This window comes from Crotalus tigris, unplaced genomic scaffold (genome assembly GCF_016545835.1).
Source record: "Crotalus tigris isolate CLP2741 ecotype Arizona unplaced genomic scaffold, ASM1654583v1 scf7180000020776.491700, whole genome shotgun sequence".
Taxonomy (NCBI): Eukaryota; Metazoa; Chordata; class Lepidosauria; order Squamata; family Viperidae; genus Crotalus; species Crotalus tigris.
In genome coordinates, this window is record NW_024098174.1 from 1 (window position 1) to 137,500 (window position 137,500).

The 137,500-nt window shown below is 39.2% G+C and overlaps 2 protein-coding genes across 7 annotated transcripts; both read right to left on the reverse strand.

Moving 5' to 3' along the window:
* Positions 1-11,742: 11,742 nt before the first annotated feature.
* Positions 11,743-67,698, reverse strand: TMEM101 (transmembrane protein 101). Of its 5 annotated transcripts, XM_039368411.1 has the most exons (7): positions 67,531-67,698; positions 63,884-64,064; positions 59,721-59,867; positions 57,999-58,157; positions 16,239-16,426; positions 13,296-13,370; positions 11,743-12,242 (listed from the first exon to the last, which is right to left on the reverse strand). In XM_039368411.1, exons 1-7 carry the CDS (start codon positions 67,665-67,667, stop codon positions 12,218-12,220), a joined length of 912 nt encoding a protein of 303 aa, XP_039224345.1. In that variant the 5' UTR covers positions 67,668-67,698; the 3' UTR covers positions 11,743-12,217. The 5 variants fall into 5 exon arrangements, 4 of the variants coding, with proteins under 4 accessions (XP_039224345.1, XP_039224347.1, XP_039224348.1 ...); XM_039368413.1 differs by lacking the exon at positions 57,999-58,157; XR_005559776.1 differs by lacking the exons at positions 11,743-12,242; positions 13,296-13,370; positions 16,239-16,426 and adding exons at positions 45,307-46,969; positions 47,699-47,769.
* Positions 67,699-76,110: 8,412 nt separating this feature from the next.
* Positions 76,111-112,499, reverse strand: ETV4 (ETS variant transcription factor 4). Of its 2 annotated transcripts, none has more exons than XM_039368417.1 (13): positions 112,327-112,499; positions 111,208-111,319; positions 110,992-111,088; positions 109,615-109,662; positions 97,878-97,931; positions 95,013-95,139; positions 89,696-89,770; positions 88,467-88,717; positions 85,565-85,639; positions 84,304-84,372; positions 83,064-83,233; positions 82,031-82,132; positions 76,111-80,712 (listed from the first exon to the last, which is right to left on the reverse strand). In XM_039368417.1, exons 2-13 carry the CDS (start codon positions 111,265-111,267, stop codon positions 80,497-80,499), a joined length of 1,344 nt encoding a protein of 447 aa, XP_039224351.1. In that variant the 5' UTR covers positions 111,268-111,319; positions 112,327-112,499; the 3' UTR covers positions 76,111-80,496. The 2 variants fall into 2 exon arrangements, with proteins under 2 accessions (XP_039224351.1, XP_039224352.1); XM_039368418.1 differs by having other exon boundaries at positions 80,497-80,712; positions 95,013-95,136.
* Positions 112,500-137,500: the final 25,001 nt, after the last annotated feature.

Genomic DNA, 137,500 nt, shown 5'->3' on the forward strand with positions numbered 1-137,500 from the left:
CATCTGCCAGACTATCCCACCTCCTTTACATGGATGATCTGAAGCTGTATGGAAAAAAATCATCTGAAATAGAATCGCTGCTCAACACTGTTCGTATATATAGCCAAGATATTGTAATGGAGGTTGGCTTGGACAAATGTGCCACACTTACTATCAAACAAGGAAAAATAGTGAAAACTGAAGGAATCAAGATGCCCCACGAAAATAGCATTAAGAGTCTGGATGAGGAAGAGTACTACAAATACTTGGGTATCCTTAAAGCTGACAACATCAAGCACACTGAAGTCAAGAAAAAGATTAGAGGTGAATACATCAAGAGAGTGAAGAAGATCTTAAAGTCCAAACTCAATGGAGGAAATACCATAAAGGCAATCAACACCTGGGCAATCCCAGTCATTAGGTACACAGCTGGAATAGTGGACTGGACTCAAGCAGAACTAAAAGCAATGGATAGGCAGACCAGAAAAATAATGACAATGAATCATGCCCTTCATCCACGCAGTGACATTGATAGACTTTATCTACCAAGGCAAATAGGTGGGCGTGGAATGCTACAAGTACATCAGATGGTTGAAGAAGAAAAAATGGCTTTGGAAGAATATCTGAAGAACAATGATGAAGATGCACTGAAATTAGTATATCAGGAAGGCTTACTAACTACTGGAGAGACCAAACTGGCCTACAAGAAAGACCAAATGAAGAACAGAATAGAGGCATGGGAAGACAAAGCACTACATGGCCAATACATTAAAAAAATAGCTGGGAAAGCAGATAATATTAAAACCTGGCAATGGCTAAGAGCAGGAAAATTGAAGAAAGAGACCGAGGGACTAATTCTGGCTGCACAAGACCAAGCCTTAAGGACAAATGCATACAAAGTCAAAATTGAGAAGACAGCAACAGACAGGAAGTGCCGCCTATGCAAAGAAGCTGAAGAAACAGTGGACCACTGGGTAAGCTGTTGCAAGAAGATTGCACAGACTGATTACAAGCAGCGGCATGACAAAGTAGCAACAATGGTGCATTGGAAGATCTGCAAAAAATATCATTTGCCTGTAAGCAAAAACTGGTGGGATCATAAAATAGAGAAGGTCATAAAAAAATGATAAAATTAAACTGCTCTGGGACTTCAGAATTCAAACAGACAAGCACCTGCAACATAATACCCCAGACTTAACAATTGTCGATAAGAAAGACAAAAAAGTCTGGATAGTGGACGTGGCAGTGCCTGGAGATAGCAGAATAGAAGAGAAAGAACTGGAGAAGATAACAAAATACAAAGACCTACAAATAGAAATAGAAAGACTGTGGCAAAAGCAAGCAAGGGTAGTACCAATAGTCATAGGCTCCTTGGGTGCAATCCCAAAACAACTGGAGCACCACTTGAACACCATTGGCATTGACAAATTCGCTATTAGTCAATTGCAAAAGGCGGCCTTATTAGGAACTGCTTCCATCCTGCGACGATACCTGTAATACCATCAAACATCCACATCTGCCTATCCCAGGTCCTGGGTAAGGACTCGATAGGTAGACAAAATGCCAAATCCAGTCTGAACATCTGGCTGACTGTGCGATGATCGGTAATAAAAAAGTTGGAAGGGACCTTGGAGGTCATCTAGTCCTAAGAAAGAATTTATTTATTTTTCTTTCTGAATGTAGAAGGGAATGATAGAATATTTATATAATTGCTATATTATTATAGTAATCAGGTATAGAAATGTAAAATTTTAAAAATAGGGAAAGCATCATTTATATTTCCCCTAACCTATGGAAAATTAAACTCCATGCAATTAATTTTCATTTCCCTCCAGCCTGACAACATAATAATAACAATGCACATTATAACAATAAACAAAACCATTGGTTTTTATTCCAAGATAGTATTCATTCTATAGAATGAAATTGACCATAAGTTGCTGCATATAAAATTATAATGTCAGGCATGTAATTTTGTACAAAAGACATCTTATATTAAAAGAAAATCCATGTGGAAATCTATTTATCAGGATAATTAGGCATTTTTGCAATATACATATATAACTTCAACTTGAAATTCATCGAATTATAGAAGTCTGCAAGATTTTTTTTTTCCATGAAATTTGTTTTAGCAATAGCAGGAAAAAAAACAGAGAAAGGAAAGAGATGAGTCAGGGAAAAAGATTTTAGATTTTATCAATGTTACAAGGGACACATTAGAAGCATTTGTGTGATCATGTCCTGTAATTAGTGCATGCAATGGAAATAATGAGGAAAGGCTGATGAAGAAAAGAATTGATTGGTTGAGGTTGATTGATGGAGTTGAGATATTGGTGGAAATCAGTGTAAAACTTTGTCATTTCATCCACTGAAGCATCTTTGCCATAGAATACAGGGGCAATATGTGCCTCAGTTTCAAGATGATTGAGAAACACAGCCAAACATAAAGTCAGTGTAATCACAGTAAACCATCTTCTTTGATGAATAAATATCTGAACCCAAAAGAAGGAAGACAGAAAAAGACATAGACACTATTCCTCAGAAATCAAGCTCAGAGAGGTTTTTGTGGAATTTACTACTAAGTAAGTATGAATAGAAATTCAAGCCATATCTTTATAGATCTGTTAACAGGGAAACAAAAGTTATGCTCAGTTTGTTCACACATACAGTATATAACATTCAGCTAAGTTTTACAGATTTTCAGTGACAGCTCTGGTTCTCATTACAGGTTTACTAGAAATTCCCATAATCAAAGTTTAGTTTTAACTGTTGACAGTATCATCAACAATAATAATAACAACAAAATGTCAATTTAAAGCAGAGCTCAACATTTGATGATTAGATGGAAATAAATGTCCATGTAGCTTTCTTGGCTACAGTAAAGAAATGATTTGGCACTGAGTTGTGAGATGCTTTTCAATTGTCCAGATTGTCTTACGGACCAGACATTTTCTGTCATTACCCATGTTGGGAGGAACTCCCCCGTTCGGTTCTTCCAGCCGGGATTCTCCTTGACAGCGCAGTGCAGAAGAAATAGATTGTGAAGCCAGCTACCAGAAAGAGGTTTTATTTCGAGGATCAGCGTTGAGTGACAATTCAGCTTGAGTCCCCGGCTAGCTAGACAGAATGATCTTTAAACAGGGGTTTTTATACCCTTTTGTGGTTTCCAAACTTGTCATTTCTGATTGGTAACAAACTTACCATTTCTAATTGGTGAGTTAAAATTTGTCTTTCTTGATTTGCTGGTTTGTGACTATTGTTAGTTCCTTTTTCTTGCCTAAAAGGTGTTAATTACTTTTATTGTTGTGTCCTGATTGCTGCTAGCTGGTTCCTCATTGTGTGTGTCAAGTGTTTGCTGTTTTAGCCTCAGGCTGCTGTTGACCCAGTTTAGTTGGGGTGTTCCTAGATTATTTCTTAGTTGGGCTGGGGAGAGGGTGTCCAACTCTCATCACCCATACAAGCACTAACCATACTCTCTTTATTTCACTTCCACCCTTAGATGAAATCAGCTTTAACACTACTGAAGTTACTAAGCAATGGTATACACACCCAACTGGTTTCAAATTTTCTGGAAATATTTGTCCTAATATAGTCCATCTGAATTTTTCTGCAACAAACTCAAATTATATCCATATATCTCTATTCAAATGCAGTTCAAGTCTATCTATTATATAAGAACAATGGCTTGGAGAAATGTACTTTTTAAATCAACCCAAAGCCTCATTAAAATACCAAAGGCAACATAGACTAGTAATGTATCTATCAGCACCCAAATTTAGTAGGAACAAATTCCTGGGGAGATGCATTGTTAATATCATTAATTGATGTCTGATTGTTCTTCCTACAGCAATGTTCTCTAGAACTAGTCAGTGTAATAGTTTTTATTCAATCAGAACAAAGTACACTACATTTCTTTCTATCTACCCATCCATAAAAAGGCTGCATTGTAAAGAGCTGCTGGTGATAATATCTTCAGAAAACTCACTGTTCAAGAGAGCCAAAGGTTTTTTCTTCCAAAGTTTACCTTGAGCCTCTGGCAAATTTGATGCAGCAAATGCTGGTCAGGATGGATTTTTCTGTGTTCTCTCTCTCAGACACACACTCTTGCTCTCTCTGTTTCTGGGCCTGACTCTGGGACATCTTTATATGCCTACCTTCCTCCTTGCTGTCCCTTTTCCAATCTCTGAATAGCTCATGTACATTCCTGTGCAATAGATGTTCTCCACCCATCTTCTTGAAAACACTAAACAAGTAAGAGATGGATTTAAACAGCAAAAAAAGAAGAGTGATTAATTATTGGTTTGTTTTCAGTTAGCCTGAAAATAAAGTGGATAGAGCTGCAGTCACAACTAAAAAAACCCCACATCTCTGGAGAACATGTGGCATATGCTTGTGGACACATGTATGATTGCAGGGACATACATAGGATCCTGTACTTAAAGGGACATTAACTTCCCAACATGTTATTGAGAACTTGCTGTCCATCTGTGTAAAAGCAAAGAATACAGCATCACTCCCTTCAAATATTGTGAGCTACAATTCTCAGCAGCACTAGGTAGGATCACCAGCCATGTAGAATGTGTAGAGTTGTAGCTCAGCTACACCTGAAGGACCCCAGGCTTTTAGGATATAAGTAACAACTTGCTACCTGCAAGTACATATAACATTTCCTTATATTCTTTATAAGCAGCAGGATTTTATTGCAGATCTATCTTTGAATTTGAAAGGCTAAGTATTTAAATCACAATAAGACTACCTGTTGAATGCACCACAATTGCAAATCTATTGTGGAATTATACCAAGCAAGGTTTAAAACTGGAATTTCTAACTACTAATATCAAGAGGATAGGCAAATAGTAATAACATTTATAAGGTACTGTGGTGAAAATGGCATTAAGGCATATAATTGCAAAGTGTAATAAATTAAATTTGATTCTCATCCATTTCAGGTGTTTAAGGTAAGTAAAAGCATAAGCCTCTACTTTGCCTTTCCTAGAAGCACAGAAGAGACCAGGTTCTCTCTCTTTTTGTTTTTCCAGTTATTGACATGAATTAATTTGAACCTATAATTTGAATTGTTTAATTTAATAAAATAATTTAATTTGTACCTATAATTTGACCTAATTGGGAGCATAGCCTTCTGATATACTGATAGGCTGGTATAAAACTGATGAGATATTCTCTGTCAAATTATCAGTCTTTCCAAGAGGGATATAATGGTTCACAAGAGAGCTTCCAATTACTCCAAGTCATGCTGCCCACCTAATTCTGTCAAGAATCAAAGATGCTAAAAATCTTTGTTGCTGTCCTCTCTTTCTGACTATACCACATCCCTTTCACATGTCTCTCATTTATCCACATCCAACAACTCTGGCTCATTCTGCTTAAGACGATGCCCTGTTTTCATACACCACACAACAGACTAACTCAGTTACTTACTTGACATTTGCAATAGTGGCAAATATCTGTAGTTCAGGTGTAGGATGAGGGTGAAGGTTTGTGGGTTGTTTTCCAAACATTTCATTACCAGGCTAGGTAACTCCACTGAAGATGTTACCTAGCCTGGTAACAAAACGTTCGGACACAAACCCTCAAGCTTGGCAAATGAACCTCACTCTCATTACTTGACATTTTATGGCTAAATATCCTATGTGTTGAGGCTGTATTAAAACACCAAGGACTGAATCTGGAATGTTGCATTGGAAAACTTTCTCAAATATATTAACTCTTATCTGGACCACCAAAAATGTGAAAGCAATGAGCAAACTTCAAAATAAATATCTGTCTAGGTAAAAGCAGGTTTGTACTGCAAGTAGTACTGTATATTTCCTGTGTGCTAAAATAGATAAGAATTATTGTTTTTTTATCCAAGTGGACTGAAAATTGAATAAAATCACAACTATTTGGTTTACATAACATATTTATTATTGGGATGCCTAAAGATTATAGTTTGGGATTTGTATGAAGCCATTTAACTTTTGCTTATTTGGTGTTTTTTTTTTTTTTTACCCATTTGCAAGTTATGTCCACTACCAAGTGAAGCTTCAGCAAACAACAAACAGATCTAGGGATCAGATGAACAGATAGCACCACATTCATCTTTGAAACATGGAGAAGGGAACCCAAAGTTGTTAAAGAGTTTTCCGGTTTCTTCTTTCACAAGATATGAAGATCGTCATACCAAGATAAACTTAGGGGCAAAGGACTACCCTGTCACAACTGGTCCTATATGGTGCAGACCTTCTCCTCTCAGTTCCTAGCCAATTGATTTTTCCGGAAGATTCATCTTTTGCAATGAGAGGTCAAGGCTCTCCATTGTGCCTAAATATCATCTCTGCTACTTCTCTTGACAACTCATGTGTATCAGCAGAGATGAAAAGGTGGGAAAATGGATTTTTGAGATACTAGTTCTTCCAGCATTGAAAAGACCCCCTTACAAAGTTATGGATGAAAAGCTAGTTTCTTTATACCCAAATGGGAATGGAAGTGCTCTTCCCCCTCCCAATCTTTCTGACAAAATCACGGGCAGTTTTATGGAAGAGTTGCTCCTTTTCATGATATATCTGCTATCCCTTCCCCTGGCCTAGTGCTTGGATGATGAGCTCATATTCTGGGAGACAGAATGTGTATATAAATGTCGAGCAATCTTCCACAAATGATATTTGTCTGCATCTTGGAACTGTGTTTTTATTTCTATATGGCTGCACTAAGTTGCCTTGCTGCAGCTACCACTAGGTGGAACTCTAGTATACATAAAGTCCCAAAGGTGTTCCAAGTTTTACTTGCCTGGAATAAGTGTTTTTATTTGACTGGGGTTGTTGCCCTTTAGGCCAGCTGTTCGAAGTCTAAGCTTTGAGGCATGAATTGTGTGGATTTAGGAAAAAAACAAAGGAAAACAATCAGGTGTCAATAGTTTCCTTTGTCTTTATAATGGACTATTTTTTCTATCCTATCCCACAGGATTCTTTAGAATTTCTTTTGGTATTTTTAAGCTTTATATTGTTGTGAGTTTGCAGAATACATTACTTTTATTTCTTTAAGCTACAATATGGGCATTTTTACAAGCATAGCCCCCAAATCAGCTCTAGATTTCTACAATTGCTGCCACCAGCTGTGTTTACCAGCTGAGCTGTTTTATGTCAGACTTAATTATATAGTATCCAAAACGGCAAGAAAAATATGTGGAAAATGCTTTGTAAAACCTGCAGGCAGAGTATTATCCTCTTGGTGGTACTTGTGTTACTCTGTCTCTCATCTCCTAGCTTCAGGCTAGCCTCTTTCCTTCCCAGTAGAGGTCAAAAATTTTTGAATGAAATATACAAATAGTGCCTTGGTGACTCTGTATTTCCTCCCATCCATCCCCCTTCCTCAAATAGCAAGAATCCATCATTTAAAGAGATAGGTTATCACATATATTAGAGATGGGGAACTATGGCCCCTTTATGACTTGTGGACTTCAACTCCCAGAATTCCTGAGCCAGCTAAGTAAACATGGATGTGGTGGAGGAACATACAATAAATGCCATTCTTTATATTCCACTCTTTGTCAGCAGGAAGGGAGACTTAAATGTTTTCCACATTTTGAGGTCTGCAGAGATACTGTAAAATGTCTGGAGTTGAGGGATTGAGAGGGGAAACATTGTGGTATGAGATTGCCCTTCAGCAGGCTACTGTCTCACAATTACTCACCTTCCTGACCTAAACAAGCCTCACGGGAGAAGTTCCCTTCCTTATGAAATATTTCCCTTAGCATTTAATTGAAGTGTGGGCATTTTGCTAGCCTGCAGACAGCTGGAAACAAGATTTGCAATGACAAATCACTCACACATATTTTTAGCTACCTCATGTAAAGAGCAAAAACTTTATATCATTTACGAGAGTTTCACAAATACTTTTTTCTGCCTTGGAAGAAAGAAAAAAGAGAAATTATTTCTGATTGTTTCTCTTTAAAAAAGATTTGGACTGGAGACCAATCAAATGCAGGTCCATCTTCTGGCAGCTCTTCAGATACAGGATTTTTGTTCATTAATTCAAATTAACCATTAACCATTCAAATAGCAGTACATCTCTTTTCTGTTGGAGTCATCTGAGTGTATTTTCCCAATCAGGTTTAATTGCTCAGAAAGTATTAATTATACTCCAAAGATTTAAAGAGTCAGAGGCAAGTGTTTAGAAAAACAGCGTTATTGGTAAAATGAATATTTAGTATTAGCTAGAAAATAAAACATCAAAATGCCATCTGTTTAATTTTGAACTCCTCGTCTCTTTAGATATTTTTTAAATATCAGTTCACTTTCCAGTTTCTGCAGTAGATTGCAGAAGGGGATGTAATATGAAATATATTAAAAATTATTATTCTGCAAGACACTGGAGTGCTTCTCCTCTTCCTTCCTACTTTAGAAATACAATTTCATTATGCAAAATGTCTTACTTCATCTGAAATTAACTCACACCTCATACATCAAAATGATTATAAAAAAAAGAATAGACCATTTACCAGCTGTTCAGAAAAGTTAAGAATTCCTTCTATGTATATCACTAACTTACTCATCTCAATAGCCTTCACACTGATGAATAATAGGGTTGTTTCCAGTTTCTTCTCTAGATAATGTTACCTGTTTCTATAAAATTTTATCTACTCTTGATACTTTTGTCATAAATAAATAAATAAATAAATAAATAAATAAATAATTTATTTATTTATTTATTTATTTATTTATTTATTTATTTATTTATATCCTGCCTTTATTTTTACAAACAATTCAAAGCAGTAGACATACCTCATACTTCTTCATCCTCCTATTTTCCTCACAATCAGAACCCAGTGAAGTTCAGTTAGGCTGAGAGAGAGTCACCCAGCCTGCTTTTTTGCCTAAGGTAGGACTTGAATTCATGGTCTCCGGGTTTTTAGCTTAGTACATCTCTCCAGACTTCCATGAGAGTCTCCTCTATCCTCCATAGAGCAACTGTCTAGCACTTTCCTAAGAACTGCACTGAACTAGCTATATTGTAACCATCTTTAATGGGTGAACATACAGAAGGATGAAATGTGTCCTGGTTCCTCCCCTTGAGCATCAGTGCACCACACACTGACTATATACAATGAGATCAGATGAGATCAAAGAGGGAAAGTCAGAGGTGATGATGATGATGATGATGATGGAAGGGATCTTGGAGGTCATCTAGTCTAGTGCTTCTTAACCTTTTTGAACAAATTGCCCCTTTGAGCCAGTGAGGAAGTTGTCATCGCCCCCCTCCCCCAACATAACCTCTCAATCACAACGTAGGAAATAATTCTTCAATTTATGCAAACATTTTTTTTGTTTTCTTTAAAATTGTCATCAGGACATATCGATGCAAATAATTTATTTCCAGTCTTTTTCTCAACTGTGTGAAAAATTTTGGTGCCACCCATCACTTTATTCCCAAACTTCTTGATACATGTATTTCATTATTATCTTATTTACTGAAGGCACTTAAATGTAATGACCACTGAAAACAAAATTCAATTGCAAGGAAGTGAAATACCCGAAAAGAAAAACAGTAATATTTAATGATTGAATTACAAGTGAAATTTAAGACACAAAAAGAAATATGAAAAGGGTAGAGGCTACTGCGCAATGCGCATGAAGATAAGCAATCCCTATTCACATATGGACGGCTTTCTGTACTGAAGCTAGCTGGAGGAACATTTGAAAACACAATTCAATCCACTAATAGCAAGCGAACTGATGTTTTTGTACGACAGATATACAGCGATTCACTGTATGAAAAAATCTCAAAAGTGTCCCCAAAATGTCTTGCTCCGTGGCCCCCACATCGCCCCCTTTTTGTTCCTTCGCCCCCACGTTGCCCCTTTTTGTTCCATCACCCCCCCCAAAAAACGAAATCACCCCCGGGGGGCGATATCGCCCAGGTTAAGAACCACTGATCTAGTCCAACCGCCTGCTCAGGCAGGAAACCTTATACCATTTCGGACAAATGGCTTCTTAAAAACTTCCAGTGTTGGAGCATTCACAGCTTCTGGAGGCAGGTTGTTCCACTGATTAATTGTTCTGTCAAGAAGTTTCTCCTTAGTTTTAGGTTGCTTCTCTCTTTGATTAGTTTCTATCCATTGCTTCTTGTCTTGCCTTCAGGTGCTTAGGGAAATAGCTTGACTCCCTCTTCTTTGTGGCAGCCCCTGAGATATTGGAACACAGCTATCATGTCCCCCCTTGTCCTTCTCTTCATTAGACTAGACATACCCAATTCCAGCAACCATTCCTTATATGCTTTAGCCTCCAGTCCCCTAATCTTTATTGCTCTTCTCTGTACTCTTTCTAGAGTCTCAACATCTTTTTTACATTGTGGTGACCAAACCTGGATGCAGTATTCCAAGTGTGGCCTTCTTAAGGCATCATAAAGTGGAATTAATACTTCACGTGATCTTGATTCTATCCCTCTGTTAATGCAGCCTAGCACTGTGTTGGCCTTTTTGGCAGCTGCAGCACACTGCTGGCTCATATTTAACTGATTGTCCACCAAGACTCCGAGATCCCTCTCATGGTTACTACTATTGAGCAAGGTACCCCCTATACTATACCTGTGCATTTGGTTTTTCTTGCCTAAATGTAGAACTTTACTTTTTTTCATCATTGAATTTCATTTTGTTAGGTAGTGCCCAATGTTCAGGTCTTAAACTATTCTTAATATGCCCCAGTTGTAGACTGATCTTGAGGTGCAGGTAGGCATGTGGATGTATCACCCAGAAATGTTTGCTGGGGCATCCTTGTATCAAAGAAATGAGGTTATATGACTGTGGCCTCAGAGAAATGGCAAGCATCCTTTTGCAGGATATGTAGAAAGACTGGACAGCCATTTGTTTTAATCTGAATTCCTGCACTGAACAGCAGGTGGCACTCAGTGGCCACTATTTTTCGTGTCCCTTCCTCTAATCTTCTGCTTCTCCTGCCTTTATTTCAAGTCACAGCAGCCATCTGGCTTCTTTCTAAAGTAACAAGTAACAAAGCTATATAGAATTTACATACCTTAAAGCTATCCTCAGATGATGGATGGAATAAGAATAAGATGGAAATTCTACTTTAATCACAGAACAACTAAAAATGCAGGCACCAGCAATAGAGAGATGCTTACTTACAGCCTCCTGGATTTATAATTTATAAATTTACATACAGGTAATCCTCAACTTACAACTAATCATTTGATGATAGTTTAAAGTTATGACAGCCTCAGAAAAAGTGATTTAGGACCTGTCCTCACACTTATGGCCATTGCATCTTCATCCTGAAGTCACATTATCACAATTAGAGCACTTGGCAACCAGCTTATATGCACAATGGGTTGCAAAATTCTGCAGCCACATAATCATAATTTGCAGTCTTCCCAGCTAGTTTATTATAAAAATGTCAATTGAGGAAGCTGGATTGGCTTAATAAAGTGATTCACTTAATGGCTGTGGTTAAAAAAAATATCATACAATCGGGTCCAGTCATGACACCCCTAATTTACGAAGGAAATTCTGATCCCAGTTGTGGTCATAAGTCAAAGACTACCTGTATTTTAGGGCTACTATTGGATGGTACCAGAATAAGAGGAAAGATGGTGTAAGTCTTTCTCATTTATGAGCTGAGGTAAGGCAATGCTATGGGGAAACGGTAGAAAAAAAAATGGGCAAACTTTGTGTTGTGTTTGAATTGTTGCAAGGACTCCAAATGTGCCAGCTGAAATGATGAAAAGAAAAAGAAACACCTGACAAAATTCTTCTCCAATACACTTGCTTTTTTATTGTTGATGCAGAAAATTCTTTAAATATGCATACATTGCATATACACACATATATATGTATATATATATACACATACACACACACACATACACACATTCATATACACACAATCTACTGTTGTATAAAATAAAGAGTGGACATAATGTGATCTTTCATGGGTGAGGGTCAATGCAGACATTGTCTCAACAAAACCTAGGCTGAACACAAGTATACACCAGACCTGCCCCAGCACAGATTTCTTGCAGTGTCCCCTTATGCCTGCAAGAAGCATTTTCTTTTTTTTTTTTAAATTTTGGAGGCAGAGGGAATCCTCAAAGAGATGATTTCCCAAGATTCAACATTTGATAGAAAACAGAAATGGGAAAAGAACAGGCTTTTAAAAAATGTTAAATGACACAACAGGAGTGGAATATTTAAAAAGAGGCAGCTTGTCTTCCATTGACTCAAAAGTCTTCACCACATATAGGAATCATCAAACCTATGGAAAAGAAAGACAACAATAAAGTGACGATGCCACCTTTTACAATATCCAAGACAGGTTGAACTAATGGTTTGCTAGTGATGTAATTATAAATTGATTCTTGACTCTGTAGGGTTTGGTAGGCTTCTAAATCTGAATAAACATTGTCCCATGCAGATAAAGCAAACAAATGGGCACAAATTCCATTTTTGCTGGGATTAGTTTGCATGGATCAATAGCAACAGTATTCAATTTATTTATTTATGTGTGTCAGAAACATCACAATTAAAGTAAGGCATGTTATACGACATCAAATTTAAAATATAAAATACAAGATTAAAATATATACAAATTAAGTAGATCTTGCTCAGAAACTAGCAACATTAATTGTATTATCCAATCCAATGCTAACATAGAAATCATAAATTGTGGTCCCCACAACACTAAAAGAGAAATAGATTGAGAAGGACTTCTGTACAGAACAACTTTCTCCTTCCATTAAAGAGTGGCTGATGAAGAAAATGCATAACATTTTGGCATATCTACTGGTGTTTGGTAGCATATATGTGAGCATAAACCTATAATTTCTTGGATTTCATAATTCAAGCAGTGTTTGAGAAAGGAGATTCAATTTCTATTCAGATTTCATATATTTGAAACTGCAGGGGTGTTTCTTTTGAAAGCCTGCCACTCCACAAAACTTGTAAGATAATTTGTAGATAAACCATTTCTCTAGGAATTCTGGGATCACTTGCAGCCTAAAAAGTGATGGATTTGCAGCTGCAGAAACTAGGTTTTTTTCTTTTTTGCATGCAACCAGAGAAATGCGCAGCCTATGAAGTAGGTGGTCGCCGTAGAAATTTAGTATATTTTCCTCTTGTGGAGAAAGAGGAAATTATATTGTTATATATGCAGCAGTTCAGAGAGGACAGTGACTGATTGCTCATCTTTGTTTTTTTTTCTCACTATGCCAAAATCAACAGAAGTAAAGACAAAATATTTTTAATAAGCAGAAATGGGAATGGAATGGATTATAGTAGCCATACAACATGAACTGCTTAGAAGACTCACCTTGATCTGGTATTGCTGTTGTCTCCAAAAACAAGCTCTGACATCAAGGATCCTGGAATAGACCTCTTGCCATACCTGATTATAAAAAGTAAAGACTGAGTAACTGAGCTAAGGCTCCCCTAAATGTTTCCCTGGAGAGGAGAAGCTTCCCAAATTTTAGGTTTTTTCCTTTGTACTCGATCCCTGACATTACAAAATTTTTAAAAAAAAATCCTCACCAGCTAAGACTGATTCTCTGGAATGGGCTTTGAAAGTATAACATATTACTTTTAAAGTATTTTAAGTGTGTTTTGATTGTCTTGCTTTTATCTTATTTCTACATATCATGTTCTGTTAACTCCCTAATCATCCTGGATGGATCAAAAGGCAGGATATAAATACAAAATATCATGAACTAAATGGATAAATATCTAAATAATTTTTAGTTACTGATCATCTGAAAATTGCTAATAGCCAGGGAGTCCACCATCCATTTCTGCACAACCAAGTTTAAGGCAGGACATTTTAAGCATCAGTCAGGCCTTAGCCCTATATTTTCTCATTTAGCAGATGAAATTCTATTTTGGATTTAGAGAAAGAGAGGTAAAGCTTGACTCCTCAAGAGTTCTCACTGATGCATCTCATGTAATTTTCTCTGCATCAATATGCCAACATTTAAGTGCTGTCTTCTTCTGGGATTTTTTAAAACTTTCCAATTTAGTTTATAGCCATGAAATTCCCTCGAAGTACCAGCCAAATGTAATCCTGTTTAACTTCCACTTCCAGAAAAAGTTGGCCCAGTATTACCACCTGTTGAGGTTTGGGGTGTACAGTTGATTGCAAAATCTGAGTGCTCAGATTATATAAGTAGTCTTCCACATGACTCTTGGTTTAGTGATCAAAGTTACAAAAGTACTGAAAAAATTAACTGACAACCAGTCCTCACAAACACAATTGTTGCAGCAGTCTCATGTCATGTGATCAAAATTTGGACACTTGGCAGCTGGCCTATATTTATGACAATTGCACTCTCCCAGGATCATGTGTTCACCATTTGCAACCTTCTGACAAGCATGAAGGAAACCAAATTTGTTTAATAGCCACATGATTCATTTAACAACTACAGTGATTCAACTTAACAAACAAGATCACAACATTGGATGCAATGTGCTTAACAACCACCTTGCTTAGCAGTGGAAATTCTGATCCCAATTGGGATTGTAAGTCGAGGAATATCTGTAGGAGATTCATCAACTAAGTCTGAGCAAATATCAGAGGACATTTCTTTAAGACCTTTTTTTTCCTATTTCTCCAGTCTTTTTAATGATCCTGAATTATAAAGAGTCCAGAGTGTCATAGGAACTTGATGAAATATTTCCATTTAATAGGTACCATATTTTCCGGCATATAAGACGCTTTCTAAAGTATTGAAATCAGCACCGAAGTCGGGGGTCGTCTTATACGCCATCTTATACACTGGAAATTACGGTAGTTTCCGGCGTATAAGATGACTTTCTAGGCATGCAACTCAGCACCAAACTTGGGGATCGTCTTATACGCCAGGTCGCCTTATACGCCAAAAAATACGATAGCTAGCAAAGAGCAGTTGTTCAGCTATACTGAAGATGTGCTTCCTTTGCTGGAAGATGCCAAGAAAAGCGTTTTTCTGGGATGTTATAAGGACTCCTGCCTTGGGCAGTGGGTTGGACTAGAAGACCTAAAGGTCCATTCCAGCCCTATGATTCAATGGTTTCATATCTAAACCGGCTATATTTTTCCCACTTATTCTAAGATCCAAGGATATTTATACAGAGGAAAATGTATAAGTTGCACTAAGGCTTCTGGCTGCTAACAAGAAAAAGTCCTTTGATTGGCTTCTACAAGAAGAAATTCACTGTTCTTCCATGGCTCAGCAAAAAAGGAACAGTTTCTCAAGTTGATGACTAGACCATAGACACTGAAGAGCTCAAAAATAATGCAGTAGTAAACACCAACAACTGAGAGAGCCAAGTGCTTACTGATAGTCTCCTGCATCTGGTTTCCAATTAAGTTTCTAAGAGATGAGAGCTAATAAGGTGGTGAAGACTTTCATGGCTGGTTTCTGTTGGGCAGTGTTGGGCTTCAGGATTTAGTGACCATTCACTAGTCTACAATCACTAAATCCTGAAGCCCAACACTGCCCAGCTAATGAGCTGCTCCAAACAACCAACACTAATGGGGGAAAAACGCTAATAGAGCATTTTAGAGCTGAGTTCCTCATTCCCTCCTAAAAGACTGCAAAGCACAGCAATCCCTGCAGATTAAGAGCATCATTATGTATGCACACTCTTGCACCAGGAATGACGCACTAAGGTAATTGTAAAGTGCATACACTACACTGACATACATGCTTATTAAGAAAACGACAAATGTAAAATTTATCAGGGTGGAATCTGTAAATTCTACCAGGATAGAAATTTGAATTATGATACTTTTTGAAGTACTTGGCTGAAGTTGGATGCAACATGAAAAGAATCCAAATCTTCTAGACATATCTGATAATTAAAATCTGATCCATTAAATAATCATGATTTAAGATGATACATGTTCAAGTAAACTCTATAATCTGTCAAACAACAGCCTTGGGTCTCCCCTTATATGTATTCACCTATTCGCTATTGCAAATTTTTACTTAGAAAAAAATGTTAACAAAATGTACTTGGAGAAGATAGCTTGAGTGAAACTAGTCTCCATTAATTCCTCCTATTCTTTGGATTCACATAACAAATTCTTATCCATACATTAACAATAAACATACAAGTGTGTTTGCATAGGATAAAAAGAGTTTGACTGCACATCTCATACAAATATAGAAAGAAGAAATGAAATAAATCAAGCTGGCATTCTCAGATGGACAAATGGCATAAAATATCACCCATGAAATAGGCCCACTACTATAAAAACTACATTCATGCTTTTGCACACCTTTGCCTTGTCACCAAGTTGATGTAATGCCGAAGGTCAGCAAGGTATTTTGCCATTTCTTCAGGCGAAGCGTTTTCTCCAGGACTCTCAGGCTTAGGTGGATAGGCATCCACAAAAGTTGCCAGACAGAACAAGATGCACAGAGCCATGGCAATCACAAGAGGCCAAGACTTCAAAGAGGCAACCATCTAGGAGGAAACAAATAGTACTGACAAATTCATAAAAAATATAGTGAATAAACCAGGCTAGCCCTAGATGTGACACTGATATTTCCAGTTCTGCATGAAATCGACCTTTATATTAACTGTCTTACCCATAATAAGCTTAGTAAAAGATATTGCTGGTGAAACTTACAATCTGTATATTGTTTTCTATCTATCTATCTATCTATCTGTCTGTCTGTCTGTCTATCATCATTTGATATTGCATATACTTATAATTTGTATGTAACAAATTAACAATTGCCTTAATGCACCATCTCATGTTCACTGATATCTTTAGTTTGCCAAACTCTTCTTAAGAATTTGGTCCTGTGGAGCATTTGCTGATAATACTTTCTAAAACCAGTCTAATCCTGACTGCACTGGAACACTAACATCTGCTTGGAGGAAAGCACAAAAAGAAAAGTAAGGTGGGATGTGAGGTAGCAAGAACCTTGTCCATCTATTCCATAAATGCACAACGGCACAATTTTTACATCACTGAATTTCCTCAACCCTGCCCCAGCTACTCACTGTGAAAAGGAGGTACAAAAGCAAAGCTGAAGAGATGCTGAAGCTCTGCGATCTTCAAGTTGAATCTTGCAATTGCTCCTGTTAACAGCTCTCTCAATCAGGATTTATATGTTTGGTAAGTGAGTAAATGAAGGAGGGGGAAGACTCCTCCCCCTCCCTCATTTTCTCTCTCCCCCACGTTCATTCAATCATTCACCCATAATTTGTTGATCAATGCAATTCTGTATCAGCTACCTTGATTATCTTTCCAAGGAAACTATATATGCATGCCAAGGGAGGGAGGAATTTATCAGAAAACTAGATGAACCCATAGGGAATATAGAACTGTGTCTCTAAGCCAGTATCAAAGAACTACAACTTTCGATAAGAGAAAGTTGTAGTTCTTTGATACTGATGATGGAGAAATATATCTCCTAAGAGAGTATAATGCAGAGTGGAGAAACATATTTTTAAAAGCATAAGATATTTCCCATTGGAGCGGACAAGTACATAATTAAGACAACTATACTGTAAAAGAAACCAAATCTCTTTGCTTATGACTATTCTTTTAGACATAACCAACATCAAGGGCTTAGAAATAACATATGGAATCAAAGGAAGCATTGTATTTTCAAGTAAAACAGAAGTCGACATTTTTCAACAATATACATAGATTGCTTTGACAGTTCATGATTATATATGGTTGCAAAAGTCAAAGGGAACATAAATCCAGAGAATGGTTTTGTTCTCCAAATTTATTGTTTTCTTTTTTCATAGGAATGGTTGAAAGTGGAACCTGCCTGTAATTCTTTTAGGACAGTGATGACAGAACCTTTTAGAGACCGAGTGCCCAAAACCTGGCCCCGTCTCCACTCCATCCCCCTGCCCACCCCTGCTCTGCTCCCCATCCCCCGCCCCGCCTGCCCACAGGACCACTCACCGTCTCTAGGGCCTGCCGATCGCCCAGGCAGCTCAGCAGCGCTATGGCGGCCACACCCTCTGCCCGTGCCCCGCAGCATCAACTATGCGCAATGGGGCATGAGGACAGAGTCTTGTCTACACTGCCTGGCTGCCATGTCCTTGGCTGCGCTGCTTCACATGGGCCATGCTCGGGGGCAACTTTCCTTCAGGGGGGCTGCTGGAGAGGAGGGGGTTGCGGGGGGAGGCAAGGCTGGGGCAATGGCATGTGTGCCCACAAAGAGGGCTCCGAGTGCCACCTCTGGCACCCGTGCCATAGGTTTGCCACCACTGTTTTAGGATCTCTAATAATATTTCAAAGTTATGGAAAAAAATATGGGCAAGGTTTTATTTTCTGAATTCACTGCACAAAATGATCTCAGGATGAACTAGGACTGCTTGAATTTTCATTTAAAGCATCTTTAATGAACTATTAAGTTTTATTTGGTTAAAAAAGGAGTTTCTGCAGGTTTTATTCTGCTAGTCATTGCCGACTATAGGGAGGCGGTGCTCATATCCATTTCAAGGCCATTGAATCTTGAAATGTCCAAAGACATTTTCACAGTCATGTGGCCAGCATGACACTATGGACCACTGTTACCTTCCCATCAAAGTAGTACCTATTTATCTACTTGCATTTGCATGCTTTCAATCTGGTTGCTTGGCAGGAACTAGAGTGGGGGTGGGAATTTACCCCATCACATGGTTCTTGGGTTTCAAACTTCAGCTGACAGCTTTTTAATCAACAAGCGCAGCATCTTAACAACTGAGCTAGCAGGCTGCCCATTTGGGCTTACATATAAATTATAATTTAGCCAATATTTATTATTTATTGAACTGCCACTTCCATTGTCTTAGTGGAAAAAAATTGTGGTCTCCAATTGGTTTTGAACCACAACTCCCAGCAGCTCCAGGCAGCATGGACTATAATGAGGGCATCATGTCTGTCTTGCTACTTTACTTTTATCAAGAGAATGGAATAGCCAATATGTAAGCATTGATGGAAGACTATTTTGGTATCTCAGTATTACTTTTCTAAAGTTTTCAAAAGTACAATTCATCCAACAGAGGTTACTATGATATGTAGTTGAAGAACATGTTGGATTCAGGTAACAGCTGGATTGTATTACATGAAATGGAAAAAATGGCCCCATTGACTTTGCTTGTCAGGTTATAAAAGGGGATCACATGACTTGGGACACTACAATTGTCTGAATTTTGATTACAGTGATCATGGGGATCTGCAATGGTCATATGAAAAACCATCACTTTTTTCAATGTTGTTGTAACTTCAGTCACTAAATAAACAGTTGTAAATTGAGGACTACCTGTACATCTTTTCTTGGTGATTCAACATACTCCATATACATCAACAAGAAGTCCCCCATCCTCCTCCCATTCCTCTTAATTAGAAGGACAAATGATTTGTTAATTAATCATTGCTTTGCTGTCCAATCTCCCATTAAGAGTTGATTGCATCACAAAGATTTCTTCCAACCTAATCAATAGTCATCCAAGTTCCCACTTTATAGACAGATTAGTTGCCCTTGTGGTTTCAATTCATTAAAACAGTACCTCAAGTGGAAAATATTTCAAGTTTTAAGCATTGCCAAGTCATGGGCTGAACTATGTATCACAATCTGGAATGATATGGAAGTTTGTCTTCCATAAATTCCAAACTTAGTAATAGTAGTAAAGTTGGAAGGGACCTTGGAGGTCATCTAGTCCAACCCCCTGCTCAGGCAGGAAACCCTACACCATTTCGGACAAGTGGCTGTCCAGTCTCTTCTTAAAAACTTCCAGTGTTGGAGCATTTACTGCTTCTGGAGGCAGGTTGTTCCACTGTCAGGAAGTTTCTAACTGTTCTAACTTTCGGGAAGTTTCTTCTTAGTTCTAGGTTGCTTCTCTCCTTGATTAGTTTCCCTCCGTTGCTTCTTGTCCTGCCTTCAGGTGCTTTGGAAAATAGCTTGATTCCCTCTTCTTTGTGGCAGCCCCTGAGATATTGGAATACTGCTATCATGTCCCCCCTTGTCCTTCTCTTCGTTAAATTAGACATACCCAATTCTAGCAACCGTTCCTTATATGTTTTAGCCTCCAGTCCCCTAATCATCTTTGTTGCTCTTCTCTGTACTCTTTCTAGAGTCTCACATCTTTTTTACATCGTGGTGACCAAAACTGGATGCAGTATTCCAAGTGTGGCCTTACCAAGGCATTGTAGAGTAGCATTAATACTTCACGTGATCTTGATTCTATCCCTCTGTTAATGCAGCCTAGCACTGTGTTGGCCTTTTTGGCAGCTGCAGCACACTGCTGGCTCATATTTAGGTGATTGTCTACTAGGACTTCGAGGTCCCTCTCACAGTTACTATTATTGAGCATGGTGCCACCTATGCTGTACTTGTGCATTTGTGCACTTAACATATTATTGACTATTTGATCCTCTACTCTGCCTTTTAATCTTACATTTTGTTTTCTGAATAGTCACACAGTGACTGATAACAATAGATAATTGCTTATTTTACACTGAAATTAACAGTGAGTGAGTTCTTCTAACATGCTGGACGTTCATCTCTGTGATTTTAGAGTTCTCAGCTGAAATTCTGAAAACTGAGGTTTTAGTTGAGAATGCTAAAGTCACGAGGACCTCTCCAAAATCTTACCACTTATGAACTGATCTTGCAATTTTTTTTAGTTTAGTTTGGATGTGCTCATGTAATTTAAAAATAATTTAGGAATCCGCGCAATGAAAGTAGCAAAATCTTTTTATAGCAGTGAAAGAAAAATTCATTTGGTCAAACATTTTTATGCATGTAAAGTAAAAACTCCCCTAAGCCAATTTGATCGTTTGTGACTGAATATATGGCCATCCATTTCAGTTTCTGGACAACACAGTAGACGGAATTTGCCACTGCCTTCTTCAGGATCAGTTTTCAATTTCCCAATCTTCCCTATAACACTTAACCTAATTGTTATTTCTTGAACCCATATACAATCAGTGTGCCTTCATGCACATTTTGTAACTGTTGAGATGTAGTTCACAATTAAACAAATGCTCCAGGATATACAGTATATGTACAAATTATCTGCAAAATGCAAATAAGAGAAAAGCATGAATATTTGCTTCAACATTTATCTGCAGAAAATATGCATTCAGAGAGACCAGCATACAAAACATACATATTAAAATAAATGTATACAAAATCGAGAAGCTTTGTCTATGAGGACTCTTTTTATGATACAGGTGAGAAAAAATCTTAGTTAAAAATAACTGGAAATCTCGAACAGAATTTTTTAAAAAAACATTCTATACAAAGTGAAGATTAAAACCCTGTTACTTTTGCAGGTTTTTGAAAATGCCCAACCTGGAGTTGGCCTCATATATATAACAAGGTAAAAAGAATGTCCTAATGATTGTAGAGGCATCATAAAAAGAAAGACACACTTAAAGCTGCCAACATGGTAGTGAAATACAGAACAAACTCATCACAATTTAAGCAGAATAGACTAATTAGCAAATATCAATAATTATAATATAAACATGATTTCACTATTCATAAATAAGTGAATAATGAAAATATATGTTTGATGCTCTCCCTGAAAATCAGAGAAAGTAAGGACAAATTAAAACACAAAGAGAAGAAGATTCATAATTTTGAAGTGGTATAGAACAGGGCTTTTCAACCAGTGGTACAGGTACCACTTGTGATACATTGGCACCTGGCAGGTGGTACGTGACCATCCTAGAAAAGTGTTAGCAGAGGAGGGGAATGAGCTGAACCGGTGGAAGCACCACACAAGCCTGAGTGAGAGATGGCTGGAGCTGCAGGGCTGTTAGGGCTCAGTGGAAGTGCCAGGATCAGCGCCAGGCTCCAGCTGGAGCTCAGCGCTGATCCTGGTGCTTCTGCTAAGCCCAGAAGAAGCACCGATCAGCTGGAATGTTACAACATCTTCAGGGTCTTGTGATTTACATTCAGATGTTTGGCAACTGATTCATATTTATGATGGTCACAGTATCCCAGGGTCATGTGAAGTAACCAAAACCTGTTGCAACCACCCAGCAGACAGGGGGGGGGAATAAAAACCAAACACCCCCCCACCCGACTCCCGCTGCCAATCCTCAACAGAAATGCTCACAACAATGAAAACCTCGGACAGGAGGAAGAGCGCTGCTGGGTCGGCAGGCAGGTGTCTTGCTCAGCTATGCCTTGGGGAGGCACTTTTTCAGTGCCATTGTAACTGCAAACAGTCATTAAGCGAACTGTTGTAAGTCGAGGACTACCTGTACTTTATCACTTTTTTCCTTTTTTTTTTTTTTGGTCATCAAGTTTTTGACACCTTGCTAGGAGACTGGTAGTACTCGGATACTGCCATATCCTAAAAGTGGTACAATGGGTGAAAAGGTTGAAAAGCCCTGGTATAGAAGAATATATTTTCTGACTTTCCCAAAATAAGTGGACCAATATAAAAAAACAACAATCATAAAACCATTTCCTGGAAGATTTGGAAGATTCCTGGATAGGGAAGCTCTACTCTTAGTCACTCTTACCCTAGTCACCTCCCAAATAGACTACTACAATGTGGTTTATATGGGGCTATCCTTGAAGAATATCCTGAAACTTCAGCTGCAGTGGTGTGTGCTCCAAGACCTGCAAATGTTACAGCTCTGCCATTTGAGTTACATTGGTGGCCAGTTTGCTTCTAGATCCAATTCAAGATTTTCATTATAACCTTTAAAGCCCTACGTTGCATAGCACTGAGATATTTGAGGAATGCCTTTCTACCTATTCCATCAGGTTTGGCAGGATAGGCATATTGTGTGGATCCTATTGTCAGGGTGTGTTGATTACTGGAAGGTGCTTAAAACAGTTTTATCAGCTAACTTGTGGATCTCATTATGGTAGATAGCTGTATGATGGTTAATGAAATGGACTCTCTGTGCTTCACTGCTATGTTGGTTTTATCCTGTTTCTATTTTAATCCAAACTGGTCGTCCTAATGTTTGTATATACTTTGATTATTACTAAGTATATTGCCCAGAGTCGCTATGTAAGATGAGTGCCAATACATATGCAAATGAATGAGTAAGTTTAAAAAATCAAATAGATGTACAATTCAACAGTGAACACCTTGCATAGCCTGACTCTGAATTGAATTAAATTTTAAATTGGGCCAGAAAAAATTGGCAAAAATATTCCAATATGTGGACCAGTTAGACGCCTGGCTGTGCATTCCCAACTGAAGACTTCAGATGCTCTTCATGAGAGAATTCTCATGACGGAGTGTTACAAGTGCAAAGCAAGATTCCATGGTACAACCAGCTTATACCCCAGGCCAGAGGAGCAGAACTAGGTTTGGTTTCAGTGCTGCAGCCAATCATTCCTAGGGACTTTTATTCTCCCAAGATTCTCCTGAAGAATTCTGTAATGAAAATTTAGATTTGTTCCACTTCTTAATGTTATAGGATGGCTAAAAAAAAGTCTGAGTAAGGCCAGCTTAATTCAAAAGGCTAAAAATTGAGGCTTAAAATTCATTCTCTCCCCCTCCATGAATGACTACATTATGCTCAATCTACAATTATTAGGAATGTTATGGAAACCCAACCAATCGTGTTGCAGGAATTTAATCCTGACATCATCAAAATATCAGTAATTACTATCAAGTTAGACCAACTCAAGAATGGCTATAGTTGGTGCATAGCCAATAATTGTTGCTACCAGGAACAGTGCAGATGACAGTAAACAATTATTTTAATATTTTTTTTTAGGAAAACCAACAGAATAGTTTGAACCCTAATTTTTTTAATCATTTTATTGGCCAATTTTACTGCAAAAGAGGATATGTGACCACCTTATAAACAAAAGTTACAGCTCACCCAAACTGACATCTTTTTTAATGGCTAAAACATGTCACACAGATTTTTTTTTCCAAACCCAACTGTTGTGATCAACAATTATTTTTAGTTCTGCGGGCTAAACAGTTCCAGTCCCTTCAGTCTATTAAGAATTTTCTGGGTTCACTTAGTTATCTCTGCTACAAAGAGGCCCATGCGTGCCAAATTTCTCAAAAGGAAAGACCAGTGTAATAGTTAACAATAAAGTTGTTCTCCTCATACTGTCTCCACTGTAATTTTAAAGAGATAACCTTTAGTATTGATCTTCCTTTTATGAAGTTCCCAAGAGCCATTTCAGAAGGCTGCAGTGGTTCAAGCTGTACTAATAGCAGTACTAATTGACTGGAAACCAGCTGTGTAAGTATGACTCATGATCAAGAGATATGATAAGGTCCCATCTGATAATTCTATTATGATTATCATTTACTACTTCAACCATCCATAAAGATTCCCATTGGCCTCTCACAAAAATAAATAAAATGTAGTAGCTACAGATACAGCTGAACGTTCTTCCATCTGGTCTATTCTCTCTGGCAAAAGAAGTAAAATGGGAGGTTGCTAATCAACTCAGTCTTCAGTACTATTCCTGGTTTAATGGGTGGAGCTGAGTTAAATTACAAAAAAGGAAAATAAAAAACACTTGACTGAGGCAGTACACTCAGGCTACCTTTCTGAAAACAGCCATCAAAGTCAATGAAAATCTATGCAATAAGAAAACAACATCTGTAGTTACGGGGGGGGGGGGAATTGTGCACCCTCAAGAGTTTCACAAAATAAGAACCTTAATGAATTTCAAATAGATATTTTGACAAGTGCAAAATATATATTTGAAGTTCCCATATTTATTCTGAAATGGAACTGACTATTGGAAAAGCTCTTGTAAAAGTTCAAATATGGTAGTTATTTGGAAGTTCCCTCTCTTTTCAATCTCAGCAACTTTAAGATCTGGACTTCAGTTCCCACAACAAAACTCCACCATATCTCCCTTCAGTATTCAATGTTCTGGTGCCAGTGCCAGAGAATAAAGAATGGCTGTTCTGCTCTGATTAGAAAGGCGAGCCGCTCTTCTTGCCATTTCTTGTGTTAAATCAGGGCATTCTCTAGTTCACAGATGCAAACAACATGCAACCCCTCAAGGTTGGAGTGAAGCCAAGAATGTTATTTCTCATTTCTCCCAACTATTTCCCTCTTTCTTTAATTCTGTGCCATCTTGCTTCCCTATTATTTTAATTTTATATGCCTCTGTTTAGCCATCATTTTCATCCTGACCTGTCCTTTCTACTGTATTTCTCAATATCTTCTATAATCAATCCAGGAAGTTCAGCCCACGAACCAGGCTTCTGCCTTCTTTCCTGTTGTTGTTAGATTATTATTGCCAAAGTATGATTTGCTTGCCCTTGTTTCTAATTTGTTTAATTTATCATTCTCATTTGTAATTATTGTGAGCTACCCAGAAACATACATGGGTGGGTTATCACAGAATGGATGGATTGCAAGAGACCCTGATATAAGACATATTGAGTTTTCAGAGAAAAGATGTACTATAGTGCTAAATAAACAAATCTGTGCATGTATGTTTATTTGAGCATATATATATTTCTAGGTATAAACCTGGGCAAGATCAGCAGGCCATAGAAAGCAAGTGATAAAAGGAGATTTATCCTTTTTTTCCCAGCTCTCTAGACTTGCAACATTCATCCAGCCCCACAAAAGGCCTGTTGAATGGCAGTTATGGCACCACTTTGCCTTTTTCCAGGCATTGTGTAGGGTGGAAAAGAGGAACAATAGCATTTATTTTCTTGCCGAGAGTTTCTGTGTGGCTGGAAGTTTTCCAGACTGGGAAAATTAGCAAGGGAAAAGATCTGGTCCTCTGTACAATTGTCTGTTTTTATTTATTCTGATAGCAAGGTGCCCTGTTCTGTCTGCCTCCTTTCCAATTCATTTGAATTAATCTAAGTGGGTGATGGCAAAAAGTTCTAGCCCCAATTTACTCATCTTTATTTATGGATTTTTTCCCATAAGAAACAGAACATGTATAAGGGAGGTAGATGAATGAGGAGGATCATGTAAGTAACAAGTACATATAAATGGTTAAACTGATTGAAGAAGCAAAGGCTGACATTAACCTATAACTCACAGTGCATTGTTCTCAGATTACTTTGCTGAACATTCTTATCCCCACCAAACATTAGGGAATGAATTATTTGTTTCCCTTTTAAGAATTCAAAATCAGTTGCTGTGGGGTTTCTAATAGTAGCTCCAACTCTTATGTAAACTCCAGCTTCTGATCAATCCAGCCAGCACAAAGAGAGAAACTTTTTTAATGAATTTGGCCATAGACCCAACCATCATGCTGGAATCTCTAGCCCAGAGGTCTCCAACCTTTTCGGGCTTGTGGACTGGGGGGGAAGGAGAGCAGCCTCAAAATTGGTGTGAGTGCACACGCACAAGGCCACACACACTGGCACGGCACTAGTGGCCCCGTTCTCACATGCAGCATGCGCTGGCGCTGTGCACATGCACAAATGGCCGCACACACCCTGCAGTGGGTAGTGGTATTTGCACATGTGCAAATGGGCCACGGACACTCACCTTACTCTAACGTCCCCGTTCGTGCCTGTGTGCATGTGCAAACGGGGCCGCAGGTGCTAGCGCGAGTGGGGGGAATGCGCATCCACACATGTGTGCACCGGCCAGCCATTTCTGCAGCCCACTGTCCAAGAGCAGCGGCCTGGTCCTGGGCCATGGCCCATAGGTTGGGACCCCTGCTCTAGCCAACATATTTCTTCCCCACCCACTCCCCGCAAACATTTTACCAAGAATTCATAGCTTCTTTTTCCTCTTTCCTTTTTCTCTTTATTGGGGACTTATTAGCCCTGATGGAAAGTTTGTATTGAACCAAAAAAGACCCCGATTGGGGAAAAACATGAATGAAAAGGAGACACAGAACTGAAAACAGAAGAAAAAACTAGCCCAAATAGGATTTCTATCTTCAGGGCAATTTGACAGGATGCCCAGAAGCTGAATCTATAGTAAGAATCTGTAGTAAGAACATATCTTCTACTGGCCTGGCTCTAAGCAGTGATGGAGAACTTAGAATGCTCCAGATAATGCTAAACAAGAACTATCATACCGGGGCTGCAGAACTCACATAATCTAGTGTTAATTTTCCTTATTTTTTTGCTGCTAGATGGTGATCATTCAGAATTTTGTAAGGATTTTTTGTAGCTCTAACTACAGGTAGTCCTCACTTAATGACCGGTCACTTAGCAATGGCTGCATACATATCCTTAGTCATACTATTGCATTTTGAGAGCTTAGCAACTTGGTTACCTTTACAGCTGTCTGCAGAATTCTGCAATCACATGACTGTGATTTGCAACATTTTTTGCTAATTTCTAGCCTTTTCAGCCTTTTTGTGATCCAAAAAGAGAGGGACCTTATTGTCCTAGTGGACGATCACTTGACTATGAGTCAGCAGTGTGCAGCAGCAACCAAAAAAGCTAATACAATCCTGGGTTGTATAAGCAGAGGTATAGAATCAAGATCACACGAAGTATTAGTACCGCTTTATAAAGTCCTAGTAAGACCACACCTGGAATACTGCAGCCAATTTTGGTCACCATATCACAAAAAAGATGAGGAGAGTTTGGAAAAAATTCAGAGAAGAGCAACTAAGATGATCAAAGGCCTGGAGACTAAAACATACGAAGAATGGCTGCAGGACTTGGGTTTGGCTAGTCTAAAGAAAAAAAGAAATAGGGGAGACATGATAGCAGTATTCCAGTATTTGAGGGGCTGCCACAAAGAAGAGGGGGTCACTTTATTCTCCAAAGCACCAGAGGGAAGGACGAGAAACAATGGTTGGAAACTGATCAAAGAGAGAAGCAATCTGGAATTAAGGAGAAACTTCCTGACAGTGAGGACAATTAACCAGTGGAACAGCTTGCCTCCAGAAATCGTGGCCGCTCCATCACTGGAGATTTTTAAGAAGAGACTAGACAGTCACTTGTATGAGATGGTGTAGGTTCTCCTGCTTGGGCAGGGGGCTGGACTAGAAGACCTCCAAGGTCCCTTCCAATTTCTATTCTATTCTATTCTATTCTATTCTATTCTATTCTATTCTATTCTATTCTATTCTAAAAACCACTCATAGGAATACATAGATTCGCTTAACAACTGCAAAGTTCACTTAACAATTGTGGCATTTCCTTAACAAAGATTATAAAAAAAGTTATAAAATATTGTGCCTCGATCTACAATGATTATGACTTATGTCAAAAATTCCAGGCTTCATTATGGTCAACGACCAGCTATACATGACAATTCACAACATTTTTTAATAAGTACATTGAATTGCAAGAGATGCTGGAAGTTTAGCAACATATGGAACTCTAGATTTTTCTTATCCATGATGTAAGACTTGAGCCAAAAGATTCAGTACTTGATAAGCTATGTAAAAAACTTTTATATATAAAAAATGCAAGTAACTATATTGTAAGCGCTTCATTCTTCCTATAAAGTTTCTGTTCAAGAACATTTTCTCTCTCTGGTAGCCAAGATGTACATGTCTTCTCAGCTGCAAAATCTGAACTATGGGCAAAAATGCAGGGGGCCTATTTACTAACTCAAGTGTTGATAATAGCAGGCATTTAACTGAAGGCAAACAACTAATAACAATACAGTTTGTTCTCCAAAGGCTGGAATACAAGCCAAATATTGTGGGATAATAGAGATAATCAGAGTATTGCTTGGCTCCCTTTCTAATCAACTTCCTGCTCCCTCTTACCCAATTTTGCATTTCTCCCTCCCCTGAACTTACCAATCAAAGACAAAAATTAAGTTCAGTTGACCAGGTCTTTCATGATTTTATCTCATGCCAGGGAGCTTGGAAGACAGGTCAGGTTAGCATAACCAGCCTCTAAAGAGAAATTGGGAAAGGGCAGGATATTCTCCAGTTTTAATAGCACTATGGAAAAGGTGGTTACACTGCAGTTTGTCTACTGCAAAATCCCCCCTTTTATATAACAGGGAAAGGTATATATTTAAATGCCTGTCTGCTATCCTCCTTTGGCACCTAATCATATTGAATGCTATTTCCTAGTGAGCAATGGATGCTTTGGATGTGTTGAAAGACACATTATTCTCAATGTCTTCCCTATTTTTGAAGACTCACTCCGCGGGCTTACTCCTCATAATGATAAGGCAATCTTGTATATGCAAAAGATGAAGGCTTGTTCTGTACCTCCAAATATACACAAAAGGCGGAAATGGTTATTGAATGAAGGGAGTTGATTTTTCTACAGGTGTGTGTGTGTGTGTGTGTGTGTGTGTGTGTGTGTGTATGCCTTTGAGTCATTGTTGACTTCTGGCAACTGCTTGGACTAGCCCCTGCAGTTTTCTTGGCGAGAAGTGGTCAAATGGTATGCCATTGCCTGCTTCCTAGGAGGCTGAGAGAGCGTGACTGGTACAAGGTCACCCGGCTGGCTTCATGACTAAGGTAAGACAAGAACTCACAATCCAGGTTTCTAGCCTGGAGCCTTAATCACTGCACCAACCTGGATGCCAGTCTTCCTAAATACTCATAATAAAAGTATATATACTGTGATTGTATATAAGCACCCAAAATTTGCTTTGACACCAAAAATTTGACACCCAAATTTGCTTTGATTATTATTTCTTGCTCTGACAGGTTACAGTTGTAGATAGAGAGAACTCATGAAAGTTTTCTACTGGGAGCCATTATTCTTATAATTTACTTTCTATTTTCATTAAAAAAAAATATTCAATATGATGGTTGCAACCATGTGATGAAAACCCCACCCCTTTTAACGTGTGTTGCAAAGTACATTAGGAGGGGAAGGAGCTGCAACTGCATAGATGTGACTGCCATCTTGACTCTTTATCCCTCCCGTGGAACTCCTGGCTACAAGGCTGTTTACCCTCTTTCTAGGAAACACTGATTGATGAATCTGTGTTGATAGTTTCTTCATTTTTTTCTGTGAGTCACTTGTTCTTTTGTTTGTTTGCAACAAAAAGAAAAGAAATATATGGAACATACCAACTGTGATCTTGCTTCTGGCTGTTGTGTGAAGACCTCACAGTGCACACTGGAGTCCTGACCTCCTTTCCCCAAGTTCTTCCAAGCCTTCTTCCCTTTATCTCTACCCTACCCTGGCTTGTTTTGCCTAGTTTGCTTGTTTCAAGCTTCTCCTTTGTATAGGTGAAGATACAGCATCCTCTCACCATCCCAAACAAAGAAAGAAGAAGTCAAAGGCAAAGCCAGGGCCCCTCCTCTGATTCTGGCTTGCTACTCTCTTGTATCTCCATTGGCATGACCTTAGCAATTTTTCAACTCTATTTCTGGGCAAAGATCTTGCTTCTCTCTTTTGCTCCATTCACCTGCTTGCTTGTGCTGTTTGAATCCCCAGTAATTTATGAGTTTTGATAGAAAAGAAGCCAAAGTCCAAGAGAGAATAAACCTGTCTACTAGATTTCAGTAAAAAACTGGAGTGCCCCCTCTTTTCCCCCACCCCATTTGATCAGTGTAACAATGAAAAGCAAGTCTTATTTTTTAACAAGTTCACTGATGGAATGTTGAAATGGTAAACTTCTCTGTATTTTTTTTAACCAGGTGAAAATTGACAAGGTTCATGCTAGTTTCCTTTTCTAGACCAAGGGAGAGAAAGATTTTTTTTTTTTGATTGCTAATTGTTGTATACTAGCCCACTGGTGGACACACCAGATAGGATGCTAGAAAGCAGCAAGCCTGATCAAGTGGGTATGCTTATACAAAAGTTCTCTCAATCAAACCATATATTCTTAAAGTCCCACTGTACTTCCTTTCCCAACAAGAAAAAAAGGAACAATGGAATCCATCATTTAGGGGTAAATACCAGGCAGGTCTGACATAATGTGGGGAAATTTCTATTTCAAGAAGAAGTTCTCAGGAAATTCAGATTAAAACCACACAAATTAGAAGATAGATAAAAATGAGGAAATTGTTAATATAAACATTCATAATTGCTTCTATGGGTTAAAAAAAAATTGGATAACAACCCTCGCTAACAAAAAGGTAAACTAGCTTGGAGATATCTTATTAGTACTACAGGTAGTCCTTGAGTTACGAATGGAGCCTGCCCGTTCCATTTGTAACTAAAGAATTCATGGGAGTGAATCTTGTACCTTCAATGCGATTCATTCCCAGCTTTCGCCCACACATTCGCTAATCAAAGACTTGGGCAAATGCACGGTTCTTTAAGTGCACATGAGGTATCTGGGGGGGGGGAAGGCCATGGAACAGGCCACCAAGGCCTCCCCAATCCACTAAGATACCTCATGTTTCCCCCTCCCTTCCTGCTGCGCCAGACTCATTTACCTTGCAAAAACCTGTCTCTGCCGCTGTTTCTCCTCTCTGCCATTTTGAGGCAGAGGAGAATGGATGGAAACTCCTGGGTGCTTTAATATCATGAGAGTTCAGGCACAGAATGGGTGCCTGAACTCTCGCAAGATCCCAGATCCCAGAAACTTTGGTTTTCAGGGCGAAAAGTGTTTGTGATGCCTGTCTCCTGCTCCTACTTAGTTTTGCTCAGTTTCAAAGTGTTTCATAGGCGCTCAAATACTTTTTATCCAGACAGAGACCTTGGGGAGGGTGGAAACTCCGTCTGACTGCAAATGGGGTCGTTTTGAAATGGATCATTTCAAAGCGCCCCAGTTGCAGCCAAACAGAGCTTCCAGCCTCCCCAAGGTCTCCATCCAGGTAAAAAGTGTTCCAGCGGTGGTGGAAAGGAGTTGGGGGGAGGGGAGCAAGAGACAGGCATCCCAAACACTTTTTGCCCCAAAAACCAAAGTTTCTGGGGTCCGTGATCTTGAGAGAGTTCAGGCACCCATTCTCTGCAAAAGAAGACGGGTGTCTGAACTTGCATAATATTATGGCATCCAGGAGTTCCCATTGACTCTCCTCTCCCTCAAAGCGGCAGAAAGGAGACACAGAGCCAGAGAAGATTTTTGCAAGATAAGTGAATCCGGCATGGCAGACTGAGAGGGGAAACAGTTGTGGGGGGCAGGAGGGACTAGGGTGAATGTTGCAGAGACTCTGCAGTCATTTATAAGGGTGAACAACTGCTGTGGTGCTGCCACATTCATAATTTTGGGAAGTTGCTCATAAACACTAGGGGGCGCTTATTGTGTAACTTTGAACGAACGCTAACTGAACGCTCGTAACTCGGGGACTATCTGTAATCCATTAAACACTTCTGAGGTTCAGTTTTATATGCAGTGTAAAAATAATATATAGGTAAAAAGTAAATATTTGGTAATCAACCCAAAAAATATTCTCCCTTGCACATTGTTTTTGGTATGATGATTTTGCCCTGGATGCTGGAACTCTTTTTATAATATCCTCCTAAGGTGCATTATAAAATGCCTGCTGTAAAGTACAAGTGTAAAAATAAGAGACTTCAAAGAAGACCTGACTTTAATGGGACTTTCCCTCCTCCCAAAGTGAATTGTATGAGATTGTGCAATAAAACATTTTTCTAGACCAAATGCTCTTGATAACCGTAAAGTATTGGTACTTATGGTCAATTTATGACCACAGCTGGGATCAGAATTTCCATAGTCAAAAAGTTGTTAAGTGAGTTGTATCCGATTTTGGTCATATGTTGTTAAGTGAGTTATGCCCAGTTTTACAATCTCTTTTGCCGGGGCTTTAAGCAATCAATGCAATTGTTAAGTGAATTATGGAATCATTAAGCAAATCCAGCTTCTGCCATTGACTTTGCTTGTCAGAAGCTGACTGAACAGATTGCAAATCACATTCCCTGGGATTGCTTCAACTATCATAAATACATGCCCGTTGCCAAGTTCCCAATTTTTATCACATTAACGTGCGGAGGCTACAATGGTTTTAAGTGCAACAACTACTTGTAAATCTCTTTTTCAGTGCTGTTGTGAGTTGAATGATCACTAAACAAATGGCTGTATGTGAAGGATTACCTGTGTTTGCCCTTTTCTAAAAATCCCTGAAAGTCATTTTGATGAGTGGGGACATCATTTTGCAGTGAATTCAAATATGTTTCACAGTACAAAATCCACTCAATCTCCTCTGAGTCAGTCCAGATATGTCTACTACGACAGCAAAACTATTTTGCAAATAACTCTCTTGCTAAGTGTCCATGATCAGAGACAACATTCAAATCTTCCACATATGGTATCCCTTTTCAGGCATTCAGCCATATTTGCCTTTCCCTTTCCCACTGGGCCACCAACCCAGAAAGGTTGCCGACCCCTGGTCTACATCATACAGTGTAGATGCTGCACTACAAAGGACAGATAGAAGACTGGCAGAACGCATCCATGAACACCAACTAGCAGTCAGGAGACTCATTAATTTCACAACATATGGACAGACTTAACCATAATTTCAACTGGAAAACTATGACTTTTCTAGATCAAGCCAAGTCCAAAAATGCTATAGAATTTCTGAAAACCTGTACTCTGATAAATTGGCCATCAATAGAAACATAGACATAAACAACACCTACATGCTGTGCAAAACAGACAATCAACAAGCCAAAAAGGGAACAAAAAGATCAAAACACCTCCCCACCAGCAATCAACACTCAGATGAGCATAGATTAACACCAAGATTAACATCAGACCAATAATCAAGAATAAACATCATCCCAATCAAGAAACTGCCAAACAAACCAACAGTAAACAGCCCAACCAAAGAACCCCCAAGACCACTCCCATCAACACTTGATGGGTCAGGCCACTAAAATATAAACTGAGAGCAAACCCCACTCCCTTCTATGCTACCTGACAATGCTTCCTAGTTTGAGTAATGAAATATCTGCAAGAATATCTGCAACAACCAACTCAGAGAGCACCAAAGACCTCTCATTTAAGCCTTGAACTAATTTTATTCTTTATCAGAAAATTTAAAAATAATACAGTTGGAAACACTATAAAAAAGGGAGGGAAGTTCAAATATCAATTGGGCTTTGAAATTCAATATCATACAGAGTTTATTTTAGAAATGGGTATCTTGTGGATTACATACATATAGCTTATAGGCTATTTTCTAATGAACTAAAGCTGGGTGTTTGAAACTTGGCAATCTTAAGATGTATGGATTTTGAAAAACTTTGAATACTTCTTTGTCATCCAAAATGAAAGAACAAAATCCAACTGTGGCTAGTTATTCTTTAAGAAAAAATGAACTCTATGTAAGATATGAGTAGCTTTTCTTTTCTAAAATGTATGAAATAGTTGAAAAGTAAGTCTTTTTTACATTTTGACTTTTCCAAAACCTAAAAAACTTTAGCACTATTGAATTCTTCAAACAATAGTTTTTTCTCCCTAGGAAGTACTATGAAAAAAAGCCATGCTATTTAAAGAACACTGTAAATGTTAAAGAAAGTTAAGAAAGATGGAAATCATCTTTTTACAACCTTTCATGATTTAGTACATAAAAGCAATCCCCTCTATGTCTCTGGATTCTGGATTCAAATTGTGAAATTTGCCATAAACTGGTCAGATAACTGCGGTGGACATAGCCTGGTCAGCTAAGTTCTAAAGAAAATAATTCCCTGGGTAAGAATTGTATAGAATGTTAAAATGTCATGCTTTATTTACAAAAAAAGTTTTATTTACAAACGTCATATAGTTTTGTAAATAAAGCTTTTGGAACCAGAGTAACAGGGGTAGTGGAACCAACATTATATTTGTATTCATCCACAATCTAAAATTCAGACAAAAGAAAAGAACATAGGCATGCAACACAGAAAAGGGAAATAAAAGTTTACTTCTTGCCACAAAATCAATGCTATTTTCTAATTTCTTCTAGAAATCATTAAGTAGTAACTCACACAGAGGTTTTCAATCAATAAGGACAGGGGGAAATGGTTTTGAAGTAATTAATTGCCACAGACAGCTCTGGGATTGATGGTGCAGTAATGAGTGCAATAACAAGAAAAAGCAAAAAACAGCTCATGATCCTTTGTTGATCTGAGCAGTAATTCAGCCAGGGATGAGGCCCACAATTGGAAACTGTGGTGACTGCAAGGGGAGAGTCACTAAAGCCAAGATGATGACCAAGCCCTGGTCTCTTTTTTTATATGCAATATACCCCCCCCCCAAGAAGTAGGATTGTATCATCATGGATGCTATCTTGATTTTTTTTACCCCTGGCCCCCAAATAAACAGCTGCTAAGCCCAGGAACTCCACTTTATCATCTTTAATTTGTCTATGGTGTGGCTGGACATAGAAGCATTGTCATTTTCATTCCCTCATGAAACAATGCTGTACATTAGGGCTCTACAATTGCTAGGCTACCTGATTCACAAGCCACATGTGGCTTTGGGGTGTGTGATGGAACTTTGCTCAAAAAAGTAACTGTTGAGTCCTTCGCGAAATGGCAAGACACGAGAAGCAGTTGTAGTTCTCAGGAAACTTCTTTATTCATGTGTTCAGCTTACAGTTAGAAGACGCCGACAACACCCAAAACTCCTGGCCTCTTATATAGGCCATCCCCGGGTAAATCTGCAACTTTTGGCGCGCCAGCACTTGCGCTTGCGCACAAGTACTGGTGACAGCCTGTCTGGTCCTGGGCAGCTTGCACCTGCCGGAACCGTTTGCAATGTCCCGAGCCTGCTTGCACAGGCTCAGGACATAACAGTAAGAGATAGAGGAAAAACCAAGGATATCCATGGGGGATTTAAAAAGTCAAGATGGACACCATAATCACAACTTTGAAGCCACACATGTGAAGCATGTTAAAAAGAGTGGGGCACCAATTATGGAGTGGAACCGCCATCTTGACATTTTAATCTTCCTCCTGTGGATGCCCTTAGACAACATGAACACCAGATTTCACCACTTTTTCTGTGATTAAAATAAAATGTAGTTGAATTATTACTATTCAATCATGTAATTAATAATTTATTCTTTCTGTCATATAAGCAATTATAATTTGATCAGTAACAACCATTATCCACGCTTCTTCCATTACATACAACACAGAGAGAGAATTCATTTGTCTCAGATGCTATTTATATAATCAGAGATCAGTCCCTCATCTCAAAGAGATGCATTTAAATTCAGAAAAGGCTGATCCAGGAAACACTCATTAAAGCAAAATAGCAATCAAGAAGAAAATAAAAATTACTACAAATGATAAGGTGTTGGTTTGAGAGAGAGGCAATGGGCTTCCAAATACCTTATCCAACAGGCAAATATGGAATCTTAAAAGCGACTCCAGTGATTAGGTAGCAGAGATATAGATTAGATAGACAGACAGACAGACAGAAAGATAGAGGCCAAATGAACCTTCTCCTGACATGCAGAGTTGCTTATACCCAGTATTATATAAAGGATTTGGCATAAAGGGTTTCTTTCTGAGGAAAGGGGAAAATTGTCTTTTGCCATGGACTTAACCAGTAGTGGGATTCAAATATGTGAACAACCGGTTCTCTGAGCGGATGCTGCTTCGAGAAGTCCATTCGGGGCCCAGGCAAAAAAAAATTAGCTACCGGTTCTGCCAAAGTGGTATGAACTGACTGAATCCCACCACTGGACTTAACCTGTCAGCTTCTAAGTGCCCAGTATTTTAAAAGCTGTGATATCTAAACTGATTTTCTAGGAGCTTTACAAAAAAGAGAGGCTGTTTTTAAATCCAACCATAGCACCATCATGAGAAAGAACATTGGCCACCTTTCATACAGGAAGTGGCAGTCCTTCTTTCCAAACTCCCTCAATCTGCAAAACAAATTTGTACCCTTGCCTGAGTGCTCATAAAAAAAATTCCAACTTTTATTTGGAAATTACTGGGAACGTATTATCCTGTCATTTAAAGTAGATTTTTTGTGATTGGAAAAAAATAAAGAGAGAAAGGAACAATCCAGGATGTTCTACAGCTTCTCCCAAATTTTGTTACCTCTAGAACAAGACTTGTTGCTCTCTTCTTGCTGGAGAAAATGTTTATTAAGGTCTTGGAGGGGCATCAATTCTCAAACAACACAGGGAACCAGGAGATGTTTTAGAAAAAAATTGCTTTCAATTATCAGCAGGTATGGTGAGTCAAACATTCAGGAGAAAGCAAACCAGTGTTAAAAGAAAATACAAAAGTCAGGCCATGCAGAAAAGAGCAATTGCTTTCTTTGACATTCAGAGACCAATTAGGTATTGGTGTAATTGTTGTAAAAAAGACTATGGTCTGTTTGCCCTGGGACCTCCTCCACTGATTGATTGAAGGGCAAATATGTATTTAAACAAGATAAAATTGAGTAGAGAAGTCAATTAAGAAACACTCCCTACCACCACCCAATTTGTGTACACAATTGTACCAGCCTTAGCAGTGGTTTTCCATGAATGCATTAGACAAGAGGCAGAGGAAATAGACACCTGGTATCCATTGAATCATGTCCATCCTTACTCAAATTGCAGGCAATGACCAACAAATTGCAGGCTCAATCCTTTTATTAGCTAGCAGATTAGAAGAGAGAAGCAATGAAGCATTTTCCAGCTTCAATCTGAGATGGTTATATTTTCAGGCAATTGGGAAGTGCAAAAGACCTGTCTAATGGACCCCCTCCCCGAAAAGGCAGGTCAGCTGTTAATGCCTGAGCCCAAAATGAGTACAAGCAGAGGGAAACTATCAGGAGCAAAAAGCGATGGGTTCAAGAAAAAAATCAAGTCGAGCTGCTCATGCTCTTATTTCCCAGTGGAAACCAATCTGTATCCCATGTAGTGTACTCCAGGTATGTAGGGAACTATATCTCCATTCCAGACATAACCTCTAGCAGGTAAAAGCCTTTACAAAAGACTATCTTAATACTCTGCAGCTTTGTCTGAAACTTCTTTAAAAGAAACAAATAGGAAATGACATTTCCATCTATTGCAATGCACAGGGATGCTGGGATACGGCAGAGGACACAAAGCATGGGCACAAGTAAGGGAAAAAAAATACGTGAATTAGGTGTGATATTGCACCTGCAATTAATGATCAAATTCTGAGAAATGGTTGGAGAAACTCTCTGGTAAGAAAAAGTGGAGAGAAAATTTACAGTTTCATTTGTTTAAAGCTTTAATCTTCCCGTTGTCTATGGTCATCCCTGGTAATGTATATCTGGTCCTGCTTTTGATCCAGCATCGTACCAGACAGTGGGGAAGTTTAAGTAGCAGCTCCTAGTGGAGATAGTAAACATACTAGACGTGGCTAGTTTGCTTCCTAATAAATTAGCATTTTCTCACTGTTTCTCACTTTAAGTCCTTGACGTTTTGATGCAATTAAGGCAAATGGCATAAATTGCATCTATCACTTGCTTTCAAAATTCAAACTATGCCTTCAGTTGCCAATCCCAGCCTTGCAAGACTTGAAATTACCTTCATTAGAGAAACAGATATCCATTCTATGAAAAATGAAAGTAGGAGACGTTTGGGAAACATACATTGAGGATCAGGCTGAAACCCCATAAAGGGATTTGTTAAAAAAGGGAATCCATAGGGAATTCCTATTCTGAGCAATTCAGTGTCACACACTTCCCAAAAGGAGAGTGAAGTGCTTCCTTTCTCCTGCATCCAATCATGGTTCTAAAGGAATCTTCTTTAATTGGAAATGATAGCTCCTAAATGGACTCCGAACTGCAATAGGAAACCTGCTGGCTTCATCCTCTTGGATTTTCTTCCCATGACTCAGGTAGATCCTTCCGGATGGGCTATATGGGAGAGCCTTTGTCTGGCCTTGTCACCTCAGGGTTCAGAGAACCAGTTGGAAGATGAAAATAAGACAGTTGGAGCTATGGACATTGCATGGGTCACTTGGGCTGCAGTATTTAATTCCCTCTATCCTGGAATATCTGCAGGAAAGGCATTAATAAGTCAGAAGGGGAAGCCCCGACTATGAGATTGAAGCCCCACCCCAATCAGAACACATGTAGAAGGAAGCCAAAATTTCAATTGCACAGTTATGACTGTTCTCTTGACATTTTTGGCACCTGTCCTCCTGGATACCCATGGAGCTATCTAAGTTCTGTCCTTCTCAGCTTCATGTTTATTTTTTTTCCCCAAACATGAGCTAATTACACCAAATATCCAAAATGCTGAAAACAAATCAAATAAGTAATTCCTTCTAACTTCCCCTCCCCTCATTGATTTTCTGGCACAAAGTAAAAAAAAATGATATTGTCTTTTCTAACTGTTAAATTTCATCTTAGTGCTATTGCAGCAGGGCTGATCGTCAGCATTATGCCTGCTGTTTAGGTGTTGGTTTTCCTATATCGTTTTATTGTGCTTTCTGAAGTGCATTTTTTAAATGCTGCTTTATTGTATTTTTTTTTCCTCTGAGAATCCATTTTTCAGGTAACAGCAGGAAATTGGAGGAGGAGGATCTGTTTGCAGTAACCTTTCTTCAGATGGTTCTGCATTTCCTTATGTAAACAGAAAAATCTGGGGGAGGAACCATTTAGCTGCTGCCTCTGGCGTCAGGCACTCAATGTCGCATCATTTAAAATGGGCAAATGTTAAAATGCTGCTGCTTAACTACCATGCTCTGAATCGTTTATGGAACAGGTTCGCTGTCTTCCTGATCTGCCATGAGTTGAGCAAAAGGCAGTTTTCCATTCCATTTGCCAGGAACATAATCAACAGCCATTTTCCAAAGGTCACAAGATGGGTATCCCTTATGAGAACAGGAACACTCCTTGGCTGAGACCCAAACAGGGGATAAAAGGGCAGAGGGACAAACTTTGAGCCCTCTGATGCACTCAGTTCAAGCTGGCTGCAGGATCTCACTGCCAGAGTTCCAGCTCAGGAAGAAGTGTATTAGTATTATTCCAATGCTACATCTCTGGGAAAGTGATTCTTGGCTTAGTAGGCAAGCACAGGATATACTATAGTTTCAAAAAACCAAATAAATATGGCTTTCTATGCTGCAAGCCAGGCTTACATTTTCATAGGAACCATTTGCATCTCAGGAATCAATATTATCTTCAATCTTCTTGCATATCTGAAATTACAACCAAGGGACAATTGGGGGAGGGGGAGAAGAAGAAGAAGCACTATTCTTTGAAGTCACTTTAAAACCGGGGTAGTCAACTTTGGCTCTTTTATGACTCGTGGACTTCAACTCCCAGAATTCCTGAGCCAGTAGGAATTCTGGGAGTTGAAGTCCACGAGTCATAAAAGAGCCAAGGTTGACTACCCCTGCTATAGAACAAAATGTCCTTAATTTACAAAAAAAAAAAAAAAAAGTCATTAGGAAATGCCTCCTGCTAGATCTGGCCAAGGGCACATCTGCTTCAGCATTTACTGTCACACAGTGGTTGACCGTGTGTCCTGTGAAAGCTCACTAGCAGGAGAGAAAGGCAACAAATTCCAGTGCTTCTTCTCAACAGCTGTTATTTAATGCTTCCTCCTGGTGACTCAGAAGATATTCACAGCTATCAAGGCATTTGGTCATGAATTCCATTCCCTTTTAAAACTACCTAAACTGACGTTCATTTCTCCACCTGATGGGTAAAGCAATTTCTGCAATGATACACGCAAGCCTTCAAGGGTGTTGCCCAGGTTCCACTTCCAAAAGTAAGCAAGGCCAAAATAAAAATCTCTGATTAAATCTAATTAAACTTGAAATGCAATTAAAATAATTCAATATAAGCAGTATTGTTATTTCCCATGCATTTAATCATTTTCCCTTCCCGTCAAGCTGCATTAAGGATTTTGAAAGGCCATATCTGTAGCCTCAGGTTGTAGACTGTAGGATGTTAGATATTTTGGGCCCAGTACGCTTCAACATCTTCATCAACGAGTTGGATGAAGGGAAAGATGGGGAACTCATCAAATTTGCAGATGACACCAAGCTGGCAGGAATAGCCAACACTCCAGAAGACAGGCTTCAGATACAGAAGGATCTGGACAGACTTGAACACTGGGCACTAACTAACAAAATGAAATTCAATGGTGAAAAAAGCAATGTTCTACATTTAGGCAAGAAAAACCAAATGCACAAGTACAGCATAGGTGGCACCATGCTCAATAGTAGTAACTGTGAGAGGGACCTCGGAGTCCTAGTAGACAATCACCTAAATATGAGCCAGCAGTGTGCTGCAACTGCCAAAAAGGCAACACAGTGCTAGGCTGCAGTAACAGAGGGATAGAATCAAGATCACGTGAAGTATTAATGCCACTCTACAATGCCTTGGTAAGGCCACACTTGGAATACTGCATCCAGTTTTGGTCACCACGATGTAAAAAAGATGTTGAGACTCTAGAAAGAGTACAGAGAAGAGCAACAAAGATGATTAGGGGACTGGAGGCTAAAACATATAAGGAACGGTTACGAGAATTGGGTATGTCTAGTTTAACGAAGAGAAGGACAAGGGGGGACATGATAGCAGTATTCCAATATCTCAGGGGCTGCCATAAAGAAGAGGGAATTAAGCTATTTTCCAAAGCACCTGAAGGCAGGACAAGAAGCAACGGGTGGAAACTCATCAAGGAGAGAAGCAACCTAGAACTAAGGAGAAACTTCCTGACAGTGAGAACAATTAATCAGTGGAACAGATTGCCTCCAGAAGCAGTAAATGCTCCAACACTGGAAGTTTTTAAGAAGAGACTGGACAGCCATTTGTCCGAAATGGTGTAGGGTTTCCTGCCCAAGCAGGGGGTTGGACTAGATGACCTCCAAGGTCCCTTCCAACTTTACTACTATTACTATTTCAGAAGCTTGAGATGATACTTTTTGGACCAGATAATTTATAGTTGTAGATGTAGTTAAAAATAACTTCATATCTTGTCATTTCAATTTGCCCTAATTTTTAAAATGCTATTTCAGAAAAGCCTTTCTCAGGCCCTTACATATGCCTTACGTCACGGATGTCAAACTTGCCACGTCACGTGACGTGTTGCAACGTATTGTTCCTTTTTTTTGCATTGCCAGAGCTGGGATGGGTGCGGCCTCCATATGATGCAACTGGCCCGTGGGCCGGGAGTTTGACATCTCTGCCTTACATTACCTGGTTTAAAGAAGTCATTGTAATTTTCCACTTCCTATTTTCCCCACAACAACCCTGAGAGTTGTAGGGTTAAGAGACAGAGAATGACTAGCCCAAATCACCCAGTTGCCTTTTTTTATGCTTAAAGGAGCTGAATTCACAGCCATTTGGGAAGGGTGGGGACAAAAGATTGCCTAGGCCAGGGGTAGGCAACCTTGGCTCTTTTATGACTCATGGACTTTTTGAAGTTAAAACACTAAAAAAAAATGACTTATGAGCAGTTTTTCACTTACAACTGTTACAGCTTCCTTATAGTCATGTGATCAAAATTCTGGTACTTGGCCACTGGCATGTATTTATGACAGTTGCAGTGTTCCAGAGTCATGTGATCACTATCTATAACCTTCCCAGCCGGCTTCCGATAAGTAAAGTCAGTGGAAAGAAGCCAGATTTGCTTAATGACCACTTAAGTGATTTGCTCAACAACTATAGCATAAAAAGTTATAAAATGGGGCAAAATTACTTAACAATTATCTTGCTTAGCAATGAAAATTTTGGGCTCTGTTGTGGTAATAAACTGAGGCCTATCTATTGCAGTTAAGAATGATACTTCTTTTTTATCTCACCTCCAATTTTCCCCAGCTAATATTTCTTTGTTTTGTTTCAAAGCGCAAAGGCAAAGAAAATAACCCTCTATTTATGCACTTGTGAGTCACTTAAAAATTTGCACCTGGCCTACATGCAAGAAATTAGACATTTGCCAACTTTAACATTAAGCTCTGCCCTCACCCATAAAAAGAAAAAGCAGAACAAATCATTAATTAGTCCTGTTCATTAGGAACAGCTGTTGTGCCATTATCATTAGGAACCCTATCTTTGCTCTGTTTGGTAGCCTTCCTAAGTCAAGAGAAGTGTCAATAATAAACTGTTTATTCAACACCTCCCAAACTACTGCAAACAATATAGAGAATCCCCTTTTTATAAAAAGTATTATATATCAGTATTTTATTCCCAATAATGATTCACGGAAGACACTGCCTCGTTCCACTTACAACAGTTTTTAAGAAAGGAAGAGTTATCTATTGTAGAAATAAGCGGTCCTTGATGCTCTCTGATTGTTGTGGTTTGGTTGTTTTGGTTCTTTTCTTGCAGAAGTTTCATTAACCAAACTAGGTAACATGACTAGCACTGATGATGTTATCTAGTTTGGGTAATGAAACAACTGCAAGAGAACAACCAAGCTCAGGGATCATAAGGGACCTCTCAAGGAAGGAATAATTTGCCTCCCATTTATTTTGAACATATGTTGTTTTTTCCATATTCCAATAAATATTGGGTAAAATAAAACAGGGTTAGATTCTTACATACTATACAAACATGGTTTGAGACTTAGTCCTATGCTGGCATACTTTGAGATTTTCTTTTTTTGAAAAGGAGGAAAAGATTTGTTCTATGTTCCAGCCTCTTGTATTATTTCATAAACACATGTTCCTATTACCCAGGCTTTAAAAAGTCACTTTTGAATAAATATAGCATAGCTGAATTGAATATCATAAAGTAGTCTCACAAAAGATTTCCATGAAAGAACTGACTACTCACAAAATGGGTGCCAAGTCAGTCATAAAACATTAGGCAAACTTGCAGAGAAGCTGTGTGCTTTCCCTAGTATTCTTATATTTGTTTTTTTTTTAAATAAACAGCTGACATATTTCCAAACAAAGTAGTTAACTATCATTTTTATTTTTTTAACAATGCCTATAGAATTCATTTAGCATTAACAAGCTCTGTTAACAAGATATATGCCCACAGACATCATCCTGTGAATCCTAAAATTGCTGACTGTGATAACTGAAGAAAACAGATGCAGCTGGTTCATATCTGGAGTCATAAGTTATAATTCATAAGCCCTATTCTGTCCAAGCAAGATACAAACTTTATGTCCTGTCTATTGAGTGAAGCTAGCTAGTGACTGTTCAACAATATGCCTGGATATGGATTTAAATAGCGGTCACTCAGTTTTCACTTTGTCAAATTAATGATTATGTCAGACTTGTCCTGGCTTGGTCATTTAAGAAAGATCCTTTGACTGCATTCGCAGTGAAAAATATACTTTTATTAAAGCCAAGGGATTACAAGAGAGAAAAAGGCAGATTTGAGATTTGCACGTGAAAAGTGCCTACTTACTTTCCCCTTTCCCAAGTTCTTCCTCCACTCATTTCTCCTTGGTGTCCAATTGGATTCAAATAAATTGTTTTGGTAACAGTTCTCTACTTGGCAGGCTCCGTGATGGTCACATTCCATTCCCATGCTTAGGACTTTGGGGTCACCAGCTGATATCTCCGCCAGAAACTCAGAGTGGTTTTGGTTTGTCTTCCCTCCCCCACCCACTGGTTCCCTCCCCTCCCCACAGGATTGATGGTAGCCTGTCATCAGCAAAGCAGCAATGGGGCAAAACAGGATGGTAGTACTAACAGATTATTGCTTTATTCCCAGGATATTCAAGATTTTGAATATTATAATAAATAATATGCCAAATCGGTATTATAATAAATACCATGCCAAATCAAGCTGAAGGAAAACAAAACAACCTGGCCGTTACTGAGAAATGCTTAAAGATAATAAAAATTGGTAATTAACTTTTTCAGTCACCTACCTGTGGCACCATAACTAGCCTGTACATCCTAGTGTGATCAGACTGAGATTCCCTTTTTGCATTCCTTCAATTTTAAAGTTTTTCTTTCAATGTGGCCCCATTTGTGTATAAGAAGCTGGAAAACATATATTTATTTCAAGTACTTTTTTTGCCTGTGTCGATGTTATTCAGTCTTTGTGGAATTTGGACAGTAGTGATTTATCTACAAGGAACCATCCAACAACTCTTGAACCTCACAAAGATTCTGCTGCAGTTCAAAAAAAATAAAGCACTCGAAACACAAAAATACATATTTTGACAGAAAATGCAGTTAAAATATATTTAAATTTAAAAATGTATATCTCGCTCACTACAAACAGGTTTTTTTTAATAAAATGATTGATTCAGCTGTGTGATGAAAGATGGCGTTTGAAACAGAAAGGTTGCGGATGGTTTGAATTTTAAGGAAAGAAATCTTCATTGCAGTTTTGGCCACACACACACACACAAAAACTCCTTAATCAAGCACCCATCAAGTCACATCATGTACAGTAGTTCGGATTAGGAGGTTCTAGAAAATAACAGGAAAGCAAACATGCAGCCTAATGAGTTATGCAGGACAGTTGGCCAGAAGCAAACTCAGGAATGAAGCTGCAATGGAAGGCAGAAAAAGAAAACCAGTCCAAAAGTACCAAAGGACAGAAAATTTCTGGTGCCTGATTATGACAATCAGCATGAACATGAGATGAGTGTGATCTAATACATCATTAAAAAAATAGAAATATTTTAGCAATCCCATGAATTCTTTTCCTCTTTCTTTGAATTAAGTCTATTCAGTCCCTTGCATACTTGTCTCCATCAATGGACCACCCCCCCCCCCCTTTAAGCAAAGCAAAGTCTCCTTTGGGTAAACTTAAACTGCAGGTGACTTCCTGAACATTTCCATGTAGTGACTTGTTTACCGTTCTGTTTTTTTTTTTTTTTCAGGATGTTTCGTGTCCAAAATAGTTCAGAATTGCTTTTAGTAATGGTTAACATATTATTCTTTTTTATTATTATTAGTTTTATTCATTTATAACATAAAATGTGAAAATACAAAAGCAAATAGCAGGGGACAACAGTAGAAAAAGGGAAAACAAAAAACGGTGTGAAGAAAGGGAGGGGAAGAAACAAAAGGCATTGATTTCCGGCTCTCTCTGTTGCAGTAAAATCAAACATTAAAATCAAATCTCAACTTTTTACATTTACATTCAAGCCCCTCCTTTCAACCCTGAAGCTTACTAGGGGATTTAGAGCAAGTCATTTTCTCTCAATGGCCAACTAAACTCACAGGATTACTGCTTTGGGAAGAAAATGAGATCAGATCTCATCTCTTTCCTCTCCTCCTCCTCCTCCTCTCTCTCTCTCTCTCTCTCTCTCTCTCTCTCTCTCTCTCTCTCTCTCTCTCTCTCTCTCTCTCTCTCTCTCACACACACACACACACACACACACACACAGAGAGAGTTTCTAGAGGAAAAAGATATATAAATGCAATACTGTACACATGTGCATATTAATGTTGTGAAAAAAATAGATCACCTGTGTTCCACAAAAAAAGCATAGCAAATTATAGCCTTAAAAGAAAATTCAAAAATACATATTTATACAATGCCAGTGTTGACAAAAAGCATGCCAGCTTTTGAGTTCACCAAGATACTTAAATACAACACATATCGAATGGCACATGCCACATGTTTGTGGTTCAAGCTCCATAAACCTTGCAACATAGTCAGTGATTATGAGAGTTGTAATCCCAACATCTTGAGGGCATAGCATGACTGTACCGGCTGGATCTGATGGACCACAAGTTCCAAGTTAATCATTATACAACTGTATTCAGGCTCAAGGTGACTTGGCTAAAGTGATATTAGCCCCTTCCTCCCACCCAAAAGAGAAATCAAAACAAATAAGTGGAGGTAAGAAAAAAAATAAAATTTGGTTCAATTTAAATGCAATTAAAAATAAATTAAATCATTATGGGCTTAAGATACGGATTAAATATGGCAATGCATCCTCCCATTACAATGCCACAGATTAAATAGAACCAAAATCAAAACCAGATTTTTCTACTTAATGTGCTCAACTCTGCCTTGAACCCACAGCTGCTATGACAATTTAATTTCCCATCATATGCTACATTTCTAGGCTTCCAGGCCTGTGAGTTATAGAGGCACCTGGATCCATCATAATGAAGAAATAATTGAGCCTTCAGTAAAAACATCCATTATGTTTAATGAATGTGCCATAATGGTTTGACAGGTGGTATGATACAGACCAGTAAAGGTGAGATCCTCCTAGGGACAAAGATGAAAATAAGCCCCTTCCTATGTTCCTGGGCCCGCAATAATTAGTTCTCAATTGTCACAGGTGAAGTTAAATTCCCATTTGTGTCCAAGAGCTAGCTGTTTGGTGATGAAGGGGGAGAACTGAACGTATCACATTCATTGCTCTTTGACTGGATTCACTTCATAATTATTCTTCTACCAATGAGTAATTGCCAACGCTATGGAAGACAAAATAGTGGGGAAAAATCAGAACACAGGCTTTAGTAACAAGCAGATTTTGTAAATACCTCTTCCAGCCTTGTCTCTGAAATAAATAATAGATATTAACACTACGGCTTAGTGGTTTTAGAACTGGATCCCAATTGGAAGAGTTGCTGGAGAGCTCCTTCCTGTTGAGAGACCTTGATGGAGAGAATAGCAATGTTCTAAGCAGGTGCAACTATTCATTCATTTTGGCTTCCAAGAACAACAAATGACATCAGATTGGGGGCCATATGAATGAAGACTGAAGCCAACTGCCTAGCCAAGCTAGGGGTGCAAGCCAGTAAAAGTAAATTAATTGAGCCAAAAATACTCAATGTAGACACAAACTGTGATATTATCTCTTCAATTATAGCCTCTTGGTTCTTTTTCATTGCTGCTAAATCTGCCTTGAGACAGTATTTCTATAATACATTTCAACCAAACAAATTCACAACAAATCAGTATGATAGTGGGAAAGACTGACTTCTGATTTTTGACCTTCTAGTCTAAAAGGCATGTAGAAACATTTTGTAGGAGTTACTGCTCCCAAGCTGTCTTCAGAGGTAGACCCTTCTTCAATACATTGCAGTAATTCATTCCAGAGATGACAAAATTGTGCAATAGGAAAGGAAGGACCTCTCTCCACAACTGACATACCATCTGAACTCAGAAAAAGACCTTCATTCTCCCAGTCACCTACTTACCTAGCAATAGCTGTGACTTTTGGATAACCACAAGACGTGGACCTGCTCCTTCAAGAATGATCTTATTTCATCTAAAGACATGACGGAAATAGATGAAGAACCAGATTATTTTCTGGACAAACAGCACTTCTATCTTGTTGAGATTCAGTTTCAGTTTGTTTGTCCCCGTCTATATATCCTCCAGGTACAAGGTCCAGGTTGATGGAGTTCCCAGAATTCCCTACCCACCATGCTATATTGGGAATTCTAGGAGTTGAAGCCTACCTATCTTAAAGTTGCTGAGTTTGAAAAACACTACACTACACTACACAGTGCAACCTGGAATAGAGATTTGTCTGACTATCATCAACATACTTCTAATGTTTGAAATATAATTTATATCTTTATATATTGTTGTACTGCCCATTTTACAAAAATGCATGGTTAAGTGTTATATTCCCCTTATTACAGTAATTACATTGAATCATTCAGATTTATTTTATATAGTTTTTACCTGATTAATATGACTCAACTACTTTGCAGGTGGCCAAATTTTATTTTATTGTTTGTAAAACCTGCTGTATTCATAATTATTTAGTTAATGTTGTTTATTCTTATCTTGGTCCATTTTGTAAGTTTTAATTTCTGTCTGTCGCTGATGGATTGATTGGATCTAAACATTTCATTTCTTCTAGGACACTCTGCAATTGTAGCCCCACAATTTTCTACACAGCCTTTTCCTAAACAGGTAAATTGGAGATTGATCAATTATGGATGTAATCAGGGAGGACCTTTCAACAGGGGATATACCATCACCCGTAAAGGAGAATATTTGTAGCTCAGGGTTGAAATGAGGGGTCCTTGGTCTGTCTGAGCTTGGTTGCTTTCTTGCAGACATTTTATTACCAAAACTAGGTACATCATCAGTGCTAGTCAGTGATGCAAAAACCATCTGCAAGAAAACAACCAAGCTCAGACAGCACCAAGGACCACTCACACATTTGCCTCTTTTAAGTTGCTAGGGCCACTCCCAGAACCATCACTCATTCCTCCACCAGCTTCCTATAGGAATTAGTGGGGCTTAAGTCCATTCTGTCTGTTCCAGGGCTCACCTAAGCCACTGTTCCAAATTCAATGTAAGCAAACAGAACTAAGCCTGGTCATTTGAATATCCAGCTGTAACTATTGTAGGAAATTACATGAACCTTAAACATAGATTATCAGTGTAGAATTGATTTGACACTGAGAATCTATGTTTAAGGTTCATGGAAACCATTTAGAGAGGACTGTAAAGCACTGTAAAGCTGTATATAAGTCTAAGTGCTTTATAGCCCTCTCTAAGTGGTTTACAGAGTCAGCATATTGCCCCCAACTGTCTGGGTCCTCATTTTACCAACCTCGGAAGGATGGAAGTCTGAGTCAACCTTGAGCCAACCAGAATCGAACTCCTGGAGTGAGCAGAGTTAGCCTGCAGTACTGCATTCCAACCACTGCACTATCATGGCTCATCATACCTGGAGTCTTTCATGTAACTCAGCATTTCTCTATGTGGGCAACTTTCAGATGGGTGGACTCCAGCTCCCAGGCCGCTTTCTATATTGGGAATTCTGGGAATTGCAGTCCATCTGAGTTGCCAGGACTGAGAAATGCTCAAAAAACAAAAGTGTAACCACCTTTTCTCTTTCGGCTCAGCTTTCTCCAAGCAATTGTTCTCTTGAGTTTTTTTTTTTTTCATTTCTTAAAACCATGGGGACATACTGGCTAGGAACTTCAGGAACTTACACCCAATATCTCTGGAAGGCAAAATTATAAAGAAAGCTGCTGCTCTAGTCCTAGAAGAGAGGTTGGCAACAGCACAAGAGTTAGCAAAGAAAGTTTACTGGGAAGCGGATAGTGAAGGAAGAAGAGAAAAGGAATGAATGTTGTTTTCCCAAATTCAAAGCTACCTCTTGAGGAAGAAACGAAATTCACTTGAAAATAAGCAAATAGATTTTATTTGCAGAAGCAATTAATATTCCCAACAAGATAAAAACAAAGTGCATCTGGACAACAAGTGTCACCTTCCATTTCCAATATGTAGAGAAAGGATGCAGCAGCTGCTTCAAAGAGTTTATAATATTATGTCTCTCAGCTGATTGATTAGCAGTGTCCACACTGTCCTGTTATCGTTAAAGCTGGGATTGATGATGTTCTTAAAAGCAAAATCAGTGAGCGGAAGGTGCCTGTTTATTAGTGCTTCAAAAAGTATAATATGCATTTCAAATCTCAGTGAAATGCTCCGTCTCTTGTCCTAGCTAAAAACGCTAGGACACATTGAACTGAGACTTCTGTTTGGCTCAATTTAGAATAAATTGAGGTCTGCATAGAAAAGTGGAGCCAAATTTATTTCTTTTCAATTTGATATGAAGTAGGCTAATTTGTGATGCAATGTGATGTTAATTTATACAACAAAAACTCAGTTCAATTTATAATTCTTGACATAAAAGTTCCTTTGCCCATATTTATACTAACTCTATGTCACAGATCTCTGATAATTAGGCATGCTTTAGTTTTAAACTACATATTAGATTATAGCAATTGTATGCAAGCAAGTAGGTGATATGAGTGCGTTAATTCTATGCTCCCTAAATCACTTTCTACATTCACAAGATTTTGGGTTAACTTTGGCCCAGCCTCCGATGATTATGATATTATTACTGAGAATTAATTCAAAGAGGCTCAATAATAACTCACAAGAAAAAAAAAAGTATGTTATAATACAGAGTTCCCCAAGCTTTTTAGCTTTGTAGACCAGCCAGGGGAAGGGGGGGGGGAGAGAGGGGATGATTCACATGAGTGGTGGGCAAGCATGCATGTGTGGGCTCAGCTCCATTTGTGCAAGCAGCTGACATGCATGCCCACAGTTCACGCAAATGGAGTGCAAGTGCCTACTGCTCATGCAAGTGTCGATCCCCACACATGCAAGAGCTTGCCTGCCACGTCCGTGGCCCAGTTCCAAAGGGCTCAAGACCCAGTAGTGGGGGTTGGGGATTCCTGTTATAATAAATTATGGTAGAACATTCAAAATAAATCAACTTACTTTCCAACAATATAATGGAAAATCTAACAAATGTAACAAAAAGATAAAGAAAGCAAATAAATAAAATTATATAACAAAAATAAATTGATTAATGATGATTGGTCGTTCCCTAAAAGTCCTCCAGAACAATCCTGCTTTTACTTATTTCTAAAAGGCCATCACTGAAACTGCTGGTCTAGCTTCCAGGGCAGAGCTGTTCCAGAGAATTGGCATGCTGATAGAAAAATTGCTTTCAGTTTCAGGCTCCCTTAGGCCTCAAACTTAGGGCATCGGCAGCAGTTTTTCCAGAGAGAACCTCCACAGATGGATTGATTCTGGTTGGAGAAGTTCATCCTGCAGATTATCTTAATGCCAAGAAATAATAATTCTTTAAGTCAAAATTAGTATGTTGAACTGCACTTACAAACATATTACAGTAGTAAGCAGTTTAGGGTCATAATTATGGTCATAAGTATCAGTCATCAGCATCAAGGTTGCTGGATTTTGGATCATCTGATACCAAGTAGACTTTAAAGGCAGCCCCACACAGAAAATAGTGCAGAGGTTCTACCAGATGGTGATAAAAGCATAAGTGGCCAGATTTTCCTACTCAAGGAATGGCCACAACTGGAATACTAAACTGAACTATACGAAGGCACTCCACGGTCATACAGGTAGTCCTGAGAAATAACATTCCATTTAAAAATGGTTCAAAGTTATGAGCAACACATCAAAACTACATAAAGACTCAGTCTACAGTCTAGCCTTTAAGTTCTAGCTGAGGTTTTACAAGTAGTCAGATGTACAACTAAGTTTGCAAAGCATTCTCCATTTTGTTGTACAGCTAACATTTCAAGGTGAAGTCACAGAAAGATTTTCTCTTTTTGTTTGCTTGGTTCCTTATTGTACAGCAGGGTTCTTCAAATTTGGCCCTTTTATGCCTGGCTGAGGAATTCTGGGAGTTGAAGTCCACAAGTCATAAAAGGGCCAAGTTTGAAGAACTCTGCTCTACAGCCTGGAGTCAAGGTAAGATTTTTAAAATGGATAAGGATTGGAAAGCAGAGGGGGAGATTTACTGTTGGCCACTAAGATTTGATATCAAGTGAAGTCCATTGTATGGAGATCTAGAAAATTGAGATTTCATTATAATACTCAATAATTGTGATGATTGTAGATTAGATTTGAATTCTGGGAAGTTTGAAAACATCTCAGAAGGCAGTGGCAAACCGATTCTGTACCTCTGCCAAGAAAACTAAAACTAAATGAAGCCTAAAGGTTGAGAGAGGAAGAAGGAAAAATCCATGTATAATTAGGTAAGAAGGACATCTAGTGGTCATTTTCTGATATTGCATGAGATTACAAGTTGCTATCAACCTAAAGCCACCAAGAGCATATTGGTTTAGTTGAAGCACAGTGTTTAAAAACAATTTTTAAACCAATGTATATCCTAAATTATCACATAAAGAAAGTAAAGATCACCCAGGTTGGATTATTTTTGTATATTACTTTAAATTGGGAAACATAGAGATATTCTGATGATGCCTCATGTCACTTTGAGTTTTCTGCTCACAGATAATTAGAAATAGGAAGGAGGGTGCTACAAGCAAGGCCATACTTATTCTAAAGTAAGACACTTATTTAAAATAACCTAAATTCTTCATCAGAAAAAACGAATTCTGCAACCTTTATAAATTATTTTATGATTTGCAAAATACATTGCAAAGAGGGGCGTTTCCAAGTTGCGAGGACTGAGCATGGCTAGACTAGAGAAGGACCAGAGATGACATAAAACCAGTGTTCCAATATTTGAGGGGCTGTCACAGCGAGAAGGGGGACAACCTATTTTCAAAAATACCCGAAGGTCAGACAAGAAACAATAGATGGGAACTGATCAAGGAGAGATTAAACCTAGAAATAAGGAAACATTTTCTGACCGTGAGAACAATCCATCATTAGAAGAGCTTGCCTTCAGAAGTTGCGGGTGCCTCATCCCTGGAGGCTTTCAAGAAGAGACTGGACAGCCACTTCTAGGCAGAGGTACAAAACTAAGGTGACTCATAGGAAACAAGATATGCATTACTGAAGCAGACAAAAAAAATCTATCAAATCCAGCATTTTTTGTGGCTTTGAGAAGCCCATGGGCAGAAGCCAAGCAAAATAATCTTGTTTTTCGAAAACTAGTATTAAAGGGCATTTGGCCACAATACTGTACAAGTATAATGTTACAAGACAGATTTATGGGGGTAAAGGTCTCATTCTATTTTATTTCTGCAAATTCCAATGTTTCCCTATGGATTTTATAACTGTGTTTTGTCTTTCTCTATTTGTCTCTCACAATTTAGATTATATAACTCACGTTCTAGCACCCACTTTTTTCTATACTATGCATAGTTCTCTATCAGTTACACATGACCTGAGCATCTTGTAGCCTGATTGCTGCACTGGTTGCTGGTTTTCTTGGTGCAATTCAAGGTGCTAAAGGGTCTTGTTACTTGAGGGACTGCCAGTATCTGCCCAGCCAATTTGATGCTGGGGTGTTCCAATTCCTTTAAAAACAATGTCATCTTTTGGGATCTCCAGAGGATGCCTTCTCTATGGCAGCAGCTACACTCTGGAATGAGGTTTCTCCTGAGATCCAGCTGGCCCCTATTCTGCCATTGTTTAGAAGAGCCATGAAGATTTGGCTCTTCATCCAGGCCTGGGGGGGGGGGGGGGAGAGACCTCCTGCTCACCATGCTTGCACCTTTTATCCTTTTTATGTTTTATTTATTTTATTATAATTTGTTTGATTTTTGTGAGAAACCCAATCACTGAAGATTGGGTGGTATACAAATTTAATATGTTGCTATTGTTATGTCCCCTTGTGTCCATTTTTCTGAGGTAAAATGTCCCAAACTTTCCATCATAAGGAAGTTGTTACTGCCTCTTGAGCATTTGGTTTTTTATTTTGTACTTTTTGTGGTGCAGAAACTAAAACTATATACAGTATTCCAGTTGTGGCTGTGTAATAATTTACATGAAGACATTTACAATGCTTACAGTTTCCTTTTCTCTTCTTTTCTTAACAATTCCTAAAGAAGAAATTCCTCCTTATTTTTAGACCACACAAGTGCCATGTGAATGCCAAAGTACAACTATGTTCTCATTATGTCCATCATGACAGAAATTTAAAATGTGTGGATCCCAACTTCAAAGTAATAGGGATATTTATTTTTATTCATTCATTTAATTTAGAAACTATCCTACTCCAACTGATTTGGATAGTTCACAATATAAAACAAAAAAACTTAAAAAAAATCTTCAAGATTCAAGACACCTGTGATGGGAGTGTCCTCCATGAATTCATCCAAGCCCTTTAAAAGCCATTCAAATTAGTGTCCATTACTACATTCAGGGTAATGAATTCCAGCAATTAATTATGCACTATTTGAAGAAATTGTTGTCTATTTAAAATTTCTTCCACCTTATTGGATGACCTCTTGGCCTAGTATCTTAAGAGGGAGGGTGGGGGAAATCCCAACAATTGATGAAGTAGAGTAGGAATGATTGAACAATTAGAGAACGATTAAACTTCAATCCCATCTATTTTCACATCCTCACCATTTTTCTAAGCTAAAAAGTTCCAAAAGAACTGAAAGGAAGATGTTCAAACCCCAATCATTTTGGTTACCTACTTCTGTGTTTTTTCTAGCTTTTCACTACTGAAATCTCCAATGTTATTTTCTTGAGCTGAACTCTATGCTGAGAGTGCCATTGCAGTAAGTTTTATAAGCACAGAAATATGCAACATTTAGTTATTAAAGATATTTCCCACCTTACAGCAAAGAATAGTGGTAACAGAGTAGCATTCCCCAACCTACTGTAATTCAGTACAATTTATGTCATCAACTAGCTGCCTAATCCATTAGGGAAGATTATAAGTAGTACCAATAGAAGAGAATATTTCTAGCTCATGATCAGTAGTGCAGTAATGATTTTACCTAGTTTGGTAATGAAATGTCTGCGAGAAAACAATCAAGGTCAGAGAGCACCAAGGATCCTACAATTACAGATAGTTTTTCACTTATAACTGTATTGTAAACTGCCCATTACAGTTATAAATCATGAAGGTTGAGGGTCATCATGTGCTCAGACCTGATTTTATGACATTTGCTACAGTCGTAAAGTGAACACCAAGGTCATTAAGTGAATTCCATGGTCACTAATCAAATTAATTGTTCACTGTAGGCTGTTTTTGTCAAAAACTGGAAGTTTTTCAACAAAACATTGTAAACTGTGGTCAAATGACTATGGGACAGTGCAAATGGCCATAAATATGGGCCAGTTGTCAAATGGCCAAAATATGACCATAGGGGAGGGGTGGAGGCAGCCGTTGGAACTGAGTCATAGGTATCTTTTGGAGGGTCCGTCAAAACTTTGAATAGTTGCTAAGCAAATGATCATTTCCTCCTGATCAGGGGGTTGGACTAGAAGAACTCTAAGGTCCCTTCCAACTTTTTATAATTATTATGTTATATAATTATATAATATTATTATTATTATTTCAAGGATTATCTGTATAATAAAGGATCTCTAAATATATAAATGATCTTGGAATTTGGGAACACAAATTGTTGTCTCTCTTATCTTTCTTGCTGAAGTTGTCTAGAAGAATTGTACTTCATACAATTGTTGGTGCATTGCTAATAACTGGGCTACTGGGGTTCAGCAAACTGTTAAGAAAGGAAACAAAACAGCCACTGGGAATAAAAGAGAAATACATTAATAGAAAAGTGTGTTTATTATCTTTTAAACTTCCAAATGCAGAATACGGATTAGGAAACCCTGAAAATGCACCAATTCAATGTTACCTGCCAATGAGGAGGAAAAGGCAACATAGTGTATGGCTAAGACAGCTGAAATAGGCTATGATTCCGGAATGGCAGCATTTTCCAAATTCCTGCATCTCTCCTTTGAGAGTGAATACATATAAAAACCCATTATGGCGCTGGATTCTAACCCAATGATTCCTGAGTAAATTCCTTGAGATCCTCTGAATAAAAATATTCCATCCTTACACCTCAGGATGTACACTAGATTTTTCCAAATGCAAATTACATTTCAGACAAGGTTATTGTCAAAAATGTGTTCTGGAAAGAAGCAGTCTGAATATATTCTGGCCTGAAGAATATAATTACAGAGATAGGAAAAGCTGCATAAATATTATTATGAGTAATGGATTTTACTGTATCTAGATCACATATGGTCAACTGAAAGAAAACCTGATTCAGAATTGGGGCAAGAATGGAGGTGATTAAGCGTGTACTATGGCAGCCTACTACTTTAACGGACTCTCTGAAGATTCTGGTCCTCTAGTAACATAATCTACCAATGAGGGGGGGAAAATCAATATATTTGTTAGGCAGCAACCTCTTCTAGAGGTTAACATTTTGAAGAGTTTCAATGTTTGAGAAAACCCATTCTTCTATTCCTGCAATCCTCAGTATCAAGCATAATTTTGTTTGATCCAAATTATGTTATTCCCAAATTCCCTGATTCCACCCAATGTCAGTCATTTTTATCTCATTTCCCCACACTACTCACACAGATATAAAACTGAGCCAGTGATCTGAGGTTCTATGTCTTTCATCTGCCCTTGGCAGAAGTGGTGGATTCACGGGCCTCTCACTCCCACTTGCGTCCTTAAGTCTCATCTCCCATAATGGTCGCAAACTGCTATCTCGCAGGCCAATTTTTCCTGGATTTTGGCACATTCTGGGTTTTTAACATATTCCAAATTTTGATACCTCTGGGAGACAAACTTCTCCCACTTTCTCCCACATTTAAAAATCTCCAAAAATGGTGCAAAAAAATGGCAATTTGGGAGCATTATGGAGGTTTGAAAGGATGGGAACAGGAATGTTTTTCCTCTCACTTCTATTCTCCACTCTTAACCTTCCTCCAGAAGAAAGTACTTAAAAATGAGCTAAAATTAGTCTAAAAAGTGGGTTTTCCAAAGTTTAGGGATGGGGATAGAGGAGTTAAAGGCCTCCCATTCCCGCTCTCTTCCTTAAAAAAGCATAAAATCACAGACTGCAAATTCGCTCCATCATTTTCTGTTATAGGACAGGGGTATAATTTAAAAAATCATGAGGCATAGGTGCAGCAGTCTACCATTTCAAATCTTATCTATCCTGATTAGTTCCAGTACCACAAAATTTGAGGCATCTAAATCAAGGAAAATTATATCCAAATTTCTTTTTCTCCATTTGCAGCTTGATGGAATCCAATCTAAATGACATGTTCTATAGGAACTTTATACAAAATCAGACTTTCCTTTTACCATCCAGTTTTAGCAGTAAGTGGTCTTAGCATCCTGGCTGATACACTAAATGTATAAATACTGGGGGTGGGGTAGGGGTCTCTTTACTCCTAAACCCATTATGAATAAAATATTTTACCCAATTGGTCATTGTTTGGACTGTCTGGAAGGATATAATACAATTTTACAAATGTGTTCATACAGGTAGAGTAGAAGTCAACCAATGCAAATAGATTCTACTAGTTATGTTAACCTGTTTAAGAATTATCAATGGCCACAAGCCTCACTGGATATAAAAAAACTGCACATTCTGTGACAACCACTACCATCATAGTCATACTCTTGAATCCAAAGTAAAATGAGTCAAACTATCTCTGTCTCTGTTTCCTCAACCCAGGAGTGTTTTTCAGGCCCAGCAGCACACCAAGTGAAAATTTTGTTCAAATTTTCTTTAAGTTTCTGAAACTTTGCGAAAAAAAATATAAATCAATTCTACTAGGGGGCACTAAAACCCCGAATCTTCACAGATGTATTAAAGATCTAAATCTTTCACTTTCTATTGCTCACGAAATAGGACAGCTGCTGAACTGCCCTTAACAAAAATAAAATTAAAAAAATAGAAATGATCCCGCATTATAAAGAAAGAATATAAATTCATTTAGCTGCCAGTGGAAAGGAGCAAAGAGTTTCAACAATGCAGTAAAACCAAAAATAAATAAGCAATTAATTAAAATCATCCCAGTCCCTTCTCTGGAAGTCTTCTCTCCCTGGCCTGGAATCAAGCAAAGTTCCTTAAGTCCCCTGGATTATGCTCAGCCATCCGTGGCCAAAATGATGGAGGCCCCAAAAACCCCAACGTTCTGGCCAATCAACTTCATTTGATTCCAGAATTCAATTCTGCGAGACTCATGCCAGTAGCCAAGATTGCCATCAATGAAGAGGATGACCAGAGGGAGAATTACCGACAGGATCTGAGCAGCTGTGGTGATGTAATAACCAGATAGAAAGGAGAGAGCAAGGACACCGTAGAGAACGAAGAGAAGCTGTAAAAGGATCTCCCCACCCAGGACACCACCAAGATAGGCCAGGCGGTCTTCTTTGCTGTGCTGAAGAGAGTAGGCCTGAAAAGAACAAATTGGAATGTTGGTTTACAGCAAACTTTAACCTAACACTTCTGTAAGGTGTGCCAATTGGGAGACAGATGTAAACTTCTATGTAATTTCTCTCTCTCCAGTCACTGCTATGTTGGACTATTAGGAAAGCCACACTGGATTTATTAAGCTCCAAGTGGGACATGAATGTATCTCTTTGTTGTTTGCATCAGATTGTTTTTTCAGGGTCAGACCTGTTCATTATTTTTTTGGGCTTTTTTCCTATAGTTGGTTGACTACATATTTCAAGATATATACTCATAAGTCTGGAATAATGGATCCTGCTCAATTTCAACTGAAGAAAATTTTGAACAGAAACTACAGAAACAATTTTGGAAATTATTTATTCTTTATTTATAATTTTGGAAATTAATTATTTAGTCCTTTATTCTAGAAGCTTATTTATTCTCATCTTAGCAACGTAGAATGTAGGATCTCAAAAAATAGGAGGAGATTCCTAGCCTCCCATCCGAAAGTTTCCAACAATAATCTTACTCATCTATCTCCTTATCCACTGTCCTTTTGGCTGTCCTCCATTCTGCCACCCTGCACCCCTCCCCACCCACTGCTTTCTCCCACTGCTGACCAGATAACTAGACAAGGCACCTGCTGGCCTTCACAACACTTTGCATCCTGCACTCCACACATACTCATCCCTAGATGACCTTTGCTGTTCCTCCCGCTATTAGTCCTATACAATAGTTTTGTGAGGCCTCCATAGCAAAAGTAAGCTGGGGAGGCAGCAGTAGATGATGACAGAAGGTAAGGCAGCCAAAAAGGCAGATATGGGGGAAGGGGGTAGAATAGTTGGGTTAAAGCAAGACAAGTATGACAGGGTGGCAGAGCCCCATCTGCAGTTTGCCAGACCCAGCTGGGGAGGAAGCAGCGGGACAAAGCCGGCAATTTGTGGAGGGCAGGAGAAGCATGAGATCCTTGCTAACAGCATTGCAGTTGCCATCTAACAACCGCAACTGGGACTATCAGAATTGCCATTGCTAAGCTGTACAGTCATGTTTCAATTAGTGACTATTTCGCTTAGTGATGGAAATTCTGATCTCAATAAGGATCATTAAACAAGGACTACCCATATGCAAATAATTCTCCCTGCTCTGTGGCTCTGTATGAAGTTTGTGGAATTCTTAGTGCTCTCTGAGCTTAGTTGTTGCTTAGCAGATGTTTTGTTACTTGCACTGATGATATTACTTAACTGGGAAATGAAATATCTGCAAACAAATAATCAAAATAATCAACCTCAGAGAACTCCAAAAACTCCACAATTCAACCCTGAGCTATGAATGTTCTCTTCTACTGGAATATAAAAGCTCTTAACTTCTCTGTATGTCCCTCTACATTTACACATGAGTACTTGTGAGACAGTTCACCATCTGCAAGGACTGCTGATTTCTGATTTGATCCCTGACTTATGGTGCATGCTATATGTTCACTGTCTATCTCATTATTATTTTTTAATCCCATAAGTGAGAGGATGGAACAGAAAGAGAAGGACGATTCAGACCTTTTTCATGTACATACCACACAGATGAGATAGATTCCAATGAAAACTTGCCCCGTAGATTGCAATGATCTGTTCCGTGGTTTCTGGCGGTAGATCTCACCTGCACCACTTGCCAAGATCAGAAGTCCACCTATTATGGCTATTGTTCGTGAATACATTCTCACCTGTGCCAGGCAAAGTAAACAAAATATGCCAATTAATAAAAACAGAAATGCCTATTCTCTCTCAATAGATAGATAGATAGATAGATAGATAGATAGATAGATAGATAGATAGATAGATAGATAAAAAAGGCGTTCACCAGGAGATAAAAACAATACAGTTTTAATAGATAAAACCAAGCTTTCAATGGCTAGGAATCTGCCATCATCGTCAGGGTACAAACCAACTGGTAAGGAAACTTGCTTATGAGTACAGCCACCCCCGCATTCTGCGCATGGACCTCGTAACAGGTCCCAGCTGATTGGTTCTAACTTCACTTTCAGTATTTGATGACTCTTTCTTACGATCCCTACTTACATCTGCATGATCGCCCCTCTCCCCACCCCTTTTAGTTCTTGAGCCGGGAAGGCAGTGTGTATTTCCCAGAGTTAAAGTGTCCTCCTCGTTACTGAGCTGGCCCCTCCTCCTGTGTTTTCCGGGGCATTTCTCTCTTTCACTCTTCCAGCTCACACTTATTTGTGCATTTATCACCATTCTTCATACCGAGGGTTTCACTTTGGTCCTCATTTTTCAGTGCATCTACTCTTATCGTCCCTCCAGCACCCTCACAGTCCTCATGATTAACCCCCTCCGTGCTTTTATTTCCCCCCACTGCTCCCAGTGTGTCATCTAATTGAGTCCAAGATCCGCCTTGTTTCATTATTGTAAGTGCTCTCCGGAGTATTTGAGTTAATTTAGTATGTGCTTGATATGCGGGGGTGGCTGTACTCATAAGCAAGTTTCCTTACCGGTTGGTTTGTACCCTGACGATGATGGCAGATTCCTAGCCATTGAAAGCTTGGTTTTATCTATTAAAACTATATTGTTTTTAATCTCCTGGTGAACGCCTTTTTTATCACTATGTATATACCCAGGAATCATTACTCTTCTATTTTTAACGTGTATATATATATATATATATATATACACACACACACACACATACACATATACACACATACTATATATATATATATATATATATATATATATATATATATATATATATATATATTTACCTTGAATGAACACCCTGTCAGCCCAGATATGGGAGAAAGAAATCTTCTTTCTTTTCTTTTCTTTACCATTCTATACCATTCTCTCTTTATTCTTTGTTAGCAAAACCTATATATATATATATATATATATATATATATATATATATATATATATATATATATACACATACTATATATATATAGTAAGAGCTATAAGAAAGAATCACTGAAGGCTGTAAGTGAAGCAAGGATTAGTCAGCTTGGACCTGTTACAAGGTCCATGCGTAGAGTTTAGGCGTGGCTATGCTTATAAGCAGGTTTCCTCACTAGCTAGGAAATGGCAGGTGCTAGCCATTGAAAGCTAGATGGATGTAAGTAAGAGTTAAAAGAAAGAATCACTGAAGGCTGTAAGTGAAGTAAGGATTAGTTGGCTTGGACCTGTTACAAGGTCCATGCGTAGAGTTTAGGTGTGGCTATGCTTATAAGCAGGTTTCCTCACTAGCTGGCTTGTATCCTGAGGATGATGGCAGATGTTAGCCATTGAAAGCTTGATTTTATTTATTAAAACCTTGGTGTTTTATTTCCTGGTGATCGCTTCCTTTTTTACTGAAATGTATGTATCCACGAATCGCTATTCTTCAATTTTTAATGTAATTTTAATACACACACACACACACACACACACACACACACACACATATATCTGAAGAAATAACTTTATCTGATTTTGTACTGATAATTTTCTTTGAGTGGCTGCCTAAATTTGGGCACCCAAATTGTAGTTTATATATTTGTCATCCCTTCTTTTCACAACATAGGGATAATTTTCCATTAATCATACTTCATTATGCTCAACCAAAAATATAGCTATCAGGTTTAAATATATAAGGATTTGAACATAAAGGGAAATGACAATAAGCAAAAAGTGATAGAAGAAGAATTTAGGCATACTGCATGTTAAATCAAGTTCTTCATGTTTGATCAACATCTGATAATGGAAGACACAAAATAAAAAATAATCATGAAGCTGAAAGCAATTAATCAATATTTAACTGATAAATATAATAACAGTCAGTACTGTTTCTGTAGAGCCTCAGGGTAGGAAACAATCATATACATTTATTGATTGATTTAATTCAATTTGGACACAACCTAACTCCAACTGCTTGGACAGTTCACAAATAATAACATAAAAACCACTAAAACAAGAAGATAGCATCTGGGAACAAAAACAAACAGAAAATAGAAGTAGCAAACATGCCCAAGAGGCCCCATCTGTCTTACATCAAGGTCTAGGAGAACAACCAAGTCTTCAAGGTTTTACAGAACACTGGCAGGATGACAACCATGTGGTTTTTAGGCAGGGTCTTATTCAAAAGGGCAGGCACAGCATCAGAGATGGTATCTGTACTGAGTTCAAACTGACATTGTTTAATGAAGGGATGCAGAGCACACCAACTCTGCTAGCATGTACCAGCCAGGCAGAATCTATGGGAGACAAGGTCTTTCATGTGATTGGCCCTTATTACATGTAGGGTATTTTGGTAATAATCAGCACCTTGAATCATACTAGGAAGCATATTGGCAACCAGTGCAGCTGGTGCAGCAGAAATGTCACATGGATACATTAAGGCACACCCATTACTGCCCAAAATGTTCTATTCTGGACAAGCTGAAGATCAAATGGTTTTCAAGGATAGCCTCATGTAGAGTAGTAGCTTAACCTTGAGGTTGTTGTCTGAAGGATTTCCCAATCTAGGAAAGTGTACAACTGATGTATCAGAGGAGCTGAGGAAAGCCCCCCAGGGCCACAGCTGCTGCCTGCTCTTCAAGAAGTGTTTATCCAAGAAATTTCCAGATTGCACATACTCTTGAACAGGAAAGTGCCCCCCTATCCAGTAAGAGTATGCATGGACAGTCCTAGGACTTTCCCCAACCTTTCCAGTTTGGCAGCCTGGCACGGGAGGGAGGCGAGAAAGGTTGATGGTTTTTGTGTGAGGTGCAGGCGCACACAGCTTTTTTTCTGTAAAGTGAAGCTGTGAGCACCCACCACTCACATGGCCCAGTTGCAAATAGGCCACAGCTTGATAGTGGGCCATGGCCCATAGATTGGGAACCCCTGCTCTAATATCTCTAATATCCATAGGCTTGATAGAATCAGAATCAGAATAGAGCTGGAAGAGACCTTGGAGGACTTCTAGTCGAGCCCCCTGCTCAAGCAGGAGACCGTATACCATTTCAGACAAGTGGCTATCAAGTCTCTTCTTAAAAACCTCCAAGGATGAAGCACCCACAATGTTTGAAGGCAAGCTGTTCCACTGGTTAATTGTTCTCATTGTTGCTTCTCTTCCTGATTAATTTCCATCCATTGTTTCTTGTTTTGCCTTCTGGTGCTTTGGAAAATAAATTGACCCCCTCCTCCTTGTGGTCACCTTTCAAACACTGGAATACTGCTATCACATTCCCTCCTAGTCCTTTTCTCTAGACTGGCCAAACCCAAATCCTGCATCCTTTCTTCATATGTTTTAGTCTCCAGGCCTTTGATCATTGATTAAATTGAGTCATAGTCAGTTCTGGACTCAATAGGGCGAGATCCTTAAGCTGCCAAATATTATCAGAGGAAAACTTATATGTTCATTTTTTTCACTGACTGATAGGGAGTGGTAATCCAATTTGAGATGTTTTCACCTCTATAAAATGAAAAATCATTCCAGCATAAAATATATGCTATCTGTCTCTATCTAGGCATCTATCGAATTCAGAAACCACCAATCTTACTTACAGAGCAACTACACAGATATATTTTAGAAGATCCTCTTTTGCTAACACTGTAAGGTGCTAGACATAAAACATCAGAATCTAATTAAAGGAAAAATGCTAGTATAGACACACCATTCAACTTGAGTCCAAGTTAATTTTGTGATAAAGCAGATCTATGAGCAGATTTTGAATGCCAAAAATGGAGCAGGTAATTTTTTCACCTTCAGCCAGTCTCCATAATGTGCATAGCCTCCAACATATGCTGCGTAGGTGCTGATAGCCAACTGGAGAGCAGCTCCCAGAGCAAACCATCGGCGTTTCACACCAAAGGACATAAAGCTGGCACACAAAACTGCTGCACCCATGTCAAAGTAGAGAAATGGGACAGGGATGTCTGGTTTCCTATATAAGGAAATAAAAGTAAAAAATTATTCCATGAAAACTGAAAGAAATGAACGTGGCACAAGAGACAGTGGTACACACATACACGCACAACTTGGCCTTAATTTCCAAAGAATACAACCCCACTTGGAATTGACAACATTTCTGTACTTTTTTCTTAAAAGCTAAAAGCTTTTGAAAACTACAGTTCTGGAAATTCAGCATTAAGCCTTGGAGAGCACAGGCAGTTACAAAGGTTAAGAAAACGGGATTTTATAAAGGACAGAATTTGATCAAATATTGTTAAAAACAGATGAAAACCTGATTAAGAAACTCTATAGATTTCTGCTAAAGTTAAAGATGGAAAAAGAACAAGTAAAAGAAACAATGATATCATGGGCAAAAAGCTTTGGGCATTCTATAGATTTGGAAGACTGGCAAAAATTATGGGATAGAAATATTAAATTGAGTAAAGCAGTCTCATATAAAGAAAATTTGTATAAAATGTTTTATAGATGGCATATGACACCAGTAAGATTAGCAAAAATGTTTAAAAATACTTCGAATAATTGCTGGAAATGTAAACAAAGGCCAGGTACTTACTATCATATCTGGTGGACATGCCCTAAAGCAAAAATATTTTGGGTTAAGATACATACATGGTTGGAAAAGATGACTAAAAAACAGATAGAATTCAAACCAGAACTGGTTTTTTTAGGAATATTAGGACTTAATTATGAGGAGAATGAATATTTAATATTGCATGTATTGACAGCAGCGAGAATAGTATTTGCCCAATACTGGAAAAATAAAAACTTACCAACTGAAGAGGTTTTAATTAACAAAATCAATTTAATTCAATTTATTTTAGAATATGGGATAACTTTTACCAACGGTTAGGAAAACGAACTAGTGAGAAACGAATGTGATATGTTATTTTGAATATATACTAGTAAGAAGAATGATATGCATTGATTAATTAATATTGTTTATGATTATTGTTTGTTATACTTACTACAGTTATCTATTACTATACCAACTATTGTTAGCTGAACATATGTACCCGGACAATAGTCTGTTTGCTAAATATTGAAAATGTTACTGGGGGAATAATCCCAATGTTGATCTCAACCCTGTCCTAATCCCAATCCTGATCCCATCCCATCCCTAACCCCAACCCCTAATCCTAACCCTAATCCTAATACGACCCTATTTTATCCCTAACCCTATAAAACTCAATAAAACTTTTTTTAAAAAAAGAAATTCATTATTAAAAACTACTACCATGAAACCCTTGACATGAACTTTAAGAAGAAAATAATATTCTAACCATGAGCTGAGCGTTTCTGAACCACATACCTCATCTTTCTTTTACATAACTTTTATTTGATATTATTTTATCAACATTTTATCATTTTTTGCTTTCTTTTCAATTTTATTTCATATTCCTCTGTAATTCAATGAAATACTGTTAAGAGATGCATACATACTGCTCACAAAAATAAAGGGAACACAAATGTATAGGATCCTACACGTTTGTGTTCCCTCTATTTTTTTGAGCAGTATATTTAGCAGTATATTTCGGGAGCTACTTAATTGTTAAGGATGCCTCATGTAGGCATATAAACAAGTGCAGGTGTGATCACCTGTGGCAACCAGAAATCATCTCTAAGCAACCTGACATAAAGAACTTTGGAAGTACAAGAAACAAAGTGCTCTTTTTCCCTTCTGACTACCAGATATAAGTCGAAGAATTTATATTTATTTTTGTTTATATTGCTTCGCATTTCACCTATTCTCACAAGTTCTAGACAGCTGAAGTACAGGTAACCAGTTTTTGTAAGTCAATCTGCAAGGCTACCATGAAAGACAGAAGATTACAATGAGCAAGGCATTAATAATCTATTCAAAACAATAGTCTACCCATCCCCCCCAAAAGAGAGTTGGCAGGAAATTTACTATAAAGCTGAGAGAACAAAGTACCCTTCAGATGACAGTTAACATATAACAAAAGTAGTAATTAGCCATCATGATTTGGAGAGCCAGTAAAAAAAGATCCATTTATATTATGATTAGTCGAACAGTCAGCCAGATGTTTACATTAGATATGGCATTTTGGTCCACCTATTGAGTTGTTCCCAAGGACCTGGGTTAGGTGTTTGGCGTTAAAGGTACTATCATAACATATAAGCTGTTCCAAGTAATGCTGCCTTTGCAATTGACTGATGGTGAATTTGTCAATACAAAGGATGTTCAAATCATTCTCCAGTTAGGCACTCAAGGTGCCCATTACTATCACCAACACCATCATCATACCCCATTCCTGATGGGCTAGATCAGGTACAACAAAGTCAAAAGATAATAAAATTAAATACAAATTGTTACAATAATATCAATAATTATCTACACGGTATCATGGGTTGCAGTAAAACTCACTTAACTATAGAATGTGTCCTGGAATGCAACTCGGTTACAAAATGCCAGGAAAGTGAAAGCCATTCACAGCTCCATGGGAAAGGTATTCTATAAAATAGCAGCTGTCACTGAAGTGGTCTGATACTTGGTCACATACTACATATTACTCAAGAAGAAAGACCTGCAACAGAATCCCCTCATGGCAATCAGTCCAAACAATTTTAGCCAGTTGCTGATTGATTTATGGATGTCTCCAGCCTCACCTCCAAAACAACAGGCTCTCCACTGATCAGTGCTCACAAGAAATTTAGAGGAAACCAGCTGGATAAAGTTGCTCTAGATCAATTTTCTCAAAGCATGCTCCGAGAACTCTCAAGAGTCCCTCAAGACTCTCAGGAGTCTGTGAAATCAAAATTATTTGATAGCTTATGTTGAAAATAATACAATATTAAAATCTCATCAAACAATTATGAGAAGCAGTAGCACCAGCAAACGCATCAAGGTTAATTGTTAATACTGTTAAGTATAACCCATACTAACAGAAGTAGTTAGTATCTCCTACCAAAAGGTAGAAGAGTCCTGAGAGAAAAACGTCTAAGAAATACTTTTCTAAACTTGTAATTGCCTCCGTTTTCCTCTCCAGCCCTCACATCCAATCATTCTCCCTGCGTCATCCACCAATGCTCATCATGAAATCCCGCCACCATTTCCGGCTACCGTCCTGATCCCCTTCTATCCCAGCATATAGTCAGCTTTATTTAACGATGCCCACTCTGTCACTGTCCGCCAGAGACTTCCATCCCTCTGTTTTCCCCCCAGTGTGAAAGCCCAAGCCACTCTCCCACTCCATTCATTCTCACGAACACCTTCTCTCCCACCTGAGCATTATTTCTTTTTCCCATGTTACAGTCCCCAGACTCCCACCACTTCTCCACGTGAAATGATTCTGGACTCCTGACTTCCCAGACCTCAGAATTTGCCTCTTGATTGTAAATGGACGGAGACGGCTGGCATCAATTACCCTCTGCACACGCTCAGAGGCATAGTAACTCTCAAGAAGAGCTTAACTCACCGGCGAACCTCGGCGCGCTCGGCATTAAGGAGAAGGCCGCTGAGACAGTGCCAGAACGGGAAACGCGTGAGCAGTACCGACCCGATCCGCATCAGCAGCCGCAGCACACCCCGCCGCCTCCCGCTACCCGCCGCCATCTTGCGATAGGGCGGAATTACTGGCGTATCCCGTTCCTACCAGAAGGTCCTCCTTGATCGTTAGAGCATCGCTTAAAGTCCCTGTACAAAACTTTCCCTACAGGAACTGATGCCACAGTTCAAAGGTTCCCCTTTTCCTGCTATAAACATTAAAAGTCGTTCGCTTAGATTTTGTGATTGCCGCTTCACCTGTGTTATTTAATCTGCTTCTTCTGGGCAATTTAGAAACAGAAATATAACACAATAGTTCCGACTAGGAAAGCTTCCCTATTTTATTTTATTTCTGTCACCATCAGCGTTGTTCTCATCTCACCAACAACTTGTGATTTGCTGTAGTAGTGTATAAGTCTACAAAATTCTGGGGCTCTGCCTCGAAAAACTCGTGAGGCAATAGTGAAGACCGATGACATGAAAATGGATTAAAGAGAGGGAACGAATGTGAAATAAGGATTGTGACACGTTTTATAAAACTATAGGAGACTTCTGCACGAAGTGAAAGTTTGGGAATGCGTCCAGTTTGGTCTAGTGTTAAAACACCAGGCTATAGTTATATTCCCGGATTATGCATGAAAACTAGGTGACCTTGGGTCGGTTACTCTCAGTCCAACTCATCTCACAAGGTTGTTGTTGTGAGGAAAACAGGAGGAGAAAGGAATATTACGTACGTTCACCACCTTGAGATATTCATAAAAATAATAAATGGGGAGGGCAAAGAGAACAGGAGGGATGAATAACTTCAGAGACAATTATGGGCGAACATCCCAATAAGACTGTGATTAAAACATGAATTTCTCTTCAGATTTAAGACAAAAACAAATCATAGAGACAACCATGGAGCACAGTTCCCAAAACTATGTTTTCTCAATTGGTTAGTGTGGGTTGCTTACTATACTTGCTCAGCTTGAGCTAATTTATATCAATAAATGGTGATGTTCAGTTCGCATAAAAGTAAACATTAAGCATAGATTATGAGTTTTACTTGCAGGAACATTTAACATTTTAGGATCTTTAAGTTAGAATTTATTTCATTTATGTCTTACACTGAATATTCTGCTCTGTTGCCTAAGTAGAATATCAAATTAAAAGCTCTAACTCAGAGTATGAGGATTGCATACAGCAAAGGTTCTCAAGCGTTTTGGTTTCAGGACCCTTTTATATTCTTAAAAATCAGAATCTCAAAAAGCTTTGTTTAGGTGGGTTATAGCTATTGATAATTTATGAATTAAAACTAAGACATTTAAAAATACTTGTCTTTGTGGACCCATGAAAGACTCTGAACTCCCAGAGTTTGCAGGCCACACTTTGAGAACCATTGGTATAGAAAAGCTAATCATCATAAAACAGGAACCAAATTGTCCATTTTAATTCCAAGGGCCAATTATTATATTTGACAGCCTTCCCATTTTGCAATCTTCCAGAAATGCTGGAGTATAATTTGCATGTTTTCCAATCAGCAAGTATATTGTCTGCATTGACAGGAAATTAGAAGAACCATTAACTGCTACAGTTGGAGAGAAGAGTTAGATTTCATTCTTTTTTCCTTTCTTTAATTTGAGTTGATCATCTACATTTGCCACAAAATATTCCATATGGTATTCATTTGGGTTAATAAACTCATAAATAATAAATGAAAATTAAGGCCACACACAGAAAGTAAAATGCAGATCATGTAATAATGTAATGTTCACATTCCAGATCAATTCTGTAAATTACTTACACATTATGTTTGCCATTTCCTGATATCACCCCAGATTAAATTATCTTGTGGAACTATTCAAAATAAATGATAAGATTTCCAAAGACTCTGTATTTTTATCTTCTTCCAATAAACAGATAAGAAAAGGAATTCAAAATGCTTTCAAACAAGGCATCTGCATTATTTATATTGATGTATCTCACAAAAGCCAAAGAAAAGTCATGCAGTTAAGGATCAACATCCGCCACATACAGTTTCAAGGTCCTGTAGTGATTTAAGCTACTTTTTGCAGTAGGCTAAAGGAGGAAAAACCATCTTAAATGTTCTAGGAATTTTCCGAACATCTGTTAAAAGATCTGAGAAACTCCAGAGAGGCAAATAAACCCTCTGTCCTCAGGATTTCAAAACAAAATCATGGGAATCTTTAAAAAAACAAATTCAGAGAGAAGGTTGTAAATTTACTAGATTTATTATTCCAGGAAACTCTAGCTTCATTGAACTTGGTATGCATATCAATAAGGTGACCAACCGTCCTCCTTTAGGGAGGACTGTCCTCCTTTTGTGAGTGCTGTCCTCCCTCGAAAAGTGTCCTCCTACATGTCCTCCTTTTCGATATTTGAAGACTAATCTGCAGGGCTTTTTTTTCTCATAAAACACTCAGAATGGCGTTCCGGCACCTTTTTTTGATATATTTTTTTCAACTTTTGCATGAGCTATGCTACTCCCCCTATTGGCTTTCGAAAGCCAATAGGAATTGCTGCTGAGCACACCAAAACACCCAGTTGGCAAACTTTGCACATATAAGTTGTCTGCAGCGAAGGCGAATTGGCAGGAACTTTGCATCCCTCCCTGCTACCCAACTACACCATCTCCTAGTTAGTCCCGAAGATACCTGGAGGAGACTCGAGAGGCAATGCCACAGTAACTTTTTCTTGATCTTTGGCCCTGCTAGGGCAATAATGGCTGTGGACGCAAGAGTCAGGGGCGTCGGGTGTTATGTCCCGAGCCTTGCAAACGGGCTCGGGGCGTTTGCAGGCAGTCCCGGGCAGGTGCAAGCTGCCCGGGACCAGACAGGCTGTCGCCAGCGCCTGTGCGCATGCGCGGGTGCTGGCGCGGGAAAAGTATCACATTGACCCGGGAATTGCCTATATAAGAGGCTGGGAGGTTTTGGGCGTTGCTGAAGCCTTCACCTGTAAGCTGAACACAGAATAAAAGAAAACCTGAGAACTACAACTGTTTCTCGTGTCTGCTTTTCGCCAAGGACTCAACACTGGCGACGAGGATAGGATGCCTTACATCGCCTGGAAAGGAAGAGGTGTAAGCTTACCCAAGTGAGTCCTGAGCAGTGGAACGGCGTTGACTCGGCAGCTACCCGCCAATCCAGTGCACATTCGGGGGTAGGCTGGCTGATAGACCCGTCTCCTGAAAATGGCAAAAGTCGGAAGGCTTTCGGAATTCGACGTCTCACATCCAGAGCGGTGGGAGTCCTACGTAGCCAGGGTGGAAAATTACCTCAAGGTAAACCAAGTGAGGGAAGATAGCTTGAAGGCTGCCACCCTGCTTTGTGTCTGCGGTCAAGACGCCTTCGAAATCGCAGAGAACCTTGCAGCACCTGTCCCATTAGAGTCTGTCAGCTACGCAGATCTAAAGAAGCTATTGAAGGAGCACTTCCAGCCCAAGATGTCCGTCATCGCATGGCGCCACACCTTCGAGCAGAGGGATCAACGATCCGGAGAGTCGGCCAAAGAATACATCGCCGCATTGAGGAAGGCCGCCAAGCACTGCGAGTTCAAGGACCTCGAAGAACGACTGAGGGACCGATTCGTGTGCGGCTTAAGGCATCGAGATCTACAACAGAGGCTTTTCGCCAAAGAAGACTTGTCCTTCCAAGATGCCTTAAGAGAGGTCACTGCAGAAGAAGCAGCAGGCGGCGCCGTCAAAAACATGCGGCCGATCAGGAACAGTCCAGATGTTGCATCCGTGCACCAAGAGGACGTCCAAGGGAACTCCGAGGAGGATCCGGACGAGGAAGTCGACCGTCTCCACCCCACGAAGGAAGGGAATCAGAAAGGAAGCTCTGCAGCTCCCCTCAAGTGCATCGGCTGTGGAGGTCGCCACAGGAGAACCGACTGCAAGTTCCGCTCCGCTATCTGCCGGGCGTGCGGGAAACAAGGACATATTGCAGCTGTGTGTCTGGGCCGACGAAAGGTACAACCTCAGGAAGAACTGCACCTGAAAGGTACCAGGGTCCCCAGCCAGAATAGGGTAGGTTTTTGCGCTTCGCGAAGAAGCATCTTCAGGACAGGCACACACAAGCCCATCAAGAAAAAGCTGTCACTCAAGGTGAAGCTACAAGGGACTATGGAACTAGACACGGGGTCTGCCCTTTCAATCATATCCTTACATACATTAACTATGGAACTAGACACGGGGTCTGCCCTTTCAATCATATCCTTACATACATTTAGGAAGATTTGTTCCGGCAGTGGAACTCAGGCTAAATTAAGGCCTTCTGACATTGTGTTAACAGACTTTCAAAATTCGAGAGTGTGTGTTAAGGGGGAGGCCACCCTTAACGTACAGTATAAGAATTTTGAAGGTCCACTAGACATATTAGTAGTAGGGGGTGAACGAACGAGTCTCATAGGACTCGATTGGTTTGAAGCCTTGGGGATACACGTCACGGGGCTCAACAGCTTACAAACACTCGACCTACAGGAAGTCTGCAAAGAATTTGCAGATGTCTTCAGCCCCCAGCTGGGCACATTCAAGGGACCCCCTGTGTCCTTAAAACTAGACCCCACTGTCACTCCCATTAGAATTAAAGCAAGAAGGGTCCCTTTTGCTTTAAAGAGTAAAATTGACACTGAGTTAGACAAACTGATCCAACAGGGAATCCTAGAACCTGTTGATTCCAGCCCTTGGGAGACCCCCATTGTCACGCCTCTAAAGGCAAATGGGGACATTCGCATTTGTGCTGACTACAAATGCACTCTTAATAAGGCATTGCAGCAACATGCCTATCCTGTTCCTGTGGTCAGTCATATTCTGGCCTCCCTCAAGGGGGGGCGCGTTTTTGCAAAGCTTGACCTAGCTCAAGCGTATCAACAGCTGCCTGTTGATGATGATGCTGCTATAGCTCAGACTATTGTGACCCACAGGGGAGCTTTTAAGGTAAAAAGGCTACAGTTTGGAGTGAATGTCGCTCCTGGGATTTTCCAAAGCGTAATGGAAAACACACTACGGGGCATACCGGGGGTTTGCCCCTACTTTGATGATGTCTTAATTGCAGGAGACTCCACACACATTCTAGCTGAAAGGCTAAGGGATGTTCTGTTAAGATTCAGGAAAACAAGCTCAAAAAAGACAAATGCAAAATTGGGGTGCCTTCTACTGAATTTCTGGGATTCAAAATTGATGCTGCTGGGATTCACCCTGCTGAATCCAAACTAACTGCCATTTTAGAAACATCTAGGCCAAAGTCTAAGGCTGAACTTCAGGCCTTTCTGGGCCTCCTGAATTTCTACAATTCCTTTCTTCCACATAAAGCTAGTGTAGCTGAGCCTCTTCACAGGCTATTAGACAAACAAGCAGTGTGGCAATGGTCACAAACACATGAGGCTAGTTTCAATGAGGTCAAGGCCTTACTCACTTCTAACAGTGTACTTGCACACTTCAATGAGTCCCTTCCTGTGTGCATCGCTTGTGATGCTTCCCCTTACGGGGTAGGAGCTGTCCTGAGCCACCTCAGGTCTGATGGAACTCAGGTTCCTGTTGCATATTACTCCAGAACACTGTCTTCTGCTGAGCGCAACTACGCTCAGATAGACAGGGAGGCTCTGGCTGTTGTTGCTGGAATTAAAAAATTCCATGATTTCTTGTATGGCAGGCATTTCACGGTCTTCACTGACCATAAGCCTCTGCTGGGACTGTTTACCACACGTAAACAAACTCCCCAAATCATTTCCCCTAGAATGCTTAGGTGGTCTATTTTTCTGTCTGCATATGATTTTTCCTTACTCCACAAGCCTGGGAAAGAAATGGGCCATGCTGATGGCCTCAGTAGATTGCCCCTGCCAGTAGTAGAAGCTGACCCTGCGCCAGCTGTCAACATTCTATCCATCCAAGCCTTGCCCGAGTCCCCTCTGAATGCCAGGGATGTCGCCGCTGAAACAGGCACAGATCACACACTTTCACGTGTCCTTTCTTGGGTTTTGTCTGGATGGCCTGAGCACTGCCCTAGTCCTGAGTTTCAGAGTTTCTGGTCCAAAAGGAACGAGTTGTCCACTTCTCAGGGTTGTCTGCTTTGGGGAAACAGAGTGTCATTCCCACCTCAATGAGGACTAGGATCTTAGAGTCCCTCCACGAGGGTCATCCTGGCATTGTTCGCATGAAGGCCCTTGCGCGCAGCCACTTGTGGTGGCCTGGTTTAGATAAGGACATTGAGGCTAAGGTGCATGCATGCCACCTGTGCCAGCGCTCTCGCCCAGAGATGCCCCAAGCTCCTGTGCATAGATGGGAGGATACACAGTCCCCATGGTCTAGGGTGCACATTGACTACGCTGGGCCCTTTCAGGGCCAGTTCTTCTTGGTCCTCGTTGACAGTCATTCAAAATGGCTTGAGGTTGTACCTGTCTCATCCACCACCACTGCAAAGACTATTCAGGTACTGAGGGGGATTTTTGCTGCACACGGGCTTCCAGATGTCATCGTGTCTGACAACGGCCCTCAATTTACTTCCTCCGAATTCCAAGCTTTCTTACAGGCTAACATGATTCGTCATGCCACGTCTGCACCCTTCCACCCGTCCACCAACGGTATGGCTGAACGCATGGTCCGCATCACAAAGGACGCCTTGAAAAGACTCACCTATGGGGACTGGCATCACAGGTTGGCTGACTTTCTCCTTTCTTACCGCACCACACCGTCCACTTCTACAGGGAGAAGCCCAGCTGAACTTCGCTGGGGGCGTAAACTTACTACAAAACGTGACTGGTTGCATCCGGACAGACTGCCTTCATCTACCTCACATCCTCGGGCACCTAGACAATTACTTGTGGGTGCCCCAGTTTGGACTCGCAATTACGGGCCTGGTCATACATGGGTCCCCGCTTCTATTTCCAGGGTCACAGGTCCTCTATCCTACGAGGTAGCCCTGGACAACGGTCGTGTCCTGCGTCGGCACATCGACCAATTCCGCCCTAGGCGGGATCTTCCAGATGAGACCCCTGGGTCTTTTCCAGGGGGAGAGGGGGACCCTTTAGAGCAAAGGGAGGGGCACGAGCTGCTGCCCACCTCCAATGATGGAGCCACAAACGGCCCATTCCAAGATTCCGCGAGTGCCCCAAACAGGAATTCTAAGAGCCTATCCAACTACCAGGCATTCATGCCTACTCCAGCCAGGGAGTCACCCCGGGGGTACAATCACTATTCACCTGCACAGCACAGTACTCCAGTCAGGGAGGATACCCGGGAACATCCCAATAAATCATACCCCGCAAGAGAGCTGGCACATAATCCCCAGAGTTGGCCTGACCTTACCCCAAGTCCTACAGGGGGTCAAACATACAGGGACGTGGTCGAGGAACCAAGTCCCGACCGCAACACCTCTAGCCCAAATCAGGGAGTAACTTGAGTTTTGGGAAGGTACAGAAACCCACACGAGCCTGGACACAGAACGGGGTTTGGGGAATGGACAGCCTCCTGACAGGTCTTGGACGGACCTAGGAGGTTCTACAGAGACGCCCAGCAGTGGCTATCACTTCAAGGGGCCCGAGGGCCTACAGCTAGGCAGGTCAACCAGGTCACAAAGTGACAGAAGCCCTGGCCTGACGAGCCCGGTGGGCGAGCGAGCAGGCCAGGCATTGGGGCACAGTCCTTGGAAGGCACCAAGGCATGATAAGGAGAACAGGCTCACGTCTCCCCTCAGTCAGGGAACACCTGTCAGAAACCCAGAGCTGAGGTCACAGAGATCAAGGAAATCTCCTAAATACTTAGAGGATTACATAACATTGCTGGCCAAACAAAAGCCAGTAAACAGTAGAAGCACTGGGGAGTAGAACATTGCATCAAGAAATAATTGTATGTTGGTAGTAGTCTTAGCCCGGGGGAAAGGGGTTTTATGTCCCGAACCTTGCAAACGGGCTCGGGGCGTTTGCAGGCAGTCCCGGGCAGGTGCAAGCTGCCAGGGACCAGACAGGCTGTCACCAGCGCCTGTGCACATGCGCGGGTGCTGGCACGGGAAAAGTATCACATTGACCCGGGAATTGCCTATATAAGAGGCTGGGAGGTTTTGGGCGTTGCTGAAGCCTTCACCTGTAAGCTGAACACAGAATAAAAGAAAACCTGAGAACTACAACTGCTTCTTGTGTCTGCTTTTCGCCAAGGACTCAACATCGGGGCTGCTGTGGGCAGGGGTGTGAGGGGTGGCAGTGGCCGGCTGCCCCCCGTGCTGTGGGAGCTGCGGGGCCTGCTCTCTACATAGGGCTGCGCAGGGTGGGCAGTGGTGCTGGCGGGGCGGCTGCAGGTGGGGTGTGCTGATGGCGGGCTGCCCCCGGGGCTGGAGCCGGCACAGCTGGTGCTTTGGGAGCCACAGGGCTCACTCTACACGACGGGGCAGCAGTGCTGGCGGGGCGGCTGCGGGCGGGGGCGCAGCATGTAAGCATAATTACAATATAAAATGTTACTGTTACAAATGTTTTTATTATGCATTTATCATATTATAGTGTATTCTGTATTATTGTTGCAATGAATAAAATGTTTCTTTTATTTACAATATTTTTTTCTTCAATTTATTTGTGTCCTCCTTTTCATTGTAAAAAAGTTGGTCACCTTAACACCAATTAACATGCAGGACAGAAATCTCTTTAAAAACTTTATTCTACAGAAGAGGGCACTTGTGATTAAAGTTTTCAAAAGATTTGTTGTAAGGCATTGGATTTTAAAGGGTTATAATCAGAAAAATCATGACTCCATTAATAATTACAGTTTCATTGGCAAACAGTTAAAATATATTCCAAAGGTGCCGGGCACTATTGATCAAAAAATGGGCACTATTGTTGCTAGGGAAATATGAACTGATTGATGGATGGTCCATCCATTACTAGCATAGGTAATGGCTACCTCATTCCATTCTATGAGGGAAATTTCTAAGGTTTTCTACAGTCCAAACTTGTATTGCTTGTAATTTTAATTTGATAAGATATGCTATTTTCATAACAGTTCCTTTGGTTTAATTTTACATCCCTCTCCCCATTCTTTCAGATTCAGGATTCCTCTAAAGCCCAGAAACATTCCATATTATTGGAAGACTTTAGCTAGACTTGGAGTTCTGCAAATAATATCCTTCCTGATAAGGAAAGAGTGAAAAGAAAATTTCAGAAATCTTGAAAAAAATAACCCAAATAAAGGTTTCAGATAACTAATGTAAAGGAATTTTTAAACATGACTAAAGCACATAAATGAGAAAATTCTGTAACTGATTATATTGTTGGCTGGAAATGTTTAATTACCTCCTAAGCCCCATTTTTTTTTGCTATATAAGACAATTTAGTATCAATATTTTGTTTTATGTGATGGCAACCATATTTATAGTTAGCAATATTTGCTGAAATCAAATAGGTTTCTGTTTGTTTCAATGCACTAATTAGTGACCTCTTGGCCAATGCAAATAAGCTGTTCTGAGTTCCAGTAAGACAAAAAAAATCAAATATTAGCTCTGTATACATTCTATATCCTGTTGCTCACAATAAGTGCTATAAAACAAGTTTACCTAAATTCCTGTGAGCTATGAGAGAAAAATAACAGCTGTAGGTCATAGGTTCTCTGGGCCAAAAAGATGTTCCCCTCCAATTAGAAATGTGTGTCTTGAATCACAACTGCAGAAACAATATATATACCAATATAGTCCTAAATTCTAGGGCTTTCAGATCTTTGCATGCCAGAGGATGGGGTGGAGAGAAATCTGCATGACAATGTGGGGCTGATAGTTGTGAAAATCTATCTCCTTGTCACCTTGTTTACAGTAACAAAACAACTTTTTCCCATTTTCCACACTTCCTTGGATTTTGTGAAACCAGGCAGATTAGTCCATCTTTATTCTGAGGTCAAACTGACTCTTAGATGGAAAAATTATTTATGTCCAGGGATATCCTGTCTTCCCATGGTTTTCCCTGTCCCAGGTTCGCATAAGAATATTGGTGTGCATAATAATTAGAGAGAAAACAAGATAGAATATACATTTTCCAAATACATTGAATCTAACTATATGCTGGAAATTTGAAATAATTAAATTGAGCTTTAGCTCTAGTTCATAGATGACATAGAAATAAGGAAAATTAAAAGAATCATTTCATGTACCATTATGGCCATCAAATAATTTAAATAATGGAAGCAAAACAATTCAAATAACAGTTTTAGCCTAAACATACATAAACCAAATTGCATGGACAGAGAGCAAATACAGGTTATCCAGAGCAGCCAACATAAGTGAAAACAAGTTGCCATTAAAAAAAATCAGATCTGAATATTCAGCTGTATGCACACAAAAAAATAAGTTATAGTCAATTGAACACATCATCTTGAATTCTTACAAGAAATTTGACTAATGGTAGTTTTTTGGGACAAAAGTCCTGGAAATGTTCAGAGAGCCTACAATAACCTTTCACTTAAAGAGTCTGCATGTTTCTTGATAGAGACTGGAATTTGTATCCTTGCAGAATTATTCAGAATTATTCTTCCCAAGTCTGCCTATTCCACACTTGTTCTTGGCTGACACAAGTGTTCAAGCAGGAAGCAAGCAGAGAGCATTCTTGACCACTTTCACATCAACAGTAGTTTAGTACATAATCTTTCTGAGCTTGATATTTATAAAAAGGCATCATTTTCCCCACATTACTGATCAAATTCATTCATTTTACATTGTCATGATATACTGTAGTTTGTTTAGTTTTGGCTTTGCGTTTTTTATACCCCAGTCACTGTGATTAGTAATTCATTCTCCACTTATAGTTTATATAAATCATGGTTAAATAAAGCATGGATTAGCACATAACATCAAGCATCAGATGAGCAGGAGGGCATCAATATTAATATGTCTTGGAAATCATTAGACAAAGATGGAAGTGCTAGAACAGAAATGTAAAGCAAATTCAAGAAAATAAATTTGCAGGGAGGGCTCAAGAAAATCTAGTTGCATGTGAGGCTTACATACTTCCTGTCTCAGTGGATATTCTGCATGAATTAACCATTCGGAACAATAAGACAATACCTAGGGCCCACATTATTTTTTTTAAAAAAGAAAAATAATAGTAAAATTAAAATATTATATTCTAAAATTAATTTAAGTCATTATTACTATGATAGCCATAGCAATAGTACTTAGACATATACCACTTCATAGTGCTTTACAGCCCTCCAGTTTACAGAGTCAACATATTGCCCCCAACATTTACCAACCTTGGAAGGATGGAAGGATGAGTCAACCTTGAATCAGTCAGGATTGAACTGCCGAATTAGCAGAATTACCCTGCAATACTGCATTCTAACCACTGCACCACCATAGCTCAGGCACTATGATCCTTATTTACTTACTCACTTACCTTATAAGACTTATGGTGGCCACTATCTTATATAGCACAATTCTGGATTATTCACAACAAATAATAAAAACAGAAGAGTGCCCTTTAAATCAAAACCTAATATCTCAACCACTCTCTCCAGTGCATCTATAATCCCCAGTGTTCAATCTCATCCTATCCCAAAAGTTTGTGGGGAGAACCAGCTCTTTAGGGCTATTGAGAAGGCTAAAAGATTGGGGGATTGTTGGATCCCAGGAGGGAAGGATGTTCCCCAGGGCAGAGGCTGCTATGGAAAAGGCATGCTTGTCTACCTCTCACTAGAGGGCAAGCAGAGTGGGCAGTAATGTTAAATCTAAATAACAGGAACAACAACAGCATTTGAAGGAAAGGACCTTCCCTGTATGACTTAGCATTACATGAAGCAGCAGTGAATTTTCTTTTTCTGAGCTGTTAGTGATGATAAACTGGAGTTAGTACTTCTGAAGCTAGATCGCAGGAGCCTGATCTAGATAAAATTTTCTCTTGACTCGGATCAATTATGTTATAGATCAGTGGTTCTCAACCTGTGGGTCGGGACCCCATTTGGGGTCGAATGACTATTTCACAGGGGTCACCAAACCACACTGTCCGCCATTTTTTTCCCTTTTCCCTAGCTGTCCTACTCCCTCTTATTGGTGGCCACACCCACTTGGGGGTCACCACAACATGGGGAACTGTATTATGGGGTCACGGCATTAGAAAGGTTGAGAACCACTGTTATAGATAGTACTCCTTTCTGTTGGAATGTGGCTACACAGGCTAAGCTGCAGCAATTGTTTTATGGTTCTTGCAGGACATTAAAAACTTAACTTCTTTGCTAACTCTTCTCTCTTGAGCACTTGGCATCATGATGGGTAAGCCTCTCTCTCTGTTGCATATATTATTTATCCTCTGCAAAAGAATAGAACAATCAATCATCCAGCTGCCAAGAAATTATTTTGAGTTTGGAGTATATATATTCCATCTCTCCCAAGCAAGGGAAAAACTCTATTTAAAACTAGAAAGACCTTGCCTTTCCTTGTTTAGGTTTTGTTTAGTTATTTTTGAACCAAGATATCCCTTAAAATAAAAAGGCAAATATACAAAGCACTTTACAATTTTTATCTTATTTGTCCTCACAACATCCCTGTGAGGTAGGTTGCCCCTCCTTGAGAAAAAGCCTGAAAAAATTGCCCCACATTCATTTAAGGAGTCTCTGACTAAGTCAGGATTTGAACCCAAATCCAAACTTTGCTCTCAAAGTGGCAGACCCCACTGCCTTTCTTCCAAGGTTTCTGATTTTGCTTCCAAGAGCCAAGGCGACATTCTATATTGGTAACCGAGAAAAAAACCTCCCTTTTTATGACCCTTTAATCCCTTAATTCAGGGTGGAGTCAGGGCAACTGGATGGAGCTAAGCATTTACTGTCCGGATGATTTTCTTGATGCCATGCAGAATTCACAGCAGATTTTTTATATATATATACAGATACATACATACAACTTGCCCCTATGTGATTTGTCCATTCTACTGTTATCTAGTATGTGCAGCTTTTCCCATAAGGCTGGACACCTCCCAGATCTGGCAGGTAGGCAGCATTTTCATCCAAGTGGGACAGAGGCACTGTGTCTTCCTCGCTGACATGCCACTCCAATTCAACCTTCAGAGATGGACGCTGATTGTCAGGAAAAGCAAGGGAGAACAGCACTTCAGGCTCACAGACAAACTTGTACACGTAACGCTCACCCGCCACCTATGTCACAGGAGGGAGAAAAACACAAGCACTATAGTAGTTGTTCTTGGCAAGTCTTTTCCCCACTCCCCCCCCCTGCACACAGATGTCCCCAGAAGTGATAAGTATCCTATGTTGCTTCTTTGTTCAACCTCTATTGTGCCATTTCCCAGAAGCTTAATTTGGTTTCATAGCAATCCAGGTGTTTTCCAAAACAGTGGCCTGAAATCCTGGGAAGAAATACACATTAAAATATGTGGGTTTTTTTTTAACTTTAACTTTCTATATGAATTTTAATATTCATTTTATAGGACTTGTAAGTCATTCCAGTCAATTTTTTCCCAACTCTGAAACTTTGATTAAAACAGAAGAAAAACACTGAAACTATTTATGTTCTTAAAATAACATATAAGAATTGTGAATACACAGTCACTTCAATTAAAATCAAAATATGCATGTATTGGAGGTTTTAACATACTAGGCATAAAGCCAACTGGATTACCTCACTCCAGTCACACTCTCTCAGCTCTAGGAAGAAAGCAATGGCAAACCAGTGTCAGAAAAACTGTAGCAACTTGTACTGGAAATTCTAAAAATCAACACTGACTCAAAGATGCATGCGTATTGAATATAATATAATATAATATAATATAATATAATATAATATAATATAATATAATATAATTACTGTCAGCATTTGTAATAATTAAAGAAACAATCAAGATGGGAAGATCTCAACCAAATTTTTTTTAAGGCAGATTTATAACCCTCATCAAAAAGTTTTATTTTTTTAATGGAACAAAATTCAAGAGCATCAAGTGCTCAACAAGATTATTAAAACAAACACCCCAATATAAAAAAGGGCAATGCTTCATTATATCTTCCTGTACTCTTGAGACAATTATTCTGTTTTGATTGAGCCCCAGTTCATGGTGCTATTTGAGACAGATATCTTGACCTTGCTACACACCTTGCTACACACTAGCCTAATTGTTACTAAAGTGTTAGAATTTTGCACTTCCAGTGGCTCTTCCCTTCAAATTACAAAGCTTATGCCAAAATGTAAAATGTAAAATGTGCCATTCTCACTTTCTCTTATATTTTTAATCCAACTAATAATCAATGTTATTCTCTTGGCACAAAATACATAGCCCTACCAAAATATTGAATAAAAACAGTAAATAGATGCTTAACCTAAGATCATCTGTGTTCCAAATGCCCCAGATATTGTTAGAAATTGTTAATGAGAGATTAACAATTCTGTCAGCTCTTTATCAGATGACTGCCCACTTTCCCAAATTTAAATGGTGTGTGCCAAGCAATCAAACTTCAGACCAACCTTTTGCATAATGCCTTTTTCATAATAGTAGCGAAGAGAGCGACTCAACTTATCATAGTTCATAGCTGGACGATTCTTCTGAATGCCCCAAAGTCGTGCCACCTGCAGGACCAATTCAGAGTGAGGAAATCAGATTTACATGTGAAGCAGTTGGGACCAGGTCTTGGAGAGACAAACTAAAAGTTTATATTCACAGTCAGGCACTTTCTCTTAAAAAATCCAAATGACAATTGATAGACAATCCTGTGCACATTTCTTCCAATATATCCACTTTTTATATACTTTCCCAAATATTAGCACTTTTGTCTATGGAGATTCTTAATCATCCAGGTCATGGTTATCCCAAAGATGTTTTTTTCCAAAAGCCAACTGGATTTTCTTGGTGTTTTCTTTGAAAACATTTTGCTTCTCATCCAAGAAGCTTCTCCAATATAATGATTTTTGGCTATGTACTTGTGATCCCATATAAAGACTTGATTTGCGAACTGAAGTTACAGTTTGAGAAAATATAGGTTCATTGGTTTATAACTGGCTTCGTATTTATATATACATTTAGGAAGAACATTTGCACTAAAGGGTTAAGAAAAAAATCTACTTTTTTTTAGTACAGAAGGCTCCCCTTTTCAACAATGGAAAGTGCATTTTTGTGGTGTTCTGAAGCTGGTTTTGTTCAATTATTACAAAATTAGATATGTGCAACTTTTTCTGAGGCTATAGCCCATATGTGGCCATTGACCACCTACTGGGCATTCTTTTTTAAAGGCAAGGTAGGGCCTGGATAAAGAAATAAGTTGGCCAACACAAAAGCTCCATTTAACTTATGGATTATCAATATAAATTGAGAATGCTGATTGATATTGCAATCAGCAAATAAAATTGTACTCTTTTTCCATAGCAGTATAATTTGACAATTTTAGGAGGACGCTCAATATTCCAATATAAGATATGGTTTTAACTAGGTTCCTGTAATCCAGAATCAATGAAGGGTAATATAAGATGGTTTTCAGTTAAAAGAAGTAACAGAAAATCTCACCTCTTCTGGTTCAATGAGTTTGAATTCCATCCCTCGACCAGTCCAGGCAATAAAATGAGAGTTGCTTGGATCATCCAGCAAAGTCACTAGGAACTGCCAAAGCTGCAGAGATCCACGCCGTTGATACGGCGGGCCCTCACGGTATCCACTTCCTTCTTGCTTAATATCCCCTATCAAGGACAACATATACAATACAATAAAAGGGAAGAAAAAATGATTTTAAAAAGTCTGAATTTTTGGGAGAAAGTTCATGGGAACAACCCATGCCAGATCTTGAAATCAAACTTCTATACTTTGCTTCCCCTACAGGCAAAAGACAGAGGGACTCTACTGTATCTACCAGCTTTCTCCAGCCTCTTGCTCTCCAGGAATACTGAGAGATGACAATTCCCAGATTTCCTAACAAATCTGGGCAGAGGATGGCTGGAAATTTGGAAATTAAAATTCCAGGTCATTTGGGAAGGCTGCTATATTTCAAAATATTTCTCCTTATCACACCATCTATGAGGAAACTCAGATGGGATTACAAATAGGTATGTTGATAAAGATATAGAGGCACTGAGAAGCAAGAGGGAAATATCAGCAAATGTGTGAATTCCAAAGTTTTCAGAGATACAAAATTAAACGTGGATTCTACATTTGATATTTAGAAGTCTAAATTTTATGCTTCTCAAGTAGTAGGCAAAAGTAGATTTCATCTTGGATATCCACTCTCTGGAAGGCGAGAACATAATCCAAATATCTACCTATAAAATATCACAGACCACATATTCCCTGGGACTAATATGTGGATATTCTGTTCAAGTTCAGATTTAAAAGACAACTTTGCTAACTTAATACCAACCAAATATATAAAGCATGAGGTAAGTTGAAGGACAGCACCTGTAAACTTTGCAGAATTGGAGTGGTCTATTATAAGTGGAGGAATAATGTTTCAGGTGATTGTTCTCAACCTTTTCTTCACCACAAACTCCCTTTAAATATCTTTTGTGGCCACGAACCATGGAACAGATCCCCAAGACTTAACTTAAGATTTAAATCATAACATTTCTTCAAGCCTTCATGGACTCTCTGCAATTGACATTGTGGATCCCCAGGGATCTGCGGACCACAGGCTGAGAACCACTGGCTTAAGGGAATACTACATTTATGAAAGATGTACTCTTAGTTCAAATATTCATCTGGAAGATTTGGTAGCTTGAGTATTAAGGGAACTAAAGCAAATGCTCTTGTCTCTGACCTTCAAACCTCTCAGGAACAACACAAGCATCTTCTGCAAATGGTCGCATTTGCCTCTCATAACCATAGCCTGCAAAAAAAAAAAAAAAAACCAAACGACAACAGGTAAATATCAAGAATCTTATCTGCATTTCTACTAGATATATGTAAGTCATTAACATTCGGAAATGAACTACCAAAACTCTTGCCAGGATTGATAGGACTGATCAAACAACAACTGCTGCTCCTTAGGTTTTCAATTAGCTAGATTTAGCCATGTGAGACTTTCTTATCATTGTGAAACCGTCCATTGTTAGCGGTATTAATTTTACTAATCATTCTCCCAGAAGTTAAGATAGCTGTATATTCAGTAGTAGGTATGATTTTTTTCATTGTTTAGTTGTGAGTGGAGAGGGGGGGGGGAGTAATACTTTATAGATACTATGACTGAAACCAGACTGGGGAGAATTTTCTCTTTCCTGAAAAGTATAAATCTGCCTCTTATAAAACACATCCCAAGTCCATCTTGATATTGTTCATTCTAACTAGCAATAAGTCAATAAGCAACGAACAACAACTCAATATGTCTTCAAGAATAAATGTTTACCTACAAGTCAGCATTGATGTTGAATGTAATATAATTGATGCAATCTTATTGTGTGAATATTTGAACCCTCTTGGATAAAGTCCAAAGGAAACCCAATGCTAAAAATAATGTAATCCATGTGCTCTTGTAACTGATTGTTTAGGTGCTTGCCTTGCATCCTAGAACTGAGTCCTAGGATCAGATGCAATTCGAACCCTGACTTTTTATGAACCCTTCAGGGTGAAATTTTTTTAGACTGACTTTGCCGCTGCTGTATCTTCTACTTGCTTGTTGTAGGGTAAAAGGAAGGCTTAAGCCCACCAAATCGCTTCTGCCTGCATTCCACAGATTTTTCTATGGGAACAATCAAAGTGGTATCTGCTAAGAATTTTGGAAAACTTCTGTACACAGAGCATTTTTTTTATGAAAAATACTGGACTTTTTTCTGGGAAATGATACAAGGTAGAATTTGTCCCTACTAATTTCTGTCCAATCATGGATCCAAACCTATTCCCAGAACAATCCATGGAAAATTGGTTGCACTGTCAGCCAGATGTTTACACTGGATTTGGCATTTTTGTCCACTAATCAGGTCCTTCCTGAAGACTTGGGATAAGCAGATGCTGTTTATTATTATCAACATCTTAAAGAGAAAATTGTATGAAATCTACTAGAATCCGAAGATTATTTTTCTCACCTAATATCCCTTCAGAACTGGAACAATTTGGTAATCCTTCTGCATTCATATACATTGAATGGCAGCTTGCCACATCTGTAATTCAAACAGAAAAAGTACAGCATGGAATAAATAGATTTACTGGCTTTGTTTTATATGTATAGCTACTAAAGATTCCAGTGCTATCTTTGCATGCCATTTTGGGGAAACAAATGGGATATGAATTAAATCCAAAATCAATTAATTTGGGGGATTCTCTTGTTGGAGCATATACTCACTTCCATCCATACTTTTATACCCATTAAGACAATGGTGGCGAACCTATGGCACGGATGCCAGAGGCGGCACTCAGAGTCCTCTCTGTGGGCACGCGTGCTGTCGCCCCAGTCCTAGGCCTTCAGCTGGGTTTTATAAAACCTTTTCGCTTTAGGCCTCTGCTGCCGTGTGCAAAAAAAAAAAGGTTCAATCAGTCAATTTCAACTTCTCACGGGGGAAAAAAAAGATCTTGCAAAGTTGAAATTGATTGAACTTTTTAGTCCCACCCAGTCTGCCGTTACCACCGCAGCCAAGGCCAGCCAATGGGTTATGCCCAGCCAATGAGCCACACCCACCCAATGGGCCATACCCACCCAGCACCCGACGATGCATAAGCGGGTTTTGGGTTGCAGTTTGGGCACTCAGTCTCTAATAGATTCACCATCACTGCATTAAGATATTTAAGACCAATTTTGCTATGATTTTTCTGCAGGGACCCTTTTTTTTTTGCTCTAGCTTTTTATTTTGCAGGAATTGTTTGACATCTATCTGATTCTAATGAATGAATGAATAATATTACTGTAAGTTTAATAAAGCAAGTTTAAGTGGAGCTTTTACAGAAAAAGAGGAATATAAAAATGATTAAAATAAATTACAGTGTACATCGTGCCTCTCTTATAAAGATCTGGAGATCTTCTGATCTTTCAAGTGCCATTGAACCATTATTCTTAGAAACTCCACCTAAACTAGCCTGCTATAAGGGATGCTGGGAATTGCAATCTGTGAACATCTGGAGGGCCTTAGGTTATCAACACCTACAAAAACACCTTTCAATAGCCAAATCCATGACTCACTGGGCACTTTTATTCCCACCTAACAGTTTTATCTCCCCATCTACCCACATATAATTACACCCAGCAAAGAAAAATGAAAGCAAGTAAACATTTATTCAGTATTAATGGGTTAAATACTGAAAAGACAGCTATAATGGATAATGCAATCTTTTTTTTTTTTTTTAAATCACTGACACTTTAAGAAGTTTATAGCTGCGGAAAAAGCAAGTGAGGAAAGTCACTAATAGCTGTCCCCTGGGAAATGTGGAGTTGTAAAAAGGGCCAGGAAGGGTGTGCGTTTCTCCTGGATAGCCAAAGGCTTTCCTACTTCAAACGCCAGTTGGATGCTTTCCTCTCCCCTGCCCCCCCCCCCAGGTTTTCAGGTGTCATTTTCTATTCCTGCTCCCACTTTCTCTGGGCAGTGAGCCAAGCTTTGGCTTGTGTTACCAGCCTGCCTGCTGATTTCAGTTGCACCACCAGGAGAGCACGAGCAGTGAAACCCAACACTCCCTATCCGGAGCCCAGTTCCTGTGCATCCATTTTGTGAATGAAATTCCTTTCCATTCCAGCCAGCAACACAGACAGGCTCTGGGCCAAACCAGCAGGAAGGTAGAGACTCAAGGTTATGCAACGCCTTGGGGGACAGAATAGTTTTTCCTCTTTCTCGCCTAACATTTAAAGGTCAGGAAATCCATAAAAATTCCTCTTCTATAGGTAACTGTGGTATTAAAAGAAAAAAGTACGTACTTGAAGTTTAATGGGTATAAGGAAAAAAGGCAACTTAAAACATTTTAACATACAGAAGAATTTCTCATGAGCTAAAGAAGTGTTGGCATTTTTCTCCCTGCCAAGCCATAGCAAACTAATTAAATGGATTGGGCAGTTGCCACTGGAGGAAAGTAAGAGTGAAGATGCCCATGAATCAAGCTCAACTTCATACAGTTTTCTTGGCAACCTTGGATGAGATTTCCCAATGTAATCTTCTGGGGTTTTTTTTTTTTATACTGGCCAGTTATGCTACAGACCTGATGGTCCCCAACCAACTATAATCCAATTCAACCCTACTGAGCATATAAGATCAGCCAATGGAATTAAGGCTAGTCTCAACCTAGTGCTCTGCCCTCTGTACCACAATGGCAAGGGAACCTTAATACCAGAAACAAACACCCCTCTGCAGGATTTTTGTTCTTTTATTTATGTCTAGAACTTTTATAACAAAATCAAGTGTGTATGAAAGAGAATCTGAATATAATGTACAGTATATTGAAAATACATAAGAACAGTAATACTGTATGGAAGAAAGGGGTACTTTCCAGATAACTTCCAGATACACTGAATTAGGACTGTCCTCATCCCCTACCAGAATATGGGAGTGCTGGGAATTGTAAACCACTACATCTGGCATACATGAGGTTGGGGGAAGCTGGTTTAAACCCACAATTCCAGGGTTCCTGGATGGATGTATTATTGGGAAATATACTTACATACAGATATCAGTCTTATTCTGTGTGCTCAGTTTTGATATGTTCTATGTGCTCAATTTTGTGAAATTAACAAATGGCATATTTCAATAGCAACAAGGATGCAAGATTTTGGTAGGAGCAGTACTGCGGCCTCCCCACTTCTTTCTCTTTTTGGGGGGGGGGGGGTAGTATTACATGCAATGCCAAGTAAGCCCAAATGCTTCTATTGTTAATCAGCATAACTGGACCCAGAAAATTTCAGATTGTTTCTGTAGCAAGAAAAAGATAAACCAGGTCCAAAGAATTGACATTAGTCCTAAACACCTGCACACACATATATTTATAATACACTCCCACTTTCTTGCACTCTACCTGTGTCAAAAGCATAGTCCATCTGCTCCTGTTTTATCACCATGCCAGTTGCATACCGGGAACTGTCTATGTCTCCCAGTGTATTCACTTGTTCATACGTGGGGTCGTGGAATTCCTGCTTGAAGCCCTGAGAGGGATACGGCAGACATGGGGCAGACCATGGGCGCTGATAAATGGAAGGACTATCTGATACCAAGCCTTGAGGTGCAGAGAAGGACTGGCTGGCCTCAGCATGCAGCTGGTACAAGGAACTAGAAGGAATGCAGAAGAAATCATACAGTTGTACAAGCAGACAAATAAAGAACAGGCATTTAATAATCTGATCATCCCTTAAAGTACACAAAGAGCATGGGGACCCACCATTTCTTTGAATAGAGTCCAAGATTAGGAAATGGAACACTTATGCTCAACAAAGTTTATCAAAGCAAAAGTAAGCCATATAGTACGCTTTGGGTGTTTGAGCCAAACAATTCCCATCATCCCCTTTTCAACATGCCACTTGAGATGATGGGATCCTGTTGAACTATTAACCAGAGTAGCTTATTTGATACCCTCCACTGGACATGTTTAATTGGGTAAAGAGATAGCATATCATGTAAATTGTTCAATACAATTGAGATTGTTAGGTTCTTAGTTCTGTTTGAGCTAAACAAACTCCCCCCCCCCGTCAGCTGTGTCATCTGAATAATGTTAGTTTTTTTGTCTAGTAGCTGCTATGTAGGAAAATTCCTAGAGATGGAGGCTGTCAAAGTAAGGCTGCTGCAGGAGCTCCATTTCTCTATTTTGCTTCACTGTCACCATCTATTATATTTGAGACAAGGGTGGAACCAGGACAGGAAGAGTGGAAAGTGTCTCCATCCGTGGTAGAACCAGCTCCTCACTTGGATCACTGTGTATTTCATAAAGTTTAAAAAATGGCAAAGAGTGATGGTCTCCCAACCAAGTCTGTAGTAGCTTGAACTTCTATTTTAACAACCCACAGGACTGAGTATTTACAATGTATGCTGATTCAACCAATCCTGTTGTGCCCAACAAACACTACGCCACCAAAAAAGCAATGACATTTTAGCCTAACCCATGGTATGAACCCAGGCAGCAGCTTGAATATAATGCTTGAAAGGTGATTTTTGAGAGAGCAACAGAGTTCTTATAATGTACTAAGCTGCCCTTATCCTTTCAGGTAGAGTGAGAGATATTAGAAATTTTATCCACCTAGTGCACTGGCTTACCTGTGTTCCATACAGTATGCCTGGCCAGGGGCTGTCTGGAATGGGCCATGGTGGCTCACATTGTTTGAATCTTGCCTAGAGAAAAGTGCAAGCATCAGGTGCAGCAAGATATATCCCTCTCCCTCCTGCTGGTTTCCCCAGCAAAACCTGATGCATCATAATAGATAGGCCCTGAACAGGTTATTTATTCAGAAATCGACTCAGACCTGATTTTTATTTTGCAGTCAGACAAATGCACTAACACTGATAACCTATATTTTTCAGAGGGAACAGGGCTTTCTTTCTGGTTTCCCATCTTTCTTTCTATCCTTGCTACACATACTAAATTAGACTGAGGACTCCACATGATTCTTAAGCCACAGGCTGCCATGCTGATGCTTTTAAAGCAGAGCTGCACATGTGTGACTACTGAAAGCTTTGGATGTGGACACAACCATAGAGGAAGGAATCATATTCATACTATGAAATGTAAATTAAACCAAAATTGCCTTTCAATAACTTCTGATCTCACCTATTTTTAGAAACAGGCTTCTAATATGCAACTCATCAAAAGAACAAATTCAGCTCTTGGTCGCTCCTGCTTTAAAGGAGGTGAAACAGAAAAGAGAGCAGAGGAAATTGGATGGCACCATCTAAATATGATGAGGACTTCAGGAGGGGGCAAAACTGAAGGAGAGAAGTAAAAAGAGCTCTATAGGCAAGAACATATCAAGGAACAGGGATAGGAAGACAAGTGAGAGGGACTTAAGAGAGCTTGGAGGATAAATAAGGGCTAGAAGATGGCACTTGAATCCAAGACCCTGCATGTGGAAGTGGGGAGTGGAGGGAAGGAAAGGTGAGAGGAGAGGAGACACTGAAATGTGGCAAATAAAGGTTGAAAAACAGAAAGTTGCAAAAAGCAGGACAAGGAATGTCAAGATCATTGAGAAGAGTTTATGAATGGTGAGGCAGAAAGGGTTGGATATATATTTATTTTACAATGCCATGCATAAAGAAATACAGCACGACTCAGTGACAGATTTTTTCCTGGTTCATGGGAAATCTACACTAAAACTGCATACTTGGCCCAAAGGGCAAGTAGAGGATGTAATAATAATAGTAGTAAAGTTGGAAGGGACCTTGGAGGTCATCCAGTCCAACCCCCTGCTCGGGCAGGAAACCCTACACCATTTCGGACAAATGGCTGTCCAGTCTCTTCTTAAAAACTTCCAGTGTTGGAGTATTTACTGCTTCTGGAGGCAAGCTGTTCCACTGATTAATTGTTCTCACTGTCAGGAAGTTTCTCCTTAGTTCTAGGTTGCTTCTCTCCTTGATTAGTTTCCACCCGTTGCTTCTTGTCCTGCCTTCAGGTGCTTTGGAAAAATAGCTTAATTCCCTCTTCTTTATGGCAGCCCCTGAGATATTGGAATACTGCTATCATGTCCCCCCTTGTCCTTCTCTTCGTTAAACTAGACATACCCAATTCTCGCAACCGTTCCTTATATGTTTTAGCCTCCAGTCCCCTAATCATCTTTGTTGCTCTTCTCTGTACTCTTTCTAGAGTCTCAACATCTTTTTTACATCGTGGTGACCAAAACTGGATGCAGTATTCCAAGTGTGGCCTTACCAAGGCATTGAAGAGTGGTATTAATACTTCACGTGATCTTGATTCTATCCCTCTGTTAATGCAGCCTAGCACTGTGTTGGCCTTTTTGGCAGCTGCAGCACACTGCTGGCTCATATTTAAGTGATTGTCTACTAGGACTCCGAGGTCCCTCTCACAGTTACTACTATTGAGCATGGTGCCACCTATGCTGTACTTGTGCATTTGGTTTTTCTTGCCTAAATGTAGAACCTTGCTTTTTTTCACCATTGAATTTCATTTTGTTAGTTAGTGCCCAGTGTTCAAGTCTGTCCAGATACTTCTGTATCTTAAGCCTGTCTTCTGGAGTGTTGGCTATTCCTGCCAGCTTGGTGTCGTCTGCAAATTTGATGAGTTCCCCATCTTTCCCTTCATCCAACTCGTTGATGAAGATGTTGAAGAGTACTTACTGGGCCCAGAACAGAGCCCTGGGGTACCCCATTACACACTTCCCTCCATATAGATGCAGTGCCATTGAGGACCACTCGCTGAGTACGGCCAGTCAGCCAGCTACGGATCCATCTGGTGGTGGTTCTGTCTACCCCACATTTTTCTATCTTGTCAAGTAGTAGGTTGTGATCTACTTTATCAAATGCCTTACTGAAGTCCAAGTAAATTATGTCCACAGCATTCCTCTGATCCACTAATTTTGTCACTTGGTCAAAGAATGCAATAAGATTTGTCTGGCATGATCTATTTTTGACAAACCCATGTTGGCTTTTAGTAATGACTTTGTTTGCCTCTAGGTGTTCGTTGATTCGTTGTTTGATTATCTTTTCCAGGATCTTCCCAGGTATTGAGGTCAGGCTGATAGGTCTGTAATTTCATGGATCCATTTTTTTTCCTTTTTTGAGGATGGGAACTACATCAGCTCTTTTCCAGTCCTCTGGTAGTTCCCCTGTGTTCCAGGATCTTTGAAAAATATAGTTCAGTGGTTCCGATATCACATCTGCCAGTTCCTTGAGAACTCTGGGGTGTAATCCATCTGGTCCTGGCGATTTGAACTCATCTAGGCTGGACAGGTGCTCACTAACCATTTTCTTGCCTATCTTAATTTGTGTTTCTGTTTTTTTTTTTTATGGCACTATTTTTGATAGGTTGGTCTGTTTTTTCCCTTTGTGTAAAGACAGATGCAAAAAAATGAGTTAAATAGTTCTGCTTTCTCCCTGTTGCTTGTCACCTTCTTGCCACTTCCACCCACTAATGGACCAATCGTTTCGTTCACTTTTTTCTTGTTTTTTACATGTTGAAAGAAGCTTTTTTTGTTATTTTTGACTTTGGTCGCAAGCCTTAGTTCATTTTGAGCTTTGGCTTTCTTCACTTCATCTTTGCAGGCTCGGGCTATTTGCTGATATTCTGACTTAGTTATGTTCCCCTCTTTCCACTTTCTATACTTGTCCTTTTTATCTTTCAATTTGTCAGAGAGTTCTTGGAACAAAGAATGAACAAGGATTTTAAGATTGGAGAGATAATGTGAGAGGCTGAAGCAATCATTTCCACCCACCAGCATCTTAACACAAACATTAGAGATCATCCACTAATATTCCAAAGAGGAAACACTTGATTGGACAGGAACAACAACATTTGGGGCTGTTTTTCAAATTTTATTTATTTATTTTAGGCATCTCCACTATCATACACAACACTGAGATACTGCCTGGTACTTAATAAGGAGTATGACCTTTGAAGATTTACCCTACATCTGTTTCTTTTGCATTCCTACACAGAAGATTTATCCAAATAAATGTTTAACCAAATTAAATAAATACCTAACAACTGTGTTTTAAGCTAGGCTTAATACCTTGGTCATGCTTTTTAAAGGTTTGTGTCAATCTATTTTGGTGGCTTATTGTGTTTTCCAGTCCAGTTGATAATTTATGATTCAATATGGCAAACAAATTCAGAAAATGGGTTAATTTAGAAAACTGGTTAAGCATGTTGGATGAAATAGAGTTGTAAGGATGAGACTTGCTCATTTCTGGCTATGGGTTCTCATATACTTATACTCCCTGAATCTGGAAAGCTCCATCTAAAGTTTTGGTCCAGCTGGATCAAAAACAGAGAATCAACCAAAAAAGAAGGCCTTGCAGTGGATAAATCAAAGTGTGAATCAGGCAGGTGTGGATCCTGGAGAATTTGTCACAATCGACAACAAAACAGTTGGTGTTGAGGATTCTTGGGCCACAATTAATCAGGGTCCCTCTATTCTTCCAGCCCGATGTTATCATATGTTAACTTCTCTGGTTTTCTTGCTGAATGAAGGCAACTAGCATTTAACATTATTTGCCTATTATTTTCATAGAATCATAACATTGGAATGCATCTTGGAGTTCATCTAGCCATCTCCTATGCTCAATGCAACATCACTGCCAGATGGACATTTGACCTCTGCTTCAATACTTCTAAGCCGAAGAATGTTCGTCACCTCTCTTAGGCAGTTTTGTTTTCTCTACTGGTTAGCTCATGCTTCTCCCAACAGTGTGTCAAGATTCCCAGTTCCCATCCCCTGTACCCCTTCTGGCAGCAGATAATTTTGCTCTATCATTTAAAACTCTCAGGATAAAATGAGTCATTATCATATGTCTTTTTCAATCATCTCTCCAAATTAAACTTATTCAATGATTTCAGCAGTAACTCCCCATCTGCATAGATTTGTATGTGCTTTTTAAAAAGTGTTCAGAATTGAACATATGCTCCAGAGGCAGTCTGTCCAGTTTAGAATAAAAATGCAAATTAAAACTCTGCAGGTTGTGAAAATGATGAAGGGCTTCAGACCTTGCATAAACTCCTAGCACCACTACATAATGATTCTTGTTCAAGATTCCATGCAATCCAGAAAAAAGAATTTAAGAATCACAAATCACTGATGCCTTAAAATTAATGGTGGTTTTTTTTTCAGGTCCATACAGATGTTTGAGAAAATTCAGGATGTTTTAATTATTAGTCAAGAGGTGCTATGCATTTGTGAGGTCCAAAGCACTTCTTTTGAATTGGTTCTAAAACATGCGGAGTCTTTATGCATTCTATTCTAATCAACCTGCAAACTGAAGAATAAAAGATTGTGTACTGTCAGCCAAGAACTGATAGCAAATACTACCTATAACATGTCCAAGAGCCCTTCTTCGTTAATTTTTTACAGCAGAAGCTTGATATCTAACTTCACTTAGTCCCTTTGACACTTCTCATTTCATCCCCCCAAACACAATTTTAATAGTTTTATTTTACTTTTCTGAATTGCCAAACATCCAATTCGTTACTTTTACACCACTGATCCCTTTTCAATAACTGTATTTATATGAGCAGAGTTAATTTGATGGCTAATGGATAAATTCCTATATTTAGGTGATACTGATACTCTCTGGTGGGAGGGCGGGATAGACTTGATATTGACTATTTGTTAAGCAATCAGCACTCCCAACATATTAAGTTGTCAATCAGTATGGACACCAGGTTTTTCTTAGTTTCAAAATATGCAAGATAGTGGTGAGTTATTGGATAATACAGTGTTGTAAGGCTTGGTGTTTGGCTACAGTTGACTTATGCATGCTTTGGCCTTTTTCTCAAACTTGCTTGAACCAGCCATATCTGCAGGGAACTTCTACTTAGCTTTCTTGGCAATTCCTAACAGAAGACAAATACTCATGACTGCAGGAACACAAGGTGATCAGGATAGCATTTGCTCACTAGCGGCATTACCTGGCATATAAGCATTGCTCCCTGGGTTGGTAATGAAAAGGCTGTCTGTGTCTGCAGGAACTGGAAGCATCCACACATGGGCTTTGTGGTTCCTTTTTTATCTTAGCTGGAGGACTGTGAAGGGCTACTGGGTGGGGGGGGAAAAGGAGAGTAAGGACATCAGGATACTCATCAGCCTGAGTTTGCATCAGCCAAGCAAAACAAGGGGACAAGGACTTCCCTCCCCTCCCAATCCCAAAGAGGCAACTGGGAACTAGATGTTCCCTCTGATTTGAAAAGGGGGGAGAAAAGAGATGTTTTAACCTGCATCGGAATTATATTTGCAGAGCCTAGCTACAAAGGAATCTGAGATAGGACTTTGTACAAGAGGACATTTTTAGCATACAAAAGTGCCAGATTTAAACTTCTTGCTTGAGAATTCATAAATTGATTATGAAAATAGCCTAAGAGTCAAGTTCCAGCCCAGATAGGCAATAGTTTGCTAAAATTATCCTATATGAAATAAGGCAGTTTCTATATTTCATGCAGCTCCATCCCTCTGTTTCAACAATTATTTAGATTAGATCATCTCAGTTCCATCTGAGAAAATCCTTGGAATGTTGTGCTTATTCATTAAATTTAGATTTACAACCTGACCTTTCAAAAGGAGCTGCACACAGCTATCTGTCTTCCAATTTTTGCCCACAGAATTAACCCTGTAAAGGACAAGTTATGAGATGGTGAATGACTGAGAATCATCTAACAAACTTTGATGCCTCTTTCTTCTAATGCTCACTTTGGTTGGATGCATATTGAGTCAGCCATTAGGTTCTCTTCCGTGAATGTCTATGATGTTCTAGAAGTTTCTATGAGAAACTATGAGAGGAATATTCTTTTCTATGATTTTTAGATATTTTTGTCATTTACTTCCTATCAAGAACATTTTAATCAAGGAAGAATCACCATATCATAGAAATCCATTTCTCTTTTAAGCACAAGTTAAATAAAAAAGGGGATGGGTTCATGGTCTTCATCTTGATTATTTTTCTTCCTCCCTTGCCTTGCCTATACCTACATCTCCTCAAAATTAGAACATTTCTTTAATTTAATAAAAAAAAATAGCAGAATCTGCCCAGATCTTGGATTGAGGCAGCTGAAATTTCATAAGATCTGGGTGATTTTGTGAGTGTGGTTGGCCTTTCGAACCAGATTATGTAATGGCATCTAAAGGCCTGCAAAGATGACTAACTGCTGCCATAATGTGTTTAGTTTGTATTTGATTGGATTTGTATCATTACAATTTGATAGTTAAAAATTCTGCTTAGATTCCTATGTTCATAAAACCCTTAGACTATACTCATTGAACTGAATCATAATTTACAGGTAGTCAGTCACACCTAATTGCAGTCACATATTCCCAAATCAGGATCCAATCTAATCTACAAATGTAAGAAATGCTTTTAAATAAAATTAGGATTATGGCATCATGGCATTACTAGCAATAATAGTACTGCAGATACAACAAAAGAGAACAGTAACCTAAGCCTAATATGGAATGCAGGCCTAGGGCCACAAAGGGTTTGCAGTGAAAATATGCTAGGCTAGAGGTAAGGGAGAGTCAGTTTGGGGCAGTGATTTAGGCATCAGGCTAGGAGGCCATGAGTTCTAGGCCTGCCATGAACCATGAAGCCAGTGCGGGGATCTTGAGCCCGTCACTCTCTCTCAGTCCAAGAAAGCCTCAATGGCAAACCACTTCCTGCAGTTGCCAAGACAACTACAGGAACATGCTAGAGAAGAAGGTAAAGATGAATTAACAGAATATAGGGAAATGTACAGGGGAAAAAGTTCACTGAAGATATTCATGTACTTTCCACTGAATTAATAATGAAGAAAAATAGGAGTCATCTTTTTAATTACATCCCATATTTTCTGGTTTTGGGAATAAAAATTTTCTTAAGAGAATTTTGTTGTTCATGAATGTTGTTCATAATATAACCTTAAATTTCCAAAACCAAAAGGACTAGAAATGTTCATTTTGATTTATAATTGCAAAGGAAGGATATCTAGGCAGAAAGAGGTCCCTTAGAAGAATAAACACTGACCTCCAGCTTTTTAAAAATGATTATATTATTGAGTTTGCAAGTAAATAATGTTCAGGATATAAAAACTATCCTGTAAGGGAAATTGGTGACAATGAATGGCCTCTACCTAAGGTTTGTTATCTCCCAAAGGGCAGAATATAGAAAGGACATTTATTTTGTGTTTCACTCCTACTGAAAACAATACAAGAAAAATAAATTATGCCAGTATCGCTTTTGTTTCATGTTTTAGACATGTAGAGAAATTTCTGTGCCCAGATTCCATGCTGTGCTCCAAAATATTCCCATAACATCCCCTTCCTAGATGGCTAGATCCATTAATGGAGCAATTTGAAATAAGAAATCAGAGGCTTTTAGCTATGGAGTGTGGCCCCTCAAGAGAAGTCTTAAGGACCCTCCCTATTTTCAATAACTGAATGTCAAACATTAACAAGTTATCTGACAGGTTACAAAACTTCCAACTATCACAAATATGCTTCCAAAAACAAAATTTTAAAATAAAATATTCAGCAGGAACAAATCAAGAGTAAAACTATCAAAATGAGCAATGTTCAACAAGTAGATTAAGTAGAAGAAGTATCATGGGGAGAATTAAAAAATGTGGCCAGGATGATTTTTTTCAACCCTATTTAGCATCCAGAGAAGTAAACTCAACTCTGGCTATTTCAGCATGAAGGATCAGATGGTGGCATTTCAGACGTTGGGATCATGTTTGGGTACTTTTTATCTTCTTCCCCATCAAAGCATGACCTTCCCACCTCTCCATCTCCCCAGTTGCAAGACTCACAGTTCTCTGAATGGAAGTCAGGCACAAATTGCTCGTCACTGTCTGGAACCTGTGCTGCAAATTGTAATGGAGGAAGGTAAGTAATATTTGGCATCCTGCAAAAGGTTTGTTTAAAACACACATATGCACGCACAAATGAAAGAAAGAATAGTGGAGGAAAAATCCTGCCTTTGTATGAGATGGGAATAAATCACAGCCAAGAAACAGGAGGGAGTTTTTCTCTCGGGACTGCAACCTTGTCTGCGTAATCTCTCCCCCAGTAGAATTGCCATTAGCAAATGAGCAGACTTAGCTTTTTATTTCAAGAGTATTTTCCTCTTTTCATGGTGCAATAATGACCTCTTAACACTTAAGATCTAGTTAAAATAGGCACATCTATTGCACACCACAGCTCAAGAGAGATTCCCTAATTCCCTAGTCCTCATAAATCACACCAAATGATCTGAATCACAATGAAATCCTAACAAAGGAGGCTCAGAGAAGGATGACAGATTATGCAATACCAAAGAGATCAAAGGTTTTATTTTTCTTATTCATCCAAAGGACCATACATCCAGCTAAGCTGTTAAGTGACTTAATTGTGGTTTATTGGCAAAGACATAAAAGCAACATTCAGCATAACTATATGCTGAATGGATTATAAACCATGCCAATCAGAATCATACTGACCATTTTATAATTTAGCAATATCTATAGAATCAGCCAATTTGTATACCTAGAGTATTTATCATCATTATAACTCTTTTCTGGATACTTTTTCAGATCTGCCATTTTTCAGATCAGCAGCAAAACTATTATCTGTATGGAATGTGTTGGAACTATACTTACTTAATATTGATTGTACAGACATTTGTTAGAAAGGCAACCCATCAAGAAAAATTATAAAGTTAATCGCATATATTTACATTTTAAAGAAAATTCTACTGAACATACACAGACTTATTTCCAAATAAATATGCCAGTATGGTAGTAATTGCAAATATAAGTAGCTCAGAGAAAATTATTGTTTTCCTAATGTTCTCATCACTTTTGTTATCTTGCCTAGTAATAAAATGTTTGCAAGAAAAAAAACTGGCCAAGAAAACACACCAAGAACCCAATAAATATCTTATATCTTAAGAGTTGCATTAAATCAGTCATAGTGTACACAGACATAGAAACCAATTATCTTGAAGCAAAAAAATGAATTTTATTCCTATACTAACATTTTCCCTTTGCTTGAAAGAAAAATGCAATTCCATTTTCTTATCAGGGAATTTGTGATTTATAACTTCTTGTTTAGTCTTTTTGGACTAAGATCAACAGCAGCTGTTGACTTTCATTAAACATACTAACCATTTCCTCCTATTTAGATCAGCATAACTCTAGAGTTAACTCTACTGCATTTTTTTGCATAAATTTGATAAGTTAGCATGTATTCTTCCATTAGATATCAGCCCCTTTCCTGTAGGCGCAGAAAAAACTCTCAAGGACTGTGTCTTAATTTTTTTCCCTTAATAGATTTTTTAAGGATTTATTTAAAATGTATTACTTATGGTTACATGCAAAAATTTATACTTGGTCAATTTGCATGTACCAATAAATCTATAAGCAAACAAAAACTGACACAGTCTGCATATAAAGTTAAGCAATTAATCTTTCTGCAAATTTGGGTGCATGCTTATTTTTTATGTGCAGTTGTTTTGCATATTCAGAATAAATGAAGAATGAATACAGATGGGTGCAAAAGTTTGGACATCCTTCCAATCACTACATATTATATGCCTTTTGGCAAAAATAATGCTTGAAACATTTTCTTTAATCAGCTATAACTTTTTATTTTTGCTTCTCATCATTTTTTCCATTCTTCATTGCAAAACTCTTCTAGCTCAGAATCTGAAATCTCCTGCATGTCTGGGATCTCCACCCAAATAGATGATATAATAAGGCACACAAAAGAACTAAATATTTTGGTCTCGTAATAACAGAAACGTCATGAAAAGGATAATCTGAAATCTTTTTACAAGTAAATGGACAGGTGCATGTATGTGCCTTCTGGAGAAAGCTCTTAACGTTAGGAAAGGTGGAAGGAAACAGAGGAGGACAATCAATAGTAAGATGGATGACTCAGTTACAGTGGTGATGGATATATTATTGGAAGATCCAAAAATTCAAGTGAGGGGCAGATTATCATGGAGAAAATACATCTTTATGGTAGTCTGCTGGTTACTGGAATATTAAAATCAATTAATTGACTCAATGTTAATTAAATATTGAAACTTATTATTTCACTCTTTGTATAGTTTTATCACTCCCCAAAGCTCCAAACCACCACTACATATGTCCCCATGACAGTATAAAACATTTGGGAGTAAATCAGATCTGCAATTCAGTTTCCAGAGTTTATCTCACTGCATCAATCTTTCTTTGTCTGTTATTTATCCATACTAGAGAAAACATTCTGATGAATAAAAAAATTCCCATCAAGGGATTTTTGCTGTTTAGAAGTGCCAAAAAGCTAAACAGAGCAAAAATAAGTTTAAAACAATGTTTTAGTCTTGGATTCTTTCTTCATGGCTGGTGCAGAATGAATAAGTTGGAGAGAGAAAGCTCTCAGTCATTATGAGGAAAATCTAAACACTCATCTACTCCAACAACCTAATTGCCAGTATTAATCAATTTATTGTTTAAAGTGAAGAGTGAAATTAAAGATTATAGGATCAAATTAAAGCAATGTTTCTCAGCTTTGGCAGTTTGAAGATGTGTAGACTTTAACTCCCATAATTCCCCAGCCAGGGCAATATGGACCAAACCTATTACTGTATATATAACCCCATTCAGTGATGACAATGATTCCCAATTCTCAATATTATTTCAGGTTTAATAGTGACTTAGTCTTTTGATGTGACAGAATATATATAATATATTTGATTAGGTATGATTAATTAGCAACATATTAACTCCAGAACATTTTTTAATTCCAGTAAGAAATTTTCTGCAAGAAAACAATTAAGTTCAGACAGTACCAAGGACTCCACAGAATTAAGTGAGCATGGCATGTCACAAATGGCTCCCACTGTGAGCATGGCTGGGCACATGGGGTCTTAATGGGACCCATGTGGGACTCAGAAGCATATTTGGAAATCACGATGAAGCTAAAACCTGTTGCTTTGTAATATGACAGCTTTTCATTAAAAACAACCCTATGGAAAAAATAGTAAGCTAAATCAACAACCACATGCAGTGCTAATACTAGGGGTATAAAACATCTATCCAAAGCACTGCAGCTTACAACAGATTGTATGTATGTATATAAACATCTATCCAAAGCACTGCAGCTTACAACAGATTGTATGTATGTATATAAACATCTATCCAAAGCAATGCAGCTTATAACAGATTGTGTGTGTTTCTGTGTGTGTGTGTGTGTATATATATATATATATATATATATATATATATATATTTCACAGCATGGGGTCCTTGAAATAAATTACCATACCGCACCCATAATCTCAACCGATCTACTGTAATTTAACCCATAATGGATGTTGGGTAAAGCTGTATGTAACATTACTTTGAAACAATATGTTCTTTTTAAAAAAGAATAAACACTTGCTAAGATTTGCTTGCCCTTTAAATTCTCAATAGTCTCTGTCTGGCTGTCTCCCTCCTCCAGTCATTACACTCTCAGACTGTCTACTCTTTATTTCCTGCCGGCATAATATAAATAGAACCCTCAAATTTTCCAAGATGTTGGCACTTGCTAATGTCTTCCACATGGCACTAAGCTAAAAGTGATACACTTGCCCATTCCAACCTGGTTCTGAATTTTGTAGAGGAAAAATGGTTTCCTAGAAACTAAAGCAGCAGAAGGTTTGAAAGCCATAGCAAATGTGCCACAGGAGATCTGAATTGTGTCCATTAAGTAAGCCTTCCCAAAATAGCCATTTTGTTCCATTTTTATCTTGCCCTTGTTCCATTAACATCAGGGAATATTTCCTTTTAGATTTTATTCAACATCATTTCATCACCTTTTTTTCCCCTCATATCCTCCCCTCCCAGGAGTGGGGGATGGTTAAACTGAACTCTACAATTTCCATCTCATTCATAGTGGCTAGCAGGTAGGTAGCTATTAAGCTGAGGAAACAATACAGAAGAAAGGCCCAGCACTCCTGATTTTAACATCTCAGGAATCTCTCCTACCTCTGTTTGTCGACACTAGTGCTTATCTTGATTTTTAAAGTCAAGATATGGCTGCCCTACTTTTAACTAAATGGTGGGGGAGTGCTGGACTGAGACGGGGAGAACTGAGGTTCAAATCATGCCATCCTTCAGTTCATTAGCTGATCTTGGGTAAGATTTAAGAGACAGATGTTCTCAGCTACAACTCCCTTGGAAGTAGTGCCAATAGTGATGGATGCTGGGAGTATTCTAGTAGTTAGCAACATCTGGAGTGCCACAGTTACTTCCTACTGAAAATAACTATCCCTCAAGCTTCACAGAACAAAGAGAGGACTGAAATAAGTAAATTAACTCAGGAAGTTTATTTCCAATTTAACATTATGTGCGAACCTAGCTCCTGTGACTACACTATTGTTTAAAACTAATGCCTCAAAGAAAACTATGATGGCTTGGAGAAGGTGAATTAGATAAAAGTGTTCTAAATAAATGGAGGAAAAAATAGAAGTATTGCTCAAGTCTGAGTGAGGAAGCACAATTTAGAAGTTAAACAAATGGGAGGGGAGGGACTAAAAAGGAGAAAATAACAAAACAACAGTGAAATCACAGCCTTTTGTTACAGCCTTTAATGAAACAAAGGAGGTGGTAATAGACATTCTAATTAGGTTTTAATAGATGCTGGAAATTATTCAGGTTATACAAAAGATTGCCCACTAAACTGCCTAAGATGAAGCAGAAAATGATAATCTCTCTTTTGAAATTACACCATCCAATTGTTGCTCAGATGTGGCCCCCTCAGCAAAAGATTCTTTAGAAACACCTTGAAACTAAACATCATTATTCTTAATAAAAGAAAGGAGAAAAATATAGTTTACTAAATCCAAACTTTTCCTTAGAAGCAATCTTTTTCTCTGCAGAATCTGCTTTTGAAGAAGTCCTAAGAGGGGAAAAAAATAGTGGACAAGATCTGCACTAGATACCAAAATCAAAAGTAGAGAGAAAGATATTCGTAATAGCATATTTACGTGATTGCTCACCAATCCTACCCAAACTTCTAATTCAGGTCTTTCCATGGTATTGTTTTTCATCATAGCAGTTTCAAATGTCAGCCTTTTCCCCAGACAGAATGGCTGGGGGTTGAGCTATAGCACTGTTTGTTTGGGGGTTGGCATGGTGTACTCAATGTAGATTAATGTACAGGTAGTCCTGGACTTACTATAGGTCAACGTTATGATGGACCTTCCCAGAGCTATTTACAACCCGGTTTCAAAGTTCCAACAGCCACCCAATAACCACATGATCACATTTTAGGCACTTGATAACCAGTCTGCATTTGTCAATATTTGTAGCATTTCATGTCCACATGACTGCAGTTTATCATATTTTTTTGCAAGAAACCAATGTTTTTTTCTGGGTTTTGGCAAAAGATGTTCAGTGGGTATAATGAGTTTGTTTAATGTCCATTGTGCTTACTTAACAACCATCCTATTCACTTTATGATCAACCCCCCCCCAAATATCATAAAATGATCAGTGCACTTTATTAATTCCAGACTCAATTATGGTTGTATGCCCAAGACTACTGGGCCACTAAAAATTTTGACATGTGTCAGTAAGTGAATGTAACCAAAGCTCTTATTTTGTGAAAGAAATATCTCTAGCTGAGATTTAAAAATATTTTTGTGCCTTGTTGCAACCAGGTTTGGAGAAAACATTCCAAATAAGCCAAGCAAAAACTCATCAGATCTTCCTTGAAAAAAACCTTATATTAGCAGGTATTTTATAGAAGATTTACACATAGGCCATAAAATGGTTTGTTGATTTGGGTTTAGTGTATTGTATAAAACCAGTTTCACTTGTAACCATGATGTATGCCAGGGGCTGAATTGGATGCCTTATATGTTATTTGAAAGCAGCCAAATACAGTGTATTCAATTAACATGGATAAATAAATCATGACTTAGTACCCATTGATTTGTAACCAGTCAGGATTTATACTCCAGAATTCCCCAGCCACTTCTACAAAAACCCTGAGAAAGGAGAGAAATCACTAACAATGATTTTATAAATTGAATCCTTTCCCAATTAAGTTTCATCATCCACCTCATTAAATTTCTAGTTTCTCTCCAGCTTACATTAATTGCATTTGAATCTTACTTGCAATTAACAAAGTTGACTTAAAACAATGGCTGTATTCACATATTATTATAAGCTGTAATATAGGTTATTTGGCTTGGTTTTAAGATCTGTGAGCGCATCCATTTTTATTAATTAAACCATGCTTAAACAACCCATACTTTTAGTGTATGTAATGTATGATTTCAACCAATGCTTCAAAACATTACTCCTGCACATATTCTCATAATACTGTCATAATTTCTATGATCCATTAAGTTTAATTTTCTATATCAAAGAACAATATTGGAATAAAATGTGGTCAGCCTTTTGAATGGCATATCATATTTATTATGTATTCTACTGAATGATTTATTGTTAAATCATTTACTAACCTCAAAGAGACTCTGGATTGGAGCCAATTAAAACTGCAATGCTGAAATACATTTACTAGAGAGCAAAATATAATGTTAAGCACTGAAGAAGTACAGAACAAGTTTTAAAAATGATCTCAATATTAAGCCCTTTCTGATCAAGGGACAAAATAACCACTGTATTATGGTGAATCCCAGACAGTCTGTCCTCTTTTGCATTATATTCTAGCAGAAAGGGGAATTATTTTTATTTATATAGCACTATTCGTGCACATATCACTTAGCCTGCTGTAGAGAAATCTGTACTTCCCAAAACATTGAATTCCCATCACCCAAGATCATTAATCAGTTGGCTGGGGCTGATGGGAGTCATACTCTAAAAAAGCAACATATTAAGGAAATCTACAATAAAGTAGAGGATTAAGAAAAGAAGCCATAGGCTTTGCAGAAAAGCTGGATTTTCTAAGGAAAGGAAGTAATGTTTAACTCTTTCCTTCTTGCCAATAGTTCTTTTATTCACAGCTGTTTTTACTCCCATTGGTCTCCAAGATGATTTTTGCAAGATAAATGGGTAAGATACAGCAGCAGAATGAAAACACAGCTGGGGGGAGGAGGGGAGAAAAACTACATAGATTAAATATCGCCTTCTTTCTTCAACTATTTTCCAATACACAGTTATCCTCTTTCTGCTAATGCCATCATGCAAGGGATAAAAAGCTGTCAAGACCTTTTCATACGAAGTGTAATGCGTAGTTTGTTAAACAAATGCAATTTTTTTCAGAGATAAGATGATCACAGCTGCATAAACTATTGGTAAAATATTTGTGTTTGGGGCACAGGGGTTAGACCAATCATCCCCATGGGATATCAGCCAGTCTGGTCTAGTGATTAAAGCACCAGGCTAGAAACCGAGAGACTGAATTCTAGTCCCACCTTAGCCATGAGAGCCAGTCACTCTCTCTCAGCCCAACCCACCTCACAGGGTTGTCGTTGTGGAAAAATAGGAGGAAAGAGGATTATTAGACATGTTTTCCATCTTGAGTTGTTTATAAAAACAATACAGGTGGGATATAACTAAATGCTTTATCTGTTCAATGAAGGCTCAAATTATTCATGGAATAATTCATGGAAAATATCAGTGGCTACAGTCCTTTTACCTTTTATCAAAAACTGGAAGCAAGCAATGGGGAATCTTTCTGTCCATCATGTCCTCCCTGTAAACTTTCAGAGAATTTGACCATTGCTAGAGAAGTCTTGGATTAGATAATTCTTAATTCCAACCAATTGCAATTTTATATTATGTAAAATTACATAATAAATTTTACACTTCTTTTATTTTAGATAAAATATAGCTTCAAGCTCATGCAGAGATAATTTCAGAGTCTTCAGCACACCTATCTAAATTCAAGTAAAGAATCCAACTTCTGCTATGCATGCCTTTTATGAGGATAAACAGTTATAATCTCAGATAAAATTCCCACACATTCTACCACCCACCCATCCTGGACCACACAATCCACTTCATTAACATGGTTGGCTCAGTTTGGGAAGCCAACAGGACAAGACACATTTAAGAAGTGGCTAGATGGCATCCATTATTCAAGTCACTGCATTCTCCAAAGTAACTCTCAACATTCTCTTCTATTCAACATTCTATTAAATGGCTTTGGAAAGAGAGCAATGTTTGTCTATCTCAACAATGTTAAGACTAGTGGACTTCAACTCTCACAATTACCCAGCCAGCATGCTGGTTGGAGAATTCTGGGAGTTGAAGTCTACACACCTTAAACATCTTTTGCTATTGTCAGAGCAGAACAAAAAGACAGATAAAACTACCTCTTTCCAACTTCCCTGAGACAAAAGCTAGCAGTCATAACATAGCATTGCTCAGTATGGGTTTGGCTTGTGACCAGCAGTCCCACTACCATCACACATACCTCTGTTCTTTCAGTAGTCCTCCCTGGCACATCATTCCTAAAGTGGTTCGCAGCCTCTTTCCCAATAGATCAAGAATTTAATTTCTGCAAGATTATTCCAATTGTAAGGCAATCGTCTGAGTACTATAGAGGATCAACAACTCCCTTGCAGGCCAGTGTTTTGAATGTCAAAGGCAGACTCTACCCCGCCCTGACCCCCACCATTCTCAGCTTTCTATCTATCTTTCTTTCTTTTTTGGTAATCATATTGTCATTCTCATTGTGGTTTTATTCTTTGTTTATTTTATTGTTCTATTATCTTACTTCTGTTTGCACTCTTTTCATTTCTTTTTATTATTATAAACCACTTAGAGTAGCCCCATAGTGAGATACGCGGCAAATTAATTTAACAAAAATAAAATAAAATAAAATAAAATAAAATGAACAGGCTAGTGAAAAAGGAAAATTCCTCCATGCCCTTTTGGGCTAGTCCAGGGATTTTTTTTTTTTAATGAAGTAGTCTGTATTTTCATGCTAACTGTAGAAAACCTTTCTTCCTGAGCAATTAACTTAAAAATGTAGACAAACATTCTTTTCACAAGTTAGTTTTTAAGAAAGATTTATATTAAATGGCCTTGGAAAGAGAGCAATGTTTGTTCATCTCAACAATGTTATGACATGTAGGCTTCAACTCTCACAATACCCCAGCTAGCGTGCTGGTTGGAGAATTCTGGGAGTTTAAGTCCACATGCTTTAAAATTGTTGAGATTGAAAAACATTGGTGTTGAGCAATCTCTCTCTTCCACTAGATCCATTTCGAATCTTAGACTGAAGCAATTATGCAAACACATAATTGCTTCAATTAACTTGCAATTGTTTTTACTTATCTAGATCTGAATTCCAGGGATACCTCAGGATACATATCCTGTTTCATTTTACTGGCTCTAAGCTTTGCATATGTGTGGCTAGATAACTCATCAGACTAGCCACTACTGTTGTAAACCATGTGGCCTGTTTGTTCCACAGACTTAAGATAATTCTCCAGCAAGCCACAATGAACAAGATAACGACTTGGTGCAACTTCTGTTTTAGTCTGTGGAAAATTAGTCCTGGTTTTATTTTATTTTTTTAAAAACTGCTGAGCTGCTGAAGCAAACTGTTCCAAAGGGTTAATATTCTCATGAAGGGAAATAAAAGAACTTGGTTACCAACTTGGCTCCTTCTAGATGAGTAGGGTAATCCAGTAATCATGCTGTGGTGGAAGTAAATGGGGAATTTAAATCCCACACTTCTGGGATTTGAGAATTAACATTATTTTGTTGAACTATCTTTTAACATAAAAGATGAATATCGGAGAGAGGCAGAGTAGCATTTCTAGGAACCTTAGTTTAGATTGCTTAAATGGTAGTTTATTGCTGTCAGAGGGACAACCATATAAATAAACAAATCTAAATATATAAAGTCTCAAAATACAGAACAAATTACTCCCACCCCTAATAATATGCACCATGAAGTGTAAAAAAAAGTCTTGATTTGAAAAAAAAATGTTTTCCATTTAAGATATTGTAGCCTGAAAGAAACCACAAATAACAATTCATTTTTTCCTGTCTGTGTTCTAAATTATTTGCTGTCATCAGAAAATCTTCGATTTCAGAATTCAAATCCAGAATTCAAATCTAAACATCTGAGTGGTTTTTGTTTTTGTTTTGCTCCTTTAAGGAAAAGAGGGAGGAAAGGAAGCATTTAGTCTTTGTGGTTATGTATGAGAAGTCCTCGAGTTACTAGCTGGTCGCTTAGGAATCATTTCAAGTTATGACTGACTTACAGCCTGAATTTGAAATTCCGGCAACCACCCAACATTCACAGCTGTTTGCAGTATCTTGCACTCATGTAACCATGATTTACAACTTTTTTTTTTTTTGCCAGAAAGCAGCATTTATTCCAGTTTCTGGCAAAAAAAAGGTACACTGCAGACAATGGGTTTATTTAATGACCCCAAAAAAGTTGTAAAATTGGGCATAGTCACATGGTGATCTGTTTAATGACCAACATGACTTATGACCATAATTCCAGTTGAGGACTACCAATGCCTGTTTTCAATTCTATATCCTGCCTCTTGCTATCAATAGCATTAGCATGGTCTTAGGATTTTATACTAAGATTAGAAAATAAAATGCTATAATTATGCATTCTTGCTTAAGTTGCTCAATTTGGAGTTATAGAGATCTTCCAAGTTTTTCATTAAAACCATGAAGTTTACTTTCAAAAAATAGTGCATAAAATAAATGCAGTGTTTCAGGATATTCATTTCCCAATCACAATAGTAAATTCTCAATTTTTAGGCACCAGAATTGCAAGAAAGAAATTGTTATCAACACTCTGACTAACCATCACTAAACTGTATTGCAGCATCAGTTGTGCTGACAAGTATTTATTTAACTTAAAAAAAAAAAGAATTATACAGGAACATATACATGAATCATTTCAATGGAATTCCTTCTTCCATATTATATACTTAAAAAAAAAATCTGACTGCTGATCAGCTGCTCTCTTTTACTCCATTTTTGCTCTGGTTTCAGAAAGCACCACCAATTTCAGATAAGCAGAGGAATAATACATGTTAAGTAAACACACAGATAGCCTCTGTAACCTTTTCAAAATGCCATGTCCCTAGGTCCACACTTGCAAGAACAAAATACAAAATCCATTTCCAAACTGCAATTAACCATGTTTCTTAATTGGGCACTTAGGGAACGAGCAGATTTGAGGTTTGTCATCCCAGGTTAATATTGATCAAAATGGAAGTAAGAAAGAACAGAAAGTAATGAAAACCAACAAGATTCTAAGACATCCCATTTTTAAACCACCCTTTAAAGCAGAGAGGGGCTCCATGGGTTTGCAAGAGGGAGCAGAACTCTGCTGTCAACAGTCATCACTCCAGAGGGCTGGAAAGTTTGAAAGTCCTTTGCCAAGTTCCTTTCATAAGCAAATACCAACACAATGATGCCATTCATATTCTTGAATTTACTCAGGCTCAGTTACACCGAAAGCAGATGGAAGCAAAAGGAAAGATACTTAGATGATGATGATGGTGATGGTGATGATGATGATGATAATGGGCATGGCAAGGAAAGAGGCAGCAAACAAAGGAAGATCCATAAGACAGCCTTACCTTCAGTCAGCCATGTTTCCTGGAACTGGTTTAGATCAAGGAAGAGATCTGCAAGGAAATGGAGCAGAGCGTGATAACAATGAACAGTAGTTCTGGAGCAGTGAAGAAGGTTGATGTTTGAAAGAAACAGTTCAGGCAGCATTTCTCAATCTTGGTAGCTTGAAGTTGGTGGACTTCAAGTTCCAGAATTCTATAGCAAGCAAGCTGGAGTTGAGGTCCATCCATCTTCAAGCTACCAAAGCTGAGGAACACTGGGTTAAAGGGAAATAGCAAGCAGGCCCAAATCCATTACAGAAGCCCAATATAATCTAAGGATGTCATAAAAAAAATGAAATAGTTTTGTTCCAAACCTTTAACCAAAATAGCCCCACCAGGAACAACTCATAAGAGACTACATTCTAAAATTCAGGGCTTTTTACTCCAAACTCACTATCCTAAAACATCCAGCTATAGCCTGAATAAAAATGTTGATTAGGTCCTCTCCTAAAAGGTAATAAAAAAGATTGCCTCAACTCTAACAGCTGTTTCTTCACAATTGCATTAGTCCCACAGGGGAAAAAGGCTGATCAGGTAAAACTGATTTTTCAGGTAAAACTGATTTTTCTAAATTGATCCATGCTCTCAGAACTCTCAGAACTTTCCACTAAAATAGAAAGCAGCTGTGCAGCCTGCAAGCATCCAATGCCTTAGCCACTGCAGAATTATGGAAGATTCATTTGAAAGCTGTTAAGAAATTTTCTCTGATTAAAAGCAAAAAGAAAAAGCATTTCTGTCCCCAGTGAACCCATCAAAAAAATGTTATCCTCATTCAGGCTAAAGAATGTTAACTTTTTAAATATTTTATATAGTGCCTAGCAGTGAGGAAGATGGAAGTTCTTAAGAGAATTCCCTTAAATTGTGGTCCAAAGCAAGACATAGCTGCTTGACATTAAGAGGGTTTTGTAAAAAAAAGATCTGTATCCTCAAGCTGTAGCCCTCCCAAATCAAAGAGATGATTTCAAAGAATTCCTTATTCTGTTCGTTAGGTAAGCATTGCAGCAATTATAATGTGCTCTCCATCCAGACTGCAGGCAAAGACTATGCAAAGAAAGAAGGTACAGCTTCTGAAACATCATTTTTTATTATTCAAGTGTTTCAGTTATCCAAAATGAAAGAACCAAAAATGGTCTTTAGTAGATCATGCACTGGGCATTAATTAATCTTAGGGAATCTGAGTCCATGATAAACTTTTATTCCCTGTTGCAAAACAGGAAGCACGGTTGCCCTAGAATATCATTATATTCCCAAATCAGGTTGAAGTTTCAAGCTAGAATAAATCAGAAACAGGATTGTCTCAGATACCCTCCATGTCTACCCCTCTCCCCCTCCCCCACAAACCTTCTGAATCTGGAACATGGGGAACGCCTGGGTCCATGGATTTCCTCCGTGAAGCCATCACAGCTTTGCTGTCCATAGTTCCATTCCCTGTTGGTTTCTATAAGTAGACAAACAGCACTAAAGTTAATATAAGACAGATCACTAGGCATCCGGTGCTCAAACTACTGCTCAGAAAAAAACCGAAGCCTTAAGGGCAAACTCTCTGCTCTCACTCACCTGTGCAGAAGTGTAAGGCACTTGCTGGTCCAAATATCCTTTCATCCTCCCATCAGTCATGGAAGCAAGTTTCTCAAAGGCATGGAGGGCACAGGAAAAACCCACCAGGTAGCTGTAAAGAAAAAAAGAAAAAAATGCACCAATAGATTGAAGATTGGTAAGTGCCTTATTGCATGCAATTTGCAGCATCGTCTACAAGAAGGGTCTCTTAAACGGATTCCTAAGCCAGTGGTCCTTTTCCCTGACCTTCCTGTTACTGTTGCTTGCTGGAATGCCATAACTGAAAAGGTGCTTTTTTTTTTTTTTTTGCTCAGCCACCTCCAGAAGGAAAGTTCTTTAATCTCACGCTTTCAGATCTGTTGGGATTACAACTCCCAACATTTCCAGTCTTCATGAGCCATGTGTTACCTTGAAGATGAATCCAATGTACTTCAGGGAATGACTTAATGAAATGCCTAATGAAGGAGAATGGATGCCATCCTTATAACCCAAAATTTATTTATTTCAAAACTCAGGTCCTCTACAAACCTTCTCACCCCTTTATGTTCCTGCATCATCCTTTCCCTTTCTCCCTTTCTGGGTGCCTGGATATTATTATTATTTCATTTTTTGGCTCCTTTAGCCCTCTATACTTTCCTCAACCTCTGCTTTGCCCATTCCACTGGACAGGCATTTAAATCGTACCAACAACTCCTGCCCGTTTTTTTTCCTCTTCAGAAGTTCAAGAAGCCAATTTTCATTATTCACATCTTGCATTGGGGAGTAAGCCCCATTTACCTCAGTGAGACTTCGTTGCAATACGAACAAGATTAGGTTTAAACATCTCCAGCTTCAGATACCTCTCTTGTTTGTTTCAGCTGCCCTTTCCTCCTAGGCTTCAACCTACAGATCTTATTTGCCCATGTTTGCTACATGATTCTCTCTACAAAAGCAGTCCTGCTTCTCCAGCACCCACTAGGCCCATGGTTCTTTTATATATATATATATATATATATATATATATATATATATATATATATATATATATATTCCTCCTCGTCTCCCTCTTCCCCCCTCCCGCAGCTTCTGTAAAAGTACGTGAAATAAAGGAGTTTCTATGAAAACTTATCTTTTCCTCACCTCACTTCAGAATGGAAACGCGGGGGTCAGTTCAGGTCTTTCCTGCTGGCCCCCAGCTCAAGGCAGCTGATTTCAAACAAGAAGAATATACTGCTTCACGAAAAAAACAGAGCCGTGTGGAGTTGCTCCCGCCTCTAGCCCGCAGTCGTTTCCTCTTTCACAGAAACAGACTCTTTTCTGTTTCTCTTTGTTTCATTGATTTTGTGAATGAAAGAAAGGAGGGGGGATTCCCTAGGCTCGCTGGGACACGCCCAACCAATCAAGTCTCAAGCAGCAAGAATAAGGCGTGGTTTGAATGCTTTGAGCCAATCAGCTTGAGATGTTCCAAGATTCATTCAGCGTTGGAACTCTCATTCATAAAAAAAAAAAAAAAAAACAAGAGCGCCTAAAGTTCATTCATAAAAGGCTGGCGAGGGAGGGAATGTGTCACGGGTTGTAGATTCGAAGGCTTGGCTTCGATCGAATTCGTTTTTAATTGGCCTAAAACTGGTTATGTTACATAAGTAAGGGTGTAAGTATAGTTGTTTACCATCCGTTCTTAAGCCCGCCATCGGCACTGGGGGCAGGGAAGGTCTCTACAGAGAAAAATAAAAGTTGCTAATTTTCATGGGTACGTTCGATACTGAGTTTGCTTGAACATATCAATAAATCTCTCCGGATTTAGAACTCCATTTCAGAAAATGGAAGAGGAGGAAAATAAGTTTTTGTAATAGGTTCAAACGGATTTATGCCTTTTTTTAATCTGTATTAAAATAAGAAAATTTAATTTTATGAATGTGGAAAAGGAAGACACCTATTTGCATAAATGATACAATTGTTGATCTTATAATATTCAGAGCCATAATCATTAGGCTGAATCCAGATGTAGTTGATTTTTCACAGCATATAATACTCCAGCTGCATTGCATTTCATTAGTTTATGCCAAGGAATGTATCCATAATCCACTTGGCCAAGGGCTTGCATGAGCCACACATTTTTCTGGAGGCTAAGAACAGACAATATTGTCACCAACCAATGACCAGCACACCAGAAAGGCAATATCTGTCCAACTTTTCCTGCTGGGTATTTCTGCCTATCCCACACAATGCAGCAGAATGGGCATGCTCTCTAGATCAGAGGCCACCAACCTTTCTTGGTTGGTGGATCAGAGGGTGATGCTCGCTAGCTCTACCCTGTTCCTGTGTGATGCAGTGCCCTGTTTCTGCGCCCTGCGGTGCGACGGTGGATGTTTTGCGCCTTGCAGCATAGCGGTGCCCCAATTTTTCACCCTGCAGTGTGGCAGCAGCCCGCTTTCATGCCCTGAAGCACGGCATTGGCCTGTTTTAATACCCCAAGGCATGACAATGGCCTGTTTCCATGTCCTGTGGTGCGGTTGCGGCTCATTTTTGCGCCTTGCAATGTGGTGGCCCGTTTTTGTGTCCTGCACTGCAGCGACAGCCCGTTTTCACATCCTGAGGCACCGCAGCAGCCCCTTTCCACACCCCATGGTGCTGCAGTGTCCATTTTTGTGCCTTGCATTACAGCAGCAGCCTGTTTTTGCACCCCAAGGTGTGTTAGCGTCCCATTTTTGTGCCCTGAGGTGCAGCAGCAGCTGTTTTTGCATCCCGTGGCATGGCATCCTGTTTTCACATCTCATGGCCACAGTGCTAATGCAAGTGAGGGAATGCGTGCGCACACACGTTCGTACTGGCCAGCTTGTCCCGTGGCCCGGTGGCCAGCAGGCAATGGCCCTCTACCAGGCCGCGGCCCACAGGTTGGGGACCCCTGCTCTAGATCCCTGGGTCCAGAATCTCTGTTGCTAATCAAGGCATTTGTTAAGTAAAGCACACCTGATTTTATGATTGCTTTTGCCACAGCTGTTAAGGAAATCACTGCAGTTGTTAAGCGAGTCGAGTTTCCCCCCCTTGACTCTGAGTAGAAGTAGTGTATACCTTTTTTTAATGAAAATTATCAGCACTTTTGATCAGTGACGTCATCAAAGTAAACAAACCATTGTGCTGATTATGTCAACAGGTTATGGCCCTAAACGGAAGTGACGGAAGTGACGTGCTCAGCCCCCACCCTCCAGATGTGATGTGTTGGCCTAATCCCATCAAGACTGGTAGTCAGTCCTCTGGGTACATGATTAGGTTAACCCTAGATTAATTCTATGGACATTCAAAACCAAAAAAGCTAAGTAAAGTGAATAATTAGCAGAGGCCTGTGTTTTTGGGAAACAAGCACTACTTTGGGGAGCTGTGAAATAAAAAATGAAAAAGGCTTTTTATTTCTAATCATTCTAGCCTAATGATGCTTTTAATTTTTGTGGAGTTTTAAAAATCAGTGCCTCAAAAGCTGGGGAAAAAGAAGCCCTTGAAAGGTAGCCAGAGCCTGCATTTAACCCCTTTTTTCTAAAAGGTATTTTTTTCTAAAAGGTATTTATTTCTAGGTGGCTTTAAAATCATTTCCTCGAATGCAGGGGAAAAAACAAACAAACCACAGCCCCTTTTAAAACCCACAGCTGGTTTTTAACCTTTGTAAAAATCTAAAGACACATATTTTGCCATTTGCACCCTGAATAAAATTTATTCTGCCCCCCTATAGTAAAAGACAAGGAATATTAACAGGAATTAAAATGCTCACAAGAGGCAAGCAGCCAGGCGGCAAGTAGGGGTTTAAAACTTGTCCAGGCATGTCAGGACCGCGATTCTGGGCATGCGTGTTTCTGTCTGCTAGTAAAAAAGGGGTTAGATCTTGTTTGGGATATGCCCGGGCATGTCATACTCCCCATGATCTGGGCATACGCAATGCTCAAGGGCGTGGCATTGCAAGGGGCAGGGGAGTTTGTGCGGGCAGGCCTGAACAGCTAGCGATTTAATTCCAGCAGTCTTTTGAAGATGGCAACCTCTGATGGAGATTTGTTTGATGTAAATTTGACCCCCAAACCTCCCAAGCGTGGGCGCAGAATAAGAAAAGGACCTGAGTTATACGGATTCATTGAAGAGAACAAACTTACAAAGCTTTGCTATTGCAGATACTGCAAAACATCAAATGGTAAGTAAATATAAAAAAATAAGAAAACAGTATTTTGATTGGTTGAAACAGCTAGCCTAAATCTACCTTATTTCCTTGTGTGACTTATTTCAATAAGGTTTTCAAAGATTGCATAGAGAATCATGTTGACGGTGTTGGGGAGGGGTTGTGCAAATCTAATTTCGGCTCTGAGGTTACCGTTCCTGATCAAAGAATAGTGCTCAGAGCACCCCTGATCAGGACTCAAGTCAAAACAATACAAAGTATACCCTCGGTTAAACTCTTCCCAGCTGATTATCAGTGGCCTGTCTTTCATGCCTTTGCCTGTGGCTTGCACCATCTGCATGTACGTTCTCACAAAAAGACTGTGTTCATAATCAGGCTGAAGAGGCTTTGTGGGGATTTGCTCACCATCACAATACAGGGCGCAAAAATTGACATTGCAGTGTTGAAAATTGAACGGGTTTCTTTCATAATCCCCATTAAAAGATGCATTGTCCACAAACCCAATCACTAATTGTTTAGGTAGTTGCCCCAGAAATAGATTTTCCTGATTACACACAAGGCTGCCTGCAGGAATGCTGTAAACCTTCATCCCCACTCAATCAATGGGATATTTGGCATTGGAGGTGGGCAAAGCTTCTGTATGACCAAGGCACACTCCTGGGGCTACTTTTACACGTTTTACAAAGAGAGACGCCGCCAGGAGTTGCACTTTATAATTCTTATTGCCATCCTTCATCATGCAAAATTCATTTCTGCTTCTTGCCGTTAATCAGCAGTCTGTCTTGAAAAAACAGATCACTATGCAGAGGCCCTAGCACAGTGGTTCTCAACCTGTGGGTCGGGACCCCATTTGGGGTCGAACGACCATTTCATGGGGGTCGCCAAACAACGCAGTCTGCCATTTTTCCCCCCTTTTCCTTAGCTGTGCTACTCCCTTTTATTCTATTGGCTTTTGAAAGCCAGTTGAATAGACTCTCTTGAATAGAGTCTAATTCTATTGGCTTTCAAAAGGAATTGTCCAGGCTGTCTCTGCCCTGCTGAGCCCGCCAAAAGTCCCATTCTGCAAACGGTGCTGCACCAATTGAGTAGTCCTCGACTTAGGCCCGGTTGAGTAGTCCTCGACTTACGACCAGTTGGGGGTCGTGGCATTAAAAAGGTTGAGAACCACTGCCCTAGCAAATCCCATTTACGGCTACCGGCCGTGTATCTTGCTCTCGCTTTGAAACCAGAGTTCCCAGCAGCTGTAAGTAGAGTACTCTCCATGAGGTCCGAGTCATCTTTGTAAAGAAACCCAGGTGTAAATTGGGTACCCAATGCATCACCACCAAAGTTCAGAATCAGTTCAATCATGGCCCAATAAGAATAGCAATGATGGCTCTGTGTAATGAGCCGATCTCCCAAGGTAACATCCAGCTGGTTAAACAGTGATGCTATAGGGTAGTTGGTCAGGCCCACCCTTTCCTCATCATCAATATCCATCCCATCAGCCTTTACAATCTTGCAACTCACATACAGCAGGGTGTTGTTTAAATCCGTGTAATGCTCACCATGACCTGTGATAAAAAATGCCAGGGGAGCGTTGGGTGTATGTGCTGATAAAGGAGATATCTCAACATAGGTACTGTTTTCAATACTGGTCTGTGTAGGCGCCAATTGAAAAAGATCCAGTTCTGATTTAACAGTTCTAATTATTCACTTTATTTAGCTTTTTTGGTTTTGAATGTCCATAGAATTAGTCTAGGGTTAACCTAATCATGTACCCAGAGGATTGACTACCAATCTTGATGGGATTAGGCCAATACGTCATTTCTGTTTAGGGCCATGACCTGCTGACGTAATCAACACGTGGGTTTGTTTACTTTGATGACGTCACTGGTCAAAAGTGCTGATAATTTTCATTAAAAAAAGGTATACACTACTTCTACTACTATGTTTATCAGAAGCCAGCTGGGAAGCTCACAAATAGCAATCACATCACCCCAAGATGCTGCAACTGTTGTGAATACATCCTGGTTGCCAAGCATCCAAATTTTGAATGGGAATACTGCCATGGTCATAAATGCAAACAAGGATCAGTCAAAGGTAAACTTTTTCAGTACTATTGAACTTCAATTGCTAAATGAATGGTTAAGGACTACCTATATGTCTTCTGACAATATCTCACAAGCATGACCTCTCTTCCTTCCTCCTCCCCCCCCCCCAATTTCTGAGATTCAACTGGCTCTGATCCTCTTAGCTTCCAAGAAGGCTTTGGAGATCCTCAGGCACTGGGGCCAGGATGTCACATGAGCTCATCCTGGGAAGTGGAGCACAGATTGTTATATCAAGATTGTGTGTCTGTACTTGTAACAGCATTTTTGTTGGGATAGTGTCATTTGTTTTTATAGTGGTATGTTGCCCAAAGTGGCATTTTTATAAAGCCTTATGAACCTAAAATGAAATAAGCAGATAAATAAATGTGAACTTTTCTGCCTTGCAGCAGCTTGCCTTGCCTATTGTGATTCATGAACACCTGTCCATCCTAGATCAGTTCAAATCACCAGGACCAGAGGGATTGCATCCAGAATTCTGAAGGAGCTGGCAAACATCTCAGAACCATTGAATCATATCTTTCAAACATCCTGGAGCAGCAGGGAATTACCAGAGGATGGGAAAAGAGCTGTTGTGGTTCCCATCTTCAAAAAAGAAAAAAAATGGATCCAGGAAATTATAGACCAATCAGCCTGACATCAATACCTGGGAATACCCTGGAAAAGATAATCAAGTAACAGATCTGCGAACACCTAGAAAGCAAGCAAAGTTATAAGCCAACATGGATTTATCAAGAAACAGATCATGCCAAACAAATCTTATTTCATTCTTTGACAGAGTAATTAAATTAATGGACCAGAGAAATGTTGTGGACATAGTATACTTGGATTTCAATAAAGCATTTGACAGACAACCTACTGTTTGATAAATTAGAAAAATGTAGTATAAGCAGCATCACCACCACATAGATTTGTAACTGGCTGACAGACCGCACTCAATGGATCCTCAATGGATCTATATTTACATGGAGGCAAGTAAGCAGTGAGGGATTCCAAGGTTCTGTCTTAGATCCAATACTCTTCAATATTTTCATAAATGATTTAGATGAGGGAATAGAAGGGGAACTCATCAGATTTGCAAACAATATCAAACTGGCAGGAACAGCCACACCCCAGAAGATAGGCTTAAGATCCAGAAGAATCTCAACAGACTTGAACACTGGACCCTAACTAACAAAATTAAATTCAATGTGAGAAAAGTAAAGCTTTATACTTAGGAAGAAAAACCAAATGTATAGATGTAGAGTAGGTATGAGGTGGAGTTCTAGTGACAATCACTTAAACATGAACCAGCAGCGTGCTGCCTCTGCCCAAAAAACCCAATGCAATGTTAGGCTGCATCAACAAAGGCAGAGAATCAAGATAAAAGAAAATGTTAGTACTGCTTTATAATGCCTTGATAAGAACACACTTGAAATATTGCATCCAGGTTTGGTCACTGAAAGTATAAGAAAAATATTGAGACTCTGAAAAGAGTGCAGAGAAGAGCAAAAAAGATCATTTAGGGGGCTAGAGGCTAAAACATAGAGAACAGTTGCAGGAATAAACATAGAGAACAGTTGCAGGAATTGGGTATGTCTAGTCTAGCGAAAAGAACTAGGGGTGATATGATAGCAGCATTCCAGTATTTGAGCTGCTGCCACAAAGAAGAGGAAGTCAGCCTTTTTTTCAAAGTAGCAGAAGGCAGGACAAGAACCAGTGGTTGGAAGGAGAGAAGCAACCTAGAACTAAGGAGAAATTTCCTGACAGTGAGAACGATCAACCAGTGGAACAGATTGCCTTCAGAAATTGTGAGTGCTCCATCATTGGAGGTTTTTAAGAAGAGATTTGATAGCAATTTGTCCAGAATGGTATAGGGTCTCTTGCTTGTGCAAGTGGTTTGACTAGAAGACTTCCAAGCTCTCTTCCAACTTTGTTATTCTGTTTTTTAATTTTAGGCCAATGTTTCCCTGCAATTACATGATGTCTTCTCCTATTCTGATCACTGGTTGCTGCCTTCCAAGGCCTTTTCAGCCTGAGCTCCTGAGCTACATGTATCCACCCACTTACCTCAACATACCTCAGCACACTGCAAGGAAGCCACAGTGCAATAGGGCTGCTCTTGGAAGAGCCACAATCAGTAGCCCTATGGTTAAACTGGCAAGGATGGCAATGCTTTGAACACATAGTGGGCAGCATCACTGTGGGCTTCTGGAATTTGGCACTAAAACTGCCCATGGCACTCTGAGGGTGGAGCATAATCTTACCAGCAGAGAGGATGATCATGTACATCAGATGATCACCTGTTCTCCTTGGCAGGACACATAATAGAAGGTAGGAGTATTAGGAACATACAGTACACAACATTGAGATGACCAAAAATGAAGGTGAACAAAAATAAAATAAACAAATAAACCTACCCCGTATGGGACAGAATAAAATTCAGCAATGAGGGAATCATATAGTATGCTGGCATAATAGCTCTGAGAAATAACTTGTTTGGAAGGCTCCCATTAACAAAATATTTCTGCAGAAATCCAGATGTTTGGTAGCAGGTAGAAAAGCAAGATAAATAACGTTAATTCTGCCATCTAGTGATCAGCCAGGTTTTTGCAGCCTGATTAGAGTATCCCCTATAACAGCGATGGTGAACCTATGGCACGCATGCCAGAGGCGGCACTCAGAGCCCTCTCTGTGGGTACACTTGCCGCTGCTGCCGCCAGCTCACACAGGTCCATTATGCTACCGCTGGCACCCAGAGCGGCAGCCCCACCCAGCAGAAAGGAGGCAAAGCAGCTGGTTAGCAAGCTCGAATAGAAGTGGTAGAGCACACCATGCGCTCACTGACCTCTGTGTGCGGGGGATGATGGTATCAGGCAGTAGCCACCCCTGCCTCGCCTTGTCCCGCAGTAATGGCACCCCTGCTCTATCCCCTGCTTCATCCCACAGGACGAGCCTCCTGCCCACAGCCCCACCCACCAGAGACCCCCCTGGATCTCCCCCAATTCTGCCCAGCCCCCACAGGCATCCCCCCCACAAGCAACATCAAGTTGGCCATGCCCACTCAGTCTGCCGTGACCACCGCATCCATGCCCACCCAGTGAGCCACACCCTCCACCCCCCAGCCCCCACCCCGAGAGCACCACAATGCTGATGTGGCCCTGGCACTTTGTGATAAAGAAGTGGGTTTTGGGTTGTGGTTTGGGCACTCAAGTTTCTAAAAGGTTTGCCATCACTACCCTATAAATACAGTTAGGCCTTGGTTAATGATACTGGAATTTCCATTGCTAAGCAATGCATTATAAAGTGTGATGTCGGGTGACTTCATTGCTTAGCAATAGAAATCCTTGCAGTCCTCCATACCATTCCCAGCTTTGTCCCTCCCAACCCTGAACTTCAAAAAGGTCAGGGCCTGCCTCCTCTTCAACTCTCCCCAACCAACTATCTCCCCCACCATCTCCGGCCTTTTGGACACCCTATACTCTGCCAGTTCTTCCACCCTGCATCTGCTGACCTTGCCAGCTTTGCCACCCCCAGCTGACCTTCACTGTCATCTTCTTTCCATTGCTGATAAAGTGATTTCAGGTTCACCCTTTGCAAGGCAGCTGCTAGCCACACCAGGCTTTGTTCCTGAAAAGAAGAAATGCATGCAGCCTTCTTGCAAGACTTTGAAACCTTCAAAAGCCTCACAAGAAGGCTGCTTGCCATTTGGACAAAGTCTCATACTGTTTGGACAAGTGGACACTCAGCCTCAGGAAGAAGGCCTGGTGCAGCCAGCAGCTGCCCTGCAGAAGCCAGGCCAGGAACACCTCATCAGCTGCAGGAAGAAGAAAACAGAGAAAGTCAGTCAGAAGTGGCAGAGCAGTAAGGCGCAGAGTGGCAGGGTGCAGGCTGGACAAAAGGGCAGAGATGGGGAAGAAATAAGTGGGGAGAGTTGAACGGCCCTGCTGCTGTAAGTGTAGACTGGCTGCCAAGAGCCCGAATCCTGATCACATGACTGCAAGGATGCTGCAATAGCTGTAACTCAGATATTAACTACAGCTACCATTCATTCACTACAACCATAAGTTTGAACGATCATAATAATAATAATAATAATAGTAAAGTTGGAAGGGACCTTGGAGGTCATCCAGTCCAACCCCCTGCTCAGGCAGGAAACCCTACACCATTTCAGACAAATGGCTGTCCAGTCTCTTCTTAAAAACTTCCAGTGTTGGAGCATTTACTGCTTCTGGAGGCAGGCTGTTCCACTTATTAATTGTTCTCACTGTCAGGAAGTTTCTCCTTAGTTCTAGGTTGCTTCTCTCCTTGATTAGTTTCCACCCATTGCTTCTTGTCCTGCCTTCAGGTGCTTTGGAGAATAGCTTGACTCCCTCTTCTTTGTGGCAGCCCCTGAGATATTGGAACACTGCTATCATGTCCCCCTTGTCCTTCTCTTCGTTAAACTAGACATACCCAATTCTCGCAACCGTTCCTTATATGTTTTAGCCTCCAGTCCCCTAATCATCTTTGTTGCTCTTCTCTGTACTCTTTCTAGAGTCTCAACATCTTTTTTACATCGTGGTGACCAAAACTGTATGCAGTATTCCAAGTGTGGCCTTACCAAGGCATTGTAGAGTGGCATTAATACTTCACGTGATCTTGATTCTATCCCTCTGTTAATGCAGCCTAGCACTGTGTTTGCCTTTTTGGCAGCTGCAGCACACTGCTGGCTCATATTTAGGTGATTGTCTACTAGGACTCCGAGGTCCCTCTCACAGTTACTACTATTGAGCATGGTGCCATCTATGCTGTACTTGTGCATTTGGTTTTTCTTGCCTAAATGTAGAACCTTGCTTTTTTCACCATTGAATATTAACTCATTATCATTAAGGCTTATTAAGTGCCAAACTGGATGTAACATGCCACCAATCAATTGGATTCAGATATTCAGTCATACTTCAAAGAAACCCTTTAAATTTATTACATTGGTCTAACTGTCTTACTGTGCTGATTTCAGCAGGATAGTTTTAGGCCTGACTAAGTGTGCATCCAATCATCTAACTGGTTGACATAGTTTCGTGCCCTGGTTTGCTTTGTCTTGTTCTAGCCCACTCATGGCAAACTAGATGCAATGGTACTCAAAGGAAGTGAGGGGGAAAAGGAGTCAGAGAGATGCAGGCAGCACCACAGTGTTGCAATTCAGGTTTTGCCTGTTTGTCCAAAACTTGCCACTCCTACAGACACCATAGCTGGACTTCCTGTGGGTCTGGTTCTGCCTTGGTTAAGAAGTTGCTGATGACTCCAGTGGGCTTGCCCGCTTTCTAATATGGAAGCAGATCTGAGCAGGAAAGAAACTCACGAAGTGAAACACCAATCAGGAGACCTTTCTACAGGGAATCTCGTAATCATTCGAGCCCACACAAGCTCCTCCTCTGCATGGTGGGGCCTTCCTGACCCCAAAAAGGATTATGACTCAGAAAATGTATTTGGTGTCATAAACAGGCCTCACAGTGCAGAAAGAGCTCCTGGCTTTTTTTATAAGAGTGAAATCACAGCTAACCTTCTGTTCCCTCCTTCCCCTGCCCAATTTAATGTGGAATTGGCTCAGCTAGTGGCAAAATCTTCTTGGCTGCAGCTGATCTCAGAAGGAAATTCCAGATTGATCCTGATTTCAGGACCAGAATGGGGAACTGTCTATAAGTCCAGGGCAATGGAGTAGCCTGATCATGGAAGAAAAAAAAAGTGCATATAAAAACATCTGTAGTGCTGCCAAGATAGTTTCAAGGATCAGGAAGTCAGTCCATGTTGGAAGCTGCTTTACCTTTTTTAGTATGGAATGAAGGAGGTATAGCAAGACCACTTCTTTTTTTCAAAATGCCAAATGCACAAATGAAGTGTTACCCCAGGGGGGGGAAGACTATTACCCCAAAATGGCATTAAAAATAAGCAAAATTTTATTTGATCAAGGAAATAATCAAGGGATTCATCTTTTTAAAAAGCAGAAAGAGGCAGAGCTTAAGCAACCTCTTTAAGGGAGATGGTTCGTATTAGAGAGTCACTGCTGAGAAGATCTATTTCCGCCTCTTCCAACAGAATCTCTGCTAATGTAGCGGCTGTTGCTATAGTTGTGACTCTGCAGCAATCATCAAGCACTAATGCTGACTTCTGTTTATTCCCACAATCTTTCTCAACTTGGTGTCAAATCAATTTCAATCAGAATAGAGCTGGAAGGGACCTTGGAGGTCTACTAGCTGAACCCCCTGCTCAAGCAGGAGACTGTACACAATTTGAGGCAGATGGCTGTCCAGTCTTTTCTTAAAAACCTCCAGTGCTGAAGCACCTACAATTTCTGAAGGCAGGCTGTTCCACTGGTTAATTGTCCTCACGGTTAGGAAGTTTCCCCTTAATTCTAGACTGCTTCTCTCCTTGATTAGTTTCCATCCATTGTTTCCTGTCCTGCCTTCTGGTGCTTTGGAAAATAGGTTGACCCCTCTTCTCTGTGGAAGCCCCTCAAATAGTGGAACACTTTTAGTCCTTTTTTTCTGGACTAGCCATACCCAGTTCCTACAACCATTCCTTTCTGTTTTAGTCTTCAGGTCTTTAATTATCCTAGTTGCTCTTCTCTGCACTTCACTTTTCCAAAGTCTCAACATCTTTTTTGTAAGGTGGTGATCAAAACTGGATGCAGTATTCCCACTGTGGTCTTACTAAGGTTTCATAAAACTATACTAATATTTCATGTGATTTTGATTCTATGCCTCTGTTTATACAACCAAGAATTGCATTAGTTTGTTTTGGCTGCTGCCACCCACTGTTGGCTCATATTTAAGTGATTGTCCACTAGCACTCCAAGGTCTCTTACTCCAGATGAATTCAGCTTTAACCTGTATTAAATCTAAGACAACATGAATTTGTTCTTAGATGATGAAGGTTGAAATTTAAAATATCTGGAAGATACGTATTTGGGAGAGAGGACTGCAGATTATTAATAGCTAAAGCAAAAGTTGTCTTCTCCAAGTTAACCAGTTGTCAGCCCTTCCAGGTAAACTAGACAGGAAATACAATTAGATGAATTAATTCTACTTTATTGTAAAGCTACATTAACAGAATATTGCAAGTGTGAGAGTACAGATGTTCCACCATCTCTTTTTACAGCCTGATCAATTTAGGATGAATAGTTTCTAAGTTTCTTTCTCTAAAATTTAAGTGGCCACAGGCTCCTCCCCCATTTTATCTTATTGTTCCCTAGGTAGCATCTCTCACCTTGTCCCTCAAGATCATTGCCACCATTCCATCCATCCGTCCATCCATCCATCCATCCATCCATCCATCCATCCATCCATCCATCCAGTTAACCCATAAATCTATCTCAAGGTTAAGCCATAGATCCATCTGCAGCTTATTCTATATATTCATCTCAAATGAATACAGTTTCAAAATGTCCTAACAGCTATTCTGGCAACAGATTTTCCCAAGTGTACCTGACATTTCTTGGAGTTCTTGGAAAATTTGGCAGTTGTGGGCTGGACTAATTTTTCAGTATTATTTTAGCCAACAGTGTATTTGCTTGGTGGTGCAGCAATATCATCGTGACATCATACAAACGGCACTTTGCACGCAGGAAGGAAGCCATTAAACACTTAACCACTTTGAGAAATTAAATGCCATAACTTTACAGTGCCAAAGTTTCTCTGCAAAATGTTAGAATGCAGGAAAGCAATTAAAAAGACCTATCTGAAGGTGGGTGATAGTTTTATTGTGATAGAGCAGGCTGTTAATTGATGCTATCTTGTAAGGTAGAACTGGGGCCTCTGGCTGGGGGGCACTAAAGACAATGGCCCAGGAAGCAATAAAACAGGAAAGTGCAGAATCTTTACAGTGGGAGAGAATGGTCAGAAAATAATTTACAGCTTCAGATGAGTGGAACACCTTTAAAATGTGCTCTCAAGTAAATCAGGCAGAAACAGGTCAAAACTTCCCATAGCAAATTCCTTTATCTTTAAAAGACTTACATGCAAGGTAACATTCAAATCTTTTCTCCATACATGGTTCATATGAAGTAATGCCAAGATCTCTATACGTGCACAAAAAAATGCAGTGCATTACAAATATACCCTAACTTCTCCTCCCATCTGCTGTGTATTTTAAATGTGTTTTACTACTACTTTGAAGAGTTTTTAATGATTCCTTTTAAATTGGACATGCTAATTATTTTTAACAAGGCATTCTCCTTCTGCAAATCTTGACTTCTTGTTATTAATATTGTGACTTGGTTTATTGCTTTTTGTTGTTATAAAAACAACAGTTACAACATACACTCATGATGCCAGAGATAAACAATAACCACAGAATTCATCTAATGTCCTGGCTGATAGGCCTGGGAAACAGCCCACAACCTATTGAAAAGCTAACGAGGCTGAGCCATTTGGATCACCAAGGAGATATTGTCCCACAAAGCAGGTGCTACCAGAGAGAAAACAGGCTTTGTACTGAATGTATGTACATTGATTCTTTCTCAGTTTGTGTCAGGCTCCTCATACACAATCAAACAGATAGTAAGATTTGGATATAATTTTCTTTGTCAAAATTTAAAGTTATATTTTTAAAACTAAAGTTTAGATTTAGTTATTAAAATCTCAGCAACCAGGCCACTTCAACATCAAATTTGTCTTTCGTCCTTCTCCAAATGTGTCCAAAATGGCCTTTTTATAAGTGAGATGATCTAAAATAATATGAGAGGCCTGTATATTTCCCAAATATAGATGCTGTTTTTAAACTGGGTTTCTCCCAGAATTAAAAATTAAATTCTAATTTACTGTAATGGCTAAGTCAGTCAAATGTATATTTATAATACAATATTTGCATACATATTTCATACAGTATTAAGTGCAGAAATAATTAAAATGGTTCAAAAATCATAATTCAGTATATAATACCCAAATTGCATCTACCTCTAAATTCTAAAGTACATTAAGAAAAATTATTAATTTGAATAACAGTATTTTTTAAAATAGTATTTCTTACATAGACAAATGTATATTTTTTTCATTCCCTCGCATTTTCACTGAAATGAAGAGCTATGATTTATTTACATCAAATTTGCATGTTTAACTTGTACATAATAACTCTTTTGATCACCAATAATCTATAGTTTGAAACATAATAAGATTTATCTGACATGGATTCTTACTAACTTGTCTTTATAAATCCAGATCAACACTTATCATTTATACAATGCACAAGTCTAACAAAGATGGATATTTGCATAGATTTTGCAAATAATATATAAGTAGAATCCAACATCATGTCACCTTCATTCAATTCAAAGGTTGGGGCTATGTTCCAATAAATAAATAAATAAAAGCAAGGAAGGGTCAAGACACATATTTAAAATTGTTTCAATTAAATTTGAGTTTAAACAATAAATGAAATTACATTAAGCAAATTAAGGTTATGACTATAACCCACATATACAATAATTTTCTCTTTCGGTCATAAATTGTTCAGACACACCTTTATGAGGGCTGTGGGGAAGTATTCAATGCTTTATGGGGGACTGTCAGCCCTTCAGGATACAGAAAACCAAGGATTTCAATAAAAGTTTTTTTATTGTTGTAGGAATGTTGTTTGTATGAAATGACAAAGTTATTCCTGCCAGAGTTTCTCTCTACTCCTGTACCAAACTTATACCAAACAAAATCTTATATCAAACTCAATTTTAAGGGGTAATTTTAAGTTTCTTTCTTATACTTGCCTCTTTCTGCAAGTCCTCCTTTAATAGCTCCCTTATCCCTTCCACATTCCCAAGACCAGGCCTATATTCCTTTAAAGGGGCACATGCAGTTCTGCTGCCATTGGTTGACCATTCCAATACAGATCATACAGACACAAATACAATGCAATGATCCCACTGCTAATTGCAAGGTTTTGACCAGCTGGTCTGTATTCCCAATCAATCTGCTGCCCAAGTGCTAACCAGCAGCTCCCACACCTTCCTATTGTCCTTTGTTTTGTAGCTTTAAACTGGACAGTCCAGCAGAGAACCTTTTTTGAAAAGTGGGTCTTCATCTATGAAATATGAGCCATTCTACTGGAAAATAGACCTCTGGCAGGTGTAAGAAGAGCCTGTCCTCTAATACTTCTACCATCACCATTTAGAGGAACCCCTATTAAAACATAATGAATCACCCTTTAAGTTTCATTGGAAAAGTGACCCAATTAATAGCTCTCCTGCAGAAAGAGGAAGTGATAGCCAATAAAGAGAAAAATCAATGGGGGATGAAGATCACCATTATGATAAGCAGTGAAAGGATCTTTCATTTAACAGCCACTTCTATTTGGAAAAGAGCCATGAAACTGGGCAAAGGCATTTAAGAGCCCAAAGAGTTCCATTAGAGATGGATATACCCTGGATTATTTCTTTCCTCCTTCTCTTTACTTAAGAGAGCAATGTCCAGGTAATGTTCATGTGTAGCCATAGGCTTTACACTAGGGTGGTGTTGGGTTTTTGTTTTTGTTTTTTTGTTTTGTTTTGTTTTTAGACTGAAAGCCAACTTGAACATTTGCTGAAGGCTGCACATCAAGAAAGCAGGCCAAATAAAGATAAACAACTACATTTGGTTTGTTCAAATACCATCAATTCAGTTAGTGTAATCTCCCAGATTGCAAGCTTTTTCTTCAGGCACAAAAACAATTCAATATGAGAATATTTGTAGAGATTTGGGGAGCTGCTCCCCCCAAGTTTTTGCAGTTAACAAAACATGTTGGGTTCCTCTGTTTTAAAATATGTCCATCCTCTTTCCATAATGTTACTGGAAAAATCCAAATTTAGACCCTCAAAAGGCCAATCCTGTTGAGTTTGAAAATGTTCCTAATCCAAATTTGTTTTACATTTTCTTGGTTTTTTAAAAACTGGTATCTCTCAAATGAAATTCAACGCACACAGAAATCTGTGTGATTTGGAATGAGCTAAAAATGCAGCTTACTAATGAGGAATTCTATTGAATTTAAAGCAGACAAAAGTTACACTTTCCTCTTGAAAATATATATGTCCGATTCAGTCATACCTTCTTAATTTCACATACTGAGTGCTGCTACACTTCTGAAAACAGTCACTAAAATGTTTATTCATGGAAATGTTAATCTGGGATTCAGATTAAGTTGAGGTAGAATTACAATACAGCTCAATATACTGCATGCCAGAGGGCTAAATTATACATTCCATCTAGTTCATATTATGTTCCATTTAGCTTTTTATTTACTTATTTGTAAACAGGTAGCATCCTAATCTAAAAACAGAAGAAGAAGGAAATTTAAATTTACATTTTGTTTTAGTCAAACTGCATTTCCTGAAATTTCCTCAGTGGCATGAGGCTGAATAAAATGGTAAAGCAGGAATGGGTGAAGGAAACCTATGATACTCCAAATGTTGCTGGGTTTCAGTGGTCATCCTCCCTGATCATTGGCTATGAAGAGGCCAAGGACAATTAGATTTTGGAGGCTCTTCACTCTTTTCTATAAATTCTCTCTTCATGATCTTGCACAAATGTGTTCAGTTTTGTGATCCTGATTGCTAATCTTAGCCATGCAATCTACTATAGAAACAGTAAAAATAGTTTTAGTTCCCTCTGTAATCAAAGTGTAGGCCAGGGGTAGAGCCAAGGTTGCCTACCCCTGTGTAGGCTATGATTAAACAGGTAAAAAAAATTGGCTGATACATTAGCACTGATGATCCACAAGAGGGCACTATTCCAATAGCTATGATTTCATCCTGCTTATGGTTACCTCTTGGCTCTCCCCCCCACACTACTTATATTGGGAAAATGGGAGAAAATTACCACAAAGAAATAGGAGATGCTTTTTTGCCCTGGTCTCCGCCTAGGCTATGGTAATTGATTATTAATCAGCTGAATGAAGAAGGATCACACAAGCTTGAGTATCTAGCTACCAGATCTTAATCTTGCAAAAATCTGTATACTTTAACCATAATGAAATCACAGAGTGAATTTGCTGTATCTCTTTGCTGCTGCTGTCTAATGTCATTCAGATATTGACAAGTGCAGCCTAGCAAACGGAAAACCTGCTTTATAGGATGGTTTCCTTGCAAAGAGATAGCTTCAACAGCCTGTATCCTTAAGCACCTGGTAAAGTTTCAGCTCCCTTGCAGAACCACTGCTGATGCATGCCTGGGCTCCTTCTTTTAAAAACTACTTGGCCCAGTAGTCTGATTATTGGATCAGATGCCATTTTATTTTCTCTTGAAAGTCTCTGAATTTGACCTTGGTCTGGGCCATTGTGGGATTGGTCCACTCCACTTGTGCCAGCTGAAGGGACATGTTGCAGATTTATCAGTCAAGGAATTTTGGCTAATGGGGCTCAGGAGAAGGGCCATTTCTGCTGTGGCACCTGCTCTTTGGAACATCTCGCTACTGGAGGTGAGATCTGCCCTCATCCTTTTAGCCTTCGTTGTTGTTGTTAACTGCGAAGTCGTGTCCGACCCATCGCGACCCCATGGACAATGTTCCTCCAGGTCTTCCTGTCCTAATTCTAATTCAATACTGATTGAACAAACTTTTCCTGGTCCAGATGTGTTCATTGCTCCTATCACCATTTGCTATGGATGATATGAGATTGTTGTTGTTAATTGCGAAGTCATGTCCGACCCATCACGACCACATGGACAAGGTTCCTCCAGGCCTTCTCTACCATCTTCTGGAGTCCATTTAAGTTCACGCCTACTGCTTCAATGACTCCATCCAGCCACTTCATTCTCTGTTGCCCCGTTCTTCTATTGCCCTCAATCTTTCCCAGCATTAGGCCCTTCTCCAGTGAGTCCTTCCTTCTCATTAGGTGGCCAAAGTATTTGAGTTTCAACTTCAGGATCTGGCCTTCTAAAGAGCAGTCGGGGTTGATCTCTTTTAGGACTGACCGGTTTGAATGCCTTGCAGTCCAAGGGACTCGCAGGAGTCTTTTCCAGCACCATAGTTCAAAGGCCTCAATTCTTTGTCTCTCGGCCTTTCTTATGGTCCAACTTTCACATCCATACATTGCAACTAGGAAAACCATGGCCTGGACTATATACACTTTTGTTGGCAGGGTGATGTCTCAGCTTTTTAGTATGCTGTCTAGATTTGCCGTAGCTTTCCCCAGGAGCAAGCGTCTTTTAATTTCTTGGCTGCAGTCCCCATCTGAGGTGATCTTGGAGCCCAGGAAAATAAAATCTGTCACTACCTCCATTTCCTCCCCATCTATTTGCCAGGAATTGAGAGGGCCAGATGCCATGATTTTGGTTTTCTTAATGTTGAGTTTCAAGCCAACTTTTGCACTCTCCTTCTTCACCCGCATCAAGAGGCTCTTTAGTTCCTCTTCACTTTCTGCCATTAGAGTGGTATCATCTGCATATCTTAGGTTGTTGATATTTCTCCCGGCAATCTTAATTCCAACTTTTGATTCATCTAGCCCTGCCTTTCTCATGATGTGCTCTGCATATAAGTTAAATAGGCAGGGCGACAGTATACAGCCTTGCCGGACTCCTTTTCCAATTTTGAACCAATCAGTGGTTCCGTGTTCGGTTCTCACTGTTGCTTCTTGACCCGCATATAGGTTTCTCAAGAGACAAATGAGATGGTCTGGTACTCCCATCTCTTTAAGAACTTGCCACAATTTGTTGTGATCCACACAATCAAAGGCTTTTGCATAGTCAATGAAGCAGAAGTAGATGTTTTTCTGGAACTCCCTAGCTTTCTCCATGATCCAGCGTATGTTGGCAATTTGATCTCTAGTTCCTCTGCCTCTTCGAAATCCTGCCTGTACTTCTGGTAGTTCTCGATCCACATACTGCTGGAGTCTAGCTTGTAGGATTTTAAGCATAACTTTACTAGCATGTGAAATGAGTGCAATGGTGCGATAGTTTGAACATTCTTTGGCATTGCCTTTCTTTGGAATTGGAATGTAAACTGACCTTTTCCAATCCTGTGGCCACTGTTGAGTTTTCCAAATTTGCTGGCAAATTGAGTGTAGCACTTTTACTGCATCGTCTTTTAAGATTTTGAATAGCTCAGCTGGAATACTGTCACCTCCACTAGCTTTGTTGTTGCTCAGATTTTCTAAGGCCCATTTCACTTCACATTCTAGGATGTCTGGTTCGAGGTCAGTGACCATCTCATTGTGGTTATCTGGGATGTTAAGCTCATTCTTGTATAGTTCTTCTGTGTAGTTTTGCCATCTCTTCTTAATCTCTTCTGCCTCTGTTAGGTCTCTGCCATTTTGGTCCTTTATCATGCCCATTTTTGCATGAAACGTTCCCTTCATATCTCCAATTTTCTTGAAGAGATCTCTGGTCCTCCCTATTCTGTTGTTTTCTTCTATTTCTTTGCACTGTTCATTTAAGAAGGCATTCTTATCTCTTCTAGCTACTCTCTGGAATTCTGCATTCAATTGGGTGTATCTTTCTCTTTCTCCTTTGCCTTTCGCTTCCCTTCTTTCCTCAGCTATTTGCAAAGCTTCCTCAGACAGCCATTTTGCTTTCTTGCATTTCTTTTTCTTTGGGATGGTTTTAGTTGCTACCTCTTGTACAATGTTGCGAACTTCCATCCATAGTTCTTCAGGCACTCTGTCTATCAGATCTAATTCCTTAAATCTATTTGTCACCTCTACTGTATATTCATCAGGAATATGATTTAGTTCATACCTGAGTGGCCTAGTGCTTTTCCCTACTTTTTTCAATTTAAGCCTAAATTTTGCAACAAGAAGCTCATGATCTGAGCCACAGTCAGCTCCTGGTCTTGTTTTTACTGACTGTATACTTCTCCATCTTTGGCTGCAGAGCACATAGTCAATCTGATTTCTATGTTGACTGTCTGGTGATGTCCATGTGTAGAGCCGTCTCTTGGGTTGTTGGAAAAGAGTGTTTGTTATGACCATCGTATTCTCTTGACAAAATTCTATTAGCCTGTGCCCTGCTTCATTTTGTACTCCAAGGTCAAACTTGCCTGTTATTCCGGTTATCTTTTGGCTTCCTACCTTAGCATTCCAATCCCCCATGATGATAAGGACATCATTTTTTGGTGTTAATTCTATAAGGTGCTGTAGGGCTTCATAGAACCGGTCAATTTCATCCTCTTCAGCACCAGTGGTTGGGGCATAGATTTGGACTACTGTGATATTGAATGGTTTGCCTTGGATTCGAATTGAGATCATTCTGTCATTTTGAGGATTGTATCCCAGTATTGCTTTTCCTATTCTTTTATTGACTATGAAGGCTACTCCATTTCTTCTGAGGGATTCTTGCCCACAGTAGTATACCTGATAGTCATCTGAGTTAAATTCACCCATTCCTGTCCATTTTAGTTCGCTGATTCCTAAGATGTCAATGTTCATTCTTGTCATCTCTTTTTTGACTACGTCTAGCTTGCCTTGATTCATGGATCTTACATTCCAGGTTCCTATGGAGAAAAAATCTTTACAGCATCGGACTTTCCTTTCACCACCAGATATATCCACAGCTGAGCGTCCTTTCGGCTTTGGCCCAGTCGCTTCATTCTTTCTGGCGCTACTAGTACTAGCCCTCTGCTCTTCCCCAGTAGCATATTGGACACCTTCCGACCTGAGGGGCTCATCTTCCAGTGTCATATCTTTTTTCCTTTTAGTACTGTCCATGGGGTTTTCATGGCAAAGATATTGGAGTGGTTTGCCATTTCCTTCTCCAGTGGATCACATTTTGTCAGAACTCTCCGCTATAACCTGTCCGTCTTGGGTGGCCCTGCACGGCATAGCTTATAGCTTCATTGAGTTACGCAAGCCCCTTCGCCACGACAAGGCAGTAATCCATAAAGGGGAATTAGCCTTCAGAAGGACCTTAAAACCTGGCTCTGTGGACTGGCTTTGGGCTTGGATGGAGTGGCGAATAAGAAAGAAGATCCCACCTCCATACTGCTCGTGTACTTGGTTCCTAGCTTTATTTAATCCCTGTTAATGTTTAAACGATTTAATATGTCTGCTTTTATCATATTGTAAGCTTCTCAGAATTGGATAGGGAGACGGGCAGCAGATAAATTGAATGAATGAATGAATGAAATTTCCACCCTCTTAGTCACATGTTTTCCCACTGCTCCATTTGTACATTATAACTAATTTTTAATCCATTTATCATACATTCTTTCACTTGTTCTTGTTTCAGATTTCAATAAAAGTTTATACATTTTGGTAATTACATGTTCAGCATTTACAGAGTTCTGTTTCAAACTCAGTCTTATCAGTGTTGAAAACCGTCAATTCTTTGGTTTACTTTAAATCTTTCTAATAATTGTAGATAGGGAAACCATTGATAAGTATATCCCTCCACTACTAAATATTCTCTTGATTTTATTTTTCATTCCCTTGGAGGAAATAGATATTTTTAAAGGTAACAGAAGCCAGTGTGAGTCATTCATTATTTATTTTTTAGCTCCTAAAAATACATTTAACAACTAAAATATAATTGAAATCTAGTTAATGAAAGTAAATATTTTGGTTTTTTGCTTGCAGGTCATTGCTTTTCTATTCTGCATTATACTGAATGATGTAGATTTTAGCTAAGATTGTATCATCGGTCTGAGCAGGGTCTGATTGACCTAAATGACCTGAGATTCTGCTTTCCATTTTCAGCTACATACTTTACAGTGAAGGCACTGTAAAGCTTGCTAAACTGGGAAACATTATATTTAATTGTCAGAAGGGAAGCTGTGGCCTTCTAAACAAGACATTTCAAATCTTGCATTTAACAGACAAGTAATATATTCTTGATTGAGTTTTCCTAGTATCAATTTATTATAAAATAGATTTGTTACCTATTTTTGTGTTATAAAATAGTTATGGTAGACTGCTTTCTATCCCCAGTCTGACTTATAGTCATAGATGTCTGAAGGAAAGATTCACTAGAGAAGAGCCTAATGCTGGGGCAACAGAAGAACGGGACGACAGAGAATGAGGTGGCTGAATGGAGTCACTGAAGCAATAGGCGTGAGCTTAAATGGACTCCAGAAGATGGTAGAGGGCAGGAAGGCCTGGAGGAATGTTGTCCATGGGGTCGTGATGGGTCGGATATGACTTCACAACTAACAACAACAACAACAACATTGAATAGATATATTCTCACAGTTTTCTTCTTTCAATTGGTCGTCATATTATAAAAAAAGAGGTAAAGACTATGGAAAGAGTGTAGAAAAGAGCAACAAACATAATTAGAGGGCTGGAGGCTAAAACACATGAAGAACAGTTGCAGGAATTGGTATGTCTAGTCTAGTAAAAAGAACTAGGGGTGACATGATAGCAGTGTTCCAATATTTCAGGGGCTGCCACAAAGAAGAGGGGATCAAGCTATTCTCCAAAGCACTTGAAGGCAAGACAAGAAGCAACGGATGGAAACTAATCAAGGAGAGAAGCAATCTAGAACTAAGGAGAAATTCTGTAACAGTGATAACAATTAACTAGTGGTTAATTGTTAATCAGAAGTTGTGGGTGCTCCATCACTGGAGGCTTTTAAGAAGAGACTGGACAGCCATTTGTCCAGAATGGTATAGGCTTTCCTGCTTGAGCAGGAGGTTGGACTAGATGACTTCCAAGGAGCCTTCCAACTCTGTTAATTTTATGTAGAGAAGTTCTAGGCTTTGACTATTTATGCTGTTCTTTGTGCCCCCAATTTGTGTGCCTACAAAGGCATAAACCCTTCTTTGTCCTTACCTATCCAATCTTTTGCCTAATGGTGGTTGGTTTGAATTGGATGATGAACTATCTCCATAGTTCAAATCCTTGCTTGATCATAGGATGAGTTTAGGTTTATCTCTAATACTCACTGTCACAAGCTTGTTGTTATGAGGAAAAGGTGAGAGAAAGGCTCTATAATTATATCTATATTGAAGAGGGTTGGAGGTAATATTATTTTTGTTTTATTTTATGTTTGTGTCACTTTTAAAATTTTTCCTGTTGTTCCCTTTCCATATTTTCCATTTTTGTTGTAATTTTATATTTTAACTTTCTATTTTTGAAAAGCAATAACAATTCAAAAGATTCATCTGTGCAACCCAAATTCTGTGAGCAAAGGGGAATATAAAAATAATAAGGATTAATGGAAAAATTTAGAGGAAATTGATCTATGAGAAGAAGATTGGGATATAAACAATTGATATAGACAGTTGTTCAGTACAGAAATTAACCTACACAAGGACGAGTTCATAAAGTACAGATTAGTTACAGGTTTTCTTTCCCCTGTTGGTTATTTTGAGTATTGAGTGAACTCAGTTTCTGGTTCTATGAACTATTCAAATCCCCTAAATAGGTTAAGCCAGACACCAAGTTATGCATGAGTAGAGCCACAAAGAAAATAAAGCCAAATAAAATGGAAGAGCAACGGAACTGATTAGAAAAGGCTTTTTCTCAAAAGATTTCATATCCAGGTGCTGGCCAGATAAGTACTGGCTAATTTCAACAAAATGACTGAACCATTTACCGTTAGAAGATACAACACAGAAGGGATATGTGGGAAAGGGGGAAGAAAAGATGTTGGGAGACGGATACAGATCAGAATCACAACTCAGAAAACAATTTAACTTGATTTTTCATCACATATTGCTGCTCCAAAGTTCCAACTCCAAGCACTTGCAAGAAAAGAATCTTTTGTGAAAAACAATCAATTTTACAAACATAATTGAGCCTGGTATTTCTGACATATGTCATGATGGTCATAAATTGAGGAACCCATGTGACTGGCCTGATTTTATGACATTTATTGTGATGATAAATGAATGTGACTGTTGAAAGTGAACACCGTGGTCATTAAGTGAACGCCGTGGTCATTAAGCAAATGCTATGGTTTGTTAAGCAAACTTGTGTGTGATGTCCCCACGGACACTTACCCAGATACCTTCCAGATGTCAGCTCAAAAGAGGATAAACCAGTTCCAGGCATGTCAATGGTTCCAAACTGCCACCTGAGAGGGATTTGGCTGAAGTACAGCTACAGCAGGACAGCCCTGAGGCTTCAGGTGGGGAAAGCAGTGATGAGGAAGAGGAACTGCCTTCTCCACCTGATTCAAGAACATGTAGGGCAGAGAAGAGGCAGGAGCAGCAAAGGTCAGCATGATTACTTGTGAGGAGGCAGCCTGACTATTCTCGATGGGCTGCACCAGAAGCTGGCTATTTAGCACAGAAGACAGAGGCAATGCTGGGAACAACACATTCGTTTCCTAGGTGCATGTTTTTTTTGTGTGTGTGTGATCCCGGCCTTGCTTTTGTCTGACACCGTGCCTTGATTTGGATCGTGCCTTCTGAACTCTGGACTTGTCTTGCCTTGTGAACCCTCTTGTCTTGTGGATTTAATTTTGCCTGGTGGGTTTGTCCTGTTTGGAAAACTTTCAAGTGCCTTGTGAACTCATTGGCCATAGCTCTGTGGACTAGCATTGGTCTGCTTTTGGCTGGACTTAATAGGGACAATTCTGGGTTTTGGTGAAGGGAATTGCTGGGAAATATTAATAAACTTACTAAACCACCATTGTGTTTGCATGTGAGTGAGCAGGACAGCACACTGTCTGCAATGGGCAGGTTTTGCCAGAAAACATAGTAAATCTAATTTACATGACCATAGGAGACTGCAAATGGTCACAAATGCTGGCTGGTTACTGGGCACCTCAAATGCAATCATGTAACCTTTCAGAGGAGGGGGCAGCCATTGTAATTTTGAAGTAGGAGCATAAGTATTTGGGGGGGGGGGTTCCATGTAACTTCAAACATTCACTAAGTGACCTTTCCTAAATCAAGGACTACCAGTAAATAGCCACTCACATTTATCCATACATCAGCATTCCTTATAGGGAAAAAAATGCTGGGGAAAAAGAAGAATATGTGTTTGGGGAATAATTCAGGGAAAGAATGAAAACCTTCTGTTTAAATATTATGCCCTCTCATCGAACTATCACTTTCTTTTTTATGTTTTGAAAAAGGAAAAAAGAAACAGCATCTTCTGACAGTTGGTTTCAATAACTATGCCCTCTTATCAAAATTATCATTTTCCTGTTTTATGTTTTGAATAAGGGAAAAACAAAAAGCATCTTCTGACAGCTGGTTTGTTGGAA

What these genes read in the sequence shown, in the direction of transcription:
- TMEM101 (XM_039368411.1), bottom strand. Translation starts at nt 67,667, where the DNA reads ATGGCGGCGGGTAGCGGGAGGCGGCGGGGTGTGCTGCGGCTGCTGATG. An exon ending in GAGCGCGCCGAGGTTCGCCG is followed by an intron (nt 64,065 to 67,530) that starts GTGAGTTAAGCT and finishes TTCCTTATATAG; the next exon opens with GAAACCAGACATCCCTGTCC. An exon ending in AACTTGGTGACAAGGCAAAG is followed by an intron (nt 13,371 to 16,238) that starts GTGTGCAAAAGC and finishes TTTTATAATCAG; the next exon opens with GTATGGCAAGAGGTCTATTC.
- ETV4 (XM_039368417.1), bottom strand. Translation starts at nt 111,267, where the DNA reads ATGACTGATGGGAGGATGAAAGGATATTTGGACCAGCAAGTGCCTTAC. An exon ending in TGACTTCCATTCAGAGAACT is followed by an intron (nt 95,140 to 97,877) that starts GTGAGTCTTGCA and finishes CCCCCCACCCAG; the next exon opens with TAGCCCTTCACAGTCCTCCA. An exon ending in AAAAAGGCATTATGCAAAAG is followed by an intron (nt 80,713 to 82,030) that starts GTTGGTCTGAAG and finishes CCTGTGACATAG; the next exon opens with GTGGCGGGTGAGCGTTACGT.